This window comes from Lolium perenne, chromosome 7, assembly GCF_019359855.2.
Source record: "Lolium perenne isolate Kyuss_39 chromosome 7, Kyuss_2.0, whole genome shotgun sequence".
NCBI lineage: Eukaryota > Viridiplantae > Streptophyta > Magnoliopsida > Poales > Poaceae > Lolium > Lolium perenne.
In genome coordinates, this window is record NC_067250.2 from 319,794,358 (window position 1) to 319,938,536 (window position 144,179).

At 46.6% G+C, this 144,179-nt stretch overlaps 3 protein-coding genes and 1 pseudogene across 3 annotated transcripts; 3 read left to right on the forward strand and 1 right to left on the reverse strand.

Annotated features, from left to right (window-relative positions):
- The first annotated feature begins 6,858 nt into the window (after positions 1-6,858).
- Positions 6,859-7,529, forward strand: LOC127312348 (uncharacterized; annotated as a pseudogene).
- A 25,826-nt stretch (positions 7,530-33,355) lies between these two features.
- LOC127316880 (barwin) lies at positions 33,356-34,294 on the reverse strand. The gene is made up of 2 exons (XM_051347350.2): positions 33,923-34,294; positions 33,356-33,678 (listed from the first exon to the last, which is right to left on the reverse strand). The coding sequence occupies exons 1-2, from the start codon at positions 34,181-34,183 to the stop codon at positions 33,502-33,504; spliced, it is 438 nt and encodes a 145-aa protein (XP_051203310.1). The 5' UTR covers positions 34,184-34,294; the 3' UTR covers positions 33,356-33,501.
- A 591-nt stretch (positions 34,295-34,885) lies between these two features.
- Positions 34,886-71,885, forward strand: LOC127316879 (uncharacterized). The gene is made up of 9 exons (XM_071823048.1): positions 34,886-35,965; positions 36,668-36,837; positions 36,925-37,054; positions 58,391-58,577; positions 58,662-59,009; positions 59,184-59,317; positions 59,417-59,523; positions 68,344-71,351; positions 71,464-71,885. The coding sequence occupies exons 7-9, from the start codon at positions 59,494-59,496 to the stop codon at positions 71,465-71,467; spliced, it is 3,042 nt and encodes a 1,013-aa protein (XP_071679149.1). The 5' UTR covers positions 34,886-35,965; positions 36,668-36,837; positions 36,925-37,054; positions 58,391-58,577; positions 58,662-59,009; positions 59,184-59,317; positions 59,417-59,493; the 3' UTR covers positions 71,468-71,885.
- A 4,796-nt stretch (positions 71,886-76,681) lies between these two features.
- On the forward strand, positions 76,682-79,485 carry LOC127316878 (protein OS-9 homolog). The gene is made up of 8 exons (XM_051347348.2): positions 76,682-76,892; positions 77,074-77,150; positions 77,688-77,888; positions 78,004-78,075; positions 78,371-78,483; positions 78,602-78,668; positions 78,797-78,903; positions 78,985-79,485. The coding sequence occupies exons 1-8, from the start codon at positions 76,799-76,801 to the stop codon at positions 79,142-79,144; spliced, it is 891 nt and encodes a 296-aa protein (XP_051203308.1). The 5' UTR covers positions 76,682-76,798; the 3' UTR covers positions 79,145-79,485.
- Positions 79,486-144,179: the final 64,694 nt, after the last annotated feature.

Genomic DNA, 144,179 nt, shown 5'->3' on the forward strand with positions numbered 1-144,179 from the left:
TCACAATCATAGCCTACGCCAAGTACTACACGATGCACACACTGTCACCATTACACCGTGCAGGAGGAACAAACTACTTTAATAACATCACTAGAGTAGCACACAGATATATTGTGATACAAAACACATTGCAATCATAAAGAGATATAAATAATCACTTCACTATGCCATTCATAACAGTGAATAAGTATTCTGTGAAATATAGCCTAAGAGACCCACACGGTGCACACACTGTCACCTTTACACATGTGGAACAAGGAGTCTCCGGAGATCACATAAGTAAAATCCATTTGACTAGCATAATGACATCTAGATTACAAGCATCATCATATGAATCTCAATCATGTAAGGCAGCTCATGAGATTATTGTATTGAAGCACATAGGAGAGAGATTAACCACATAGCTACCGGTACAGCCCCGAGCCTCGATGGAGAACTACTCCCTCCTCATGGGAGACAGCAGCGTTGATGGAGATGGCGGTGGTGTCGATGGAGGAGCCTTCCGGGGGCACTTCCCCGTCCCGGCGGCGTGCCGGAACAGAGACTCCTGTCCCCCAGATCTTGGCTTCGCGATGGCGGCGGCTCTGGAAGGTTTCTCGTACCGTGGCTTTTCCGTATCGAGGTTTTAGGTCAGGGACCTTTATATAGGCGAAGAGGCGGCGTCAGAAGGTCAACGAGGCGACGACACAACAGGGGGGCGCGGGCCCCCCCTTGGCCGCGCCGGCCTACTGTCTGGTGGGCCTGTGGCCCCCCTCTGGCGGCTCTCGGGTGTTCTGGAAGCTTCGTGGAAAAATAGGATGCTGGACGTTGATTTCGTCCGATTCCGAGAATATTTCCTTACTAGGATTTCTGAAACCAAAAACAGCAGAAAACAGCAACTGGCCCTTCGGCATCTCGTCAATAGGTTAGTTCCGGAAAACGCATAAATACGACATATAATGTGTATAAAACATGTAGATATCATCAATAATGTGGCATGGAACATAAGAAATTATCGATACGTCGGAGACGTATCAATGTCAAGCAATATTTTATGTAAATCAAGGGGAAATCGAAGCCAATGTAATATGCATGGTTTGGCGTATGTTAAAGTATTACTTTGTTCCATTGTACTAGAAGCATCTATTTAGGCTAACATCATAATAAGTTCCATGTGATTTGTTCTTGTTTTGATTTTCAGTTGCAACTCCACACTAAGGTCCACAATAGATATAATCTAAAATTCTTGTTCTGTCTTGTGATCTGATAGAATCTACGGTTCTTTGTTTCCTATTTTTTTTTGTCTATGGGGGATGGGGTCAACATGGGGGTGGGGAACGGGGTCTAACATGGATGCTCATTGCTGCTTCTTTTAGAATTACCTCAAGCACTCATATTGATATGCATTACTCTGTTCTTCTCCTCTTACAAACGACTTCGATAACATTGAGTGTCATTTGAGCATGTATTATGTTTTCATGTGCTCATGGGTGTGTCGTTTGCATGTAGGCATCCTTTGTAGGTCAAGTCAAGATTAGCTCTACATTTTCCTAAAAATTGCGCACCTGGTCTTTGTCTATCTGATTTTATATCTCCCATCTGTCGTATGGGTTTGTCACCTTCCTCTGGTGGCAAGCTTAGTCTTTTGATGTTGTTAATATAGGTTTCCATTATTTTTTATTCATTTGCCCTGCATTTGATCTGATTCGTCCTCTTTTGATTGTTCATGCGGGAAGGTATCAAGGTAGCAGGGACTCCCGTAATGGAGAACTTGTTGCCAAACACATCTAACGGAAGCAAACCAGTGTTTGTGAACCCTTCCTGCAATGCAATAATTAACTAATTGTATGCTCGTATGAATCTCCATTTTTTCTGATTTTGCCTACCTAAGAACTCATCTTGGATATCAATTGATGATGCAAATCGTTACGAGTATATCCCTGAAATCTGCATTGCAATATATTTTCTTGGTAAATTAACAAAGAATTACATAAGCGAAGAATTCTCCACAGCTCATTAAGATTATCATTTAGTTCAGTTTCTTTCTTAATTTCTTAATTTTTCTTTTATTTTTTATTTCAGTATCTTTCTTCAGTTTTGATTTTAGTTCTTTGTTTCAGTCTAGAAGCAGCAGTTCATTCTTAGTCTTCTCTCATTCAGTTTTCTCATTTTTCTGCCATCCTCTGATATGCCTTCATTCTTCAGTTTATCTCTGTCACTGTCCTGAGTTAAATCTCAGTTCTTCTTTCTTCATTTTTCAAGCGGTCTTTCCTCAGTTTTTATTCTTCAGTTTATCTCTGTCTGCCCTAAGTTAAATCTCAGTTCTTCTTTCTTCATTTTTCAAGTGGTCTCTTTTTTCGTTTATCTCAGTTACCATTATTGTCTAATGCTCTCATTCTTGATTTATTGTCCTTCTCTCATTACCATTATCTCTGCCACCTAGTCCTATCATTATTTCTCTTTCTTAGTTCTCTTTCTTCATTTCTCAGCATGTCATTTAGTTCCTCAATCTATGTGTCTTCTAAGTTCTTCATGTTTAGTTCTTCTTGTTTCATTAATTCGTCCTTTCATTTTTTAGCTTTTATCTTATTATTCAGTTTCATCTTTCCTATGTCTCTTTCTCCTCCATGTCATTTCTCAGTTTTTTCTCTGTTTTTCATTCTCTGTCTCTCATCCTCTGTCCCTTATTTTCCTCTCTCATTCTTCGTTTCTCATTTTTAGACCAGTCTATCATTCCCTCAGTTTCCCTCATTTTTCAGTTTTGGTGTTTTAGTTTCTTTCTTCTCGGTTTATCTCTTCTCATTTTTTTAGCCCAGGCACATCATTTTTAGATCACCACGCAGATGAATGCTTTTCCTCTACTTGATGGATCACATGTCAAACCTAGAGCACTTGTACATGGCATATTTAGGCCGGTGAATCTTTGGCTTTGAAATTATCTTTTTTTTTAGTTGCTGGTTTCCTATATATGTTGTTTTGCATTCAGTTATGGTCTTTGCATTGGCCTACTTGATCAGGATATGAACCGTTGGCCTCCGACACAAAGCTGACATAGAAGGATCTGCACAATGCAGAATGGCACATCTGTCTCATCTTCAAACGTGGTCACGGATATTGGCCTTCAACTTACGAAAGAAGGAAACCTGCAACGGATATGAGCCTTTCATTTCTTAGCCTTTTTTCATTGATTAGTGTGTCATTCCAGAAAGATTTTAATTACTCGTATTCAATGCACTAGAAAATAAGGCAGGTTAGGGCCTAGTGGCGGTGTGTATGTGTGTGCAGATGTGTGCAACGATTTTCTTTTCATCTGTAGTTGGTGGGTTGTGAGCTTTTAAAGAGGGTTTTGGGTGATCATCCTTACATGTAATGGTGTAGCATTTTCCTAACTGGATGTTTGTCAAAGCTCATGTTGATTTCACCTTCTAGCATTATTATTTTGATCTAAGAGACTCTCAGTCATCTTATGATTACCGGCCACAGGGGGGTCCTCAGTAAGAATCCCCCACCTTCGATTTGATTAGCCAAGAACTGTATCTATGAACTTGACCAAATTTTCTGCCAGAGACATACTTGGTTCTGGTCCTGGTCCCGATCTTATTTTGTAACATTCTGTGTTGCTTTTTGCAGAGTGAGAATGTATCAATCATTCATGCTTTTGATGGCGAGCGGGGGAAGAGGTTAGTCACTATCTCATTGTGTCTGCATTCTGTAGTTCCTACGCTGGAGACCGGTTCTAAACTCGAACTTGTTGTACAGATATGTGTATTGACCTCATAGGTGAGCTGTAGTCTGCTAATTAATCAAGCAACAGGTGGAGCAGCTACTGTAGCAGGTAAGTCAATTTAGTCATCTTTGAGATCATCAGTGGTAAGATTCTTGGCTAGGGGCTTTCTCTTCTCTTAAGCATGAGGTTTTTTTGTAGTTGTTTCATAATACAGTCACTATTTCTATGGAGATAAAGACAATTAAAAGGGGGCTACATTTCTAGATCAAGAATGATGTAGATAGAGGTACTGGAAAGGAGGTGTGTTGGGGTGAAGAACCCGAGCAGAGAGTGGATGAGATCCAGAAGTTTGCCCATCTGGATGTGCCTTCTTCAGTTTGCAGGTTCTCTCATTCCCCTCCATTGTGGATCTCTCTTTTTGTTCCTGTGGATCTCTCTCTTTTTTCTGCTTTCTGATCCTCGTCTCGTTTCCTATGTCGTGGCCGTAGTCGCTGGGAAGCAGGTGCTTTGGTGGGGAGAAAGTAGTTGGTAGAGTTACCAAGAAAAAGGAGGCCCACCCTTCTGATGTTCATTTGTAAGGCCTAAAAAACAGATGTGGTAATACTGGGCTTCTTTCTGGGGATCGACTCGATCCAGGTCATTAACAGAGGCATAAATAATGAGTTGGGTAACCAGAGAAGAAAAACCGGACTGAATTAACATGAACATATTGGTTTTTTGTTGGCGCCAAACTGATTTCAATGAGGATGAAGGCTCGGGGGAAATGATGAAATGAGTAGTACGTAAGTCAAAAATCTGATTTATGCTGAATTGCGTTTTCAGCTAGCTGATGTTTAGGCAGTCCCTTTTTGAAACATCTAAATAACGATTTTTGATTTTTTTTTGAAATCAGGTGTGCTGGTACCTAAGTTCTCCACCATATTTTCGAGCAACGTAGTATTAGTAAACGAAAAAGTAGGCCCCAAGCTGGCTTAGGGGTTGTGGGACCTGTGGCAGTCGGCACTGCCATCTTTCCTCTCGTCCTTTTTAGCCTTTACTTACTCATCGAGCACATATATGTTGGTGCAGCACCTCGGCTGCATCTTCCTCTTTCTTAGTCGCATGAACGAACGGAGGGAGACAATGGAGTGGAGACACAGTATTTTCCCGGCTGGCGCGCGAATGCTGCCGTTGACACGCCAACGCCACAGTATTTTCCCGGCTGGCGCGCGCACACGCACTAGCTCCTGGAGACCCGGCCCGCCCAAGTACGTGAGCCATCTCCTCAACCCCATTATCCAGGTATCCTCCAAGCTGACCGCGGGCCATGCCAAGGACTCTCCGTTTCTAACGCACGCACTAACAAACTTAGAGTCTAACCAATCTACGGCTGAACCTAGACGCGCACACAAACCTGACATGGAGCTGATCAGGTTTATTTGGCTAATATTCTTCCCCCTAAACCTGAATTTGCCGGAGCCCCAGCTCGTCGTCGCAGTCGCGGACTCGATCTGGCGCACATACGCCGGTGATGTCGTGTCGCTCAGACACTAACCTTCCCGGACGCCGCTCCATGGCCGATGCACCGCGCCGCACACCTCCATAGGCCGACACACGGCCTGGAGCTCCGCGCAACCGCCGGTGAACGCCGCCACTGCCGGGCTCGCCGCGCATCGCCGTCGCCACGCGCTCGCCGCCATCGCCACGTGCTCGCCGCCATCGCCACGCGATTGCGTGCCCCGGCTCACGCACACGATCACGCACTGACGTGATCAACGCGGCCGTCCTGCGCTCCGCTGGACGCGTTCTCCTGCGGTAATCCGCACGCCCTCGGCTTACACACATGTCACGCCCTAACGCAAGCAACGTGGCCGCTCGAGCTGCCTCACCCGCCGCACGAACGGCATCTCCTCCATGCCGCCGAGCCACGCCGCGCCACCGCAGCCTCTGTGCCACCACGCAGGTCCGTCGCGCTTCCCGCATGCATAGCATGGCCATGCTCCACGGTCTAGGGCCATGAAGGCTCTGATACCACAATATACGTGGTCCTTGATACAATATCTCAACTGGACTAACGAAATGGATCATATTCAGAAAAGGAAAGTTGTCAACGGGGTAGCACCTTTGCACTTGTGGACGTGGATGCTGAGCGGGCATGTGAGCCACCACGCCCCACTTACATAGCGATTTGCACCACATCGGCCTGACAGAGAGGCAGCTTTACATAATTATGAATTCTGACCTAGCTTTTTTTTCACTTTTTCGGTCTCAGCAGGATGTGGTGCAGCCACTGTACATAAGAGCAATTACAATAAAGTATATTCAGTTGGCTATAACAGGTAAAATATTATATTTTTATTCAATTGGAGGTGTGAGAATAGGAGAGAGAAGGTAAGTGAACTCTTATGCAATAGCCAACTTTAACACGTGCTCTTAAGCACTTTGTGAAAGTGGAAGATGAGCTATATTTTGATAAAGTAGTACATTGTTAAAGTCCACTATTGTATATGATAACTATAAATTGACTATAAATGACATGACAGACCATTACAGGGCAGCTGTTGGCTATACTATTGTTTTTCTCTAATGTTAGATCTCCAGATCGATCTTGTATAAGATACACGCACACTAGTACCAGACAACCAGCCCATTACACGCTATTGCAGACTTGCAGTAGCAGCAGTAGTCCTATTGCCGGGCGGCGCACTGCATGTATGTGAACAAACTATCAGCAACTAACTTAACTGATCAGCGCCCTTTTCCCACACGAATCATGAGCAGCCGCACTTACAAGTGAGGAAGGAGATCGATCAGTCAGAGAAGCTGTGAGGAGAATGTACAGACTACGGGCTCCTTTGATTTAATGGTTCTTTGATTTAAAGGATTTGCATAGAAATTGTGTAGGATTTGATTTCTATAGAAAAAATTTCTACATATGTTGTTTGATTCATAGGAACATATCCTATATGAAAAATTCCTATAGGAAATTTGTAGTGTAATTTCAATAGAAAAAAAACATTAACTCATACCTCATGAAAAAATTATTTTGCTACAATCAAACACACTTTATCTTCCTATAGGATTTAAGTAGACATGTCATTTCAATCCAATACCTTTTCTATTCCTATGCTTTATCTATCTTTTAAATCAAAGGAGCCCGTAGAGGCAGTGTGATGGACTGGTATGCGTGACTGTCGAAGGCGGGGTTGACGCTGGCGGCGACGTACGAGTACGGCCTACTCTTCAGCAAGAACGAGCTGGAGCCCGTCGACGCGCCGGATTTAGACCACGACCTGCTCAAGAGCATGGGCGGCGCCGTCGCCAAGCACCCACTCGAGATCCCCAAGCTCGATAGGAAAGATGCCGAAGCCTCTGCATCGCCATATATCTTCATCGGTGGCTGCTCGGCTTGCGCGCAGTGCCTGGAGGTGCATTGCACGGTGCGCACGCCGGCTCGCCGACGGAGGGGGAGAGGGCGTCGACATCGGTCGTGCCGAGGATCTGCTGCAGCGGCAAGGCGTCCACGTCGGTCACTGTCGTGCCGAGTATCTGCAGCGGAGGCGACGACGTCGTGGTCCATGCCGGCGCGGTGCGGCGGAGGAGGGGCGTCAAGAAGATGGTGCTCATGATCACCAACGACGGCGTCGCCACGGGGGTCGGTGGTGGCGTCCAGTTCTCGTCGGGGTCGTCGCAAAAGGCCAGCCTCATGTTCCACGACTACGCCTACGAGGAAGACGACGAGGCCGACGTCGACAGCGAGGAGGAGCTGTTCTCCGATGACGCCGCCGCCGGAGAAGGCGAGATCAAGTGGAACTCAATATTCCAGGACCTCAAGCCGACGTGAGAATTGCGTGAGGACACCCTAGCTCATCATTTTCAGTCTATCGATCATTCTGTCCCATCTCGTGTTCCTTGTTATTGTTTTTGGTGAGCTTTACCTACCGCGGTAGAGACTAGATTCAGAACGATGAATGTTAGCACGTCTCCTAAGATTTCACAACGCCTGGAATTTACTAGCAAAATCGTTTGATCTGTCCACATAAATGGGTTTATGAGTTCGAGTGAGTAAAGGTCAAGAACGGTCTGCATGACACACGTTGCCAGGAATCTGTCTATTTCCGGGTTATGTCCGAAACTGAGCAAAATCGTAGTCAAGTTAACCTCCCGAAGACAATGCTAGTACAAAGTTGGCATTAACCTAGTGATCCGTGACATGAAGGGCAAAAAAAGTGCAGAACTTGATGATGACCAAGAAAAGCAAAAGTCCATAATGTACCACATTCAACTGACGACATCGTATTGATGGTCCATAATTGTGTCCTAGTCCACCATACACAGCGATGTAACTTAGTCGAAGCTTTTTTTAAAAAACATTCGGCAACTTTATTGGATAATAATCATATCGTTTACAAGCATAGACGTAATAAAAACAGGAGATATATCGAACCAAGTCTCTGCTGTACCCTCTTGAGCACTTCGGCGAGCCAGCTCATGTGCCGCTCCGTTGGCCTCTCGCGGACAATGCTTCAAAGTCGCCATGCCTAGAGTCATCAGTAACTTCCGGCAATCATCAATGATAATAGCTCCAGTACCTGTGTAATCAAAGGGATATGTAACCGCTTCTACTACTTCCATACAATCTGATTCTACCATGATTGATCTTTCTCCAATCGCTTCTGCTAGTTGTAACCCAGCAAGTAGAGCCATGGCCTCCATTGTAGAAGCATCAATTGCATGTTCATTATACTCACAAGAAGCTGCAACAAAGTTTCCCCCTGAATCTCGGATGATCGCTCCTGTTGCTCCCGTTCCAGTATCAGCAGAATAGGCCACATCAACATTTAACTTGAGAACTCCAGAAGGTGGTCTACACCATCCACGGCGTCTGACCATATTATTCAGTCCTTTCACCTTAGCATTATTAGCTACAATTGCTTTAATACTCGAAGCTTATTGGACATGGTTTAGAGAAACCAACAAAGGCTGTTTAGAATGAATGTAAAATTAGTGAGGACACCGATATTTAGCACAAAGTTGAACTAAATACGGTGGACCCTCTACTTTTGTGGGGGTACTGGTAGACTTACCGAACTTTTGTTTTGGTTCCACCAATACTTACGGAATGGATGTGGAATTACCTAGTTAGGACATGTATAATGGTTGATAAGGCTGACTTATCTTAGGTGTTGCATCCAATTAGAAATGACGTGTCGTGCAATGAATTATCTCTTAGGCATGTACAATGGTAGGAAAGATGGGTCTTCTCTTAGCAGTTCACGCCATCTCGAGAAGACACTAAATATAAATAGTACAATGTATTATCTCTTATTATTATCCCTAGCAATAAATGAGAATTAATTAAATTTTATAAAAAAATTAAATTGCTAAGAAAAGACAAATGATACAATGGAGAAAATAGCCTTCTCTTATTTCATAAGAGATCATCCCTTAGCTAAGAGGAGGTAGCCTTCTTTTTCTTCAATCTCTCTACGCCAACAAAGCAAAAATCCTACATGGAAGCCCTAAGGAAAGACTAGGGTCACTCCATTGTACATGCCCTTATACGTTATCTCCTATAATTATACCTTGCATGCTCTTTAAATTATGGTCTTGTTAAGAATAAACTAGCGTGTGTGTCTATGATAAAACATCACGTACAATAAAAAAATATGTATTATATTCCTTGCTAAGAGATGATTTCTTAGTTAAGAGAATACAAGATTTTTTTCATTTCTCTCCCCTCTAACTCAGCAATTATCCTACATGGGACAAGATCATTATACATGCTCTTAGCTTGCACCTTTTTGTGGTTTCAGGGACCTGATCCCCTATTCCGCTCCATCACTGGTAGGAAAACTCTTATAGATCGAAATGGATTCTGTGGTGTATTTAAAAAAGCGTTCTCCACAAAAATATTTCTGTGACGCATGCAAATAATATGCGCCACAGAATTCTTGGAACTATGTGGCGTATGCAAACCATATGCACCACAGAAATGCACATTTCTATGGCGCATATTGATATGCCCCACAAAAATACACAATTTGGTGGCGCATATTGCTATATGCGCCACAGAAATGGCGCATATTTTTGTGGCGCATATCAATATGCGGCACATAATTTATTTTTTGGATTTATAAATTCTAAAATTTTTAATTTTTTAATTTAAAATTTTCAGAATCTTTTCCAATTTTTCAACTTCTAGGATTGTTTTGATTTTTAAACTAGTTCTTTTTAAAATTTCGTTTCTAATATTTAATATTTAATATTTTTTGATTTTATAGTTTTTTAATGGTCTTTTATTTTTAAAAAAAATAGCCTTTTTGAAATTTTAGATTCTTTTCCATTTTTTGAAATTTAACGATTTTGTTTTGGAAAAAAATTAGTTTCTTTGAAATTTTCTAAAAATTTAGAATTTCTTTAAAAATATAATTTTAATAAATTTTATCATTTTTTGAATTTTTTGAAATTAATTTTAACTTTTTTACATTTTTGGTAATTTTAAATTTTTACATTTTTCAAATTTATAATTTTTTTAAAAAATTGAATTTCCATTTGAAAATTTTGAAGGTTTTAATTTTTTGAGAAATTTTAAAACACACATCATACCACACATAAATTACACACATCTACACACACATGTACATCCCTGTGGAATAGAAAAACTGTATATGGGTAGCTCAATAAAATAGAAATCTAAAGTTAAGCTGGCTTAGGTTGGAGGAGTTTGATGATGGGTGACCTAGTGGGAAGTCATCATTTATTTTAGATTCGCAGTGTGATTTTATGGTAAAAATTCAAATATTTATGTTTTTCCAAATTATTTGATTTTTTCGAATTTTTATGAATTTGTTTTAAAAAAAATCGAGAATTCTGTGGCGCACATATTGTGTTTGTGCGCCACAGAAATAAAATTTAGTGGCGAGAGTTCAATGATGCATCTCATATGCGCCACAGAATTCTATTTTGGTGTGCCACATATAAGTTATTTCCTACTAGTGCATGAAGGAGCCGTCGGTGGCGAAGAGGCCCCTAATCCATGGCTACTGTGGTGACCCTGCATACCACTGCATGTTGTAGTATGCCAGTCGTTGATATAACATTCACGAAGTACCAATCCGCAAATATTACATCCCTCAGAGTAGTACAACAGAACATAGCAGGTCCATAACTCATTCATTTACTATTATAAGCAATATATATATATATATATCATCTCGGAACTCCTCTTGGGTCCTAAGAGGGATACTCCTGGGTTCGAGGCGAACCCAACTTAACTTACAATATAAGAGTCGTACTAGGTTATACATTTATTTCCTCGAGCAGTTCAGTACTAAGAGTTCGTACTGCTCGGATGTTACTACTAATCGGTAGGTCTAAGCTTGCTCTCCTCCGGAACCTTCCCCGGTCCCGTAGACTATGAGGTAGTCTACTCCTTCGATACCTCCAGAGAGGTCTGGTTCTTCATAGCCGATGAGTTCGGCTCCTTCAGGGTCGTCGTTGTCCTCCTCCAGTCGATTCAGACAATCTAAGCAGGGGATTTAAGAGTGGTATGAGTACGAGCGTACTCAACAAGTTCATTATAGAAAAGAGGTGTTTAATGCACTAGCTACGATATTAGACCAGAAAGTCTAATACCAATGCAGGTTTTGATAATCATTTCTTCAAGAGGTTGCTTTTATTCAGAAGAACTATGTCCGTCAGCCTTCACCGGTTTACTAGAACTTCATGGAGTTCCTTTCTGGCAGCGTTCACAGTTCCAAATCCCGGAACAGGGAGTGACAGGTCAAGATTTATTACACTCTGCAGAGGTGTGTTGCTTTACCCATAAGAGATCTTATCCTTGGTGCCAACCGGGCAGCTTTCCCATCCACACTTCCTTCGGTGTGAGGCCCGGTGTAAGGTCATAGCCAATCATATTCCTCCGCTACCTCGCACACCCACCCTTTGTTGCCATCCCCGACCCTGGGTCCTCGTCGGTCCTCTTATACCAATTAAGGATGGACCCCGATGATGGCGTGTAACTCACACGTTCGTTGGGAACCCCAAGAGGAAGGTATGATGCGCACAGCAGCAAGTTTTCCCTCAGAAAGAAACCAAGGTTTATCGAACCAGGAGGAGCCAAGAAGCACGTTGAGGGTTGATGGTGGCGGGATGTAGTGCGGCGCAACACCAGAGATTCCGGTGCCAACGTGGAACCTGCACAACACAACCAAAGTACTTTGCCCCAACGAAACAGTGAGGTTGTCAATCTCACCGGCTTGCTGTAACAAAGGATTAACCGTATTGTGTGGAAGATGATTGTTTGCAGAAAACAGTAGAACAAGTATTGCAGTAGATTGTATTTCAGTATAGAGAATTGGACCGGGGTCCACAGTTCACTAGAGGTGTCTCTCCCATAAGATAAACAGCATGTTGGGTGAACAAATTACAGTTGGGCAATTGACAAATAAAGAGGGCATGACCATGCACATACATATTATGATGAGTATAGTGAGATTTAATTGGGCATTACGACAAAGTACATAGACCGCCATCCAACTGCATCTATGCCTAAAAAGTCCACCTTCAGGTTATCATCCGAACCCCCTCCAGTATTAAGTTGCAAAGCAACAGACAATTGCATTAAGTATGGTGCGTAATGTAATCAACAACTATATGCTTAGACATAGCATCAATGTTTTATCCCTAGTAGCAACAGCACAACACAACCTTAGAACTTTCTGTCACTGTCTCAGGTATCAATGTAGGCATGAACCCACTATAGAGCATAAATACTCCCTCTTGGAGTTACAAGCATCTACTTGGCCAGAGCATCTACTAGTAACGGAGAGCATGCAAGATCATAAACAACACATAGACATAACTTTGATAATCAACATAACAAGTATTCTCTATTCATCGGATCCCAACAAACGCAACATATAGAATTACAGATAGATGATCTTGATCATGTTAGGCAGCTCACAAGATCCGACAATGAAGCACAATGGGGAGAAGACAACCATCTAGCTACTGCTATGGACCCATAGTCCAGGGGTAGACTACTCACACATCACTCCGGAGGCGACCATGGCGGTGTAGAGTCCTCCGGGAGATGAATCCCCTCTCCGGCAGGGTGCCGGAGGCGATCTCTTGGATCCCCCGAGATGGGATCGGCGGCGGCGGCGTCTCAGTAAGGTTTTCCGTATCGTGGCTCTCGGTACTGGGGGTTTCGCGACGGAGGCTTTAAGTAGGCGGAAGGGCAGGTCAGGAAGGGGCACGAGGGCCCCACACCACAGGGCCGCGCGGCCAAGGGGGGGCCGCGCCGCCCTAGGGTGTGGCCACCTCGTGGCCCCACTTCGTCTCCTCTTAGGACTTCTGGAAGCTTCGTGGCAAAATAGGACCCTGGGCGTTGATTTCGTCCAATTCCGAGAATATTTCGTTACTAGGATTTCTGAAACCAAAAACAGTAGAAAACAAAGAATCGGCACTTCGGCATCTTGTTAATAGGTTAGTTCCAGAAAATGCACGAATATGACATAAAGTGTGCATAAAACATGTAGATAACATCAATAATGTGGCATGGAACATAAGAAATTATCGATACGTTGGAGACGTATCAGCATCCCCAAGCTTAGTTCTGCTTCGTCCCGAAGCGGTAAAACGATAACACAGATAATTTACTGGAGTGACATGCCATCATAATCTTGATCATACTATTTGTAAAGCATATGTAGTGAATGCAGCGATCAAAACAATGTATATGACATGAGTAAACAAGTGAATCATATAGCAAAGACTTTTCATGAATAGCACTTCAAGACAAGCATCAATAAGTCTTGCATAAGAGTTAACTCATAAAGCAATAATTCAAAGTAAAGGCATTGAAGCAACACAAAGGAAGATTAAGTTTCAGCGGTTGCTTTCAACTTGTAACATGTATATCTCATGGATATTGTCAACATAGAGTAATATAATAAGTGCAATAAGCAAGTATGTAGGAATCAATGCACAGTTCACACAAGTGTTTGCTTCTTGAGGTGGAGAGAAATAGGTGAACTGACTCAACATTGAAAGTAAAAGAATGGTCCTCCATAGAGGAAAAGCATCGATTGCTATATTTGTGCTAGAGCTTTGATTTTGAAAACATGAAACAATTTTGTCAACGGTAGTAATAAAACATATGTATCATGTAAATTATATCTTACAAGTTGCAAGCCTCATGCATAGTATACTAATAGTGCCCGCACCTTGTCCTAATTAGCTTGGACTACCGGATCATCACAATGCACATGTTTTAACCAAGTGTCACAAAGGGGTACCTCTATGCCGCCTGTACAAAGGTCTAAGGAGAAAGCTCGCATTGGATTTCTCGCTATTGATTATTCTCAACTTAGACATCCATACCGGGACAACATAGACAACAGATAATGGACTCCTCTTTTATGCATAAGCATGTAACAACAATTAATAATTTTCTCATTTGAGATTGAGGATATATGTCCAAAACTGAAACTTCCACCATGGATCATGGCTTTAGTTAGCGGCCCAATGCTCTTCTCTAACAATATGCATGCTTAACCATAAGGTGGTAGATCTCTCTTACTTCAGACAAGACGAACATGCATAGCAACTCACATGAAATTCAACAAAGAATAGTTGAAAGCGTCCCCAGTGAACATGGTTATCGCACAACGAGCAACTTAATAAGAGATAAAGTGCATAATTACATATTCAATACCACAATAGTTTTTAAGCTATTTGTCCCATGAGCTATATATTGTAAGGCGAATGATGGAATTTTAAAGGTAGCACTCAAGAAATTTACTTTGGAATGGCGGAAAAATACCATGTAGTAGGTAGGTATGGTGGACACAAATGGCATAGTGGTTGGCTCAAGTATTTTGGATGCATGAGAAGTATTCCCTCTCGATACAAGGTTTAGGCTAGCAAGGCTTATTTGAAACAAACACAAGGATGAACCGGTGCAGCAAAACTCACATAAAAGACATATTGTAAACATTATAAGACTCTACACCGTCTTCCTTGTTGTTCAAAACTCAATACTAGAAATTATCTAGACCTTAGAGAGACCAAATATGCAAACCAAATTTTAGCATGCTCTATGTATTTCTTCATTAATGGGTGCAAAGCATATGATGCAAGAGCTTAAACATGAGCACAACAATTGCCAAGTATCACATTATCCAAGACATTTATAGCAATTACTACATGTATCATTTTCCAATTCCAACCATATAACAATTTAACGAAGAAGAAACTTCGCCATGAATACTATGAGTAGAAGCTAAGGACATACTTGTCCATATGCTACAGCGGAGCGTGTCTCTCTCCCATAAAGTGAATGCTAGGATCCATTTTATTCAAACAAAACAAAAAACAAAAACAAACCGACGCTCCAAGCAAAGCACATAAGATGTGACGGAATAAAAATATAGTTTCAGGGGAGGAACCTGATAATGTTGTCGATGAAGAAGGGGATGCCTTGGGCATCCCAAGCTTAGATGCTTGAGTCTTCTTAGAATATGCAGGGGTGAACCACCGGGGCATCCCCAAGCTTAGAGCTTTCACTCTCCTTGATCATGTTGCATCATACTCCTCTCTTGATCCTTGAAAACTTCCTCCACACCAAACTCGAAACAACTCATTAGAGGGTTAGTGCACAATAAAAATTAACATGTTCAGAGGTGACACAATCATTCTTAACACTTCTGGACATTGCATAAAGCTACTGGACATTAATGGATCAAAGAAATTCATCCAACATAGCAAAAGAGGCAATGCGAAATAAAAGGCAGAATCTGTCAAAACAGAACAGTTCGTATTGACGAATTTTAAAATGGCACCAGACTTGCTCAAATGAAAATGCCCAAATTGAATGAAAGTTGCGTACATATCTGAGGATCACGCACGTAAATTGGCATATTTTTCTGAGCTACCTACAGAGAGGCAGGTCGGAATTCGTGACAGCAAAGAAATCTGAAACTGCGCAGTAATCCAAATCTAGTATGAACTTTTCTATCAAAGACTTTACTTGGCACAACAAAACACAAAACTAAGATAAGGATAGGTTGCTACAGTAGTAAACAACTTCCAAGACACAAAATAAAAACAAAGTACTGTAGGTAAAAAACATGGGTTGTCTCCCATAAGCGCTTTTCTTTAACGCCTTTCAGCTAGGCGCAGAAAGTGTGTATCAAGTATTATCGAAGGGTGGTACTTCTACAGCGGGATGTGGAGTTTTCTCAACCAGGCATAGTATATTAGATACATAAGTTTTAGCATCTCCCTTTTCATTAGTCTTAGGCGTGCTACTCTCATCAAACAAATTTTCAGGAACAAGCCAAGCATAGTTATTTTCTAGTGCATCATTCATAGCTACGAGTTTACATGGTATTGGTGCTTTGATCTCCCCACCATTATTAATATTATTAGTATATCTTATTCTATCCATGTCCATCTTTTCAAGGAGACTAACAAAATTAGTATGAGAACCAAGCACATTAAATTTAGCAAAGACCTTTCTAGCTTCTCTTGCTAAACCACCAAATTCTCTAAGAAGGGTTTCTAAAACAAAATCTTTCTTTTCCCCTTCTTCCATATCACCAAGTGTAAGGAACATGTGTTGGATTATAGGATTGAGATTAACAAATTTAGTTTCCAGCAGGCGAACTAAATGCGCAGCAGCAATTTCATAAGTAGGCGCAAGGTCTACCAAATGTCTATCTTCAAAATCTTCAATGGTACTAACATGATTGAAAAAGTCTTCTATATTATTTCTCCCAACTATAGACCCACGTCCTACCGGTATGTTTTTTGTGGTAAAATTAAAAGGAAACATGATGAATCAAGTAAAGTAAATGCAAGTAACTAATTTTTTTGTGTTTTTGATATAGCAAACAAGATAGCAAATAAAGTAAAACTAGCAACTAATTTTTTTGTATTTTGATTTAGTGCAGCAAACAAAGTAGTAAATAAAACTAAGCAAGACAAAAATAAAGTAAAGAGATTGAGAAGTGGAGACTCCCCTTGCAGCGTGTCTTGATCTCCCCGGCAACGGCGCCAGAAAAAGAGCTTGATGGCGTGTAACTCACACGTTCGTTGGGAACCCCAAGAGGAAGGTATGATGCGCACAGCAGCAAGTTTTCCCTCAGAAAGAAACCAAGGTTTATCGAACCAGGAGGAGCCAAGAAGCACGTTGAGGGTTGATGGTGGCGGGATGTAGTGCGGCGCAACACCAGAGATTCCGGCGCCAACGTGGAACCTGCACAACACAACCAAAGTACTTTGCCCCAACGAAACAGTGAGGTTGTCAATCTCACCGGCTTGCTGTAACAAAGGATTAACCGTATTGTGTGGAAGATGATTGTTTGCAGAAAACAGTAGAACAAGTATTGCAGTAGATTGTATTTCAGTATAGAGAATTGGACCGGGGTCCACAGTTCACTAGAGGTGTCTCTCCCATAAGATAAACATCATGTTGGGTGAACAAATTACAGTTGGGCAATTGACAAATAAAGAGGGCATGACCATGCACATACATATTATGATGAGTATAGTGAGATTTAATTGGGCATTACGACAAAGTACATAGACCGCCATCCAACTGCATCTATGCCTAAAAAGTCCACCTTCAGGTTATCATCCGAACCCCCTCCAGTATTAAGTTGCAAAGCAACAGACAATTGCATTAAGTATGGTGCGTAATGTAATCAACAACTACATCCTTAGACATAGCATCAATGTTTTATCCCTAGTGGCAACAGCACAACACAACCTTAGAACTTTCTGTCACTGTCCCAGGTATCAATGTAGGCATGAACCCACTATCGAGCATAAATACTCCCTCTTGGAGTTACAAGCATCTACTTGGCCAGAGCATCTACTAGTAACGGAGAGCATGCAAGATCATAAACAACACATAGACATAACTTTGATAATCAACATAACAAGTATTCTCTATTCATCGGATCCCAACAAACGCAACATATAGAATTACAGATAGATGATCTTGATCATGTTAGGCAGCTCACAAGATCCGACAATGAAGCACAATGGGGAGAAGACAACCATCTAGCTACTGCTATGGACCCATAGTCCAGGGGTAGACTACTCACACATCACTCCGGAGGCGACCATGGCGGTGTAGAGTCCTCCGGGAGATGAATCCCCTCTCCGGCAGGGTGCCGGAGGCGATCTCCTGGATCCCCCGAGATGGGATCGGCGGCGGCGGCGTCTCAGTAAGGTTTTCCGTATCGTGGCTCTCGGTACTGGGGGTTTCGCGACGGAGGCTTGAAGTAGGCGGAAGGGCAGGTCAGGAAGGGGCACGAGGGCCCCACACCACAGGGCCGCGCGGCCAAGGGGGGGGGGGGGGCGCCGCCCTAGGGTGTGGCCACCTCGTGGCCCCACTTCGTCTCCTCTTAGGACTTCTGGAAGCTTCGTGGCAAAATAGGACCCTGGGCGTTGATTTCGTCCAATTCCGAGAATATTTCGTTACTAGGATTTCTGAAACCAAAAACAGCAGAAACAAAGAATCGGCACTTCGGCATCTTGTTAATAGGTTAGTTCCAGAAAATGCACGAATATGACATAAAGTGTGCATAAAACATGTAGATAACATCAATAATGTGGCATGGAACATAAAAAATTATCGATACGTTGGAGACGTATCACCCGACCACGACAACAGTCTGGGACTAGTTAACCAAACTCCTTCGCCGGTAGATGCAACCCATCATAGACCACATTACCGTGGGGAATTAGAATGGGATCCCCACCCCACCGCTTGCCCAACCTGGGTCAACTGTCTACGGTAAGCGCATCCGTTGATGTACGAGAGGTGGAAATACAATTGACTACTCCGTCCCACTCCAGATCTTATGGTTAACACGAGTTTTACGGCACAAGAATCACTGGACGACATTTGTTGTTTAATCCTAGATGGATATAAACCCTTGCAATGGAACCTCCACCATATCAACACAATCCATGGTTCCATTGCCCACCACTTAGTCATATTCATAGTTATGAAAATAGTGGTTTTGCCTTTTTATGCAATAGCGATAAACATAGTACTTTGCAATTAATTTGGTAAAAATACTCGAATGACATGAGCAAGTGATGAACTTGCCTGAACACTGCAAAGTGTTGCAGTTGGATGGTGTGGACTGACCCTTGTCCTCTGTTGCTGAAAAATAGCATCATTGTCCGATAAGGGCAATGGTTAAAGAAGCAATTATGCATGATTCAGCTTTTAGGGTTGTTCCCCCCCCCCTTCCGGTGTTGTTTTCATTTCATGTGAGAGCTTAAAACTAAGAATGATTTAGAGATACTCTGTTTAGGGTAAAATACAACCTTGAAATGTTGTCAAGGTGTTTTTTAAAGTCCAAAAGCATTTATGGACTTATTTTCATTATTGAAAATATATAAGGTGTGATTTAAATGATTAGTTTAATCATCAAACTTGGACTTAATCTTGTTTGTCTTCAACAATTCCTTTTCATATTTTATTATGGTAGAGAATTTTTATCCTGAGTAGTTTTCATATTTTTAATTATTCTTTTAAAGCTATTTATCATTTTCTATGCATTTTCAAAGTTTCAGGTTTAAATGCATTTGTGAAAAGTCTAAAATGCCCATGGGCCCACTTGTCAGGGTGGCCCAGCGGGTTAACCCTAACCCGCCCGATCCAACCGACCGGCGTGGTCGCTCCCCACTCCTCTCTCGCGGTGCCTCTTCGCCGAACCCTACTCCTCCCTGTGCTCTGGCGACTCGCGTTGCCGTCGCCGTCGCCGAATTAATCCGGCCATCTTCGGCTAGCTCCGGCGGCGTGGTTGGTCGCAAAAGGACCGCTGCTCGACGATGCAACAGATCCTCCGCGTCGATCTGGGATTCGCCAACGCCATCACTCGCCCCCAATTCTTCTGCGACACTCGACCGCAAGGATCTGCGGTGATGCGCCACTCGTCGGCGCTCCTGGTGTTGTGACGTCGCCGTGTCCTGCCGTGGTGGTGCTGGGCACTGCGGTGCTGCCGTGGCCTGGCCTGGCCTGGCACTGCCGTGCCCCGGCGTGTGCCGCCATGGCCGCCATGGTCGCGCTCATCGACTCGCGTCACCTGTAAGTGCTCCGTCGCCTCCCCTTTCTCTCCCAGTGCTTCTCCTTCCTGTGCTCGCTCAAGCCATGGCTGCTCCTCCTCGTGGAGATGCTGTCATGCTGTACTACTGTTGCTGTGCTTTGTTGGCTATGGCTGCTGCTGCTCTGGGCTTGCCATGACCTGCCTGGTGGCCATGCATATGCTGTTCTAGTCTTCTTGTGCATGATTTTGTACAACTCCTAGATGCTCTGCTGGCTTATGCATGTCTTACTTGTTTGCATCTATTCCTATTCCTCTGTTCTTGTTACTGCTGCTGCTAGAGTATCAAGTGTATTCATATTTCTTGCCCTGGCTTGATTACTGTGTGTAATCCTTGCAATTTGCAAGAACCAGTGCTCCTAGTATGCTATCCCTTGTGCTAAAATACATGGAAATGCTCCATTGAGCATGTTTGTGGCCTATGCAGTACCTTCCTTTGATGGTGTGCTTCTGGATACAATTGTAATGCTTCTATTTAATTATCTGTGATGCAATTGTTCATATTATGTGGCTATTTAATTCATGTTGTTACTGTGTTGATGCTAGGCTTGGTTCTAGTAGGCCCTAGCATGCTTTAACATGCTCTAGCAAGCTTCTGACAAACTCTGATGATCATATGATCATCAATTGCTTGATGGTTAACTGTTGTGCTTTTGTCTGTACCTTACTGCTGCTCAATCTGTGATGTGTGTGTGTGTCACAGACATGTGCTTGTGTGTGCTAGTGCTTGCTCAAGCATCAGTTGATGCTTGCAGTGATCCTCTGGATCATGTGCAAGTATTCCAGTTACTGGTGACTTATGTATTTCATTTATCTGTATAGCTTGTCTTTGTTTATTGGATAAATGATGTGAACTGCTTGCAGTAATGATCATTTCAATGAATTCGGTAAGGCTGGATGGATGCCAACCACTGGTTGGGTACCCTGGCCCACTACTGAACCCTATTGGGTGATGATGTGGTGGCTTAAAGTGTTGGCTGTGGGTTGAGGTGGCCCTGACAGCTCTTTGATGCTGTCATGGGTAGCTCCCCCTCTCTGTGGTTTGCTGTGGTTGGTGAATGCTTGCTGTAAGTGGATAATTGCTCACTGGTTGATCCAGGACTGGACTTCTAGTGGCTTTTGATGCTGAGAAATTTATATAGACAAAGATTTGTCTGTTTGTCTGATGGTTTAGCTAGCTATAGGTGCTAAGTGTTCATGGTTGACTAGATAGGATCAACCCTTGCTGGATTTCCTTGGTAGTGTCAGTGTTTTGATCCAACCAATGTTCCCTTGGTTGATTTACCTATTGGCTTCTTCCATATTTGCTTGCACCAAATGGTTTGGTAACCAGATGATGACACAAACAGGGTTCTACCCTTCTGTGCTCCTGTAATGCATATCATGCTTATTTATGAGCAAAATATGATTTTGCTCAGGATGATCTTTGTATACCTTACTCCAGCTCCTAGATTATGTGTTGATGTATTGGTTTTTCTTCTGGTTGATGACTTAAGCTTGCCCTGCTCCTCCTGGCTAGCTTGAACTTGCTCTACTCCATCTGGTGCTTGCTCACAGTTGACAGTTCTTGGTGAAACTGTCCCTGGATGGTTTCTGGTGGTTTGCTGTTCTTCCTGTTCTAAGTGTTCTTCCTGTTCTTACCCTGGTGAAGCTTCTGTCGATGGAGCTGCTAGGGTTTGCTGGTGAAAAGCTTTTATACTGGCCCTCCTTGTGCTCCTTTGGTCGATAGCAGTGCATGTCCTGGGGTTCTTCTCCCCTGGCTGTGTGTGTGTAGAGGTGATACGTCCAAAACGTATCTACTTTCCCGAACACTTTTGCTATTGTTTTGCCTCTAATTTGTGTATTTTGGATGCAACTAACACGGACTAACGCTGTTTTCAGCAGAACTGTTCTGGTGTCTCGTTTTTGTGCAGAAATCCAACTTTCGGGAAAATCCTCGGAATTTATGCAGAAGGCCCTATTTTCCAAGAATAATGACGGAGCCAGAAGGACAATTAAGGTGGAGGCCCGAGGGCCCCACACCATAGGGCGGCGCGGCCCAGGGGGGGCCGCGCGGCCATGTGGTGTGGCCCCCTCGACCGGCCTCCGACGCCCTCCTTCGGACTATTTATCGGCCTCGACCTAAAAACGCCCGGGGAGAAGTGGAAGTCGCCAGAAACCCTCCAGAACGCCGCCACATCGCGAAACTCCGTCGCGGGAGCCAGAAGTCTCCGTTCTGGCACTCCGCCGGGACGGGGAATTGGAGGAGATCATCACCGCCATCACCGCCAACGCCTCTACATCAACCAGCCATGTTTCCCCCATCCATGTGTGAGTAATTCCCCCGCTGTAGGCCGAAGGGGATGGTAGGGATTGGATGAGATTGGTCATGTAATAGCATAAGATTGTTAGGGCATAGTGCCTAGTGTCCGTAATTGGTACTTTGATGATATTGTTGCAACTTGTTATGCTTAATGCTTGTCACTAGGGCCCGAGTGCCATGATCTCAGATCTGAACATGTTATTGCTTCATCAAGATAATCATTGTTTATGGTCTTACCTATAAGTTGTATACACATGTCGCTGTCCGGAACCGATGGCCCCGAAGTGACAGAAATCGGGACAACCGGAGGGAATGGTAGCGATGTGAGGATCACATGTGTTCACGGAGTGTTAATGCTTTGCTCTGGTACTTTATTAAAAGGAGTACCTTAATATCCAGTAGTTTCCCTTGAGGCCCGGCTGCCACCGGCTGGTAGGACAAAAGATGTTGTGCAAGTTTCTCATTGCGAGCACGCACGACTATATATGGAACACATGCCTATTGATTGCTTTGTACTTGGACACCGTTTTATTATTATCTGCAAATGCCCTGCTATGATTGTTACATGAGTTTCTCTCATCCATGCAACGCCCGTTATCCGTCCCCGTGCCTACAGTATTTTAATCCTGCTGTTTACTAAAATCACTACTGCTGTCTTTGTTACTCTGCTGCTGTTATTTCACTACTGCATCTTGCTATAAAACTGTTACTGCGATAAACTCTTGCGAGCAAGTCTGTTTCCAGTGCAGCTGAATTGACAACTCATTGTTAAGGCTTCCAAGTGTTCTTTGTCTCCCCTTGTGTCGAATCAATAAATTGGGTTTTACTTCCCTCGAAGACTATTGCGATCCCCTATACTTGTGGGTCATCAAGACTATTTTAAAGCGCCGTTGCAGTGAGCATAGCTTTATTTGGAAGTTCACTTGGATTAATATTGTTCGCTGCAAATTCTCCATTATGGGTAAACCTCGCGATACTAAGATCGCCATATTACCATCCACTACAAGAAAAGGTACAATTCTGAATACCTCTGCTGCTCTTGATTCACCATCTGTGATTGATAAACTTGTTTCACCGCCGCATGCTTCACATGCGGGTACTTCTGCTGAATCTGAAAACTCTCATAATATTGATAATATTTCTGCTGTGCTTGATGATAGTGGTTCGTTGGGATCTTTTCTAGATGCTACGATTGCTAGGTCTAGACAAATTGAAAATACTGAAACTCCTAATTCTACTACACCTGTTAGTTCACCTGAACTTGATTATTTTAGTGATGATCCTGATGAAGATTATGTGGAGCTTAATGATGATTTTATTGAAAAATGCAATGCTACTACTGATGCAAGAAAAATTAAAAAGTTGCTTGCAGAACATGCTGTTAGATATAAACTGTCTCCTGATCCTAAATTTGCCACATCTCCTATAAACATTAAGGATAAAGATTATGATTTTTCTCATGATCTATCTCATATAGCTATTGTTGAGAAAACACCCTTTTGTGGTACTGAAAAAGAAAGTGCTGTTGAACACATGACTGAGTTATCTACTCTAAGTAGCTTGTTTTCTGATGATGTCAAGATGCGTACTTACTTCGTTGCTAAAATATTTCCATTCTCATTAAAGGATGACGCTAAAACTTGGTATAATAATTTGCCACCTAATTCTATTAGAAGTCCGAAAGAATTGCTTGATGTTTTCTTCCGCAAATACTTTCCTGCTAGTGCTCAACATATTGCTTTGCAGAGAATTTATAATTTTGACCAGGGAGATGAAGAGAAATTACCTGAGGCTTGGGCGAGATTTTGCTCTCTTATTAGAGCTCGGCCTGAGCATGATCTGGAAAAGCATGATTTACTTGATATATTTTATAGCGGACTAACCATTGAGTCTAGGGCATACCTGGATAGTTGTGCTGGTTGTGTTTTCAGGAAAAGAACTCCGGATGACGCTGAAGAATTATTGGCTAAAATAAGCCGGAATCATGATGATTGGACTACGCCTGAACCAACTCCAACGCCAATATTGAAGAAGAGGGGTTTAATTAAATTGAATGATGAAGATATGAGGGAAGCCAAGAAGTCTCTCAAGGAGAAAGGTATTAAATCTGAAGATGTGAAGAATCTACCTCCTATAGAAGATATATGTGAGATAATTCCCCCTTCATCCATGATTGAGGTAAACTCCCTTCAACGCTTTACTAGGGAAGATATTCCGTATTCGAAACCTCCTGCACAATGCTTAGATGAGTTTGATAATTATATTGTTAAGCAAGAAAATTTTAATATGAGAGTAGAGAATCATTTAATGGAAAATTCTCGAGCTATTAGTGAATTGCATGGTATTGTGGAGAGAACCTCCAATGATGTTAAGATGCTTGTTAAACATTTTCATATGATTCAAACTCAAATTGATCAACTCACGAAAGTGCAAAATGACTTGTTAGGAAATAATTCTAAAGAGAAACATGCTTATGAAGTAACAACTAGAGGTGGTGTCTCTACCCAGGATCCTCTATATCCTGAAGGGCACCCCAAAAGAATTGAACAAGATTCTCAACGCATTGAACCTAGTGCTCATTCTAAGAAGAAAAAGAAGAAGAAACATAAAAATGTTGTAGAATCCTCTGAACCTGTTAATGATCCTAATAGTATTTCTATTTCTGATGCTGAAACTGAAAGTGGTAATGAACATGATAAAGATAATGATAAGGATGATACTCCTGATAAAGAAGAGGTAGAAGAAGAACCTGAAAAGCATGCTAAAAATAAAAAGTATAATAAAGAAGATTTTATTGCTGAGAAACATGGTAATGAAAGAGAACCTTGGGTGCAAAAGCAAATGCCTTTTCCTGCTAAGAAACTAAAATCAAAGGAAGAAGAACACTATAATAAATTTTGTGATTGGATGAAACCTTTATTCTTGCAAATCCCTTTGACTGATGCTATTAAATTGCCTCCTTATTCAAAGTATATGAAAGATATTGTTACTAACAAAAGGAAAATCCCCAATGAGGAAATTTCCACCATGCTTGCTAATTACTCTTTCAATGGCAAAGTACCAAAGAAGTTGGGCAACCCAGGTATACCTACTATTCCTTGTTCTATCAAGAATAATTATGTTAAAACTGCTCTATGTGATTTGGGAGCCGGTGTTAGTGTTATGCCTTTTTCTCTTTATAAGAGGCTTTACCTAGATAAGTTGATACCTACTGATATATCTTTGCAAATGGCTGATAAATCTACTGCTATTCCTGTTGGTATATGTGAGAATGTTCCTGTTCAAGTTACTACTAACTGCTTGATATTAACTGATTTTGTTGTGTTGGAAATGCCTGAAGATGATAATATGTCTATTATTCTTGGGAGACCTTTTCTTAACACTGCAGGGGCTGTTATTGATTGCAATAAAGGAAAGGTTACTTTTAATGTTGATGATAAGGAGCATACCGTCTATTTCCCCAAGAAGATTGATAAAGTATGTGGAGTCAATACTATTACTAATGTGAGAACTATTAAAGTGGGAACTATTGATTGTCCTATATATGAGCCTAAAGAAGAATATCAAACTCTCGTGATTGGATCCATATCACTACAATTCAAGGTAACATGATTGATTTGAGGTTTATTTCTTCTTATGCTATGTAAATTTATTTGGTGGCAAGACCTGATCAACCTTGTTAACAAATACTTTTTATATGCATAGAGGAGGTAAACAACATCTCTTTCTTCCTCCACTTGCTCAAGTTGCTATAGCACTTTTAATTTGCAAAGTTCCTTAGTTATTTGGAGATTTCAAAAAATTTCCTGGCCAGTAATAATAAACTAAATACCCAGAAATGTGCATTTTTCAAAGTTTTCAAAAATTCACAAAAATTATACCGTTGGTCCTATTTTTCGACGAGGCACCTGGGAGCACCAGAGGATGACCTGTGGGGCACCAGAGGGTGCCACACCACAGGCCGGCGCGGCCAAGGTGGTGGGCGCGCCACCATGTGGTGTGGGCCCCTCCTTGCCCCACTTTGCCATCTCTTCCTCCCAGACTCTTCTCTCTCCCGAAAAAACTCGTACCAAGTTCCTCTCACTCGCGTTTTTGCTCAAGAGCTCCAGATTTTTCGATCTCTTTGCTCAGCCCAGATTTCTGTCTGAAATTTGGCACATTTGCTCTTCGGTATGTGACTCCTCCACCCATCCAAGTAGAATTTTGTTTGGTTGAGTATATCTTGAATATTTTGCTGCTGTAGGTAACATGTTTAGTGAGCTTGCATGCTTGTTCTAAGTGGTAGAAACTAGTTTTGATGCATGATTAGTACTCTAGCAAGTTCCTATGGTAGTTTCCCTCAATTATATGTCACCAAACCAAATTTTATATCACTTGTTGAAAATTTCAGAGAAGCTATGAAGAAGTTCAACTTTGGAGAGTTGTTCAAGAAAGGAACAACCAGCACCGGGAGGCCTTCTAGGGCCGCCACCCGGATTAGGCGATCATATAATGAAGATATCATCGCGCCTAGCTTTGCGCCCGAAGAGGACAACGGGCCTCCTAATGCTTCGACTTTTCCATGCTATGATTTTCTAAGGAATGCAGGGATATTGGAGGATTTCTTAACCCTTGTCAACAGGGCAGGGTTAACTACCTATATGGGAGATGAAAGGGAGCAATACTATATGCTCACCAAAATCTTCGTCGAGAGTTTCCAGTTCAACAACAAACAATATGAGCCGACGGTTGCATTCAGGATCTATGGTAATCTTGTTACTATGCAATTGAAGGATTTTTGTCGTGCGTTGGATATTGTCCCTGTAGGTACAGCAAGTAGGATTGATGACAACCCCCGGGACTTGTTGGAGCTCTATCGAGGGATTACCGATGATGATTGTCGCACCATTCAGCGGGGCAAGATAAGGAACATTCAACTCCCCGCCATTAAGTATTTTGCATATTACATTGCTACTAGCATTCTTGGTAGGGAGAACACTAGCAACATTTCTAGCTACCATCTTGCTTTCTTGCATATTGCACTTACTGGTCAGACATCTTATCACCTTGGTGCTCTTATTGCTCGCCGCCTGACTAACAGGGGGCCTATTTTTGGAGGAACTATTGCACTGCGTGTTTTAACTTATCTAAGGCTTCCTATTGATCCTAATGATGTGCCATTGGCCCCTAGGAGACTCGATATTGCTGCTATGAAGAGTCATCATTTTGTTACCACTGATTCTACTTTAGATAATATGGTGTATAGAATGTTGTTTTCTGACGGGGATGAGAAGGGTCTTCCCCAACCAGGTTTGTTCAGTATTGACAGGCAATCATGGTCGTGCACTAAGGAGGAGGTGGATGAACATATGAAGATACAAGACTTCCACCAGCAGCATGACTCCGAGGATGCCGAGGCCTCCCACGACCACACCGTCACATATCCCGGTGCTTCTTCTAGCACATATCCGGAATACGATCCATCTTCGTCATACTACGGAGATATTACCTCATGGGATCGATGGGATTGAACTCCACTTAGGCCAAAAGCCTAAGCTTGGGGGGAGGTATACCGGCATCACTCATTCTTTGCATATTATGATTGCTGGATACTTGTACATACTTGTTTTGTTCGTTTGAGTGGTTTTCTAATGAGAGGAAGATAATATTTGGGGAAGTGCTGCCTGAAAACAGATTCTGGAACGTTACCGTAAAAATTCTTAAAAATAGCCAGAAGCGTTATTTTGAGCTGCCAATTTTTGTGCAGGTTCCCCAGGTTGTTATCTAACTTTCATTAGTTGAACACTTTTCGATCTGAGCAACGTAAGATTTTTGTAAAAATCGATTTCTGTACTGCTGTCAGGTTTTGGCAGATTTCTGCCATCTCGCTTTTCTGTGTTTCTTTTAGTTTGCTATTTCTTGTTTCTGTTTTGTTTCCTTTCCAAAACACAAAAAGACCAAAAATATTTCTGTTGTTTCTCTTCACCATTTGTTTGCTTTGGTTTCTTGCATTTGTTTCACTTTATTTGCTATTGCTAGTTTGCTACAAGAAAACCCAAAAAAAATTTGCTTTGTTTGTTTGTTTCCTCTTGTTCTTATTTGCAATTCGAAAACACCAAAAATATTTGCTGTTCTTCTTTGGTTTGTAAAGATCTTTATGAGTTCAATGGTCTTCGGTGGCTGGAGCGTGGTTTTCATTTCATATTATCCAAGCTACACAAGTGAAAAGGCAATAATGACGATCTACGACAATCTGATTGTGGTGAGAGGCTGGTATGAACTCTATTTGTTTTCATTTTTGTACATATACTCATCCATGTGAGCATGCTTAGTTGGTTCATGTGAGGTATATGTTATTTGAGAAAGTCTAGTAGTTTATGATCTCTCATGTTTAGCTCCAATCTATTAATATGAGTAGCATGTCATGGATGTCTGCTTGCATTGTTTTATTCATAAGTAAGTATGGCATTGTGGTATCCTCCTCTGAATGATTCATTTATATCGACTTGGCACATGCTCACGCATGCATATGACTGAACAAAAAGTCAATTAAGCCTCGATGATCTATATTGCTTCAGAGTTCTTGTATCACTTTTATGCCTCCGTTAATTTATTTTGCCGCAAGCATGATTATGACGATTCTTTGCTCTCTTGATTTGTCGCTCCCTAGTCTATTGCTAGCCTTCACTTGTACTGAGCGGGAACGCTGCTCGTGCTTCCAACCACATGAAAACCAAGTTATTCCAGAGTGTCCACCATAAATACCTATGCATGGCATTTCAAACCATTCCAAGTAAATTCTCATGCGCTACCTTTAAAACCTTCAAAATGCTTCTCAATTTGTGTTTATGTTTCATAGCTCATGAGGAAGTATGTGGTGTTTAGCTTTCAACCTTGTCATTTACTTTTGACGGACTCTCATATGGACTAGTGGCACATCCGCTTATCCAATAACTTTGCAAAAAGAGCTGGCAATGGGATTCCCAGTCCCGAATTAATTAACTTAAATAGACACTCCTCCATGGTTTGTGATTGTTGGACGGCACCCGAAGGATTCGGTTAGCCATGGCTTGTGTAAGCAAAGGTTGGGGGGAGTGTCACCATCATAATAAAAATAAAATAAAAAGGCACTCCTTCATGGTATGAGATTGTTGGCAGGCACCCGAGGATTCGGTTAGCCATGGTTTGTGTAAGAAAGGTTGGAAGGAGTGCCACATACATATGCAATAATTCATGGGAGCCGCTCTTGAAAGTCCGGTTGGCGAGGTAGTTGGTGAACCCATTACCATTCGTTGACAACAACAAAAACCTCTCAAAATAATTTTACTCCTGTCTTTATAAAAATGAAAAGCTCTAGCGCATGTTAATCCCTGCTTCCCTCTGCGAAGGGTCAATCTTTTACTTTTATGTTGTGTCTCCATTATTTCTTTGAGCACTATCTTGAGAGCACAACTGTCATTCTTAGTATAATATGCTTGTCTCAAAATATGATTGATTGTGGTATAACTTTGATGCATTTATCTTTTGACAATCACTACTTCTAGTCTTTCTATGAACTCCAGAGGTGCCCGGGCATTTATGTTTTGCCAATCAAATACAGGCAAGCGAGATACCACTTTATCATACTCTCTTATGAACATTGCAATCTTGCTTATATACATGATTCATGATGCTTATTATTAAATGTTGGTACCTCTCCATGATTGACATAGCTGTTAGATGATCTTATTTGCATGTATCTCATTATGAACTGCTTAAGTATTAGCCATAGCATGAGAATATATACATCATATGAGCAAATGTGTTCGTGAAAGTTCTTTTATCGCTCAGTTGTTAACTGAATTGCTTGAGGACAAGCAATAAGCTAAGCTTGGGGGGAGTTGATACGTCCAAAACGTATCTACTTTCCCGAACACTTTTGCTATTGTTTTGCCTCTAATTTGTGTATTTTGGATGCAACTAACACGGACTAACGCTGTTTTCAGAATCGTTACAGTGTCTCGTTTTTGTGCAGAAATCCAACTTTCGGGAAAATCCTCGGAATTTATGCAGAAGGCCCTATTTTCCAAGAATAATGACGGAGCCAGAAGGACAATTAAGGTGGAGGCCCAAGGGCCCCACACCATAGGGCGGCGCGGCCCAGGGGGGGCCCGCGCGGCCATGTGGTGTGGCCCCCTCGGCCGGCCTCCGACGCCCTCCTTCGGACTATTTATCGGCCTCGACCTAAAAACGCCCGGGGAGAAGTGGAAGTCGCCAGAAACCCTCCAGAACGCCGCCACATCGCGAAACTCCGTCGCGGGAGCCAGAAGTCTCCGTTCTGGCACTCCGCCGGGACGGGGAATTGGAGGAGATCATCACCGCCATCACCGCCAACGCCTCTACATCAACCAGCCATGTTTCCCCCATCCATGTGTGAGTAATTCCCCCGCTGTAGGCCGAAGGGGATGGTAGGGATTGGATGAGATTGGTCATGTAATAGCATAAGATTGTTAGGGCATAGTGCCTAGTGTCCGTAATTGGTACTTTGATGATATTGTTGCAACTTGTTATGCTTAATGCTTGTCACTAGGGCCCGAGTGCCATGATCTCAGATCTGAACATGTTATTGCTTCATCAAGATAATCATTGTTTATGGTCTTACTTATAAGTTGTATACACATGTCGCTGTCCGGAACCGATGGCCCCGAAGTGACAGAAATCGGGACAACCGGAGGGAATGGTAGCGATGTGAGGATCACATGTGTTCACGGAGTGTTAATGCTTTGCTCCGGTACTTTATTAAAAGGAGTACCTTAATATCCAGTAGTTTCCCTTGAGGCCCGGCTGCCACCGGCTGGTAGGACAAAAGATGTTGTGCAAGTTTCTCATTGCGAGCACGCACGACTATATATGGAACACATGCCTATTGATTGCTTTGTACTTGGACACCGTTTTATTATTATCTGCAAATGCCCTGCTATGATTGTTACATGAGTTTCTCTCATCCATGCAACGCCCGTTATCCGTCCCCGTGCCTACAGTATTTTAATCCTACTGTTTACTAAAATCACTACTGCTGTCTTTGTTACTCTGCTGCTGTTATTTCACTACTGCTACTGCTATAAAACTGCATTATCGATAAACTCTTGCGAGCAAGTCTGTTTCCAGGTGCAGCTGAATTGACAACTCCGCTGTTAAGGCTTCCAAGTGTTCTTTGTCTCCCCTTGTGTCGAATCAATAAATTGGGTTTTACTTCCCTCGAAGACTGTTGCGATCCCCTATACTTGTGGGTCATCAAGAGGGCATGCAGCTCTCCTTGTGTGCTGCATGTGTGCTTCACAGGTTGGGACTTGGTCCCTGGCTTGGCTCTCCGACAGTATTGAGATTATCATCTCAATTTTCACTTGTTTTGCTAACTTGCCAAGTGGCTTTGCCACTTGGCCTAACTTTCATTTCTTTTTGTTGTCTTTGATTGCAGGGATCAATGAGATGATCAAGATGATGATCAAGATCATCTTGATCAAGAACTTCATGATGATCAACTATGTAGTTTAGGACATTTAGTTGACTTGTAATTTTCCTTTTTCTTTTTCTATTTCTATAATTTTTGTAATGTGTTGTAATATTTCATAATTCAATTCTGGATATTGTAAATGACAATGTATCATGTGTGTTTATCAATAAAGCTCCAATTTTCCTTAATGAGCTTTGTATAATAGTTGTAGTATTTATATTCTTGATTATTTATAATTTTGTTTAATGAATTTCCTCAATTTTGAATTATGAGATATTCATATGATGTTTAAATTTGAAATTCAAACGCAAGTTTGTTTGAATTCAATCATGCAACTTAAAGTTGTAATGTACTAACTCTCCTCTCTTCTCAAAACCCTAATTTAGTTAAGTGAGATGCAAGTTCATCGCACTCTCGAAACCCTAACCCTGTAAGGTGTCGAGAGAGAAACTTGTCCCCCTTTGATGTAGTTTTCTTTTAAAAGCGCGAAATTTTCCCAGAATTTACGATGAAATGCACATCCCTTTCTAAAATCTATCCCTCGATCATCTCTAAACCTGGGACATTACAGCTACGCAATCCTTTAAGCTTCAATCAAGACACCACCATGGTTGTCACACAAAAGCTAACAATATAATCCACCGACCCAACCATAGACGCATGTGATTGGTATTGAAGGAGTCAAGGAGAGGAATATATCCAACGACCTCCAACCCTGCTCAGATACGAGGAAATCCTGGACCTGCTCCCAGAACTACATGACGAGGTCCACTGCCTTGTCCAATGAGGGAGGCGTCGTGGGATGTTGGATCAGGGGCAAAACCTAGGGGGCGAATTGAGGGAGAGGAAGTTGTGATGGTGGGGTGGGTGGAGATCTTGATGAAGGAGCTCTACATGCTAGCAAGAGAGACCAAGGCGATGGTGACGTCGGAGTTGCACGTCCGGAGATCGGCGGCGGCACCATGTAGCTAGGTCAAGTCGCCGAGGAGAAGCGAGTGTTATGATTTTCTTTAAACATTTCACACACGGGAATAATTATTTGGGCTTATTAGGACAGTGCCCATCTCGACCTTTTTACTCCCTCCGTTAACAATTACCCTGCATTCTAGGTTTATTTAAAGTCAAATTTTACAAAGTTTGTCTAAAATAGAGAAAACAATTATAATATCTAAAATATATAAAAAATGAGAACACAGTACAACGCAGACGCTCACAAACACGCACGTACAAACACCCCTATGAACGCACGCACACGCACACTACCCCTATGAGCACCTCCGAGGGACTGAACCGGCATATCTTGAGGTTGACGAAGTCACCACTGGTGCCTCGCTGTTCACGGGCACGTCACCTACCACTGAAAGCATAGCCGGTTAAATCCTGGAATAAAGTCAGGTAAATACAAACACCCATGCCAAGTCTAGGACTTGAACCTAGGTGGGTTGGTTCCACCACAATGGACCTAACCACCAGAGCCAAGCTCTGTTTGCATCTAAAATATAAAATTAGCAGCATTAGAAAATATATTTTAAATTTATATATATTTGTAGTTATGGATGTTGATATTTTTTGTTACATCTTTGGTCCAATTTTAGGAATATTAACTTTGACTTAAACTAAAACGCATGGTAAAAAACGGAGGGAGTATTTAAGTTGTGTAAGCACATGTATGTCATATTTTCCACCCAAATATCAAATCTTGTGAACCTTTGGATGTAAAAAATAGAGGGTTTATTTGAGGGTATCAGAAAACACCTAAATAATGCAAATAAACTTTTATTCCTTGATAATTAAACATTGGATCCATCACAATCCAAGTTATTACAGTTTATTATGGTCTGCATAACGGCAAATACATCATTATTTCTAGTGGCTTCTTATTTAGTGTCCGGGCACCAATTCGTCCCTAGTTGTCGCCACAGTCGATGAACTGGTAGTTGACGGTGAGGTGGCCATCATTTACACCTTGCCCGTTGGCGTCGATCTTGCTGAACACCGTGTCATAGTCGAGGTCTAGGCCGCCGTTGCTGCACTGGTCCACGATCCTCGCCGTGATCTGTTGGCCGGTCGCCGGGTTGGTCACCTATAAATATCCAGACGACAAACTCGTCAGCCAATACGCAGGAGTATGTACTTCCTCTGGTTCAAATTAATTGACTCCGCTTTATCTAATACACATAATTGTAGACTAGCTAGATACTTAACTAAATATACACAAATTTAGGAAAAACAATTGAATCTATTAATATGAGTATGAGGAAGTAGCATTTTACACCGCATATCCATGTTCCTGTAACAGAGTTATATTGTCGATCGTTAGTGCTTACCCGGAGGCACTTGCCGCAGGACGCCTGACCGGTGGGCCCAGCGGGCCCGCAGAAGGCGGTCCAGCCGTACTTGGAGCGCCAGGCGAAGGACATGTTGGCGTCCCAGGTGGCGCAGTAGGCGCTAGCGGTGTTGAGGTCCCAGTTGATCTTCTGGGGGCTGTAGTAGTTGTAGGTGGCGCGCACGTTGGTCGCCGACTGCGCCGCAGCCATGGCCGCCGCCGCGCACAGCAGGACCGCCGCCAGCGCCGCACGTCCGGCCATCGTTGTCGTCGTTGCCGCCTTGCGAGAGGATGTGTATGCAGTGGCGAGTGGCAGCTTAGCAAAGATCGATCGAGAGGCTATGAACCTGTGCAGATTGATAATGGCCGTTTCCAGTGAGCTTTATATAGGGTTGCACCGGCGCATAGCATACGGTGGACTGTTCTTTCTCCATGCGCATTTTTTTCCAAACCTCTGGAATAACGTGCAGGTGTCAAGGAAAATTCCACGCATGAGCCAACCAAGGACGTGGACATCTTCCACGCAGTTTGGCTGGCTCGTTTTGACCACAGGTTTTCTGGAAACAAAAACGGTCCTATTTCCATATTGATGCATGTGTTCACGCAATTCATATTTTTTTGCTACGGGTACACAATATCATGTACACGTGTTCAGCTCAGCACCTTGTTTCTTGGGATGCAGGTGATAGATTCCTGGATATGCTTATCAGTTCCTGCACCAATATCTGTTTCTTATAGTCAGAACACGAGTTCAGCGGGCGATATCTACCACCGTAAGTTAACGAAAAGAAAATTACATGTTAACGAAAAGAAGATGATCGAGTTGCTGGTGAGAGAGTTCGTTCAGGCATTGCTCAACAGTTGTGGACTAATCATCAACAACGTAGAGCTCACCAAGAAGATGATTAAGCACTACAATATGTTTTCCATCTTTATTTGCAGACATAACTATCATTAGAACTTTTAGTTTCTTTATTTGCAGATACATTGCATAATTATCAGTTGAGCTTTGAACATTTCTTTGCACATACTATTTTGCCATGACAACTTGGTAGTGCGTTCATGCTCTGATGGCTCATATATTGTTCCCATCCTAAATTTATGCATTGATATTGACTATATTCAAAGCTTCACTGATAATGGATTTTCTTAAGATAGAGAGGTCACCTGAAATAATTTGGAGGTGTATGTCACAGATCGACATCCCAGGAACACGCAGGTCAAGCCATGGCGTCACAGCAAGACGTTGGGGAATTATAGGCCAACTTTTTTCACGTTACGAAATTTTCTGGGTTTCCGTTTTTGCCGTCGCACGCGTCACGCGGATGGCCTCGCTCGATTCATGCGGACAGACGCTCGAGTTCACGCTCTCTCGTCAACCTCGCCGGTGCGATCTCCGTCGCCCGCATCAGCGCCGCGGTCTCCCTCGCCCGCCACCGCCCTCTACCTCGCGCAGGTCGCCGCCTCCCTTTTCCTCTTGCTTCATCGCCTCTCCCGCGGTCTCTAACTAATCTGCCGCATGCATCGAGCTCGACAAAATCCGATTTTTTCCCTCCTCCGGGTAGCCGGATCTGCAGCGGTGGTGCTCGATCTGTCGAGCCAAGGTAGGGTGGAGCTCCAATTGTGGTTGTGGTTGTGCGGAGCTCCAGTCGTAGGTTGTGGTGGTGTGGAGAAGTCCTCCCAGATCTCAGCGAAGGCCCACGCCGGGGTCGGCGTTGTCCGTGGAGGAGGGCTAGAATGAGGAGGGCGTCGTCGTAATGGCCTTCTCCTGCATGGCCCGCCTCACCCCCTCCCTCCCATGGTCGGCAGCGAAGCTCCAGTTTCGCCGTCGTTGTCATCAAGATATTGGTACTGTCATGTGGGAGCTCCAGTTCCGGGGTAGCGATGGGACTCATGGAGAGCTGCTGCCGGAGCTGCAGCTGCCTCTCGAACTCCACTGCGTCAGCTATCCCCCTTCCCCATGTCTAGTTGTTCTGTTATGTGCTCACGCTAGAATCAGTGGAGAGGAAATCATGTGAATCTCGTAGGAATTTTTACCATAAATGTGAGTATCAGTACTTCTGACTAATGCTATATCTCATGGAATTATGTTGAGTCCTTCCCTGTATTTGCTTGATGTAGCCATACCATGACCAAAACACCATGTCGACTCTCTCTCCCTTGCTTAATTGTCGATGTGTAGTGTACCAGAGAGCTCTACCTCCTAGTGGTTTACTAGTAGCACTGTAGTATCATATGGAGGATACTTTGGTTAAAAATGTAGCTTTATGATTTGTCTTGCATACTCGTGTGCATTTGTTCAAAATCTTTGTGTTAGTTAAAGTGTGAGATGCCTGCTTAGAGTAGATCAAATTGAGTTGGCAATGAAATTGTTTTTAAAAACTGATTAGCATGTGTAAAATTCTGCCAATGTACAGTTGTTCAGAGTTGTATACCTTTTGTGGTGTCTTGCTATTACTGTCAACGACTGTCGAAAATTGTCCATTCAGTTTAGCTTTTTAAGGAGATGATTGTTCATGTCGATTCTCCATGTATGCTTGAACAGTTTTGCATAACCTATAGTTGTATCTTCCTGCTCAATAGAAAAATGTTCATTCCTCACCGATATAACAGTAGCAGTTTGTAGCCATTTTTTAAGTACTCCCTGCATTTCAGGGATCAAATATGCAAGAAAATCATGTAGCATGACAGACTGATTGTTGTAGTTTTCTTTGTTTGCTGTATCTGATTTGGTGATTCTTGTCAGGTTGAGAAGGCAAAGCAAGACTATGCCCTATCTGATCTCAGTGACATACTAAGGCATGGCCATTGACATTCAGTGGGGGTGATGAATCTGCTCTCCAACGGCGTGGAGAAGCTCGACTTCTTCTCCGACTAGCACGACGACAACCAGCATGGAGAAGCAAGGGCGATGAGGTGAACTGTGTTCCATGCATCTGCTGTCAAGTTCTTGCAGGACAATATGCAGCGCCTAATGCAGTTTGTATCCTTTCACTAACACAGCCGGTGGCGGTCGGACCTGAGCAACTGCCATGGACGGCTTCTCAGGTGGCATATGAGTGGGTGTGGGCATGGAGAGGGAGCCTCGTAGAGACCAAGAACAGGGTGGTCGAGGACTGTGCCTGCGTTGGAGGTGAGCACAAGAGACAACCATCTCTCTCTGAATATTGATGTGTTGGGGAGTACCATTATTTGATTCAGCAATATTCTGTTTAGACATCAATTAGCATGGCCTGTATAAATTTGCTTGTTCTGAATTCCCTTGCTGGTTTCGATGTGTGAATTGTGAAAGAGCTGAGCAGATGAGACACCAATTTATGATCTCCAAATAAGCATTGAGTAACTGCATTCCATTTTGATTTATTCACTTGATGCAGTTAATTAACTTGCAAATATTCAGTCAATGTGAAGTTAGCTCTAATAATCAACCACTCGCATACTACATCTCAGTTCTTCTGTTGTAAAGAAGTTGTCTGATGGAGTCATGGTCATGTACACTGTTGTCTTTTCTTCAGTGTTAAGTGTCATTGTTCAGTCATCTTTGCTTGTTCAGTCTTTTCTTTGATGGATCCAGTCGCGAGTCTCTTTCTTAATTGCATATGCTTTTTTTTTTTTTTGAAGAGCCAACGGTGGAGGGAAAACCTCCACCTGAAGTGAAAATTTATTAACGGGGGCCGAGTCTAGCTCGGGAGGTACATGTGGGTTTCGCCGGAGCAAAACGAAAGAGGCCAATACAGTGTAACCAAGATCACAGGAGGCTAGCTCTACGATCCGACAGCCACAAGTCTATCGGCTGGCGGCTAAGGCGGTGAGGCAGCCTGTGCAACCAAAGCTCGCAGTGTTCTACAAGGAGCAAGAACATTTGCGGAGGTCGCAGGAGTTGGGCATCAAAAACCATACGGTTCCTGCTCTTCCACGTGATCCACAGTACGAGGAGCACCAGTGTGTGCCGCACAGGAGGCGCAAGGGCGATGAGTGGCGCAGCGAGGGCAAGGCAGCCATCTTCCAGGTCGGTCGCAGAGGTGGCAGCTGGGGCCCCAACGTGAGCAAACCATGGCGCCAGGCGGCGGCACTTGAAGAAGAGATGAAGGAGATCCTCGTCTTCGTTGCAGAAGGGGCAGCGGGCGGACGGCAGCACACCATGTCGATGGAGGAGAGCACGCGTCCTGGTATTCCCATGCCGCGCAATCCAGAAGAAGACCCGGACCTTGAGCGGCGCGAAGTTTGCCCAGTTGCAGTCGGCGAGCGGGAGGACGACCCCGGACGAGACCATCGTGCGGTATGCTCGGGCCGTGGTGAAGGAGGCTCCCCCAGGCAGTAGGCGGGTGTCAGGTTCATCGGCGAGGGCAGCGTGTTGAAGCGAGGCCGCCAACGCGTCGAGTTGGGCCTGTGCGATCACTGAAACGCGCGAGTGCATCGGAAGCGCAAGCCGGTGATTCGCGAGGGCCGCGGCCACCGTGATGGACATGTCGGTACAGTGAGACAACAGCTCAGGGACGCGGGCGAACAGCGGGCCGGCGGCGTGCCAATTGTCGAACCAGAACGAGGTCGTCGCGCCGTTGCCAACCTTGACGTTTGTGAGCCCACGGTAGACGGAGAAGATGCGTTTGAAGGATCGCCAGGCAGGTGTGTCTAAGGATGACGGGGGCTCGGCAATCCCATTGGCGCCATACCAACGGCGAACCCACCGAGTCCAGGGCGTGTCGTCGCCCCGCAACAGCTTGTGGATGAACTTGAGGAGGAGGCAAGTGTTTTGGCGCCTGAGATCATGAACGCCGAGGCCACCCTCGGCTCGCGAGCGGCAGACATCCTGCCAGGCCACCTGGCAGTCACCACCCGAGCATGCAGCCTTTCCTTTCCAGAGCATGCCGCGGCGGGGCCTGTTCATGCGGTCGATGGTTGTCACCGGGAGCGGGATCACACTCATGGCGAAAGATGGCAGGGCGGAGAGGACAGCGTCAGTCAAGGTCAGCCGTGAGCCCAAGTTCAGCAGCGAGCTTTTCCATCCCGGCGCACGTTTCTCCACTTTCACCACGAGATGTTGCAGGTCTTGCACACGGAGCTTGCGGGCTGTCAGCGGGAGCCCAAGGTAGGTCTGGGGAAATTCCGCGGGCGCGCAACCCACGAGCGCAGCAAGCTCATCCGCGCGCCCTTCCGGGACGCAGATCGGCACAAAGGCTGACTTCTGGAAGTTAATTTCCAGGCCGGTGGCGCGAGAGAAGGTGTCGAGGAGGGTCTTGGCGCGCAGGAGCTGGTCCGGGGTGGCCCGAAGGAGAAGCAACGTATCGTCGGCGTACTGAATAACGGGGCAGGGAAGGTCATCAACGAGGGGGTGGCGCAGCCGGTCGGGCTCAACGTCACCGGTGATGAGCTGCTGCAAGACATCCGCCACAATGATGAACAAGTACGGGGAGAGAGGGTCCCCCTGACGCAGCCCCTGCTTGCAATCAAACCAACGGCCTGGCACGCCATTGAGGAGAACCGCTGTCCTGCCTGTCTCGAGGATAGCTCTGATCCAGCTGCACCACTTGTCACCGAAACCACGAGCATGGAGGATACAATCCAAGGCAGACCAATCCACAGAATCAAAAGCCTTTCGGAAGTCCAGCTTGAGAACAATCGTCGGGACGCGGCGTTTGTAGCAGCACTGAACTAGCTCAGCAGCATACGCGAAATTGTCGGTGATGTTACGTCCTCTGATGAAGCCAGACTGATCAATTGACACCAGAGCCGGGATGTGTGGCTGGATCCGGCGCGTCAAGACCTTGCAAAGAATTTTGAGAGCTGTGCCTTGGAGCGAGATCGGCCTGAACCCGTCTGCAGTAACCACATCGTCTCGTTTAGGGAGGAGGGCCATGTACGCTTGATTTATGGGCTGGAGTTTTGTGGTGCCTGAGTGGAATGCTGCCATCAAATCAGATAGATCGCCTTTCACGAGAGGCCAGAAAGTCTTGAAGAACCCCGGGCTGAAACCATCTGGCCCCGGCGAGGCATCGGTGCGCATTGTGAGTAGAGCTGACCGGATCTCCTCCTCAGCGAACGGGCGCTCAAGGTCGGCCAAGGCAGGCAGAGGCCTGTACATGGCACGAACGTCAAAGTCGAATGTGGTGGTTCTTGAGGAGCCCATCAGGGAGGAGTAATAGTCTGTCAGTATGCGCTCCTTCACCTGGTGTGAGTATGCAGGCACACCATTTTCATGTAGCACGCGGATGGAGTTCTTTCGCATGCGGGCGGACGCACAAGCATGGAAGAAGCGTGTATTCTCGTCTCCAAGACGACAGTATCGAATGGAATAACGCTGGCGCCAGTACAAGGATTTGATTTTGAGTTGGCGCGCAAGATGCTCTTTAACAAGTCGACGGAGGATGGACTCAGCGGCGGATAACCACCTGATCTCTTCCAACATATCGAGCAGTTGGATTATGGCCCGACAGGAGACGATCACCGCATCTGGTTTTCGCTTGGCCCGCGCCCATTTTTTCGACTCGGCTCTCACCCATTTTAGCTTACGGGCCAGGCGTGCGGCAGGGTCCTGGAGCTGGTTACAACGGCGCTGCCAGACGTGCTCAACAAGCGAACGAAAGCCAGTGTCCAGAGCCCACCCCTTCTCGTATCGGAAAACACTGGAAACAGGGACTCTCGTGGAAGCGGAGACGATCAGCGGCACATGATCTGAAGTTACTCTGGTTGCCGAAGCTAGAGTTGTGTTGCAGAGGACGGAGGCCCAGGCCAGGTTGATGAATGCCCTGTCCAAGCGTACCATCGTTGGCTGATCACGCATGTTCGACCAGGTGAAGCGACGGTCCAGCAGGGGCAGCTCCTGGAGGAGCAGCTCGTCGACGACGGTGTTGAATGACGCAGCGAGGTTTGCATCAAACACACCGCCGCTGCGGTCGTCCGGCCAGCGAGCGACGTTGAAGTCCCCGGCGATAAGCCACGGGCCGTGACAAAGAGCGCCGAGCCCTTGCAGCTCGTCGAAGAACTCCTCCCGAGAGGCAGCGTCGCAGGGCCCGTAGACGTTTGTAATGAAGAAGCGCAAATCGTCCACGCGAGAGCGGAGCTCGGTGGTGAGGCAGAACTGGCCGGCATGCCGCGAGACAAGGAGCCAGCGCGATGGGTCCCAGGCTGTAAGGATGCCGCCAGACGCACCAACAGCATCGATCCGCTCGTTCGCGGAGAGGGAGCGAGGGAGGAACGACCCCAGCTTGAAGCTAGTGGGGGCGCGTAGCTTCGTTTCCTGAAGGCACAACACAGCGGGAGCCATGTCTACCACAGCGGAGTTAACTACAGAGCATTTATCATCGTCCCCTAGACCTCTTACATTCCAGATCCCCACCACTAAATCTCTCATACGAGGTGTACTCATGGGGGATACAAACACACACCTAATATACAAGCCAAACTCTTACAAGCAGCAGGACCTACAGCACTACAGGGGGGCGCAGTGTGCACAGCCGAACACGCTGGGGTGGCACAATGCCCGGCACGCCAAGACCAAAAACGTCGGCCAAGAGGCCGAGCTGGCGCTCCGGGCTGGTAGAGCGGCCGGAGGGGCCACATTAGTCCACGTCGGTGATCACCGGGGAAGCCGCGGCTAGGCGGCAGAGCACATCGTCGGGGAGGTCGCAGCTCCGCGCGAGGGAACGCAGAAGCTCCATTGGCAGGTACGGTGTGGACGCGTCAGAAGACGAGCGCGGCAGGGGAGCACCCTCCAGCTTGTGGGCCTTGAGAGCTGTTGCCCTGGTGGTGGTGTCCTGGTATCCTCCGCCGGACGTGCCCCGAATCCTCTTGCTGCGGCGCGGACCCGGCCCGTCGTCCTCGCCACCGCCCGGTGACTGGAGCGGGTTGAAGCGGGCGATCGAGGCGCGACGGCCATGGCGCAAAGGGACGCCGATCGGAGCGCGGGCCGTGGGAGGCAGAGGGGGGCGAGGGCTGGAGGGGGGCGGGGGCAGGGGCTGGACGGTATTGGGGTGCAGGGCGACGGGAAAGACGGCGCCATTGGCGATACGGTGGGGGGGCATGTTGGCTGAAGGCGAGGTGGGAGAGGCACCATGGGCGGGGGACGGTGTGGAGGAGGGTGAGTGGGTGGGCAGAGGCACCCTAGGCATGGCGTTGGGGCAGCGATCACGCCGGAGGCCGGAGCGGTGGCCAGAACCACCGCAAACTAGGCAGCAGACGGGGTCACGGCATTCACGGACGGGGTGCTTCGGCGAGAGACAACGTGAAAGATCGAGATGTCGCCTAGAGGGGGGGGGTGAATAGGCAATTAAAAACTCTTACGGATTTGTCTTGTAATAATGCGGAATTAAACTATCGTTTAGTTTACAAGCACAAACCCTAAATATGCTATGCTCAACTAAGTGTAACAATAGCAACTAGAGCTAAGCAAGATAGGCACAAGATATATGTAGCACAAGTGATAGCAATATATATGTACTTCAAGCGCGATGGCTATCACAAGGAAAGAGAGCTCGGGTATAGAAATAACCGAGGCACGCGGAGACGAGGATGTATTCCCGTGTTCCCTTGCTTTGCAACAAGGTACGTCACGTTTGGAGGAGTGGATGTCCCACGAAGGATTCCCCGCGCCACGAAGGCTCACCCTATTCTCCGAACCACACCCACGAAGGATAATGGCCCTTTCCTTATGGTTAGCTTTTCCTCCGCTCCGGAGATGGCAAGCTCCACAACCACTTCACAAGCTCCACGAAGGAGAAGCCCGGGCCTCTTCACAATCTTCTTGAAGAGATCACCGGAGCACCAATCACCAAGCCAACTAGGAGGTCACCCTCCAAGAGTAACAAGCTCACGGTCTCTCACTCGAACAAATCGTGGTGGAGAGCTCAACACTATGCAATGATGCAAAGCAAGAACACCGGAGGTGTTCAAGTCCTTCACACTCAAATCTCACCAAAGCAACGAATGCTAGGATGAGATTGGAGAGGAAGAACAAGGGGGAAAGTCAACCAAAGACTCCAAGATCTAGATCCCAAGAGATTCCCTCACTTAGAGAAGAAATGGTTTGGTGGAAGTGTAGATCTAGATCTCCTCTCTCAAATCCTCAAATATGAGCAAGAATGGTTGGAGGATTTAAGGGGAAGAGCAAGTTCTTCAAATAGTAGCAATGGAGGAGAGAGAATGGGAAGAACTAGTTGCTCAAGGTGGAAGAAGGGTCTATTTATAGCTAGGAGCAAATAAAACTGTTGGGGGGAAAAGACAAGAAAAACGGGCAAAAAACAGCTCTAAAAAGTAGCCCAGCCGGTTGCCAGGCCGGCCGACCGGCCTGGGCACTGAGGAGCCCGGTCGGTGGCCCGGTCCGACCGGCTCAGCAACCGGGCAGAGCTGGGCGCGCGCACGGGCGGCGGGGAGCAAAGGAGCGCGCGGGGGAGCAGGCCAAGTGAGGCGCTGTGGGCCGCGCGGGGCGAGCTGGCCCAGCCCCGCCGGCGCGCGGGCGGCGCGTGGGCGGCGCGGAGTGGAGCGGGTCGCGCGGGGAGGCGGCGCGTGGGCGGCGCGGGAGTGGAGCGGGCCGCGCTGGGGAGGCGGCCCGGCCCGGCGAGGAGGCCGGTCCGGCCGGAAGCGGCGGCGGGCCGGTCGGTGACCGGGCCTGCGACCGGACGGGGCGGCCAGGCCCACGGGTATCCGCCCGGATGGCACCGGTTCCCAGGCCGGTTTTCGACCGGGTGGGCCGGCGCCTGGCCCGGTCCGGCCGGCTGGCTCCTTCCCCTTTTTTCTTTTCTTTTTCTTCTTTTCTCTTTTTCTTTAATAACAATTGCTCCCGAACTCCGAATCGCATGAAACCAATTTTGCTTGGAAGATAACAACAAATGCTATCTAATAGAAAGTGAAAACCCAAGAATCTGTAGGAGGGGATTTTATCATGAATATAAAAGGTAGAACCTTATATCATGAATAACCGGTAAAATCACCCAACCTCGAAAACGCAATAGAAGATGCATGTGAACTCCGTTTTCGATGAACTTGGGCTTGTTGTAAAGCTATCAACAAGCTCAAGAACCTCACACCGAGAAATACCAAGAAGCAATAAGAATGTGCAAAGTATGCAAAGGATTGAGCTCCCTAAGACGATGTGATCAAGTTACCCAACCGAAAGCCCCTCTTAATAGTGCGGCTATCTATCATATAATCCGGTCTCCCATCAACCACCTCGAGACCGGTAAAAGGAAAACCTATCAAGGTCATACCTTTGCCTTGCGCATCCCGCTTGATCTTGATGATAACTCTTCAAGCTTCACTCAAGCCGGAATGCCTTACTTGATCAATGTTGCTTCATGAAGACTCACAAATACTCTCCCATACACTATGATGGGAAAGCCACATTGATGCACATCTTCACATGTCCATTATCACCAAATGGACGGCAAGCTTCAAGCATGTGATTCACTCAAGATGCTCATCTTGAACTTGCCCAACTCAACCTTGTATCTTCTCATACTCACATAAGATAGAGCATGGCTAATATTGAGTTCCACATAAGAACTCCATCTTCATTTCTTCTTATTGATCATATCACATATATATCTTCATACCGATGATCTTGATGCCAATACACAAGGTATACCTTTATCTTTATGGCATCCATACTTGAATCCAACACATGGAGAGCAAGTAGTACCTATGGAATATTCCTTCATATAAACTCAATGAAAACATTAGTCCATAGGGGTTGTCATTAATTACCGAAACCACACATAGGGGCAATGTACCCTTACAATCTCCCCCATTTTGGTAATTGATGACAACCACACTAAGAGGGTTTATATAATGAATATTAGTGACAAGTACGCAACTTATCCGAGAATAAGTTGTATACAAGAGGTTGTATTTGATATGGTCAAGTAACACAAAGCAACTAGTCCATATCAAAACCGACTCTACTCACACAACTACAACAAATGGAATGGATGTGAGTAGAACCAATATATATAGAGAAAACTCCCCCACAATGTATGCACGTGTGATGAACATGAATTCATTGCATACATTGTCAAGATTAACCTTTGGGATAGTTTCCACTATATATATACAACCATGCAAGACATATAAATATGGAATGCATGAGAAGCAAAACACTTAAGCACAAACCAAGCTTAAGTATAAAACCAATCCCTTAAACCCTCTAAACTTCTCCCCCATTGGCATCGATTGTCAAAATGGGAGAAAAATTTAGAAGGCCAATATAATGTGAGTTCCTCCCCAAAGTGTGCACTTCTCATAATTTGAGTGGAATCAAGTGCACATATCCAATGATGAATACTTGAAGGAAGTCAAACTATATTGAGGATCAAAGATTGCATAAAGATAATATGGTGAAGTGAGCTTCAACAAATAAAGGCAAGCAATCAAAGATCCAATTGGACAAACAAAGATATCATGATAAGAGAGATATAGTGCTTCTAAAAATAAGAAAGCTCCCCAAGGTTCGTGCACAATTTATAATGTTTGCATTTGAATACAATATGCACAAACATGGAATCCTCACTCCCTATATATCATTTAGAACACAACTAAGATAAAGAGATTATGCTTATCAAGAACAACTTTAGTCCAACAATTACGAGATATGAGAGCATGAAGAAAATAAATAAACCAAGCACTCATAAATTTTCTTTACCAACCCACTAAAAACAAAAGGGGTAAAAGATGGTCGGCAAAGAACAAGGATATCAAGATGATGGATTAACGCTCTTATGTATATGAGTTTCTAAAGTGGACAAAGTGATCCATAAAGAAACATGCACACACAAAAGGTTAACAAAATAGATAAGACGAGATATCCAAGATGAAGTCATAAAATATACCAAAAGATGTTTGCTTAAGAAGCATATATATAGCCTATGGCTCCAATTTTCACTTATGGTATATGAATGAGCTTCAACCAAGTAAAATCTCAAAAACATCACAACCAACAATAAGGGAAGTAAAGCTAGTTGGAATGTTTTGAGAGAGGCAACAAGTATCACAAATGCGGATTTATTTCGCAATTTCATCAATATTGCACATAAGAGTTCTTTGAGGAATTGATATGCAATAAATTGCTAGGGGGCATATTTGGGATAGGTGAATCATAAACATGATATATATATATATATATCCCCATCATATGCATCTTCTCAAATTACTCACGTGTACAATAAGAAGTTTTTCTTTAAAAGGTTTTTTTTTTAAGAACCTCAATATTTTCGAAATAAAGAATTTCATGCCAAGATGCAACCTACAAGAGGTTGGATGCTATGTGAGTATGCATGAATAAGATACTTGTTACCGAGATAGCAATGACATGATGTAGTAGATAGGAGTTCATCGATCATCCTAGTCTTGACTCCAATTCTCATATGGTGATAACACCTTCCTTATAGATGAGACAAGCCTCCATTACATCTCCAATGTACCTAAAACATCATTCAAGTACATCTTGGCCCCCAAACTTATTGGGTCCAACATGGTTAGACAAACCACAATATATAGGACACACTCCATATAAATATGTGCATATTTAGATGAAATTTGAATTTCATGCACATCTTAGCCATTTAGGATTTGATGGAGTATACCCTATATAATGGATCAAACAATGCAAGCATGCTACAAACATAAACAAATTACATATAAGCACACATAAAGACTTTAAAGATCCAAGAAAGATATACTTTGGACAAAACACCAAAAGAATCGAATAAGGCATAAAGGTGTCACCAAACAAATTTGTTGTCCAAAATATATCAAAGACGCAAATCACAAAAGATTTGTTCAACAAAGTTCAACAAATAAACTAAGAAGAAACCATTGAGCATAAAGGATGAAATAAAGCAAACATGCTCAAGGATTTATCTCATTCAAGCAAATAAATCATGTAAGAAAGAATGAGATAGCAAACTCCCCAAAAGAGCAAGGTTCAAACAAAATAAACCAAACCCTATACACTTTTCACAATGGCACAATGTACCGTAAGGAAAAGTTTTGTCTTCCAAAACAAACACTTGATATGAACCAAGAGAATTTATCAAAAGATTTTTCAAAGGGACAAGGAAGACACATGGGAGTAACAAAGATTTGTTGGAAATAAAATAAGGCAATTAGAAACAATCCAAGGTGAAGATGATCCAAAAAAAAAATCAACCACATACAAGATTATCAATTGTCAAAGACAATGAGTATATTGGAAATAATTTCCGGTGGAGTATTCACAATGTTAGTAAGGATCAACTTCACAATAAAAGGCATAGGATAAGTATATAGAATTGAGCACTATGCACGGATGAAGATTCTTGATAGCTTCAACTAGTCACACAATCACGCACGGCAATGATTAGAATAACTTGAAGCAAACGGTGTCCCAAATAAGATATAGAGATATGTATTTGAGGAAAAACTGCACCAAGAATTTCATATTCAAACAAAAAACCCACAAGATGAGTAATAAAAATATTTTTATTAGGAATGGAGCTTGTTTGAGCAAACATGCCACCTAGGAACAAGATAATTAAGAGCATCAACTCTAAGTGGCATAACCTCATATGTTCACATTTTCTAGGCTTGTGATATGTACAAAACATATTACTCCCCCATAATGTGATAAAACATTTCTTCTAAATAAGAGGCAACTAAAATTCAACTAGAGATGATTAATGGATATTTAGAATTTGAATTTCTCATGAGTATGGCACACCACATAGTGACTAGATAATCTTGCAATATCAATACTAAGTGGTGGTACCCATGTACACACATTTTAAAGAAAGAGAGATGCACAAAGCATATCACTCCCCCAAAATGGGATGTTCCATTAATCACTTCAAAGAGAACCAAATAAGATATCATCAAGATGCATTAGGCTCAAAACAATACACAAGTATATGGTGAGTCAAACAAACATACTTGAACACACAAGATAAGCAAGTAAGACACAACACATACATACACATATTTGGTACAAAACCAAACATGCAAAGGGGCAAGTAACTTACAATAAACATGAAGAGTTGAAGTATAAGTTACCGCAAGGAGGAACATTGGATTATGAGATATAGATGATAATCCATACGACTTGGCTTGGTCAAAGTTTAATATATGAAGATCCCTTAATTCTTCATGAAGTAGCCAAATCTCCAATGCCCTCCACATGTACCTATTGATCAAGTTTGAGATTGTTGGTCCCCAACCAAGTTGGGTCCTAAGAGGTTAGTCACAATAGGCTTGGCAACCCAAATGGTTCTTTTCTTGAAACCACTTTGAGCTCCAACAAACTTGGCAAACACATTGCCATCCTTATCCTTCCCTAGAGAATAATCATCATCAACAATTATAGGGTTAGATAAGGTACCACCTAAGCAAGAAGAAGCAAAGTGCCCCTTCTCACGACATAAGTAGCAAGTGTTCCCCTTTCTCTTCTTTATTGATTTCTTCTCTTGGGGAACAATATCTTGATTCTTCTTGGGAAGTGGCCTATCTTCAACTTGAGGTCGAGCATGAGCTTGACCTTTACCTTGTGGCTGTTTCCCTTGTTGTTTCTCACTCAAGTGCTTCTTCTTCTTCTTCAATGGGCATGATCTAACATGATGCCCTTCAACCTTGCACTTGAAACAAACCAACTTGGCCGGATCCTTGACTTTGTCTTGGCCCTTCTTCTTGTTGCTCTTTCTCTTGGACTTGTTCTTGTTATTGGATTTGAATCCAAGTCCACTCTTGTCATTGGGGGATTGTTGCACACTTAGCATCTTGTCAAGTGCAGATTTCCCATCATGACGCTTTTCCAAGTCTTTCTTTAAAGAAAGGACTTGGGCCTCGAGCTCTTTGACTTCCTCTACATGGTTAGTAGAAATGCAAGTACTAGAGGAAGTAGAAGCTTCATTGTTAGAGCAACAAGGCAAAGTGAGTAATCCAACACAAGGTGTATCACTAGTTTGACTAGATGGATTACAAGGACTAGCACATGGCAATATAATATTTGTAGTAGAGATTGTGCTAACATCCATATGAGGCTCACAAGATGTTACCTTAGTGATACTTGCCTCATGAGCTAACTTTAGCCCATCATAGGAAATTAGAAGATCATCATGAGAGCTTGAGAGCTTTTTATAACTTTCTTCCAATTCCCTATAATTGCTAGTTAGCAACTCAAGTTGAGCCCTTAGCTCAACATTCTCCTCTAAGGTAGATGCTTCACAAGAATTAGAGTTAGTAGCACAAGCATCAACAATAGTTTTCTCATTTTCATGCATATAGGATTCAATTTTTTGTGTAAGCATGAAATTAGCATGCTTCTCATCTTTTAGCTCATGCTTGAGGAGAGTGAATCTCATTTCCTCATTTTCAACATGGGACTCCAACTTCACTATGGTTTCCTTATATTTATTCAAGATATCCATAGAGTGTTCGAGATTAGCACGAGCTTCTTTATTACCATGAAGAGAAGCATATATCATTGCCATATTATGCACCAAGGTATTATATTCTTCATCATTATCATCATCATCACTCTCATCATTAGAGGAAGTGTTAGGAGTCAAAGTAGGAGATACCTTTGATCCATTTGCCATAAGGCACATGTGCATACCGGAGAATGAAGATGAAGATATTCTTGAATCCTCATTTGAAAACATGTCTTGATCCATATAGTGTTCGGTTTCCTCTACATTGTTAGTCAACAAACAACTAGAGGAAATATAAGCATTTTGATTATGGGGGCAAGACAAGGTAAGCATATCTTCATGAGATCTATGTAAGCAATTTACACATGATATGCAAGGACTATCAACACAAGCATGTAGGTCATTTTCAATGCTAGATGTGTTTAAGTCCAAAGAGGAAGCATTACAATGGGATAGAGATGAAGAATCATCACTATTGAGCACAATATCAACATTGCAATTTTTCTCACCACTCACCATATCATTACCTCGTGTCTTGCTACACGTTGGTGAAGTGAAAGAAGATGATATATCATCACGACCGGAGGTGGAAGCAACTTGGAGCTCTTCATGATGTGAAGGGGAAGAGAGCTCCTCGGAGTCACCACCGACCAATTGAGAAGTGGATCCACCAAACATTTCCTTAAGCTTGATCCACATCTCATGAGACGATTTTCGCTTTATATATATCAAGAACCTACGAAAATCGGGTCTCAAAGAGAATAAAAGCTCATTAGATACTTGAGCTTCAAGATGTAAGTTTTTCTCATCCTCTAAAGATAGATTTTGAGAATCCATCGGAGGAGAAAAACCGACATCTAGAAATTGCTCTATATGTGGACACAAGGTCCGAAGCTTACAAAGCAAGCAATTTCTCCACAAAAGATAATTTGTGCCATTAAAGACAATTGTGTCATTGTGCACTATACTAGCCGACATCTTTACTCTCAAGGCGGTGAAGCCTTAAACAAGGAGAGACCTTGCTCTGATACCAATTGAAAGATCGAGATGTCGCCTAGAGGGGGGGGGAGGGTGAATAGGCAATTAAAAACTCTTACGGATTTGTCTTGTAATAATGCGGAATTAAACTATCGTTTAGTTTACAAGCACAAACCCTAAATATGCTATGCTCAACTAAGTGTAACAATAGCAACTAGAGCTAAGCAAGATAGGCACAAGATATATGTAGCACAAGTGATAGCAAGATATATGTACTTCAAGCGTGATGGCTATCACAAGGAAAGAGAGCTCGGGTATAGAAATAACCGAGGCACGCGGAGACGAGGATGTATTCCCGTGTTCCCTTGCTTTGCAACAAGGTACGTCACGTTTGGAGGAGTGGAGGTCCCACGAAGGATTCCCCGCGCCACGAAGGCTCACCCTATTCTCCGAACCACACCCACGAAGGATAATGGCCCTTTCCTTATGGTTAGCTTTTCCTCCGCTCCGGAGATGGCAAGCTCCACAACCACTTCACAAGCTCCACGAAGGAGAAGCCCGGGCCTCTTCACAATCTTCTTGAAGAGATCACCGGAGCACCAATCACCAAGCCAACTAGGAGGTCACCCTCCAAGAGTAACAAGCTCACGGTCTCTCACTCGAACAAATCGTGGTGGAGAGCTCAACACTATGCAATGATGCAAAGCAAGAACACCGGAGGTGTTCAAGTCCTTCACACTCAAATCTCACCAAAGCAACGAATGCTAGGATGAGATTGGAGAGGAAGAACAAGGGGGAAAGTCAACCAAAGACTCCAAGATCTAGATCCCAAGAGATTCCCTCACTTAGAGAAGAAATGGTTTGGTGGAAGTGTAGATCTAGATCTCCTCTCTCAAATCCTCAAATATGAGCAAGAATGGTTGGAGGATTCAAGGGGAAGAGCAAGTTCTTCAAATAGTAGCAATGGAGGAGAGAGAATGGGAAGAACTAGTTGCTCAAGGTGGAAGAAGGGTCTATTTATAGCTAGGAGCAAATAAAACTGTTGGGGGGAAAAGACAAGAAAAACGGGCAAAAAACAGCTCTAAAAAGTAGCCCAGCCGGTTGCCAGGCCGGCCGACCGGCTGGCACCGAGGAGCCCGGTCGGTGGCCCGGTCCGACCGGCTCAAGAACTGGGCAGCGAGCCGAAGCGCGCGCACGGGCGGCGGGGAGCAAAGGGGCGCGCGGGGGAGCAGCCAAGTGAGGCGCTCGTGGGCCGCGCGGGCGAGCTTGCCCAGCCCCGGCCAGGGCGCGCGGGGGGCGGCGCGTGGGCGGCGCGGAGTGGAGCGGGCCGCGCGGGGAGGCGGCGCGTGGGCGGCGCGGGTGGAGCGGGCCGCGCGGGGGAGGCGGCCCAGCCTCGGCGAGGAGGCCGGTCCGGCCGGGGCACCGCCGGGCGGGCGGTCGGTGACCGGGCTGCGGCGACGGACGTGGGCGGCCAGGCCCACGGGGTATCCGCCCGGATGGCACCGGTTCCCTGTGCCGGTTTTCGAAGGTGGGCCGGCGCCGGGTCCGGTCGGCCGGCTGGCTCCTTCCCCTTTTTTCTTTTCTTTTTCTTCTTTTCTCTTTTTCTTTAATAACAATTGCTCCCGAACTCCGAATCGCATGAAACCAATTTTGCTTGGAAGATAACAACAAATGCTATCTAATAGAAAGTGAAAACCCAAGAATCTGTAGGAGGGGATTTTATCATGAATATAAAAGGTAGAACCTTATATCATGAATAACCGGTAAAATCACCCAACCTCGAAAACGCAATAGAAGATGCATGTGAACTCCGTTTTCGATGAACTTGGGCTTGTTGTAAAGCTATCAACAAGCTCAAGAACCTCACACCGAGAAATACCAAGAAGCAATAAGAATGTGCAAAGTATGCAAAGGATTGAGCTCCCTAAGACGATGTGATCAAGTTACCCAACCGAAAGCCCCTCTTAATAGTGCGGCTATCTATCCTATAATCCGGTCTCCCATCAACCACCTCGAGACCGGTAAAAGGAAAACCTATCAAGGTCATACCTTTGCCTTGCGCATCCCGCTTGATCTTGATGATAACTCTTCAAGCTTCACTCAAGCCGGAATGCCTTACTTGATCAATGTTGCTTCGTGAAGACTCACAAATACTCCCCCATACACTATGATGGGAAAGCCACATTGATGCACATCTTCACATATCCATTATCACCAAATGGACGGCAAGCTTCAAGCATGTGATTCACTCAAGATGCTCATCTTGAACTTGCCCAACTCAACCTTGTATCTTCTCATACTCACATAAGATAGAGCATGGCTAATATTGAGTTCCACATAAGAACTCCATCTTCATTTCTTCTTATTGATCATATCACATATATATCTTCATACCGATGATCTTGATGCCAATACACAAGGTATACCTTTATCTTTATGGCATCCATACTTGAATCCAACACATGGAGAGCAAGTAGTACCTATGGAATATTCCTTCATATAAACTCAATGAAAACATTAGTCCATAGGGGTTGTCATTAATTACCGAAACCACACATAGGGGCAATGTACCCTTACACAACGGAAGCAGAGCTTCCTGCGCTTCATAACGGAGAGGGACGACGGGCTCGAGGGAACAGGGGTCAGCGACGTGAGCCTCGAGGCCGGCGGACAGCGGTTACCGGCGCCTGGATCTGGCGAGACGGACGCCGCAAAATCATGCTCCCCCAACTGCCTGGAGCTAGCAGTCGAGCGGTCGAGATCGGACGGTGGCCGCGAGAGCGGGGAGAGGCGATGGGGGCAACGTGGAATGTTGACCGATGCATGTGGCGACACGCAAGGAGCAGGGGTCGCGGCACGTGGTGGGGGAGGTGGCGATGGCGGGGGCTGAGAAACGGGGGTGGAGGATGTGGGAACTGCCAATATCGGATGGATCGAGAGCTGCGACGCCGACGCGAGGGCCCCAGCGCCCAGGCGGACCACGTCGGCGAAGGAGGGCAGGTGACGGTTGGGCGAGTTGGACTCGGTGGGGGTGGACTTTGAGGCGTTGACATCTGCACGTTTTTGAAATCGGAGATGCCGCCGAGCGTGGTCAACGGAGGGATGGCAGAGCAGGGCCAGGCCGGCGTAGTCGAAGCGACCCCGGCGGAGCACGGCAGCGGCGACGCTGGTCGAGGCAACCGAGGTGGAGAAGACGCCGGGCTCTGGCTCGCACAAATAAAACGGTCCGCGCGAGAGGAGAAGTGGAAGTTGAGGGCGTTGAGGACGGTGAAGAACGGTGGCCGGCCACGACCGGTGAGGGAGGTGATCCAGAGAGAGCAGCTGGCCGGCCAGTGGAGAGAGAGAAGGAGGAGATGGGGGAGCAAACGCCGGAGTGGAGCGAGGCGAGCAGAATCGGAGGAAAGGCGTCGCCGGGCGGCAAAGCGAAAGGGAACCGCGATGCGGACGGGGACGCCCGCGGCGGAGCGGCAGCAGCGAGATCGGCGGACAGCGTCGGAGAGGGCCGAGCGGGGCGGGCGAGGGCTAAAGGCGGCTGGGCGGGGGTGGGGAGGAGCGGTGGTTGCTGGGACAGGGGCGGCGGGAGGCGCCGGGCGGGCGCCCAACGCCGGGGAGCGCGGCTCTCAACTCTCATCCTTTCTCTCCTCACACTGGATCTCAACATCTAATTGCATATGCTGCTCTTGTGAAAATGCTCTAGTCAGCTAACTGTTCTTGTGAAAATGATACATCTTCAGTTATTCTTGTCCGGTAAGCATGATTATAAATGCATCGCAATATCTTACTGTATGCAAGGTATGGCTGATAGTATAATAGCAATGCTCTGAAAATACAGTATAAAAACACGTGCATATATGAGATATGCTGCAGTACATGGATTTATTTTTGAAAGTTTATGCGTGTGTCTTGTGAAAATGCACTCAAGATAGAAACAGGAGATCATTTATTCTGTTTCCAGAGCTACATATTCGGTTTCCAGTAGCATTAAAAATTTGCCCGTTCTCACTTTCATATGGAAACTATTGCATTGCTGACGGAGTGTCTGCTCCTGGTGCAAAAATGACTGTTTATTCAAAGGAACTGAAGCAAGTTTTTACAGGTGCGGGAGAATCCTTGAGGGGTTGATGCACATGATCTTCTACGGAGCGGAAAGAAGAGTTGTTGCCAGCACCTCGACAACCTGCAGCTGGTGGCTCCGTCAGTCACCAAATCATCGGTGGAGGAGGTGCAGGAGGAGGCAGTGCGTGATCCAATCCCTGGTGACCTCCTGGCCCTAGCGCCTCCTGGCGAATCCCTGGACGAGGGCGATGAGCTTCCGGCCAAGGGGACGGCGGGCGGCTTCCGGGATCGATCGGAGCTGGACGTGGGGGCGGATCGTGTGGCGATGGGGAGGACCGATTCTTCCTGGGGGAGAAGGGATCTGGCTGGGGAGAGGAAATAGCAGATCACACCAGTTGTTGGTGTCTTTTTTGCAAAGAACCACAACAGTGCTTTGATGTTGCAAGGAACACCATATTTTGCTATAATTATTTGCACAGAACACATAAAAGTAATTAAACAGCTTGATGGATAATTAGTTAGTTGGGCTTGCTGGCGGCCCAGCATGGCAATTCTTCTATGTGGTATGCCGCATCGTCAATTTTTCTAATTTTTGAAATCATAATATTTTTGAAAATATGCATATTTTTAAAATCTGAACATTTTTTAAACATGAATTTTGTATTAGTTGAATATTTTCAAAAATAAATATGAATATTTCCAAAATTTGGACACTTTTCAAAATCTAAATATTTTCATGTTTTGAACATTTTTAAAATCTAAAGAAATTTTAAACCTGGAGATTTTCCAATTCTAAATTTTTTAAACTATGAACTTTTCAAAATATAAAAAAATTTAAACTATGAACATATTTTAATCTGAACAAATGTAAAATCTGGAAATTTGCAATTCTGATTTTTTTAAGAAGTGATTTTTTATTTATAAATTTTCAAAATTTGAATATTTCTCGCAGTCTTAACATTTTTAAATCTAAACTTTTTCAAAATTTGAACTTTTTATTAAAATTTAAGCCTTTTCCAATTTTGAACATTGATGCTGGCGGTGCGCCTGCACGCACGAGGAGGCTGAGGGTATTCTGGCTAGGACCAGTGGACTTCCTCGTGTTGCAGGCTGTGCGGATTTCTCGATGGCGCGCCACCGGCTATCTTTAAGGTGGCCGCCTCCGGCTGGTAGGGACGAGACAATGGAGATGAATTACCATGTTGGACCCGCTGACAACAGGACTGACTAACTATCCATCAATTGTGTTAATTGCTGATTGTGGGTTGTATGCAAATAATTACATCAAAATATGGTGTTCGTTGCAAAAACAAACCACGGTTGTGGTTCTATGCAAAAAAGACACGAACAAGTGGTGTCATCTGCTATTTCCTCGGCTGGGGAAGGAGGAAGCTTGTTGGGGGAGGAGCGAGCTGGCCGGTGGAGGATCGATTCCGGCGGGGCTGGGTGAGGACGGGGAGTTGAGATCGGGATCTAAGTTTTAGATAGGGGTATAGATGTCTTTTCATCCATGGACAGCACACAACCGGCCCTAACATTGGCGCACCGCCCGCAGTCCTCATCATCGGTGTGCTGCCGCTCCTGTCGCCGTCCAAGACTCAACTGTCAAGGTTTGAACTGGTTGGTGTCTCGTGGGTCGGTTTGGTTAGAACAGTTTGGTAGAAAAGTGAGCTTTATGTAGCCCCGGCTGACTAATTTGTTGTCAATCCAACTAATTACTTAATTTGGATTCTATGCAAGTGATTACTTCAAATGTTGGTGTATTCTGCAAAAACTGTGCAAAAGAAGACCAGACATAGACATGTGGTGTTACTTGCAATTTCCTCTAGAGTAACACATGAGAAGCTAACCTTCGGGGATTCACTGTGGGCAGTTTTGACTCCTCAATCCTCTAATTCCTCGTATACTAAAGATTGGTGATTATTTTTAACATAAAGAATTTCGCACTTAGCAAATAAGGGCATTTACTGATTGCTAAGAATTATGGAGAAAGTATATTGCTTTGGACTTGGTACTACTTCAGGGTAAGACTGTGTATGCATTGAATACATGATTAAAAAGGAAATTTATGCATTCAATTGATCAAGTTGTATGTCAGAATCATACAAGTGTAGGCCAATTCACTTCCCCAAGCAACGGCCAAAACATCTAATGGCAAAGGACACACTCAAACAATTTAAAATGCTCCTTCTATCCCATGAAACTTGTTCTATTTTTGTCTAAATTTTAATGTATAAATTTATTCTTCTATAAAAACATATCCATGGGTATTAATTTTTTTTAAAGATCGTAACAACCCAGCAACGAAGGCTGCAGTTTCCCCTGACCATCGTCTCTCTCGGTCTCTCCCAAGCCCGTTGCTCCGAATCTCTCTCGCCTCTGAAAACCATGGCCGCGAGCTCGCGTGCGTTCGGGCCGTTTCCCCTGACGGCGGCGAGACCTCGGTTGTCACGAGAGAATAACCCGAGACACGAATATCTCCCTTCCTGCCGCCTCCCTACCCTCCCCCCCCCCCCCCCCCTCCCCTGCCCTGGCCCTCCCCTCGAACAGATCTGGGTGGAGCCTAGCCGCGGCTTTCACTGGCGCGGCGGATGTCGCCTAGTCCATGTCGAGAGCTCTCTGTGCGCGCCCCCGCGGCCGCCCGTCGTCGACCCCTCCCGGTCGGCGTTACACGCGTGTCATTTGGTCCTGAATGGGTCTTGGGTGGAGGCCAAGACATTAGAGCATCTCCAACAGGCAAATCTGTCTCTGTAAACCGGGGATTCGGCGCGCTGTATATCGCTAGCGCGTGTTAGCGAATTTGCCCGCGGCAGAGGCTCTATTTTGCAGCGCGCGTTGCTGTGCGAAACACGCACCTTCGGCAGAGGCTCTATTTTGCAGCGCGCGCGGCACAAACTGCTAATCCGACCTTTTTTTTGAAAATTTAAATCAAACAAACTATAAAAATTTGATCGAAAATACGAATATATTTTAAAAGTTTAACGATACAATGCGACATATAGAACTGCTAACTACTCGTCCGACTCCCAATCGAAGTCCGAGCTGCTCGAAGTCGTCTCCGACACCGGCGTCGTCGTCCACTCGAAGGAGGAGGAGGAGGAGAGGACGATGGTCGACGGCCCTGCGCCGTTCTTCTTTTTCTCCTCCTTCCTCGCCGCCTTCGCGGCCTTCGCCGCCTTCCTCGCCGCGGACTCAGCACGGCGCTTGTCGCGGCTAGCTTTTTTCTTCGCCTTCGCCGCCGCCTTCTCCTCCTCCTTCTGCTCCTTCTCCGTGTAGAAGGCCACCGTGGCGGCGACGTCCTCGGGGAAGCGGCGCGCCCATTCAAGGCGAAGCGCCTCGTCGCGCTCGGCGATGAGAAGGCGCTCCCGGCCCGGCGCCGGCGGCGCTTTGCTCCCGCGTGATCACCGGCGGCGGCGGCGCGAGCATCTCCGCCGCTCCCGCGTGAACACATCGTGGAAGTTCATTGCGCGGCGGAGCGGCCCGGCCGCTACGCGATGGCGTCGTACGCCCGCGCCGCCTCGTGCGCCATGTCGAACGTGCCGAGGCGGATCCGCTCTCGCCGGAACGGATTTCCGCGTCGAATCGGCCGCTCGGCCGCGCCCGAACGCCGTGGTAGCCGGAGGCGGGGCGGCGGCGCGGAGGCATCTTCGCGCGGGGGTGGAGGGGACGACGGCGGAGTCGCGTGGAGGCGGAACGGCCGGAGGCGGAGCGGCGCGGGAGGGAGAGAGGCGGTGAGAGAGAAGGACGGAGGCGGAGACGCGTGGGAGGGATGGCAGTTGGCCGCTTCGCGCGTGGCGTGTTTATAGCGCACGCGGCAGATATCCCGCGCGGGATAGCGCGAAAGCGCGCGGGCGGCAATTTTTTTAGCGCGCCCGCGCACGGCAAACCGGCGGTTTTTTTGCCGCGCGGGGCTTTTACAACGCCTGTTGGAGATGCTCTTAACCTTGTGTAGTCTGTTTAAAATTGTGTAGTCAAATACAGGCATTTATATGATTTTTTCGTAATTTTTACATGATTTCAGTCTATGTACCTGAAAAACTGTGTAGTCATATGCAGCTATAGTGTGGCTCCGCCACTGGGCCAACCAAGCTTGACCGACCAGTGGCATCGCCGTTGCACGATGACTCTTCTGCTTCAAGATTGACCATGGAATTGGATTTAATTACTTTGGCGATTCGGGGAGGACTGGAGGGGCAGCACCAGTTACAAGAATGAGATGTAGAAGATATGGAGGTACAGTAGTATTTGTTTTTTGCCTTTAAGGAATGAAGTATTTGTAATGCCTCAAGTTGCTGATGCTTGAACAAAACGGAACAGAGAGATTCTGCTCGAAAGAAGAAAAAAAAAAATACCAACCCAAGAAAAGAAAAGATGACAAAGTGGATCAGCATCGACACGACACTATCTGCAAGTGCACGCAAGGAACCATGAATGCTTTGGCAAAAGGAAAGCAGCGAGATGCCAAATTAAAGCCCGGGTACCTACTGCATTCGGGTCCAGACCTCAACCACATATGACAAAGTGAAACTTTCTTCTGTTTCGAGCAAGATGGTCGAGTGATCGTATATCTTTGAGTGGACTGGATTTTCTTGGAGATAACTGTTATTTTCCCTGCAAGTGTCCTTCCCTCCCCCTCGAATCGATGTGGCCTTGACGACTCTAGAGGTACTGCAATTGCATGTTCTGCATACAATATACAGATATATATAAAGCTTGTGTAGGGTAATTGACAAAAGCTCCTACCATCACACCCAAGTTCCAACGAATTTTGGTGCTCTGTGTTGAAGTGCATTCTGTTCCCGAGCTCGGCTACAGGCTAAGCCAACTGATTTTTTCCAGGTGCTGAGCAAGATGATTGGGTGATAAATCTTCAGCTCTACGATTGGATTTCACTGAAATAACTTCTCGGTTGTTGCCGAGTCTTAATTAGTTCGCTCCTCCTCAACTTGATCTGCAGCCTCGCGGCTCTAGAGGTACCAACTGAAATGCATCTTGTACAAAATATAATAAAATCGTGTCTTGTCAATTGTCATATGTTTCACAGCGTCTGATCAGGCATCTTGCTTTTGTAGGGACTGAAGAAATCTGCAGCTGATTGTCTATCATGGCTTTCTTCTGCTGGTATTAGTTTTCTGTCGAGAACTTCAACATGTCCAAACATCCAACCAACCTAACGCTGGTTGGTACCTCTTCTCCTAACTAACAGAAACCAAGTCCAGTGATTGATCTACATTGTATGTTTCACTATCGTTTTTTGTTAATCAACCTGGAACTTACACGCACGCGCACACGCACTATTTAAACTTTCAAACCAGATTCATGCCTTCACTAATCTTATAGTTAAGATTGCATCATTCGTTGCTTTAATTTATTCATAGGCAAGATAGTGTCACACCCTTAGTCGATTTACTACTCTCAACACAAGATCCATGTCCCCGATAGAGGATTACAGCATGAATTTGGGAGGGAGAGTAGAGCCTAGGTGGGAAAAGAAGGCCAGCAGGGGAAGGGGAAATAGGGCCGGTTTCTTATATGTTCTTCGATTCCTTTTCCTCCAACATCTCCTTGGCTTAAGTCGTCCATGTGCTAGCTGGATACCACTGGCTCTCGTGTCGATCATGTCGTGGTTGCTGGGCTGGCCCAGTGCATGCCCATGAGTCGTGGAGCCCATGACATTCCTCCGCACTTCAAGAGCGGCTTGTCCCCAAGCCGGTGCCCTGGGTAATCGAGATTTCAGCTCCGCCAGATTCTCCCATGTCGCGAGCGAGCCAGGTAGGCCGGACTGGATCAGCCCCTGCTCCAACTTCTTGTGGCGGTGTTGTACTTGTCGTCGCTGAAGCACCTAAACAATAACCTAGAGGTGAGGCGAGACGTCGTCGACCCGGGGCGGCTCTTGATGGACCACCTCCAGGTCATCCCTTTACGGAGCTGGGATTGATGACCACCTCCGGGGTCATCCCTTTACGGAGCTGGGAGACGTGGAACACCAGGTGCAATTTTGACCCTCCGGTAGCTTGAGCCGATATGAGAGCTCCCCCACCTGCCTCGTCGCCGGGACCTCCCTCCACCTGCTGCCCCTCCTCGACCCCGGGCATCCCTGCCTGCTGCTGCCCCTCGCTGGTCATCGCGGTTGCCCCTGGCTGGACGGTTTCGGGTGAAGAACTCCGGCGCATTGGTCTCGCCTGCGGACGTCCTCGTGCCTGCGGTGCCCACTCCTTGTCGGCCGCTCAGCTCCTCTGCCGGTGCCGTCTCCGGCATGCTGCTGCTGTCGTCGGCATCCCTGCCTCCTGGGGGTTTACCTTCCGCAGCGTTGGCTCGCGCTGTTCCGGGTGTTGGAGGAGCCGTGAAGCTGTTGGAAGCCGCGATGGCCGCGCCCGTAGCTGTCCAGCTTCTCGACTCTGCTGCTCCTGTTACGCCTACCCTCTCCACCGTGCCGCCGCCTGCTCCATCTCCGCGAGGCCCCTCCGCCCCGCTGCGGCCTGCGTTGTGGGCCTCCTTTGTTGATGACGATGAGGAAAGCGATGAAGTGCTGGCCCCACAGACGCCACCGGATGTCACCAAAACCTGCTGCGGGGCTAATGTACCGTGTTCTGCTGTTGACGACGGTATGGTGGGAAATGGGGCGGTGCCCCTCGCTGCCATGCCATGGCCTCCATCTTGGGCATCCGGTGCGGACAATGTCGATGAGGACGGCGAAGAGGAGCTAGTCCCCCAGACGCCACCGGCCTCCAAGACCTTCAACCTTGTTGTTGTCATGGAGGTGGGTTGTGCTGCAGGCGAGCATGATGGGTGGCAGGAGGTATTGCCGCGGCGCGGCCCGCGGCGCTCGGCTCTGCTCGCCGTCCTGTCCCTGCTTGGCTCAAGGGTAGATGTTGCAGGTGCCTTGCTCCTGGTCACCGCGCTGCGGTTTGCTGTGATCCCTTCAGGTGCTCTCGATGCCTTGAGAACGGTCATCGCGCACGTGTCTGCCGCAACGCTTGGCGTCCTCTCAGCTTGTTGGAAGGCCATGTCGCGTCGTCGCCCCGCCAGGCGAATGCTTCTCGCCGGGCCCAGGTTGAGGTCTCGCTCCCGTCAGTTGTGCCTCGTCGTCGATCATGGGCGTCAGTTGTTGCTGCTCCTGTTAACTCTTTGGCCTCAGCAGATATGCGATCTGCCTTGGAGGTGCAGGCTGAGTTGATTTAGGAGGCCGTCCCTCCTCTTCACGAGGCTGTTGACTCCTTGCACGACTGGATGCTTGCGATTGGGGGCTTTCTGGATCGGGCGGAAGCTGTGTTGGATAGGCTCTCCGGAGTGCCTACCGATCCTTTGGTTCTGCCTGTTGTTGGCAAAGTGGGTGCGACCGGAGCAAGCCTTCACGGTTGTTTCTCTCCTCGTGCTAGGGCGAGCTCGGTGATCACGGCTCCCGTCATGAAGATCATGCCTGAGCTCCTGGAGTTGTGTGGTGGTGTGCTTACGCCTCCCTCCGTCGAGGAAGTGAGGCCTGGCTCACACGAGTCCTCGAATGTGGTTTCTCCGCCGTGTCTTGGCTTTGAGAAGTGTGATGTTGTTGACGTTGCAGTGTCTCTCTCGCCTGAGTCCGACAGGCAGATGGTTCCTATTGATGATGGGGTTCCTAAGTCTGGACTATTGTCAGCGGTGCCCGAAGCTATCGTCGCCAGGGGAGTTTGCGATTTTCTCGCCACCTTGGCTATTGCCTACCCTGGATCCGCAGTTGGCTGATCAGTGCCCCCAATGTCCAGTTGGCTGATCAGTGCCCCCAATGTCGTAGCCTGTCCTTCACGGCTCGGTGTTGGAGTGTCTCGTCTGTGTGTTTGTTAATGTTGCGGTGTTGAAGTGTTGGAGTGTCTTGTTTGTGGGCGTGCGTGGGTGTGTTCTTTGTGTGGGCTTGGCCCTGTCGCGGTAGGTTTTCGCCCGATTTTCTCCTAAAAACTGGGCACTCTCTTCTTAATTAATGGATAAGGCAATGCTTTTGCCTCCGTTTCAAAAAAAAAAAGAGCTCCCCCACCTTCTGTTCAACTTGGAATGGGCCAAAGAAGCTAAGGGCGAGCTTGGCATTGGCGTGGAGCGCAAGCGACTGGAGATATGGCTGAAGGCGCAAATACACCCAATCTCCAACCTGGAAACAAAGATCATAGCGCTTACCATCGGCGAAGTGTTTCATACGCAAATTAGCGTGATGCAGATGCTAGCGCAGCACGGCCGTCATCAGCTTGCGTTCCTGAAGCCAATCATGTAGATCACAGACCACTGGAACTGTCTGGTCTAAGAATCCCAGGTAACAAGGTGCATGACCATACAGGGCTCTGAAAGGTGTTCTCCTGATGGCTGTGTGGTAAGAAGTGTCGTACCCGAATTCTGCCAACGGTAGCCACTTACTCCACTTGGAAGGACAAGAGCTGATGAAACACCTGAGATAGGTTTCCAAGCAATGGTTGATCCTCTCAGTATGTCCGTCCGTCTGCGGGTGGTAAACTGTACACATACAGAGTTCAATCTTTGATAACTTGAATAACGCCTGCCAGAAATGGCTGGTGAAAACTCTGTCACGATTAGACACTAGAGCTTCTGGCATCCCATGTAACTTGAAGACATTGTTCGATGTAAACTTGCGCCACCTATATCGCTGTCTATGGGTGTCCTAATGGCAAGAAGTGTACATATTTGGTCAGTTTGTCCCCCGCTACCAACACAACACAGTCGTAAAACCTGACGACTTGGGTAGCCCTTTGAAAAAATCAAGTGGGGGGGGGGGGGGGGGCAACCCTAGCCGCCGCCGCAAGAAGCCCCCTCCACCTCCTCTCCTGCTTCGCCGCCGCTGGAGGTGGGCCGGCAAAGCCGCGCGCCCCCCGGGGAAGGTGGCGGCGGGGCGTTTTTCTCTCCCCCGCGTCCCCTGGCGAGAGGGAGCTCGTCGGGCGCGGGGCGGGGGCGCTGCGCCGGGCGGAGGTGTCGGCACGCGGACGGGGAGCGGCGGTGGTGCGGTGGCGCAGGCGTGGCGGGGCTTGGTGGTGCTGCTGCATCGCTGTCGTCGCGGCGCGCGCTCGTGCCCGCGGCGGCGGATCTGAGGATGACCTCGGCGGAGGGCTGCAGTGGGAGGATGCGGCAGTGGTGCCTGTGGCGTCGCGGCGCGTGCTCGAGCCCGCGGCGGCGGATCTGCGGTTGGCCGTGGCGATGGGCTGCAGCGGTGAGGCTGCAGCGGTGGAGGTTACCATGCTGGCGGTGATCTTCGGTTTCCTTTCGCGGTGATGGCTGCCCGGGTTCGCTCTGGTTGCTTTTGGCAACTAACTCGCGGGCAGCGGTGATGATCCGTACGGCGGCTTTTGTCGCGGCGACGGGGAGCCTAGGCGTGGCGGCGGGAGGGACGCTTGATGATCGTCGGGAGCATGGAGGGGGAGAGGCGTGGTGGTTGTGCCGATCCTTGTTGGGCGGGCGTGAGGACTTAGTCTCATCGCTGGGCGAAAGCCTTGTCTTGGCGGCTGGCCAGGACCGACGACGGTGACGCCCACGGGCGCCGCATCCTTCTTGAAGTCGTCGTCGCAGCGGTGTGCGGTGTGCTTTCGCTCCTTCACCCGGGTTCTCCGGGGGAAACCCTAGATCCCTTGCGGGATCGGGCGTGGGTGGCGCTTTTGTGTCGCTTTGCCTCTTGAGGCCTCGCTTTGGACGACCACTGGTCGGAGGGGTCTGTGGAGTGTTTTGGTGGTTTGGCGGAGGCGAGTTCGTCTTCGGCCAGGCGGGACACGGCCTTGGGGCCGGCATGGTAGTTGGAATGGTGGCTCCGGTCTTTCGCCTCCGCCTGTTGCGTTGAGGTGTGGTGTCAACCTAGGTGATCGTCGACCCGTGTGGAGCGCAGCCTCGGGGCTGGCGTGTGGTGTTGTGTTGTACGGTTTTTCGGTCAGTTTCCCTCGTAAACGGGCCAACTCTTTTCTCCTATATCAATGAAAGGCAAATCTTTTGCCCCGTTTCAAAAAAAAATATATCAAGTGACACCACCTGCCATGCTTCATCGGGCACCTTCAGTGGTTTTAATAGGGCAGGGTATTTCACGTGTGCTGCCTTAGTGCCTTTGCTTGCTTGCACGTTGCACAGAGATCCACAAATTGTTTGACTGTCTGTCGCATCCGGACAAGCAAAAAGCTGGCGCACACGCTGCAGCGTCGCCTGCACCCCAGCGTGGCCACCAATAGTACCGGAATGCAAAGCCTGCAGTGTCTTCTGGTGCATCAACTGGTTGCCACCCACGAAGATCTGCTTATTGTAACGCAGAAGGTCACCATCACGTACCAAATGCTTGATCTTACTGTCCGGTTTCTGAAACTTCTCCAATATATGCCGAGTAATGGGATCTTGCGCATACCCTCCTTAATTTCCTGCAGCCAATCCGGAGTACCCACTGTAATTGCCAAGAAAATAGATAATATTTTCGTAAAGCTTCTGTCGGACAATCCGTTTTCTGCCTTAAATCTCAATAGTTTTAGCGTTGACGTCAATTTTGTGTGCTCTTTCTTACAATTTGGGTACAATTGTACCTGAGTCATTCAGCAAGGCATTAAAATTCAAGTAGTCACTACTATGATTAGGGTTATAGGTGGACGACTTAGCCGTGACGCAACAAACGTCACTGCTGTTACCCGTGGCGTACCAGAAAAAGGTGGGCCACTAATACGGCAATACCAGTGGGGCACCCCATACCATGGTGCGCCACTTCTAAGTATAACCAGGGTTTGGCCGGGACATACCCGTATACTAGTAGCGCACCAAACTTTGGTGCGCCACTGTAGTGGCCACGCACACGTGCCGCTTCCCAAAGTGGTGCGCCATTACTGGCCACTTATCGGCTGGGCGCGCCTAGTCCACGCGTCTAAATTTAGACCCGAGCGCGCGCGTGGACCGACCTTTCATCCCCATTGCGCCAGAAGGCTGATCGACAGGCGGCGCAGCAGTCATGGACATCAATTGCGCCGATGCGTGCTTCACCCTGCGACGTCGCCTGCGCGCGCACGGACCGGCCTGCAACGCTCGTGGTCCAACACGCATGCGGCAGAAGGCTGACCGGCGGTGCGCGCGGCAGCTTTGGCCATCAATGCATGCGCTGGTTCCGGCGCCTTCGGCATCAATGCCAGCGCCCGGGGTTCTTATATCAGCGCCACTCCGCCGGTCTCGCCCACAGCACCGCCACTGCGCCAGCGCCGAAATCGTACCCGCTGCCACCGCCGAGATCCAACCCGCCGACACCGCCACCGTCGCCACCTCCAGCGCCAGAGGAGATGTCGAAGCTCCCGTCATGGCTAAAGAAGGCGGCAAACAACTACGAAGCGGGGTCGTCCTTGGGCCACCTCCGCTATTCGGCACCTACTCCGCTCACCCGCAACCTGCCATCGCCTTCGTGCGTGACAGACTACGTCGGGCCACAGGCTGGTGCAGCGGCGGTGCTTGTCCCGCCGCGCAGTCGGCGGGAGCGAACCCGTCGATACGTCCCGCTGGCGGACTGCCATCATGGTGGGCCGTGGCGGATCCGGTCCAGCACCCGAACGCCTCCCTGCCCAACGGCTGGCACCTCAACCGTGCCAAGGTGCCGGTGCCGCCCGTGCCAACCGACGGGCCGGCGCTGGAAGCGGAGATGCAGCGCCACATCAACCGCCTACCGGAGGCGCTTCGCCACGACCGTGCCTACCACATGGAGGACTTATGGCGCGCCTTCCTCGCGTGGGAGCACGAGGCGCGCCACGCAACCATCGAGGTGCGCGACTTCTAGCCGGGCGAGGACTACGGCGACCTCGCCGTGGCCACGGACGATGACGAGAAGGAGGAGGCGCCTCCTGCGGAGGCCCTCGTGCCGGACGGCTACGACGAGGCCACGGCCATCGCGCGGGCCCTCGCGGAGTCGAATGCGGGGGAGGAGGCCAAGTGGTCCTAGGAGGGGCTAGACGACGTTGTCCGGCTCAGCACGCTGGTGGCGGAGCACACCGCCGCGCTGCCGCTGGCCGCATGGGAGGGGCAGCTGGTCCCACCGCTACCGCAGCAGGCGCCGCCGGCCTACCCCGCGTGGCAGCCCCAGGTGCCACCGGCCTACCTGGAATACCCTGCCTGGGCGCAGCAGGGGCCACGGACGCTGCCAACTGTCGTCGACCTGACTCAGGACGAGGACGAGCAGTGGGTGGCGGCGCCGTCGACACCAGCGCCGGGAGCGCGCCGGGCATAGTTAATTTGGGTTAATTTTCCCTCTTTTTTATTTTCTATGTAAATTACCTTTGAATGAATAAAATTTCCTCGCTTTTAAATTTGAATTTACTTTAAATTTTCGTCCACCGCGCGCATCAGGGCCACCGGCCAGGTTCCTTTTTTATAAAAAAAAAATAGAATAGCAACCAGTGGCGCATGGCGGGGTTGCGCCACTGGTCGGTGCACATGCCATTGGCACACCAGCCCCATGCGCCACGGGTAGGGGACTACCGGTGGCGTGCCATGCGCCAGAGGCAGTACATGTTGGTGCGCCACGGTAAGGGTTTCCCTACTAGTGAGTCTTCTTTAAGTTTATCGTCGCCCTGAAAATGACGCGAAAATGACGCAACATGGCACGCAGGTTGGCCATATCAACTTCTTCACCATCTTCAGGGGCTTGCATGTCATCTTCCATCTCATTATCAGGGTCTGCCATCTCATTATCTGAGTTTTACATTGCCATCTCATTACCACAGCTACCGTGGCTCTCTTCAGTTGGTGCAGGTACTTCGCAGTGTTTGCTCCAACAGCTGTATCCATTCATGAATCCCCGTTGAATCAAGTGTCCCTCGATCTCATCCATGCTATCCCAAGACCTGTAATTCTGACAATCACGACATGGACAACTGATAAACTTATCCGTGTTCGTCTTCATATGTATGAGAGCTGCTCTCTTGAAACCACTAAGGCCGAGGCGGTACGCTGGGCTTGTACGTCTCTCGGTTATCCATTCTCGATTCATCTACACATACAAGGATTTATACATGCCATTCTCGATTCATCTACACATACAAGGATTTATACATGCTATGTGTAAACTACCATCACTTCACTAATCGAGTAACTAAAGCATAGGTCTGCTTCGTCCCCCCGCAACGCGTCAACTAGGTGCATCCCTCCGGCGCACCGCCACACCTACACACTGCCTTCCACCGCACCAGCACACCTACTCCGCCGCACCCCCACACCTAGGCACACCCCTCTTCGCCGCACTACCCCTAGGCGCAGAAACCCGCTGGCTATTGGAATAGCAGCAGCCGCCCGCCGGCTCTTGGCACAGTAGCAGCCCCCGCCGGATCTTGCTGAACCTCAAAACGCCACCGACTCCGCCGTTGTTGCTAACGAGTGAAATGATGCTCTGTGAATCGTAAAAAAAAACATGTTGGACGGTCGGGCCTGCAAATATTAACGAGTGATGAATCGCAAACAATAAATTTAATTAAGGCAAAACGTCTGCGTTTGCGTAAAATATCGCAAACGGAAATAATAGGCTCTTGTATTCGAAAGTACACACATGATTAGGCGCTCCTGAATGGTGTGTGACAGAGACAACTTCGTCGAGGATTCGAGAACGCGAAATCATGTGTACAGGTAGCGTATGGTCCCCACACTTGGAACCATTTGCGATGTTTTCACTTTGCGGGCCTGCAGAGACTAGGCTGGCGGTCTTTTTCGGGCGTCAGCATTTTGCCATACAGCTCACGGAAAAGGCCTTTTGAGTGTCATGGGGCCTTAAAAGGTCCGATCTGTACTAGAGTAGACTCACTGGGCTGGAAAATTTCACTCGCCGGGCTGGGATCCTGGGATCGGGCCGTAGTCCAGATCGACCGATCCCTTCCTCTTGGGGATTAAACGAACGGAGGCCTAAATGGGGTAAGTGGGGGGAATGTCTGTTCAATGGGGGCAACTTTTGCCACGAATGGACAATTAGAGGGCACAAAAGGAATTCACTCTTAGTTTATTCATATGTAGAATAGCTACTAACTGTAATTAATTGCTACAGGTTGTATTGGATTTTGATGATGCCGTCAAACAAGTGATTGAACTTTTGCGGGAAAGCGATGATGCTACAGAAGGAAAAATTAAAGCATTCATCCTTTCTGGTGGCTGGAATTTTGAGGGTCTAGGTGCATGTGCTATTATTAGAGCTATAGCCAAACTCCTAAAATCCACAATATGTGATGATTCTGACATGAGAAATCATTTTGGCAAAATTTTCCATGTGGACTGCTCCCTGTGGAAAAATAAAAGGACCATGCAGAGGGCAATCGCGGAGGAGTTGAACCTTCGCCATGTAATGCCCATATTTGATAAGCAGGATGAAGATGATGATTTCAGAGGGGTGGAAGACAGCTCTAGAGAAGAGATATCAAGTATCGGGCATTTGATTAATGAGTCTTTAAGAAATGAGAAATTTCTGATGATTTTTCATTATGGAGGAGTTGGAGATATTGATCTAGCAGGGTTTGGCATTCCTATTTTTGGCAAAGGAAAATTGTTATGCACCGATGAAGTAAGATTTCAGGTCACAAGGACAGCGAAAAAACTAATGCCAAGTTTTGCTAATATTTTTATCTATCCGCTTTTTACGGATGGGGGGTTTCCGCGTCGTGCATTGCACGAAGAAGCTGTGGGGGTGATTGGTGACATCGGCATGGAGGGCATCAACCTAGCAATAGTTTTGGATTGCTTCTTCTACTCATTAATCCTGACAGCACAACTACCTGAAAACTCTATTGGTGTTGACAATGGTTGGGCTACTCATGCTTGCAACTACTGGATATGTGATGGAATCCTTGGAGAGGAAAGAGCTTGGGAGATTGGCAATGCATTGTATCGAGTGATGACGCCATTGGGGTATTCTTCAGATGGAACAAGACGTTTGTTGCGTGGACTAGACATACAAGAAACGGAACAAAATGTTTGTTGGTGGTACCCAGCCATCTCCAACAAACTAGGAGCAAAAAATATTTGTAATGTTCCTGATTGTGCAACATCATATTTCCTAACATTCCAGGGAGATGATCCAGTATATGTTCGTAATGATTTGTTTGAACTAGCCAGCAGGAACCTCCATGTGCTAAAGCTCTGCAACTGCAGATTTGATTTTGCATCCCCTCCTTTCCAGTCCTGCCACAACCTAAGATTCCTCTGGCTTCACAATTGTGCAAACACAGAGAAGGAGAAAAGTGGAGTGCCAATTTTTTCGAACCTGCTGGTGTTTGACTTACGTTTCACAGATTATGTTATGTTGCCTCATATGGTTGAACTGATGACCAATCTCAGGGAGCTAAATACGAAGGGAATCTCATGGAAGACTATGAGTCATGCTTGGAAAAGGCTACAAAAACTTCACAAGCTCCGGGTAACCGAGTCTTCAGATGTGGTCACAGTGGACAGTTGCTCTTCCATAGATATGCTGAATTTGGAACTCCTTGACATGTCTGGCAACACTCACATGGAGTCATTGCCCACGTTAGTATCATCCGCGAGAAGCCTCAAGATGCTTGTTCTTGATGGTTGTTCCAGCTTGCAGAACGTTGTACTGGAAGGAGTTCCACTGCTCGAAAGTTTCAGCTTTGATGGTTATGGCCCAGTAAAGAATTGGATTCATTCCATACAGCTGCCACAAAAGGAATTACGCCTGAAGTCTCCTATAGCTCCTGTTGAAATAGTCCAGGTGACTAAGATCTCCCTACAGGGCTGTGGTCGATTGCAAAACATATTTTTGCGTGCTTTGCCCAATCTGGAGGAACTAGACCTCTCTGGCACAGCCATTAAAATGCTTACCTTCCCTGAAATGTATGTCCTGAATCTCAAGAAGCTATTCCTAATGGGTTGTGAGCAGCTCCGTAGTCTGGACTGGGGTTATGAAATACATGCCTTGGAAGTGCTACAGGTAGACACGCAGAAGGAGGCTAGATCAGTGGTCTGCTGTGGAGAACAGGGATCCTTTGGCCTTCAGGCATGTATTGCTTTTTCAGATGGAAGGTTTATTTGGTCGGCCATACAGGCACTCTTGTTCAGATTCGTAAGAGAGAACTGCAAGGCGTACCTCCTGATATCTAGTATGAGCCACAGCCAAGCCAACATCACCGTAAGTGTCAAGGGGATTGGCTCTAGCCAAGAGGGTTTGTTTCGAACAATTCCACTGTTACCTTACAATAATATTACCCTTACTGAAGATGTAGCATGCTTGTCCTTGGCGTGGAACCAACGACAGCTTCAAACATTGGATGTGCATATGGAGATTGGAGAAGGAAGCTATAATTTAGAGAGTATGCAGGACAATAAATATTTCAGAGACCTTGTGGGGCGTGTTCAATCATTGCATGTGCATGACAATTCCTCCATCATGGCTATCCCTCCAACAGATGAAGGAAGTTGGGACATGCTAGTATGGTGTCATGTTGAGAGGTGCCCCAGGCTACACACTCTGTTTTATTGTCAGCGTGGAGAACGTCTCAGCTTTGAACATATAAGGACATTTTCAGCTTCTGATCTCCTGGTAGCCTATTGCATCTGGGCTAGAGGCAGTGCTTTTGGTTTCCAACAACTGCAGCACATATACTTGTACAATTGCCCCAGGCTGGTGTTCGTCCTCCCTATTTCCTTCACCTTGCCCAACTTGGAGACCCTCCACATGGCATACTGCAGCAGCCTTCGACATGTTTTCCCATTGGATGACAAGTGCCCCGAGGAAATAGCATCTGGGGTCACATTCAAGAACCTAAAGCACATCAAGTTGTACCATCTTCACAATCTGGAGCAGATATGCGAAGCCAGACTGACTGCACCGGCGCTGCAGACGATCAGCCTCAGGGACTGTTGGGGTGTCAGGCGTCTGCCAGCTATTGCACCCCAGGGTCCCAAGCCGGTGGTGGACTGCGAGAAGGACTGGTGGAACAAGCTCGAGTGGGATGGCTTGGATGCCGGGCACGACCCGTCGCTCTTCGAAACGCGCCACTCGGCCTACTACAAGAAGACCCTCCCAAGGGTCTCGTTTCTAAGGTCGCACATCGACTTCTTATATGCATTTACATCGATAGAGAAGGTGGCATAAGTTTTCTATATATCTAAGTATAAGTAGTAATATTTTTGCTTTCCATTATTCGTTTGTCAGGTGATCTGTTGTGCTGCTCTGCCGTGTGTGTGAGGGGGTTAGCTTACGTGAAGCATCAGTATATGTTGCTGTTACAAGCCCTGATGTCACAGCTCCGGGGTTGTTTCCAACTGCTGCTACTTGCACGGCATGGGCGAATGGTGTGTTTTCACCAAGATACGTCATCTTGGTATGCTTTGATTGGTTTGTTGTGCTGGCTGCTGCCTGGAGTGCTACAGCTTTCCGCCGCTTGGTGTGGTGTTCATAACCTAGCTGGGATGTGTTGGTTTGATCGATTGTGTGTTTGTAATAAGAGGGGGGCGTACATATTTCTGAGACCCGGTGTGGTGTGCATTTAATGGACTGTGAATTCAGCTTGCGTTTGATTGATGAAACAAGGTGCATTATAGTTATGTGATTTTGTGCGAATTTTGAGTGGATAATATGTTGGCATTGTTGTCTATGTACTAATATGTTGAGCTACCCTTGCTGATCAAGATGGAGGCCTTGCTTTTCAAAAACTGCTGGTGTTGTTTTCGCTTTTCAGCTCGTTTTGTAATAATCGTAAAAAAAACTGTAGTTATCTTTGACGTTAGCATTAGGCGGCGTCCCCCCTCCCCCCCCTTCCTGCCGTGCGCGGTATAACACTTTGTTGTATGCCTGTGTGCTGCTTTTCGTTATCTGCGAAAAGGTAATGAAAATCGACCCCGCTGGGTCGCTTGGAAAAAAATATGTTGAGCTACCGTCATGTTGTTTCAGTACTTTTTTTTGTTGCCTCTCTCTATTGAACATATCACATATGTTTGAAAACTTCTGTTTCTTGAGGAAGTGGATACTGTTTTACAATGGAAACTCTGTGTGAAACCATATTTTTTTAATGTTTTCAGAAAATCTAAATAAAACATGGAATGTTAAAAATCGATGTTCTACAAACAAAAAATGTGAAAGCTGATGTTTTAGAGACATGATACCTAGTTCTCAGAGAAACATTGGTGCTATTTACCTTTTGCAGCAACTGTACTGTTGCATACGGCCTGGGATGGATGTCCGTGCATATTTTCAACACATAATGGAGCTTTTATTTACTTTGCAACATCGTTGTGTTTATCTCGGTTTAACTTCGATAATTAGCATACTAGTTTAAATACACTTAGAAAGTGTAAAAGTTGATGATGATGACAGACAAAAACGCTCAACCCCATCTCAATTCCCACATTCTACAGACAACATCATTATTACTTCTTTTATAATGGACTGGAAACATCATAACACTTGCCCAGATGCTGAGGAAAACTATGACAGTGCCGCCAAAGGAGAAGTCCTTCCCCTCGCACACGTCATCCAAGGCCGGACTCCCCGCCGGTAGCGACTGCAACTGCGGGTGATAGGACAAAGGTGGCTGATCTTTCGATGAGAGTATGAAAGTGTCGATTTGTTGGTGGAGTTCGTGCTTGACGATCCGACTACACGTGCAAAGCTCGTGCGCCAATGCAATCGTTAGGACAATCTTCGGGAGTTACTAATCTTGCGGATGCACGATCAGAAATCGAGAACAAGTAAGAACTAATATTGCAATCAGAATATTGCGGATGAAAGATGAAAGCTTTATTGAAAAGGTGAGATTCCGAATAGTCGGTCTTGTTCTGGGTGTTGGCCTCAAAAGAAGTACACGAGAGTTGCAGAATGACTAACTTTTAGTCTAATTAAAATCCGAGTCTAAACGTGACGGCTATAGGGGTATTTAAAGGAGGAAAACGTGGGGTTTCGGCCAGCCATATATATGGTGGCCGAACCAAACCCTAGAAGGCCTTTCCCCCTTCAATAAGGACTCTAAAAAGTGGTTGACTTAATTCCTGCGAAAATGACATGGGCCTGGCCCAAAACTAAAGGTGACGCAACACCATATTATGCTATGGACGAAATTATGAAGTGTGAAACTCTATTTTTCGTCCATGTCTTCATCCCTTCTTATGGTGGCTTCAAAGTTCTGAAATCTCCACTTGTGGCGTCATCTTCATTCTTCAAATACTTGATGCCATCTCCTCCATGTGTGATCATGCTCCAATGTTTGTCCTCCTCATCCATGCCAAATCCATCATTCCTAAGAGTAACAAACATATCTGATTTAGGTAGCATATTCTCATGTATGTGAGAAATAGTTCCAAGAAATGAAAGTACCTGATAGTTAAGTTGTTTGGCACGAGCTCGAGTGATTGGTCCTTGTATTTGTGTGGCTGTATGTACAACGGTTGTATCAATAGATTGGATGTCCTCATCAGCGGGGGCTAGGGTTTGGGGCGATGCGGCGGCGGCGGCAGAGAGGGGATGAGTTTGTGGGCTTCGAACAGAGGAGAAGAGAAAGGGTTTAGAGTGGGGGGCTTCACGTGCCGCGCGCGTGCTTCCTGCCAGCTGTCGCGATGAAAATTTCACTTTAGTCCCTCTTTCGCTCAAGGGCACAAGTTTTTACAGTCTGTACCGTGGGAGTCACGAAAGAGACCAACAACTTTGAGATATTTACATGTGTCAAAGAAATGGTCCAGACTTTGAGTTATTTGTATGGTTTATATTTGTACTACGCATTTATTTATGCTACTAAGAACCTTCTCCATTTCCCTTGTGTCAACCTCCCAAGCAATCTGTTTGGAAAATTGATCCTCGTTTAAGGGTAGAGTAGAGTGCAAGTTTAGTGTTTGTACCAAGTGATTAACGAAAGTTCTTACCTACATCGAGTTATTTCCGCAAAGGATCTTCTCCCTTCACCTCTTATTAAGTTCTCAAGGTAATCATGTATTCCTAAATAGTTGCCTCACACTATTGGTTTTCCCCGCATTCTACTCCCTCATATTCATAATAAGTGTCAGATTTAGTTTAAATTTTCTCAAATTTGAAGTAAACCTCCCGCACTTATTCTGGATCGGAGGAACTAGTTTCAACTAAATCCCAACATTTATTATGGATCGGAGAGAGTAGTAAGTTCTAGTAATGCCACATAATTTTCCTCGAAAGTATTTCCCATAGCACCACTTGGATATCAGCATTGGTTCCTTTCTCGTTCATTTGATCTAGCCATATAGATGATGGTACATGGTCTCCAAGGATGGAGCCAAGAATAGTACAAAAGAGGCCAATTGAACACTAGATTACTAGGAGGGGGGACATAGGCAATTTCTTAAAACTTTAGGAGTCAATCCACATATTATATAGGGGGCTTTCAAAAAAATCCACCATAGGGGGGCCATATATGGCGGGTGTGAAACCATATAGATGGAGTTGTTGTTTTTCTTGCTCGAGTTCTTTCCCTCAATCCATTGAGGTTCATTTCCTAATCCTCCATTAAATGGTTGAAGTGTCCTATCAACCTATCATGTCCTCTCCAACTTCCAACCCGGATGTCCATATCTATGTAGCAACTAATTATAAGTACGCCGCTACTATTTGTTCCCTCTCAAAGATCTAAGAACGTTATGTAATTGATTTGTTTGTTTCAAAAAAAAAATCCATATTCCTCCTTGCGATACAACCAACTAAACTTGGAATGTGTGTTTGCTCGTAGCTTGACAAAGCAACCACAATCATAGCACTAGCGATGGATGGGTGGTACATTCGCTACCATTGAGAAAGCCGGAGCTAACAAGACTAGGTTCTGTATTTCATTAGTTACCCCCATGACTGCACAAGGAGTATTGCCATGAGGCCCATGAGCAAGGAAAGTTGTGAGTTATTCAAGGGTCCAGATCAATCAAGAGGTGTTTCAACATACCAAAAACATGAAACTGTGTCGCTGCATTAAGTTGAAACTTGAAAACCTTCGTACTGCACTTGACATCCTCAGCGGACAAATTTGGCGTCGTAACGGGGAAGCTGGACTTGATAAATCGGGGAGTATGTCCCTTAATTCGAAAAAGAAAAGCTGGACTTGCTAGGGGCAAATTTGTGTTGATTCCAGGTAGCATGGAGAGAGGGACGTGTAGACACTTGTAAAATTAGACCAAATTTTCGACATTTCGATGTGCACGAAGTGGACGCATGTGAGACATTTTGCTTGTTCGGTTGCCTAAAATTTTCGACATTCCGTGGATCTGAAAACTAGGGATAAATACACAAGAGACCAATTTTCGCATGCATTTCTTTTGGACTCGTACATGATATGTACACCAATCGGAACGTGCGCGGTCACAATCCTGACCCCGATCGCTCCGGATCCCCGCCAACGAGCAAGAACCTACGAACGCTCACGCCGGCGCACCTCGCTGTCCGCTCGACCAGCAGCGCGGGCCCCGGCGCAGCCCGCTCCCCGGGGCCGACGCCGGCGCGCTCCAGGTAGAACCGGCTCGGCACCCACACGCTCCTCCGCCACCGCGCGTACTCGCCGAACGCCCACCCGCGCGCCGCGCCCCCGCCGTCGCGCGTCCACGGCCGGCACGGCGCGCCGCCGCGCTGGTGCAGCGCGCAGCACAGACCGGGAGGGAGCCGCTCGCAGCAGCACGTCAGCACGACCTTCGTCCCGCCGTGGCCCGGCGCCGGCGGCGACGAGCCTCGCCGCCTCAGCATGCGCCGCGCGACCCTCTTCGCCAGCGCCTGCCGCATCCGCGCCGTCAGCAGCACGGCCTCCTTCGCCGGCGCCGTGCAGCTCCCCTGGCTCTCGGCGTCGGGGGGCGAGTAGCAAGGCCCTCGCGTCCACTTGCCGGCGGGGTCGCGCAGCGTCGACGACGACGACGACGGCGGTGGCGGCAATGTAGCCGCCGTCTGTCCTCCCGGCACCGCCGCCTCCGCACACCCGCCACGCGCGGCCACGGACCCGCCTACGCGAGGCCGCAGCAGGACGGAGAGACCGGCCGCCGTGGAGTGCTCGAGCTCCATCTTCTTCCGTGGCCACGAGCGCTCCAGCTCCGTATATGCACGGCGAGCGATCGAATCGGCCCGATCCAGCCCGGTTGCTCAGCGGCGAACTGAGCATGAGCACGCATATAGGCGCCGCAGCAGCCACGGCACGCGGCGCGCAACCACGGCGGTGCGCGTGCAGCAACGGCGCTAGCTCTAACTGGTCCGTACGCGCTAACTCTAACTGCTACCCGCTGCTGGAAAAAAAAAGAACTTTGTTAACCGCAGAACTGCAGGCGGTGGCAGAATTAGAATGCGGAAACTTAGAAATACGTGACCAGGCTGAGGACGCGGGTCGATCCTTTTTTGCGCGCGAACGGCTCGTGAAAACGGAAACATTCTCTCCGAAGGCGGAAGAGGTCGTCGCCGTCTCGCGTCGTCTCGTCTGACTCCCTCCCAGTCTCCCTGCCGAGTCCCGATCGATCTCCTCCAGCCGACGCGGGCAACCGGAGCGCCTCCGCATACGCCGCCGCCGATGGGGTTCGCCGGCGGGGCGACCGCTCCGCTCTTGCTGCTCCTCGTGGTTGCTGCGGGCGCGGCAGCCAATGACCAGATCTTCACCACCTCAGGTACACGCGCCACGGCCCCCGTCCCTGGCCAGATCTAGCTCGCTGTACTGTACCTGAGGAGACTCTTTCCTCCCCCGCTCATGCGATGCGAAGCTGTAACGGATGATGGGCGTATCTAGCTCTTGTTGGTCACTGAACACAGAGGGTTGCTCTGAACTTCTAAGGTGTCGATGATTGTCAGGTGTGCCGTTTGGGAAGAACTCGCGGGAGCCGAGGTACCGCGTGGAGTTCCACCCCGCCGATGCTCCCTACCACCCGGTGAGTTTCCTGATACATGAGCTTTCTCTTGTCAGAATTGTCTGGTTATAGTGAATTGCAATATAAGCCACAGAAGAATGGTACCAAGAAATAACCAATCCTTGTCATCTTCATGTAGATAAGTAACTAGCTAGGATTTGATAAGAGTGAGAGTAGTAGAGAAACTGCCAACCTCTCTTTCTCAAAAAATAGGAGAATAGGCTAGAAGAAGGCAAATTCTCCATGTTCCTACTAAAGAACGGTACCAAGAAATAATCAATTCACGACATCTTGATGTAGCTAAGTACTAGCTAGGATTTCAGAAGAGTGAGAGTAGCAGGAAGAACTGCGGGCCTCTCGTTCTCGTACAGGAGAATGTGCTATAAGCAATGCTGGTTCACCATGTTCCTACTAAATTCATGTGTATCCCATGCCATTTTGTCAGATATCCTGAATATTGAATCCTTACCTAAATTCCTTGCTGCATTAGTCTATTTGACAAACCTACTTCCTCTAATAGTGACTGTTTGCTGAATATGCTTACTGTTTCTTCTGCAGGAGAATGGCCAGGAGTCTGAACCGATGACTAGCCACGAGGGGAAACATTACACGTGCTACCTACCAGTCGAGGAAACTAAGACCATGAAGTCGATTGTCCCGCAAAATGCAACCAATGTTATAGTAGAAAGCGAACGGAAGGTTAAGCCAAAGGAGCCAGATGAGCTGCTGGAGATCCTCAAAGATCAGTGCTTTTACAGGGTGAGCGTACAAGTCTTTCTCTGTGCTCGAGCGAGTGGGGCTTATGATTGGTCTTGCGTGAGGTTAATAGACTGTCCGAAACAAGATCTGATCATTATTATTGTTGTTGAAACAGCATGAAGGTTGGTGGTCTTATGAGTTCTGCTACTATGGGAAAATCCGACAGGTTCATGTGGAGGGTGAGAAGGTAAAAGCTATTTTCTTTGGCGTGGCTCGTAATGATTATACTTTGTTCATCTTTCTACCCATCAACCAAAAACTGATTCTGAAATGTTTTAGCACAAGAATTGCTAGCTTCAACAGGAGAGACCAGAACTGAACTCATTTGTATTGTAGAAGAAAGAAACAATTTAATCTTTAGCTCCAGTAGTATTAGTATGGCTTCATTTAAAAATGTTCTCATGCTTTGAGGCTGTCATATAGACATGTTGTAGTTCTAGAGCTTTTTGGTTGCTTTATTAAATGTGTATCTTTTGCTGAAGGTTATTCAAGAGTATGTTCTAGGTGAATTTGATGCTGATGCAACCGATGCTTACCATGAAAATCGCACCTCTGAGTCTGAGGATGAGGATCATGTGAAAGATACTTCTAAGCGGTATTATACTAAAACTTTGGAAAAGTATTGCTGTATAAGACTACAAGTACAAACAGTAAACTATATCTGGAAGCAGAACTCTCTTGAATTAATATTTCCTGCTTCTGTACCACCGCAGATATCATGTCCACCTGTACTCAAATGGGACTGTATGTGATCTCACAGATATACCGCGGTACACAGAGGTAAGAAAAAACTAGGGAAGCACTATTATAATCCATGTGGCTGTGGTCCTAACTTCAAGCAATTTGATCGCTAAGGTGTCCTCCTGTTTAGTACTGCATTTAACTGTACCCACCCTACCTTCTTACAGGTTAGATTTGTTTGTTCTGAGCCGACAGTACTGATCAGCTCGATAAAGGAGATATCTTCCTGCAAATACGTTTTGACAGTACAAAACCCAATGCTCTGCAAGAACCCGTAAGTGTATCACGTTTCTATGTCAATCAGTAATCTCGTGTCTTTAGATGGTTTCAGCTCATTACATTGTTCTGCCTGCAGGTTATTTCAGCAGGAAAAGCGCACCTTCTTCATCCATTGCAACGAGGTGCTTGCTGAAGTGGATACCACTGAAGATGAAGACTCTCTTCCAAAAGAAGCTCAGATGTCCATTGTTTCAGATCCAGATGAATTGCATAGTTACGCAGCTTATGCTACCTGATTACGTGCCAATCGCCATTCGTCGCTATCCTTGTCCACTGAAGAAATAGTTATCTTGGAGGTAACAAGCAACGGCATGTTGGCAGCACCATCCTTTAACTTGTTCTGTCTGACCGTAATTAGTGTTACATGGTGCTCTTGAGCACATATGCATTCATTCGTCTGAAGCAGATTGAGATTGCCAGACTAGCACTGATAGTACAACAATATGAGAGCAAAGAGTGTCATTCTGTACTATAGTATAAATTAGTAAAGGAGATATTTGAGATGCAGTGCCAGGCTATAGACACCAACATTTGGTTGAAATGTTTACAGAAGTAATGCATTGTTGATCTTTGAGTCTGTGTTTTGTAATGATTTTTTCTTTGCAAAGCTCTGATGTGAAGAATAGTAAATAATCTTGTGTGAGATTGGAGCAAAGCTGCAAAGTTAGTTTCTTCTGGCTGCAGATCAAGGCAACATGCAGGCAAGAACAGATTTGCCATAGCAACTTTGACTTGCCATGCCAGGCCCAAGAAGTATGTGGTTCGGTGCTTAGAGAACAGTGGGAGTATCTCTGAAAAATCTCCACCCATGTTAGTATGTTACACAGTGCTACAGATATGATAGGCCGATATAACAAGATTAACAGTGGTGATTTGCAAAGTTGAGGGTGTCTGTTAATCAAACTCAAATAAGTCTAAATCCTTGCTGGTAATTTTCCTCGCCCCGCAACGCAAGCAATTATGTGGGCAAAGAAATACAAAATCTAGAGAGCGCTAAAAGAGAAATAGGATCATACAGGCCAAATCAAAATGATGTACTGCAACTAATTAATCTGTTCTAGAGTACTAAAACTAAAACTATTCCGAATTTTCCTTCTTCAAAAGTATGCAAACACACATGATTTGTGGATTTGGCACTCTTTCTTTGACATGGCCAGTTTCCATAATAACATTAATATGCTCAACCGCTCTCCGGTATTCGACCGGCTTCTAAAAGGCATTGCTCCTGTGGTGAACTATGAGATCAATGGCAATGCATACGACAAGCCAAACTATCTTGCTGATGTCATCTATCCTGACTAGATCACACTTCTGAATGAAGACAGTCTGCAAACCCCTTGCTACACATCTTTGATGTGCTCCAAACTCGGTGGCCTATTGTTCGTCACCCAGCTCTTTGAAGACCATGCATTAGATGATATGTTGTGTGAGCATGAACAACATGATCGTTGACACAGAGCGTCCCGATAGCATCAATGACCACAAATGGGAATTTCAGGGTGACTAGCCACAACCTAGGGCAGAGTTTCTGCATATTAACGTTGAAGTCTTTGACAACCATATTTTCAAACGCATGCAGAAGGATTTGATTGATCACATATAGGCATTGCCAGACCATGAAGAGAATGAGGAGTAGTAAATGTCATCTCATTTTATTTGCTCTTTCATTTTTCATGAATGACAATGGTTGTAAACTTTGTTATTTATTTGGATGTAATAAGTTTGTTAAACATCACATTGCAACATTTGTTTTTATATATCTATGTGCCAATTTAGGGAAAATAGGGTGAGACAAAATGTAAAAATGCTAGGTTAGGGGAAAATGCGCCAGGCCGCTAAAGCTATCTCCGACGCAAATGGTCATTCGTGGATGAGCAGCCTATTCAGTGCCCGTGACTGGACCCAAACGGACACAAGCTGCCACTTTTACTGAACGGAATGCATCGGGCCGTTGGAGATGCCCTAATACAGAGCGAGCGTCCACCCTGGTGGGATTGTGGGCGTTGCAACCGATGCAGCTATAGGGGCACTGGCCAAGGCAAGCGTGTTGGTGACACGTCATCCTCACCTCCTCCAGCTCTAACTGAGCTCTCCAGCCGATGACCGTGACCACCTTGAGTGGCAGGACGGCGAGAGGTGCCGACGGCACCACGTCGAGAGAGGTGATAGCACAACGCTAGCTTGCCAGAGGAGCGGCAAGCTCGGCGTTGGAGACCGGCAGTGGCGACGGTGGCACGCGCGGCGCGCTGGACACCGCGGGAGCACTTGACAGAGAGGGCGGGAGCTCCCATTCTGGCAAGGTCAGACGTCTGCCAGAGCTAAAACCTGTCTGGTACTGGAAATACACCTAAATCTTGCTATTTCTTTACCAAAATTAGCGCCACGGACGTGCATGTATTGCGTGACCCTATATGAGGCAGAGAAGCAAGCAGGTATGGGGTTTTGGTGGGCTTTTTAAATGTCTCCTGATCACTCTAATCAATCGCAAGATTTATGTAGTGACTAGTGAAGTATTTTTCTGCACATCTTACTTTTGTGTGAGTTCTGGTACGAGCGTATACACCTTGTTGATTACATTTTTTCTGTCACAAATTCTGGAGTTATGTAACCCTTCTACTTTTAATCGTATGTACTATTTGCGATCATTATTTCTGCCATACCAAAAATTTAGTCCGTCCTCCGCCACTGCGGCGCGCCGGAGACCGCGGGAGCACTTGACAGAGGGGGCGAACCGAAGATGGAGGGAAGTGTGGAGTTAGAGGATGCCATGAGAGACGAGAGAGCAGCGGAAGTGGGGATCGCAGGTAGAGATGACGAGCGACTGATACCAAGACGGAAGGGAAGTTACGGATGGAGGCGATTGAAGAGATCGCCAAAAAGCTCAGGAACCAAAAATAGATTTTCTTCTTAATTTCCCATCACTAATTCCCACGACACATCAAATATGGGATTGGGACAACTAATGGAGGTGGCGTTTTGGCTCATAGGAGCACCCATTATATAAAATAATTAAAAAACAATTTTAAAAATATTAAAAAATTGTGACATAATTTTTTTGGTGTACAACGTGAAATTCTATGTTAGTGCACAGGTTTTCATGGAGAAACAATATTTGGCGTGTATAAAAAAGACAAAAAAATGTCATGTACGTACTCGTGTTATAGCATCAAAATTTGTCTTTTTTACAGGAGCCACAATTTTTTTTAGTTTTTTTAAAACTTGTGTATAAACATAAAATGTGTACATGTACATGACAAATTTTACTTTAGAATTTTTTTAAACTTCGAAATGTAGATTCATACAATAGGTGCAAATGGAGCCAAAGTGAATATCCCACCACTAAATTTTTTTGAAGTTGTACAGTGAGTTTCTTCACTGCATATATTTTTTTATTGATTTTTGGTATAAAGTAAGAAACTAGAAATACAGAGTGCTGGAGAGTAGCACTAAAAAAGGAAGTAAAAACTAAGCTACACTATGATACAGTGTATTTACAAGAAATTCGTTACCCAGGCCTTAAGGCCAATATAAGATTTCCTCTTGGCTTTATGGACCAGAAGTGCCAACTCCTCCTTGAATTTGAATTTGCAGCGATAGAGACTGGGAGTGATTCCTTTGAATATAAAGTCATTTCTAATCGTCCAAAGAGACCAAGAGATCAGCATGATAATCTCCATGAAGAACGGCTGTTGGATCTTGAATTTTAAGCTCTGGATCACCTCCTGAAGTACAGGATGTCCATTAGAAAGAGGTAGCACCCATCCAGGACATAAGTATTGCCAACAATTAACTGCAAAGGGGCAGGTGAAGAACAAGTGGTCCCTTGTTTCTAAATCAGTTCCACCACACATAGTCAGGTAGGAAGAACCTCTTTCGTTGTAACATAGCCCTGGTATTCAGACGATCAAAAGAAGCCTGGTGACCGGGTGTATACGTGAGCACGCATTCATTGGCTGATACGTGTCATGTTTAGCACCCCTGTTATCATCATTGTTGGGTTAGCAAGCCACATTAGCACTAACAACCCTTTCAAATCACGTAGGCGTTACCAATCATTGAAACGTGGGACCCGCATCCCACGCCAAGTACGCTTAGCGATGCATAAGACAACGTCAAGACAACAGACCCAATTGACTAGAACCGGATCTCAACACAGATCGTCCGGCATCTAGAGGGTGCTCACGTATACACCTAGTCACCAAATCCTCTCTCACGATCAAATAGGAGCCAAAAAATACTTTACGCTTCTCCTGGCAGCAGCTTTTCCAAAGCCAAGATAAGATAGGTAACACAGGTCCTTGGTTCATCAGATCCTTATACATGGATGAAACTTTATAGCCTGGAGCAGCAGTAGTTACCGTCCACGTATCCTTCTCCAGTGAGACTTGTGTATCTTGTATGAGGGCTAAAAACTGTTGATATTCACCCATAGCTTGAATAGACAAGGGCAAATGGAAGAGAGATGAAATCTCCTCAGTAAGCAGCACATTCTTGACTGAAATTGTGATATCTTTGGCAAAAGTGAAAAGATAGGGCCACTTTGTAGATAGAACTTCTGTACTCGATAAATCTGTCCAAAAGAGAACAGTCTCTCCACTGTGCAATGTACAAGATGCTTTTGCCTTGTAAAGATCAAGGTTTTTCAGACAGTCCCTCCACCAGAAGGAAATATCTCTGTGTCTGAGTGGTGGCAGGGTGTGATGATAGTAAGACTCCCATACTAAATGAATCCAAGGAATATTTTCTTTATTAAAGAACTTATGGATATGCTTCATTAATAGACAATTGTTCTGAACTGACAGCTTGAGCACACCCAGACCACCTTGTGCTTTGGGACGACAAACCAAATCCCAAGAGGCTAAGGGAGGAGTCTTACTGTTGAGATCTTTATTCCTCCAGAGACAGTGTCGTCTGTATTTGTCACATTCATCTAGAACCCATTGATACAGCTTAAGTGTACTCAAAGAAAAAATCGGCAGGGAGGACAGAACTGAGTTTAGCAGCCTTAATTTGCTTCCATAGTTAAGATACATGGCACAAGAGGGCAATATTCTTTGCACACACTGTATTAGTGGCAGGAAATACTCTTTTGGTGGCTTGGAGATACTAAGAGGCAATCCCAGATATATAAAAGGAAGGTTTCCAAGCTGACAATTAAGAGCAGAGGTAAAAAGATTCACTCTATCATCAGGGATGTTAATGGGTATCAGGTTGGATTTCTCATAATTAACTCGCAGACCAGTAGCCTCCCCAAACCTCTGAAGTAAATCCTTTAAGAAATTCAACTGAAGAATATCTGCTTGCATTACAACCAGAGTATCATCTGCGTATTGTACTATGGGGAAAGAAGGAGAACATTGGAGAGCCAAAGGCCTGTGAAGATAGTTTTCCCTCATTGCATGATTAACCATGGTTTGCAGAGTATCCGCTACAAGGACAAAAAGCAAGGGAGAGAGGGGATCACCCTGTCTAACCCCTCTCCTACATTTGAACAAAGAACCAGGAACTCCATTTAACATCACTGAAGAAGTTGCAGAGGCCAGTATCTGCTTGACCCATAAGCACCATTTTTGTCCAAAACCCTTTTTTTCCAGAACCTCAAGAATAAAGGAGTGATCCAGCTTATCAAAGGCCTTCTCAAAATCTAGTTTGAGGAGTACAGTTTCCTTCTTACTTTTATGAAAAAGATGAATATATTCATAAGACCATGCCAAAAAGTCCTGAATAGTCCAGCTTTTAATAAACCCATATTGATTTTCATGGATGAGATCCATAATCACCATTTGCAATTTATTAGCAAGCAGCTTTGTGATAAGTTTTAGGGTACAATTAAGCAGAGAGATATGCCTATAATCATGTACTGTACTTGCATCATCTTTTTTGGGACAAGGGTAATATAGCAACTGTTAATGCTCTCTAAACATGGAGTTCCCTGATGAAATTGATTGCACAAGTCATGAAAATCCTTCTTGATAATGGGCCAACATTTTTGCAGGAATTCAGCATTGAACCCATCTGGTCCAGGTGATTTGTTATGAGGGAATTCAGCAACCACATCATCTATTTCTTTAGCTGAAAAAGGTGCTTCCAAGATTCCAAATTGCTTGAGCTATTCATTAAAGCAGAAATATTGTGAGCACCAGAAGTGTTATCTGTTTGTCCCAATCTTTCTCTGTAGGCCTGAAGTAGAGCATCAGCCTTATCCTTATGTTCTGTTAGAGTAACTCCAGTAGCAGTTGTAAGAGACTAGATATGATTCTTCCTCTTTTGTGTAGTTGCCATAGAATGGAAGAATCTAGAGTTTTCATCTCCAAGAGTGATCCATTTGATTTTCCCTCTTTGCTTCCAATAAGCCAATTGCTGTTTCAACAAAGCAGCCAGATGAAATTTCATATAGATTCTGAATTGTCTCTCCATAGAGCTAAGATCTCTAAAATTTTCTATAGAATCAATGAGAGATATAAGAGCATTCAAATCATCAATGTCCTTACTGACCGAGGAAATAGATTCTCTCCAGTGTTTCAATTCTTTTCTTAGGATTTTGAATTTTGCAGAGATCCTCTTAGCGGCGTCTGCATAGTGAATGGACTGTGTCCAAGTTCTTTCTACCATAGCCAGAAAATCAGGCATATCAAGCTAGGTGTTTTCAAACCTAAAGACTGTGGACTTTGGTATAGAAGTTTGAATGGAAATCACACAAGGCACATGATCAGAGGTTGTCATAGCTAAAGGTGATGCCATGGTATTGCGAAAAGTGGTTGTCCATGCCACAGAAGAAAAGAACCAGTCCAACCTCTGAAGAAGAGGAGAGTTCTGCATATTGCTCCATGTGAACTTTCTGCCCTTTAGTGGAATATCCACCAATCCTAGATTGCTGATGGCTTCATTAAATAATAACATTTCATTGATATTTCCACCTGCTTTATTTCTATCCTGGGGAGATCTTATCAGATTAAAATCCCCCATAAGGAGCCAATTCTCATCATCTGGGATGACTAAACTATTAAGCCACTGCAAGAATACCAACTGATCATTATCTTGACAGGGAACATAGACATTAGTGAGAGTCCAAAATGTATCTGTTTTAGTTGATTGAAATTCCACTGACACAACATATATGTTCTGGTTCACACATCTCCCAGTAAAAACAGAACTATCCCAAATTGTAACCAATCCTCCTGATCTTCCAACAGAGGGAGAAAAAGCAAAGGAATCAAAATTTCTTGGACAGAAGTTTCTCAAGATTTTTAAATCAATATGTTCTCTTTTTGTTTCTTGGAAACATATTACATGACAGCCACTTTCCTTTATTTTATTGAGAATGAGAGGCCATTTTTCTGGGTCATTAGTACCCCTAATGTTCCAGTTCAAAACTTTCCAAAATAATTTATCCATTGGAGAAAAGAAACAATCGACCAATTGACACAGTTGTAAACTGTAGCCATTTCAAGCAGAAGCTAGAGCAATAAGTCCATAGCAGCATTAACACAGATAGTTGTAAATTATTACAGTCCATAGTAAAAGGGAAGTCCAAATGATAAAGTAACCTAGCAGGCAGCCATAGGCCCCATAACACTACCAAAAGAACTGCAGAGTGCAGCAAATAATTGGCCAGCTTCATCACAAGCCAACTATTTCTTCTTAGACTTCTTATCAGCATCTGAAACTTGCTTCTTAGAGGGCATTGTTGGCTTCTTGGTAGACCTAGTCTGCCTAGAAGTGGAGCTACTTGGTGATAGCTGCTCTTCATCCTCCTGGACTGGAATACTAAATTTGGTGCAGAAGTTTTTGACCACCTGTTATCACCGGATTTTAGCCAAATCAGGAGATGGGCTATGATTGAGATGGGCTTGGAGGATATGCACATTAAAGTGTTTCTGAATCGGCCTCGTGCGAGAATTTGGGCTAGATTGCCCGTATATTTGTACATTATGGTAGATCGTGTTTTAGTTTAGAATTAAGAGATAGAGTTTGGTTCGTACACAGTTAGGTTTATTCCAAAGATAGAAAGTCCACGGACTATAAATATTTACCTAGGGTTATTGAGAAAGGAGGACGATCACGTTCACAACAAACACAATCTAGGCGCATCGCCACCCCTTGTTTCGAGGGTTTCTTCCGGGTAAGCGTCATGCTGCCCAGATTGCGATCTGGGCAGTATCAGTTTATTCGTTGTTTGTGTTGCTCGTACTGAAGCCTTGTTGATGGCGAGCAATACCGTTATCATAGATGTTTTGGGGCTTCCATCGATACTTTTCTGATATGTTTGCTTAGTTATGCTGCCCCTAAATATCTAGCTGCCTTTGCACCTATCTTAGGTGTAAGGGCAGCATCTTGCTTGGTCTTTATTTAGTAGATCTGATCTGTTATGGTTGTTCCTTGTTTTCCAAGGATTAGTTTGATATCCGCATGGTTAGGCCTTGCAAACGGGTTGAACGATCCAGTAGTGCGTAAGGTATGGTTTGCCGATCCAAGAGGGGTTGTTCCGGGAATCGACTTTGTGTTGGTTTTTAGGCCCCTTCTAGGATTAGTTTTCTGTTATCTTTCGTATCTGCCAGGCTCAACTACGTGTAGGACGTTCCAGTTATGCGGTAAAAGCCCTAGACTGTCGTAGATTGATTTAACTTGGTACTGATCAAGCAGGATCCCCATGTTATCGTAGATCCAATACGAACCATGGGTGAATCGGCTCTTTGAGCTGATTCACAGGATAACCTGAGAGCCGATCGAGGCTCGGATTTAATGTTTACGTGTCTGCCATGCAGGAAACTAAGTGAAGCAATCCATCACCTTCCTGACCAGGTATAGGTCAGGTGGCACGCCCTCGCAACAGCCAGGACGTGTGCCGGAGTTTTGCGGCCGTCGCCCGAGGGACCAGGGCCCACCAGCAGTCCTGGGAGCCTCCCGGCTCTTTGTGTTGCTCGTCGCTGCTCGCCGGTTGACAAGGGATTAACTTGTCAATGCCTACGGATTGTAGACTAGGGTTTTGTTAGACGTAGAGGGCAAGTAGATCTCGCAGGTTTCAGCCGAAAAGTGCTCAACAATGTAAAAACTAGGGTTATGTTGACAGCAGATTCGATCCCCTCTTTGTCCCTCGACTCCCCCTTATATAGGAGGCGGAGCCGAGGGATTCGTGATACACAAGTTTACAGAGTCCGGAAGGGTTTCCAACCTATCCCGCAAGATTACAAATAACAACTCCTATTACAACTCTAGCTTTCCTTAGTAACAACTTGGGCTTCCGATTCTCCTTATACTTCGGGTCGTGGACCTTCAGTAAACCCCGGGTACCATATTCGGCAGGCCCATTGGGTATGCCTATGTCAGTAGCCCCCGAGATTTTGTTTGAATCGCAGAATCAGGGAAAATCTCCACTGTTTATATTTACTCGACAACTTTAACCTTTTCTACATTTTCTCGTATGAACTTCTATATTGTACAGGGATAATGGTAGTTGGGGCTAGTTCATCTGACGGATCAGGTACTAGTTAACTGCTCTAGTGGCAATCCGCAAAAACCTACTTCAAGATCACGTCCCCGGACATGATCTCGGGATACTGGTGTAAACTTCGACAGGTGCCGCTTAAGGTCTTACCATTCTGTCGAGTCCCAGACATATTTTATCGGGTACCTAACGCGTCCGTTAGGATTTTTCTTCGTATCTGTTGATACAGAAAAAGTTAGCAAACCGACGTCAGAGACGGCGCCACGCCGCACAGAACGGATCTGGGGTCTTAACTTCGCAAATTTCGCGGCATTCAGAGATTTATTCGCAACTTTGGCGCTCTGAGAATATATTGTTGAGTGCTTATTCGGCTGCTGGAATAGCACATTTTATTGAGTCAACGGATGACTTATATTGCTTTCCCGATGGGAGTATATGTAGAGTTATTTGTATAACTCGAAGTATACTCACTTCCTTTTTCTTTTTCTTTCTTTCCCTTCTCTCTTTTTTTTATAATTTCATCGGGCACACGAACAGCATTCCCGATGGGAGTAGCCCCCGAGGCTACAGTCAAGAACTTGTGCTTGAGTGTAGGCTCCACGCCTTATGTCGCTATATTTTTCTCTTGTCGCATAATAATTTTTTAAATCTATCGGGTGCGCGAACAGCGCTCCCGATGAGAGTAGCCCCCGAGGCTATGAGCAAATACTTGTATTTGATCATAGACTCTCGCCATTTCTTATTTTGACTTTCTCAACCTTTTCATTTTTTCCAAAGTAGCCCCCGAGCATTAGGGCAAAAACTTGTATTTGTTCAAAAGCTCTCGAAACAATCTTATGCTGTCGCCATTTTTCCCAAGCTTCATAGCCGAGATTTTCTTTTACCAAGGTGACATCACTGCTGATGACAGCCACGACCAATGTATCTTGAAATCGCGAGATGTTCTCTCTCACTGCCTTGCGGGCCCAAACTCCGCATCATATTGACACGTCGTGCAAGTGGGGGACACACGTCCTCCGCTTTTCCTGGCGCAAGTACTGTAGTCGTGCAAGTGGGGGACACACGTCCTCCGCTTTTCCTGGCGCAAGTACTGTAGTTTCTCGTCTATATGAAATTACCGTTTACCCCTTGTCCACGTGTACACCATCTGTGGCGTAATTTGTCAATCCAACGGCGTGACGGTTCACCGCACCTCTATATAAGGGCGTCGTCTTCCTCCTTCAGTCCTTTCGCTCGCGCCGCTCCTCCGTTCTCCTCTGTCAAAAAATCCTCCCTTGCGCCGCCAAGCTCTTGAGCTCAACCATACTCGCACCTTGCTCCGACGCCATTGTTGATGCCTCCGCGTAAACTCACCAGGCATAGCACACCTGAATCGAAGATGGCGACTGAAGATCTGGCGAACACAGAGTGGGAGAGATCCAAAATCTCCTCACAAGACATCAACCTGCTGAAGAAACTGGGGATCAGCAAGAGACAGGATGCGATTCGCTTCCCCAGTGAAGAAAGTTATCCAACTCCTCCAATGGAGTATCGGGTTAGTTTCGTCGATCATCTCATCCGCGGCCTCTCTGCCCCCATCCACCCTTTTCTTCGGGGGTTGCTTTTCGTTTATGGACTGCAACTTCATCACCTCACACCCAATTCTATCCTCCATGTTTCCATTTTCATCACTCTTTGTGAATCCTTCCTCGGCGTCCAACCAAACTGGGCGTTGTGGAAGCGTATCTTTTTCTGCCGCCGTAATGGCTCTCCCAATATCGCCTATAATATAGGCGGCGTTGTTATCTCCGTTCGCCCAGATATCGATTACTTCGATGTCAAATTCCCTGACTCAGTTCAAGGATGGCGCAAGAAGTGGTTGTACATCCATGAGGAGAACCATGGATGTGCTGAAGACAATATTCCTCCTTTTGACGGTGCCGAGAAAATCCACCGCCGCCGTTCCTGGGATGCAGATGCTACCGAAGAAGAAAAAACGGCGACGGAAGCACTGATGACCCGCATCCGCGAGCTGCAAAACACCCGTGGCCAAGAACTATCGGGTATTCAAATCACAGCCTATTTCCTTAGAATCAGAGTGCAGCCTCTGCAGGCTCGCAAAAATCCTCTCTGGAAGTATACTGGCGATAAAGATGTGGATCGCCTGTCGGTGGATTTATCGGTCAAGGACTTAGAAAAGCTTGTCCGAAAAATTTCCTCCCTCAGCAAAAAAGATCCTGTTCCGTCCTCTTGTCGGGTAAAACCATATAGCGCCGCGAATGCGCTCCCCAAGGTAACTTTTTATCGACTCTCTATGTTTGTTTGACATCTTCTGCATAACTGCTTTATTGACATCCCTTTTTTTCTTTATACAGAACCATCCAAATATTGTCTCTCTTCCTCCCCTTCCTGAAGGTGGGGATGTCGACGAACGAGCCGTTATCAATGATGATAACCAAGATGCTCCTGGCACTGATAGTGAACCCGCAGGTTCTCGAAAATCTGCGGGATCTTCTGAAAAGGAAGCTGAATCCGAGGATACTACCTCGGCACACTCTCCTCCTCCCGCTGTATCTCCAAAGAACAAAAGGAAGAGGACTGATGTCGAAGATTCCGGCACTTCCAAAGCCGAAGAAGCTGCTCCTTCACGTCGGAAGGCAGCTTTCGATCCATACCTGGATGCTCTCGTCAGTTCGTAAGTTATTTTCTGTTTCTTATTGTTTTGCTACTTGAAGACCTTTGTCTATCTTGTTTCTTATCTTGTCGTCATTTCATCGTAGTGATGACGAGGAAGAAATGCCAGCTCTTGATGCGACTGCTCGAACGAGTACGTCGCATACTCTAGTTGTTTCTGAGGTGCACGTTGAAGGAGAGGAATCTTCGCCTCCTCAACAAAACACCGACGCACCTACTCCTCCTGCAGGCCCTCTTGTTCCTTCACCAAAAAGGGCGAGAGTTGAATCAATTACACAGCCTACCCTACAATTGGGTGGCTCCTCGACTCCTCTTCTGGATGATGTAAGTTCTTGAATATTTTCTGATGCTGCCGATGTTTTTTCTGTGTACTTTATTTTGTGCTATCACCCTTTATTCCGTACCGACGCTTTCTTTCTCTCTCTTTCTTTTAACAGCCTTTGGTTAAGGAATTCATCCGTTTTGGTGCCCAATTTGTTGGGTACCGTGACTATGCCAGTAAAGCTGAAGGTAATGCCTTGCTGCTTCTTTTTGCCCTTGCCTTCTTACTCCTTTGTTGTCGATGTTTTTTAACTATATTTAACTTTCTTGGCAGAAAAACTGGCAGAGGTCAACGAGCGTGCCAATACACTTGCTCAAAAATTAGAGCAAAGTGAAGAGGCTCGTAAGAAGGCTGAATTAGATGCTATTCAAGCTAGAGCAGAGGCTGACAAGGCCAGGGCCGATGCTGCTGGTGTCGAAGATCTTAAGAAGAAACTTCACGATGCCGAAACTTCGCTGAGCGAGCATATAGCCGCACAATCTGCTCGCGAGGAAGCGATTATTAAGCGCCTAAGGTCGCAAAACCGTCGCTTTGTCAGTAAGTATCTGAACCACTTCGCATCCTTTGGATTTTCTTTCCTTCACTCGTTTGGTGATCGATAAGTTTTTATCTTGACAGATAAAACATCTCAAGAATTTGAACTTGAAGATCCCGACAATGATCCTCTCCTTGACGCCCTTTCGTTCCTTGAGTTTCATGGAACAGAAGCACGCGAGGGCATTGATCAAGCTAAAGCAGGGCTGTCGCGACTCTTCCCCTACTTCTTCCCGAAGAAAGAGGAACCCGCAACTTTCCTTGCTCTTGCCAAGTGCTTTAATCCACCAGAAGATCTTGGGCTGAAGGTGCGCCAGGAAAATATGAAGGTCGCTGTTGAAAGCACTGTCGCCCTTGTTGCCGACAGCCAGCAAAACATCGACTGGACCAAGGTTGGCGACACACAGAAGATGGAGACTACGAAGTGGCGATCACTGATCAGGGCTGCGAAGCCCAAGACAAAGAAGGTCCTCGCCTATCTTGGATTCGCGCCTACTCCTGCGCCTAGCTCGTCCAAGCCGGAGGTCTAGTAGACCACCCTGTCTTCTCTTTTAGTTTTTTCTATCTTTTGGTGATGTCGCCCTAGTTAGTTTTAGCGACAGCTGCTTCAATAGTCCCATAGGGACCCTTATTTTGTAATAGCAATGTACATACTTTGAGAATCAACGGAGATCTATCTTTGCTTGATGATTGATATCGCGCCTTTTCTTTCAGTTGATTTTTGACAACTATTCTGCAACTCCTCGTCCTTCTGATGCGTTACCTGCGTCGTCCCACTCAAAGAAAATTCCTTTGGCTGTCGAACGTGTTGAAAATTCTTCGAGTACAAATTCAGCAGAGGATTTGGAAGAACTTCGCCAGCAACTCCAGTCTTTGAAGAAACAATCACTTATGATAATGGAGCAATCTCGAAAATCATCCGAGAGAGAGAAGATTGCACTTCAACAGGCTCAAGATGCCATAGCTGCTAAGGAAACCGCTCTTTCTGAAGCTGAAAAAGCGACCAGCCGAGAAAATTGTATGCTTGATTTGATGAATGAAGCCAGTGCGGATATGTCAGGTATAATATTGCACATCAAGACTCCTTCTGTTTCCTTGTTATTTCTATGTTGCGATTCTTATGCTGTCGCCAAATAGGATCCTTTCTCGACGCTGCTGCTGAAGACGAGAGGGTCAACATAAGGACTAATCTTCTTGTTAACCTTTCTCTTGAACATGGTTCTCTTTTCTGGGCCACTCCAGAACGTACCCGACAGATTGTCAGGTTTCAAGATCGCGCCTGTCAGGTTCACGATTTCCTTGATTTCTGCACCAAGACCTTGTCCTTGGTTTACAAGACCATGTTTCCTCGGAACGAGGCACCCGACACTCTTCTTGGTTTAATGGAAAAAATTTCGGGATGCTCCTCGTATCCATAATTTTGTACGGGCTCAACTATCTTCCGGTGCCAGGTTTGCTATGATGATGATCAAAATCTGTTATCCCAAATTTGACATGAGCCAAATTGTTACCAAGTGTTTAGCCAAGATGGCGAAAAGAAAGAGGGACGTCAGTAAAATTGATGATCATGTGACCCCTGTTGCAGAAGATATGATGGACGAACTTCTTCGGATGGACTCTGAATTCTTTGTAAAGGGCAGCTATGCTGAACATAGTACCCGCACTGCAAATGCTGGGCGGATGACCATAGATAATATACTGAGCCGGAATTGACTTTCTTTTTCTTTGGACTTGTCAATTTTTCTCTTAAAGTGGCATCATGTATGGTTGTAAACATATACTGTATTGTAAAGTTTTAGGGAATATTTCTATTTTTCTTCCTCAAGCCCCAGAGTGTTTCGGTGGTAAATCTCTTTATTTTCTATGTGAGGTTGTAAACCAAGGCATCTGAATTTTTATTGAGTATACTATATTTGCGGGTATAAGCCCCCGAGTGTTTTTGCTCTATTTTCATTGCTATTTTGTGTCTTCTTTTTATCTGGCGAGCTATTCGGTACCAAGGCGAGATAATTTTGTCGGTTAAGTTTATCTATATTGCAGCTTCGAGGCGTAAGCCCCTGATCGTGTCGAAGAAAAGATATATATTTCCACTATCTTTATTTTATTGCAGCCCCGCGAGCCCGCCTCATTAAAAACCTTTCCCGGCCCCACTCGGTGCCCCGAAAAAGGAAAAGAGTGCGTCTGAAAGCTCGCGGGTGTTTCAGTACGTTGTATTTTTACAAGGAGGACTATATTTCGACACTAAGTGTAAAAACGCCTTCGCTGTGCCACGTTCCAGGGGTTCTTCTCGAGATTCCCTGTCTTCTTGTCCTGGATCCTGTATGCTCCTCCTTCGATGACTTCTGTGACGATGTAAGGGCCAAGCCATGGTGACTCAAGTTTTTCAGTACGCTCTTGATTGAGTCGCAGAACTAGGTCTCCAACCTGAAAGGACCTTGGTCGCAATCGTCGACTGTGGTAATTTTTAAGGTCTTGCTGATATTTAGTGACCCTTGACATTACTTCGTCTCGAGCTTCGTCGAGTGCGTCAACGTCATCTTCCAATGCTCTTCTGGAAGTTTCTTCATTGTATTCCGTGACTCTCGGAGAGTCGTGCTCTATTTCTATCGGCAGCACTGCCTCTGCCCCATGGACCAGAAAAAATGGAGTCTCCTGTGTCGCTATATTTGGCGTTGTTCGGATGCTCCATAACACGCTCGGCAGCTCTTCTGGCCAAGTGTGTCGAGCTTTTTCCAGTGGCCCTAACAAACGCTTCTTGATGCCATTGCAGATGATGCCGTTGGCTTTCTCGACTTGACTATTGGTTTGAGGATGTGCAACTGACGCAAAGTGCAATTTAATGCCAACCTCTGCACAGTACGCTTTGAATTCCTTGGATGTGAAGTTACTGCCGTTGTCTGTGACGATGCTATGAGGTACTCCAAACCGAAAAACGATGCCCTTCACGAATTTTATTGCTGACGCTGCATCTGGTGAATTTATCGGCTTTGCTTCTATCCACTTGGTAAATTTGTCGACCGCGACGAGCATATACTCATATCCTCCTGGCGAGGCTTTGTGTAATTTTCCCACCATGTCGAGACCCCACTGAGCAAAGGGCCAGGATAAAGGTATGGGCATCAATTCCGCCGCCGGAGAGTGGGGTTTTGCGGCAAATCTCTGGCACGCGTCACAAGTTTGCACTATCTCTTTTGCGTCCTCGATTGCTGTTAACCAGTAAAATCCAGCTCGAAAAACCTTGGCCGCGATAGCTCGACTGCTTGCGTGATGGCCGCATACTCCTTCGTGTACTTCCTTTAAGATTATCCTTCCTTCTTCGGGTGTGACGCACCTTTGTAACACACCCGAAATACTTCGTTTGTACAACTCCCCTTTAATCACTGTGAAAGCTTTGGAGCGCCTGATAACTCGCCTTGCTTCAACTGGATTGTCGGGTATTGTTTTTCTTAGGATATACGATATGTACACCTGCATCCATGGGATTTGCACCATCAGTACTAGATCCTGTTCCTCTTCTTCTTCCTCTTCCAATGTTTCTTTCACAGTCCCCGAGGGATTCTCGTTCTTCTCCTTCTTTGGTGATTTCTTCGGCTTTGTGGATCTTTCTGTTATCTCTTCCCAGAACACACCTGGAGGAATCGCGAGACACTGCGACCCGATGTTTGCAAGAACGTCGGCTTCATCATTGCTCAGCCTACTGATATGGTTTACTTCGCATCCGTCAAACAGCTTCTCCAGCTCATTATACATCTCTTTTTACGCCACCATGCTATCGTTGACCGCATCACATTGGTTCATGACTTGCTGAGCTACCAATTGTGAGTCGCCAAATATTTTTAGTCGAGTTGCGCCGCAGGCTTTTGCCATCTTCATCCCATGTATGAGGGCTTCATATTCTGCCTCATTATTAGATGCGTTTGGGAACGTCATCCGCAAGACGTATTTTAATTTGTCGCCTTCAGGTGATATGAGTATCACCCCTGCTCCAGCTCCTTCTAGCCTTTTGGACCCGTCGAAGTTCATAGTCCAGGTTCTTGATAAATCCGGAGGTCCTGTGTTTTGCAATTCCATCCACTCTGCGATGAAGTCTGGTAGAATTTGTGACTTTATTGCCTTTCTTTTTTCATACGTGATGTCCCGAGGGGAAAGTTCTATTCCCCAAAGGGAGACACGGCCTGTAGCTTCTGTATTATTGAGTATGTTGGATAAAGGCGCCTCATTGACCACTATTATCGGATGCGCCGAAAAATAGTGGCGCAATTTTCTTGCGGTTGTGAATACTCCATATGCTAGCTTTTGGTACTGTGGGTACCTCTGTTTTGAAGGCGATAATACTTCGCTGATGAAATATACTGGCCTCTGCACTCCATGGAGTTTTCCTTCTTCTTCTCTTTCGACAACTAGCGCCGTGCTGACCACCTGAGGTGTAGCCGCAATATATAACAGGAGCGGTTCTTTCTCTTTTGGCGCCACTAGAATTGGTGGTGTCGAAATTTTCCGTTTGAGGTCCTCGAAGGCCCTATCTGCATCTTCGTTCCACTGGAACTTCTCTCCTTGTTTGATTAGGGCGTAGAATGGTAGCGCCTTTTCTCCCAGCCTGGCGATGAATCTGCTTAAAGCTGCAACTCGCCCAGTTAACTGCTATATTTCCTTCAACTTTGTTGGTTTCCTCATTGTTACGATAGCTTGGATTTTTTCGGGATTTGCTTCAATCCCTCTTGCTGAAACTAGGAACCCAAGAAGTTCTCCTGCAGGGACGCCGAAAGAACATTTCGTCGGATTCAATTTGAGACAAAATTTGTCGAGGTTGTCGAAAGTTTCCTTCAAGTCCTCGATTAATGTTGCCCCCTTTTTTGATGTGATGACGACGTCGTCGATGTATACTTATACATTTTTCCCAATCTGTGTTGCTAAGCACTTTTGCATCATCCGTTGATATGTTGCTCCCGCGTTTTTCAACCCAAAAGGCATTGTTTTGTAACAAAATACGCCATACGGTGTGATGAACGCTGTTTTGCCTTCGTCGTCTTCTTTTAATCTGATCTGGTTATAACCAGAATATGCGTCCAAGAAGGAAAGACGTTCACATCCTGCCGTGGAGTCGATAATCTGATCGATCCTTGGGAGGGGAAAGTGATCCTTTGGACAATGTTTATTGAGGCACGTAAAGTCGACACACATGCGAAGGACTTTCGTGTTTTTCTTCGGCACCATCACTGGGTTAGCTACCCAAGTGGCCTCGGTAGATATCTCTTTAATGAAACCAGCTTCTCTAAGTCGATCAATTTCCGACAGCATGGCTTTGCGGTTTGGTTCCGAAAAACGCCGCAACGGTTGTTTGATTGGTCTTGCTATTGGATCCAAGTTTAGGTGGTGCTCGGCAAGTTCCATGGGTACTCCTGGCATGTCGGCTGGACACCATGCGAAGATTTTCCAGTGCTCACGGAGGAACTCGACGAGCGCGCTTTCCTATGCGAGGTCCATGTTTGTTGCGATGGATGTCGTTTTCTTCGGATCGGTTGGATGGATCTGCACTTCCTTAGAATCTTTAGCGGTGTTGAAAGTTGATTCCTTGTTGGGCCTCCCTACGTCTGGCAGCACATCATAATCAGTCATGAGCCTTGATGCTGCGTACTCTGCCTGCATCCCGAAGGTTTCTGATAGTCGATGAAAATCTTTGTCGCATTTATCGGCCAGCGCAAAGCTTCCTTTGACTGTGATTGGTCCTTTGGGTCCAGGTAACCTCCAAAGTAAGTACGTGTAATGTGGGACCGCCATAAACCTGGCATATGCTGGTCGCCCCAACAAAGCGTGATACTGCGACGGGAAATCCACAACTTCGAATTCCAACCTTTCTATCCTGTAGTTTTCTCGGGTCCCAAACTGAACGTCGAGATTGATCTTCCCCAGTGGGTAACTTGGCTTTTCTGGTGTGATGCCGTGGAAACGTGTGTCGGTTGGTTTCAAATTTGCGAGGGAAATATTCATCTTCCTTAGCGTATCTGCGTACATAAGGTTTAAACTGCTGCCGCCATCTATGAATACTCGGGATACATCGAATCCCGCAATTATCGGTAAGATCAGTCTTGTTGCCCTGGTCGAGGAACTTGCTGTGGATGATCAGCTATCGTGAAGCCAATATCTTGCCCTGACCAGTTAAGGTACTCGACTGTTGGTGGTGGCATCTTCTCTGCCATAAACACTTGTTGCGAGATTACTTTCTGAGCTCTATTGGATGGCCTGCCTTTCTGAATCATCGAGACCGCTCCGTTAGAGTTAGGATCAACATAGGGCGGTGGAGCAGGTGCTGCCGCTATTCTGAGCTGATGTCGATTTTCATCTGTAATCGCGGGAGGAGGTGGCAAGTGAATCTCACTCCTAGGTCCTTGAGGATTTCTGTGCGCTGCCTGAGCATTTGCATGTCCTACCCATCTTAACATTGCCTGGAAATTTTGGCAATCCTTTTGCAAGTGTCCTGACTGTCTTTTTCCATTGTTGTCGAGAAAGAAATGCATCTGACACGGCCCGTTCATCATCTCTTCGGGGGACACAAAAGGCCTTTGAAACCTTGACCCGCTATTTTGCCTGTTATCTCTATTGTCGCCTTGCTGTGCGTTGCTTCTCTGGTAGTCATCTCTACTGTTTCCTCCATTGTTTCCCCGAAAGCCAGCCGATATTTGGCCAGGTGCATCGTAACTTGAAAATTGACGGGGAAACCGGCGTCTATTTTGAAAATTTTGACTGCGATCTTCCTCTGGGGACCTATGTCGTTTGTTATGTACCGCATCTTCACCATCTGCCCATCTGTTTGCTATTTCCATTAATGCTGATACTGTTCTTGGGTTTGTCCTCCCCAAGTCCTCCACGAAATATCCTCGTCGAACTCCTGCAACAAATGCATCTATCGCTCTTTCGTCAGATATATTTTCTGCCGAGTTTTTGATGATGTTCCACCTTTGGATGTACTTCCTCATTGATTCATCATGCTTTTGTCGACATGACCTCAATTCCTCTAGTGTCGCAGGTTTCTTGCAGGTTGACCGGAAATTCTTGATAAACACGTCCTCAAAACTTTCCCAGCTGTTGATGGAACCTGGGGGAAGCTTCTTTATCCATGATCTGGCGGCTCCGCTCAGATGTATCTGGATGCTCTGCATGGCTGTCGCTCTGGTCCCACCTATCAATTTTACTGTCTCGAGGTAATCGACTAGCCAATCCTTGGGGTCTTGCAGGCCATCGAATTTCTTGAAACTATCGGGTAGCTTGAATCCTGATGGAACCCGAGTTTTTCGGACCCGTCGTGTGAAACATGGAAGTCCACACATGTCCTCTTCAGCGAGTTCTGGTGAATGCCGACGTTCCCTTCTTTCTTGTCGCGCTCTATCAACTCTGGCCTGAGTTGTTGTGTCTCTGGCTCCACTCGCTCTTGGTGGATCTTGCACTGCTGTGGTAGGTCTCGGACTATTTTGCCTTGCAGTTCCTTCGGGAGGTGTAGTTGTGAACGCTGCTCCCATGGCTCCACATCCTGCCATGGCCATGTTGTACAACGCTTCTCTTGGGTCTCCGGGAGGTGGCCTGGACGCTAAGATGAAAGCTTGTGTCGCCATGTACCCTACTTCCGGTGATTTTGGGATAATATTCCCCCTCGTGTCGATTGACATAAAGGACATGTCGAGGTTTTGGATTAGAGTCTCTCTTTCGGCTTCCGGTATATTTTGCAGCCGAGATCTTGCTCTCCTCCGAGCTTCTCTGTGACTATCACCCGAAGTTTCTGATTGTCGACTTAATTCCCTTCGTCGCCTACTTGATGCGGAAGCTGCTTCCTTTCTTCTGTTCAAAGCAGCTTTCTGTTTTTCCAATTCTCTTCCAGCTCGGGCGAGTCTATATTGATAAGCTTGCAGTTCTTCGACCGTAGCAGTTGTCTCCATTGGTTCGGAGCCATCCAAAGCTTTCGCAGCTCTATCCCATGCTGCTTGTGGAAGTTGAACTCTGGCACGTGGTGTGGGCCCGACATATTTAGTGCCCAAACCTCTCCTTAGATCTGAGGGATCGACATAGGGATTTCCCAAATCGTCGAAAGCCTCTGATGTCTCCTCTTGATCGTGACTTGCTTCTCCAATGGCATAAACTTGGTGATATTTTGGAGTTTTCACTTTGCTTGGTTTGGTGACACCATCATAGAGATTGGTGAAGACCTTCCCAATAGAGATGGATTTGTCAATGAAGTCGAAGCTGTCGGTGTCGCTCGAATCATCGCTTATATAGGAGTCGGCAGATGACTCGAAGGACATGTCGCTGAAGATTTTGGCGAGTTTTTCGCTTGCTCTGCTGCCGATAAAGCGTGGCGACGAAATCTCCTTGTCGCTTGACTCGATGGATGATACTGAGTTTGAGAATTCTGGACCAACCACCAATAATCCCGACGAAATCGGAACTTCGAGACGATACGCTCCTTCTTTCTCGACACGGAAGTGGAACTTTCCAAACGTCATCTTCATGGGCTCCTCCAGATACGCATATGCATCCAAACGGGAGGGCGGGTAAGGAATAAAATCAACGAGACCAGTTTCGATCTGTTTACCTCTGTCCATGATGTTGCTTGCTACTGATGAAGTCGACGATTTTGAACGTGCCATCGAGATTAGCTCCTTGTCGCCTCTAGATCCCACAGACGGCGCCAATTGACAAGGGATTAACTTGTCAATGCCTACGGATTGTAGATTAGGGTTTCGTTAGACGTAGAGGGCAAGTAGATCTCGAAGGTTTCAGCCGAAAAGTGCTCAACAATGTAAAAACTAGGGTTATGTTGACAGCAGATTCGATCCCCTCTTTGTCCCTCGACTCCCCCTTATATAGGAGGCGGAGCCGAGGGATTCGTGATACACAAGTTTACAGAGTCCGGAAGGGTTTCCAACCTATCCCGCAAGATTACAAATAACAACTCCTATTACAACTCTAGCTTTCCTTAGTAACAACTTGGGCTTCCGATTCTCCTTATACTTCGGGTCGTGGACCTTCAGTAAACCCCGGGTACCATATTCGGCAGGCCCATTGGGTATGCCTATGTCACCGGTGGGTTTTGGCAGGCAACACATTCTGGCACGCCCGGTGGGACCTTCTACATCAACTACGTCAACATCTGCAGCTGAGATGGCGGACGGACCAATCACGTACGAAGATCTGCCTGAGGATCACAAGAAGAAATATGATGAGATTAAAGCTGTCTTCGAAGCCGATCTCATCGGCTCTTTCGAGAGGACCCATAAACATGGCATTAGGTGGAAAGGGTTCTCACCCGAAGGCATTCTCGATAAAGTAGATCTGTCTCTCCCTTCAGAGGAACGCACCAGAGCTCTGCGCCAGGAAGTTAATTACATGGTGGCTCATTCTCTACACCGTCATTCTGAGAGCCTGGTGAACGCTTTCGAGCGTATTGCGGTTCGCGTGGTTCAGGAAATCATGAAGCATCAGTACTCTCCGTCAGGGCCTACCCTAGGGACTCACCAGGGAGAAATACCATTCCAGACCAGACCGCAGCTGCCATTCACGCTTGCAGCTCCAGAGCCACAGGGTTCACCGGCATACGTCGTCTACAAGGTTGGAGGCGATCCTGGCGATTGCCAATTCCTGTATGAGCCACCTAAAGAAAACCCGCACGGATACGTGTGCACATACGTGCCGGACTGCAATAATTGGGCGCGCACGAACCAGATTGCAGCAGGAGGGATTTCTGGAGCGGACGCCGATAAACAGGTGTGGCTAGCTAAATATGCCACCGGAACGAGTCATGAAAGCTCAGCCCCTGCAGCTCATACCGTGGAACAAATCAGTACAATCTTGAGAGACCAGTTCGGCATCCTGCCAAAGAGGAGAACAGACGGCTATTCCAAGCCGTACCCCAACGAATATGATTTGATTCCGCTGCCGCCCAAGTATCGGCTCCCTGAGTTCTCAAAGTTCAATGGATCAGAAGGGTCTAGCTCAATTGAGCATGTGAGCCGATACTTGGCACAGTTGGGCATGATTTCAACATCAGACCCGTTACGTGTAAGGTTTTTTGCGCAATCTCTCACAGGACCAGCTTTTGGGTGGTACACCTCGTTGCCACCAGATTCAGTCCGGACATGGAAGCAACTGGAAGAGCAGTTTCATGTTCAATATCACTCAGAAGCTACCGAGGCTGGCATTGCCGATCTGGCGTAGGTGCAGCAGAAGCGAGGAGAAACGGTGTCGGAGTACATTCAGCGTTTCATGGCTGTCAAGAACCGATGTTATTCGGCTCGTTTAACTGAGAAAAAAACAGTCGATCTGGCAGCGTTGGGCCTCGCAGCGCCGATCAAGGATCTGGCTTTCCAAGTGGAATACAATTCACTGGCGCACATGGTCCAGAAATTAACATTGTATGAGCAGCGCCACCCAGAATTGTAGCAAGATAAGTTCAAACGCCCGATAGGCCTGGTCGAGACAGAAGAAGTTGAGGACTCTGCAGAAGACCAGGAAGTAGCCGTGGCTGAATGGGCTCGGGGGGCAGCTCCCGTGTCCTGCAAATAGGTGAAACAACAAGGGCATGCAAAAGGGTTTGACTTTGATGTAAGCAAAGCTGAGCAGATATTCGATTTATTGCTTACGGAAAAACAGCTGAAGTTACCTGAAGGCCATAAAATCCCAACGGCGCAAGAAATAAACGGGAGACCGTACTGCAAGTGGCATCACTCGTTCACTCATATCACCAATGACTGCAAAGAGTTGCGTCGGCAGATCCAAATGGCGATAGAACAAGGCCGTTTGATCCTTGGTCAGTTTGCCATGAAAGTGGACACGCAACCGTTTCCTGGCGTCAACATGGTGGAACACAATCGCTCCACGAGGCGTCAGCTGGATTTCTCATTCGATGTTAACATGGCAGGGCCTGTATACCACCATGGCAGGGATAAGAAAGAAATCGGTCCCTCCCGTGGCAAGGAAAAGGAGGAGGCCGGCCCACGCGACCGGCCCCGATATGATGACAGACAGTACATCACCGAGGAACAAGTGAGAAACGTGCGGTATCAACGACCGCTCTCTGCGCATCTCCTTAACAAATATGAGCATCAGTACGACCGACGCCGGCGGTACGATGTAGACAAGGGAAAATATCGTCGGTATGATAGAGACGACGAAGGATACGAGCACCACGCTAAGGGGAAGTCAAGAGAGCAGGAAGACATGGACAGACACTGGGATTGTCCTTTCTTTAAGCACTGCTGGGATTCAGGAATGAGCCGATTGCCTACAATTGACAACTGCCCGGAATGTAGACAGCAGAAGAAGGACACAGGTGAGGTTTCAGTGTTCAAGCGTCTAGGGCCTCTCCCATCTCAGAACAGACGAGCTGAGTCATCTCGAGCGGAAGATTTTGAGGATTCAGAAGATGAAGAAGAAGATAGATACCACCGGCCAAGGTGGTGCCCTGATGGACTCAGTCACTCCCAAAAGCGTAGGGTTCAGCGGCTACGTAGCTTGGAGGAAGCCGAGGCGCAATACCTGCACACGTTGAGGAAAGCGCGGCCCGATCTGGCCGTGAAAATTCAGCAAACTTTGGAGGCGGAGAATCGTCCACAGAAGAAAGAATGGCGCCCCAAACAAATAAAAGCCGATGCGAAGGCATCGGCTGGCACAAACATGGTGCTCATACTTCCGTCGGAGTTTTGTGCTCCAAGAACCGAAGAAGTGCCGGTAGCACAGTTTGACTGCGGCCCACGGCCAGTTATCTTTGAAAAGCCACGAGAGAAGAGCTACAAACATTTGAAGGCCCTGTACCTGAGAGGTTATATCAACGGGCAGCCTGTCAGCAAGATGTTGGTTGACACGGGAGCGGCAGTCAATATAATGCCATACTCCATGCTACGGCGCTTGGGACGCTCTAACGCCGATCTGATCAAAACCAACGTCACATTAAGCGACTTCAACGGCCAAGCATCAGAGGCGCAAGGCGTGCTGAACGTTGATCTAACCGTGGGTCAAAAAACCATCCCTACGTCATTCTTCATCGTCGACAGCAAGAGCACCTACACTGTCCTGCTAGGGAGGGATTGGATTCATGCTAACTGCTGCATTCCATCTACGATGCACCAATGCCTGATACAGTGGGATGGCGATGAAGTGGAGGTCGTTCATGCAGATGACTCGATCGAGATCTCAATAGCTGGCATGAATATTTGGGACGCAGACGACCAAGAGCCGATCTCTGGAGTCAGTTTGGACGGCTGTGAGCGCATCGAAGCTACAAAAACCGGGGTGAGGCTGGTCTTATCCACCGGCCTGACAGAGTAGCAAGAGCAAAGTCGATGGACGTACGTGGCAAGGCCGATCCCTGCGATCGGCCCCAAAAAATAAAAAGCAATGATCTCACCTCAAGCATGTCACGTAGTCGTAGTAGGGAGACTCCCTCCGGTAGTAGAGCACAAATAAGGTGTAAACCTTCATTGAGCAATGCAATCGAAAAGGAGGCCGATTCCAGCAATCGGCCCAAATTATCTTCACCATACGTTGTGCATGTGTTCAGCATCGATCTAGCAGGCGATGGAAAGCGTCAGGCTACAAGGACGTAGCAGGTGGAGCCGACGTTCAGGTACAGTTCCTGGAATCAGATGACTGGAGAGCCGATATCTTCAATTACTTGAAAGATTCGGCTCGGGGGGCGCCTAAACGGATAAGGTACAAGGCCATGAAGTATGTCCTTATTGGGGATGACATGTTCTACAGGACTTTGGAAGGGTTACTTCTCAGATGTCTACACGTGGTAACGCATACATGCTCGAGGAGCTGAGCGGTGTGAAATTCCCAGTGGCTGTCAATGGTCAGCATCTCAAGAAATATACAGAGCAACAATACGCAAAGCACAGCCGATGCACAGACATCGACTTTAGACTAAAAAGCCGATGCGCAGCCATCGACTCTAGAGGTACAAACTGTTACGAGCAGATATCAGGTTACATGGATAGGCTCTACTGAAGGAATGCCTCGAAGGCACGGAGGGCGTCGACACGGACACGATCCACCTCGGCGATCTCGGCCTCGTCATCTTCATCCTCGCCCGTCACTAGCTATTTGTTCAGGGCCCGTATTTCTACCAGATCAGTTTTCAGTTGAGCTTTGAGGCCTTCTGCTTCCTCTTGGGAGCGGGCAATAAGAGCTTCCTTATCGTGAATAAGCTGCTTGGTTGCCCGGACCCTCTCTTCAAGGTCCTCCAATTCCTTTCGCAAGGTCTCAAGTTCGGCGATGCTGACAGAGGTGTCAGTTTTGGCATCTAAGGCCGCCTTTTTCTCATTGAGCCGCTGACATTTGTCTGCAATATCGGCTTTCAACGGAAGTTGGGCGTGGCGTAGATCGATTCTCTGACGAGCTAACTTCACCCTTGACCTGTAGGCAGACAGAGTCACAACTGGCCAAAGTTTCACCTGCAACGTTACCGGGAGGTGGTGCTGGATTTCTTCAAGAACACTCTTCACTTCCTCGGGGTCTTCGACCAACGTTTCGATCGGGGAGGAAAGCAGGGCTTTGAGACGCTGAAATTGACGAAGGACAGCGCTGGGTCGTGGTTCATCGCATGCCGTAGAAGGAGCTGGTTCGATGGATTTAGGGTCGAACGTTAGCAAGCCCAAGAGGCCACAACCCTGACAAACAGAAACAGCGTCAGTATGCAGCAGAAAGGAAGGGTAAGCCAAACGAAAGGAGTATACCTCTCCTGAGACCAGGGGGACAGCCGATGATGAGGTAATCGGCTCTTGTGTTTCTGCTGGGGACTTGGCCAAATTGGCGACCTTGTCAACGGCACCTTTAGGGATTACTGGATCCAGGCTTGCAGAGGGCATCAGTACTTCCTCGACTCCCCCACTAGAAGTGTCATCAGTCTGTAAAGGAGGTGGTTAGCCGATGCGAGCAGCAATGGATTAGCATGAAAGATGAGTCGGGGAGAGTATGGAGGGTAATTACATTTGAAGCCTCTTGGTTTGATGAAGGGGCTCGCGGTTCCTTTCGAGTCCTCTTGGCGGCTCTTTGTGCGTAGACCGCCTTGCCCCGCTTTGATTGGAGCTTGGGGGACAACAGGTTCAGGAACTGGCCTTTTCCTGGAAGCCGATGGTGGCAAATCTGGCTGGCTCTGCGTGGTGATTTTCCCAGAGTTACCTGAGCTCGAATCCCCTCGACTGGATTGTGTTTCCTCGCTGGAGTTGTCTTCGGTGGAGGCCTATAAAAGAGGAGTTAGTAAGCACAAGCATGTTTGCAGAAGCCCATAAGGATAGATGAAATCAGTCAAGGCATGGATCAACGTACGTGCAAGCTCTCTTGACCTGGAGAAGGGCTCCGGTGCTTCAAAGTTTTCCTGGCGGCTACCTTCCTCACCGTCGTTCTTGCCTTAGTTGGGGCTCGGGGGGCAGCTGGCCCGGAAGATACTTTGCTCTTGGAAGCCGATTTTGGTGAAATCGGCTGGCTCTGCATCACGACATTTTTCAAGGGTGGTGAGCTGTTGCAGAAGAGGACCACAGGAGCCGGTGGGAAGAATTCAAAGGGGGAGCCATCATCATGTGTAGTTTCTGGACCGTCTTGTTGCTGCAAGGAGACAGAGCAAGGTTATAGAAATCATTGTAAGCCACCTCAAGAAAATTTGCGAGTGGTAGTACCTGTCCTGCGGGGATATCATATTCAGCATCGAGTTGTTTCAGCAACGGTCCCAGAGCTCTCCTGAAGGCATGAGTTTTCCACATTGACCACCAGGTCTCAAAACCATCGGTTGACGAGGTGAAAGAGAGGTTGTTAGGGACTGGAATGGTTAGAGCATCAAAGAAAGAGTAACACCTCTGACCGGTGAGGAGATTGGGCAAGTCGGCTCTGCTCTCTGTTAAGTGGTGAAGGAAGAAATGGGGAGACACCTGCCCAAGACCATACTGCCGGGCTGCTACGACCGGCTGATAGGACTCATAACCAGGTTTGATTATTCTGTTTGATGTGCTCATGCCAACTGGAAGGAAGCAGGGACGGATCATGGTGGAATACAAGTGTCGGGTGCTGGGGTCATCGGCAAAGCTGTCTAGCCTGAAGGAGACTGGATTTTCAAAATTTTCAGCTTCCGTGTAAGGAAAGAAGAGAGGATTGTCCAGGCCTTGGAAGAAAATGCTGAACCACTTTGATGCTTCCTTGGGGACCAGTTTACTACCTAGAAGGCTATACAAGGCTTGGTCGTAGCTAGTGCATCGGATCTGCTTCCCGTTAGCGTCTGGAAAGGTGCAACTGGCCAAAAGTGGGAAGTTTGGGATATGGTTCTGGAAATACAGCTGAGCCCACAGCTGAATAAACCATCAGGGACCTCCTGTTTTGACTGTTTGTTGGGAGAATAATTTGACAGACATTAGTTGAAGATATCGATAGACCTCTCCAAGGAACAGTTTGCCGAGGCCAAGCTGGGTGCCTCTGGCAAGTTCATAGGTGACAAGGTATCAACTTGTCAATGCCTATGGATTGTAGGCTAGGGTTTAGTTGGAAGTAGAGGGTAAGTAGATCTCGAAGGTTTCAGCCGAAAAGTACTCGACGATTGTGAAGACTAGGGTTTGTAGACAATGATTCGATTATCTCTTCGTCCCTCGACTCCCCCTTTATATAGGAGGTGGAGCCGAGGGATTCGTGCTATACAAGTTACAGAGTTCGGGACGGTTTCTAACTCATCCCGCCAGATTACAAATAACACTTCCTACTACAACTCTTAACTTTCCTTAATATATCTTGGGCTCCCGAATCTTCTTATTCTTCGGGTAGTGGGCCTTCAGTAAACCCCGGGTACTATCTTCGGCAGGCCCATTTGGGATGCCTATGTCAGTAGCCCCCGAGATTTTGCTTGAATCGTAGAGTCAGGGAAAATCTCCACTGTTTATTTTTATTCGAAAGCTTTAACCTTTTTATACTTCTTCACATAAAATTCTATATTGTACAGGGATAATGGTAGTTGGGGCTAGTTCATCTGACGGATCAGGTACTAGTTAACTGCTCTAGTGGCAATCCGCAAAAACCTACTTCAAGATCACGTCCCTGGACATGATCTCGGGATACTGGTGTAAACTTCGACAGGTGCCGCTTAAGGTCTTACCATTCTGGCGAGTCCCAGTCTAATTTCGCGGGTCCCTAACGCGACCGTTAGGCTGTTTCGTCGTATCTGTTGATACGGATAAAAGTAGTGAGCGCGATCTTTAGCGATGCCACGCCCGGCGAATGCATCTGGGGTCTTACCTTCGCAAATTTGCGGCATTCGAAATTGATCGCAACTTTGGCGTTACGAGAATATATTGTCGAGTGCTTTTCCGGCTGTTGGAATGGCACATTTTATCGAGTCAAATATGACTTATATTGCTTTCCCGATGGGAGTATATGTAGAGTTAATTATAACTCGAAATATACTCTCTTGCTTTTCTATCTTTTATTTTTTGAACTTCATCGGGTACGCGAACAGCGTTCCCGATGGGAGTAGCCCCCGAGGCTACAGCCAAGAACTTGTGCTTGGTTGTAGGCTCAACATTTTAGTCCACCTTGTCACTATATTGTCATTATGTTCCAATATGATCTTCTTTTTATCTCTCGGGTGCGCGAACAGCGCTCCCGATGGGAGTAGCCCCCGAGGCTACAGCCAAGGACTTGTGCTTGGTTGTAGGCTCCCGCAATTTCTATACTGCCATACTCGAAATTTTACTTTTTGTCGAAGTAGCCCCCGAGCATTTGGGCAAAAACTTGTATTTGATCAAAGGCTCCCGAAGTATTCAAATAACTCCTCCTGTCGCCAATCTTCTTTTATTTTCTTGTCGGCATGCTTCCCTTAATCAAATTTACTTCATCTCTGTTTAATAGTCGTGATTTTACTGCCCTGTGGGTCCATTGCTTCTACCACGTTGACACGTCGTGCAAGTGGGGGACACACGTCCTCCGCTTTTCCTGGCGCACGTACGGTAACGCTTATCTCAGTAAAAATACCTTTTTACCCTTTTATCTAGAAGATTTGTTGTCACCACACGATTTCTTCATCCAACGGTGCATTGCTTCACCCGATTCTTATATAAACCTTTCTTCAACCTCCGTTCACTCCCTCGCTTGCGCCGCACATCTGTTCCTCTTCGCAAAAGCTTCCCCTGCACCCAACTCTCTCTGATCTTCCGCACTCACGAACATTGCTTTGCCCATTGCCGTTGATGCCACCGCGTACGCGACTCACTCGCCACAGCACTCCAGAATCCAAGATGGCCGCCGAAGATCTTGAGTGGGAGAGATCTAAAATCTCCAACCAGGACATCAACACTCTGAAGAGGCTTGGCCTCATGAAGAAGGAAGACGCCATCCGCTTTCCCAGCGAAGAAAGCTACCCCAACCCTCCAATGGAGTATCGGGTTAGTTTCGTTGATCATCTCATCCGCGGCCTTTCGGCCCCAATTCACGATTTCCTCCGCGGCCCCAATTCCATCCTTCACATTTCCATTTTTATCACACTTTGCGAATGCTTCCTCGGAATCCCTCCTAATTGGGCTCTGTGGAAACGCATTTTCTGCCTCCGCCGCAATGGCTCCCACAACGCCACCTATAACATAGGCGGCGTTGTTATCTGTGTCCGAACTGATGTCGATTACTTCGACGTCAAATTTCCTGATTCTGTCCAAGGATGGCGCAAAAGGTGGCTCTACATTCACGAAGAAAGCGCCAACTCTATTGAACACAACATATATCCTTTCGACGGAAGTGCCAAAATTCAGCGCCGCCGCTCCTGGGATGCCGAAGCTTCCGATGAAGAGAAAAAGGCGACAGAGGCACTCATGTCTCGTATTCATCAACTTCAAAACACTCGAGGCAAAGAGCTGTCTGGTGTTCAAATCACTGCCTACTTTCTTAGGATTAGAGTGCAGCCTCTTCAGGCTCGCAAAAATCCCCTTTGGACGTATTCTGGTGAAAACGACGCCAATAGAATCTCCAGTGATCTTTCTGCAAAGGACTTGGAGAAATTGATTCGAAGAGTTTCCCGCCTGGCCAAGAAGGATCCTATTCCCTCCTCTTGTCGCGTGGAACCATACAGCTCCGCCAATCCTCTCCCCGAGGTATTTTGTCTTCTCGAGTTTCTATCTTGTTCCGAATTTTCCCTGCATCTCATTGTATTGGTATCGCTCTAATTTTTCGTTTGTCGCTATTTTCTTACAGAACCATCCTACTATGACTTCCCTTCCTCCTCTTCCTGAGGATGGAGAAGTCGAAGAACAGGCTATCGTTGCCGAAGACATCCAAGGTTCTTCTATTCCTGAAAGTGAAGTCGCAGGTTCTCACAAATCTGCGGCTTCCCATGAAAAAGAAGTTGAATCTGAAGCCAGTGAGTCGACGCAATCCCTTCCTCCTGCTGTTTCCCCAAGGAACAAAAGGAAAAGGAATGATGCCGAGGATTACGGCACTTCTAAGGCTGAAAAAGTTGTTCCTTCTCATCCGAAGGCAGCTTATGATCCTTATATTGAATCCTTCGTCAGCTCGTAAGTCGTCTTTATTTCTTCCTATGTTTGTACTCGAAATATTTATCTTGTCTTGCTTTTTATGCTGCCGATTTTTTGATCAACAGTGATGACGAGGAAGAAGTACCAACTATTGACGTAGCTCCTCGGACAAGCACGTCATATATCGTACTTGCCTCGGACACGCTAGTTGAAGGAGAAGAATCCTCGCCTCCTCAAAGAAAACGTCGTCACCACAACTCCACCAGCAAGCCCCCTTGCTCCTTCACCAAAAAGGACAAGGATTGAAACAAATCTTGAACCTGCCCTTCAATTGGGCAGCTCGTCGACTCTGCTCTTAGATGATGTAAGTTTGTCGATATCTATATTTCCGCTATTTTGCTTCTTCGCGCCTTCACTCTCTTTTTCATGCCTATGTTTCTCTTGCTGTGTTCTTCTTTAACAGCCCATGATCAAAGAGCTTCTCCGCATCGGATCCCAATTTATTGGGTACCGTGAGTATGCTAGCAGAGCCGAAGGTAACAACTTTTATACTTGCCGTTTTTCCTTGACTTTTTGCTCCTGTTGCTTGTCGCGATTTTTGATCTTTCTTCTCTCTCTTTTTTATATCTCGACAGAGAAACTTGCAGAGGCCAACAAACGTGCCGACGCACTTGCTCAAGAACTTGAGCAAAGTGAGGCGGCTCGTAAGAAAGCCGAACTTGTTGCTAACGAAGCCAAGGCCGAGGCTGATGAAGCCAAGGCAAAAGCTGCTAGTGTCGAGGAACTGCAGAAAAAACTTGAGGATACTGCATCTGCCTTAAACGAGCACAAAGCTGCACAAGCTTCTCGTGAACAGGGGATTCTCAAGCGCCTGAAAACACAAAGTCGCCGTACTTTCAGTAATATTATTGATTTCTTCTATTTTTATGAGAGCCGTTGTTTCTTATTGTTTGACCAACGCTTTGTTTTCTTGACAGATCAAACAAACCAAGATTTTGATCTGGCGAATCCTGTCGATGACCCTCTCCTTGACGCACTTTCCTATCTGGAGCTGCATGGGTCCGAAATTCGTGAAGGCGTGGCAAATGCTAATGCAGGATTGTCGGCGTTGTTCCCCTACTTCTTCCCGAAGAAAGAGGAGCCCTCGACTTTCCTTAACCTTGCCAAGATGTTCAATTCACCAGAAGACCTTGGACTGAAGATGCGCCAAGAAAATATGAAAATTGTCGTCGAAAGCACTGTTGCTTTGGCTACTGACAGTCAACAGGCTATTGATTGGACGAAAGTTGGCGACACCGAGCAGATAGAGCAATCAAGATGGAGGTCGCTGATTAAGGCAGCCAAGCCCAACACGAAGAAGATCTTGGCCTATCTCGGGATCAAACCAGCGTCGACTCCTAGCTCATCAAGGCCGGAGGTCTAGTTGCATGCCTCTTTATTTTTCTTTCTATGTTTCTTTTGCTCTTGTCGCCAAAGTAGTCATTTGGCGACACGTACTTCCTTAGCTCCACTGTAATGCCTTTGTAATTATTCCGAGAGATTAATGAAAACTCTATCTTTGCTTGTTGTTTGATGTTGTCTTGTCTAAATTTCAGTTGATATTTGATAACTATACTCCGTCTTCCGCTCCTTCCAATATTTCGCCTTCTTCTTCTCGCTCGAGGAGAGCTTTTGCCGATATCGCACTGTCGAAGATACCTTGTCGCAAGAACTGGATGAACTTCGACAGCAACTTCAGTATGCGAAGAAACAAACACTTGTGATGATGGAGAAGTCTCATAAGTCATCTGAAGCCGAAAAAATTGCACTTCAGCAAGCTCGCGAGGCCGTGGCTGCTAAGGAAATTGCTGCTTCCGAGGCTGAAAAGGCGACTACTCGAGAAAATTTCATGCTCGAGTTAATGAATGAAGCCAGTACAGATATGTCGGGTATGCTTGTTTCATCCTCTGATATCTTTCATCTTCATGCTATGTCTCTTAAAGGTTTCTACTTCGTTGTTTTGATAGGTTCCTTTATTGATGCTGCTGCCGAGGAAGAGAGGGTAAATACTAGGACGAACCTCCTTGTTAACCTTTCCCTTGACCATGGTTCTCTATTTTGGGCTACTCCGGAGAGGACCCGCCAAATCGTTAGGTTTCAGGATCGCACCTCTCAAACTCGCGACTTCCTTGACTTCTGTACCAAGACCTTGTCTATGGTTTATAACTCCATGTTTCCTCGGAACATTCAACCAAAAACTCTTCCTGAGTTAATGGAGAAATTCAAAGAAGCTCACAGGATCCATGATTTCGTCAAAGCTCAATTGGTAGCTGGCGCCAGATTTGCTCTTATCATGCTCCAGATCTGCCACTCAAATCTTGACCTTACCCAAGTTGTCGCGAAAGTTCATCAGAAGGTAAAACGTCGAAGAGTTGGTGTTGACCGAATTAACACGAAGGTTTCGCCTGTAGCCGAAGAAATGATTGAAGACCTTCTTCGGATGGACGCCGATTTTTTTGCCGATGGTCATTATGCTGATTTTCTTGGCGCTGCTCCTGAAGAAAACAGAGTTACCCTTGATGACATATTGAATCAAGGCTAGCTGTTTTCCCCTTGTAGATAATTCTTCTTTGTGACCCATGACTATGATTATATTGTGAAGCAATCATTATATTTCTATGTTTGTCTAGCCCCCGAGTGTTTTGGTGACTCTTTACTATATTTGTATATTGCGAGGTTTTGAACCAAGGCATTTATGTATTTATGGCGAATATGAGCCCCCAAGCTTCTTTATTGAGTACTATTTTGTGTTTTTATTGACTCACGAGGTATTTTAATACCAAGGCAAGGCTTTTCTTTTTCGATGAACTATATTGAAATTCGTCGGAGCAGAGACTTTAAGCATGTCGATAAAGAAAAGGTTATATTGACACTATCTTTATTATATTGCAGCACCGCGAGCCCGCCTCATTAAAAACCTTTCCCGGCCCCACTCGGTGCCCCGAAAAAGGAAAAGAGTGCGTCTGAAAACTCGCGGGCGTTTCAGTACATTGAAGTTTTACAAGGACTATATTTCAACTCTAGGCGTAGAACCGCCTGAGTTGCGCCACGTTCCAGGGGTTTGGCTCCTCCACCCCTGTCTTCTTGTCCTTTATCCTGTATGCTCCTCCTCCGATTACTTCCGTGACAATGTAAGGGCCAAGCCATGGTGACTCGAGTTTTTCATGACTTTTTTGCGTGAGCCGAAGAACTAGGTCTCCCACCTGAAAAGATCTTGGCCGCAAACGTCGACTGTGGTAATTCTTCAAGTCCTGTTGGTATTTGGTTACCCGAGACAGTACTTCATCTCGAGCTTCATCAAGTGCGTCGACATCATCTTCTAGCGCTTTTCTCGACACTTCTTCGTCATATTCGACGACGCGTGGAGAGTTGTGCTCTATCTCGATTAGTAATACGCTTCTGCTCCATGAACCAAGAAAAACGGAGTTTCTGTGTTGCCGTGTTTGGTGTTGTTCGGATGCTCCACAATACACTTGGTAGTTCTTACGGCCAGGTCTGTCGAGCTTTTTCCAGTGGTCCTAACAAGCGTTTCTTGATGCCATTGCAGATGATGCCATTGGCTTTCTCGACTTGCCCAGTGGTTTGGGGAGGTGCAAGTGACGGAAAGTGCAACTTGATACCCACCTCGTCGCAATAATCTTTGAATTCGTGGGATGTGAAGTTACTGCCGTTGTCTGTGTGACGATCTTTGTGGGGCACTCCAAATCTGAAGACGAGGCCTTTTATGAATTTTATCTGCGGATGCTCCGTCCTGGTGACTTTATCGGCTTCGCTTCTAACCACTTTGTAAATTTGTCGACTTGACTACTAGCATATACTCCTTTCCTCCTGGCCAGGATTTGTGTAACTTGCCCACCATATCAAGTCCCCATTGGGCAAAGGGCCATGACAATGGTATTGGTGCTAGCTCTGCTGCTGGAGAGTGAGGTTTTGCGGCAAACCTTTGACACGCGTCGCAAGTTCTTACTATGTCCTTGGCGTCCTCGATTGCTGTCAACCAGTAGAATCCTGCCCGAAAAACCTTGGCTGCAATAGCTCGACTACTTGCGTGGTGGCCACATATTCCTTCGTGTACATCCTTCAGAATTATTCTTCCTTCTTTGGGTGTGACACATCTTTGCAGGACGCCTGAAATACTCCGCTTGTACAATTCCCCTTTGACTACCGTGAAAGCTTTGGAGCGTCGAATTACTCGCCTTACCTCAACTGGATCATCGGGTATTTCTTTCCTGAGGATGTACGATATGTACGTCTGCATCCATGGTATCTGTATCACCATGACCAGGTCCTGATCTTCTTCTTCTTCCTCTTGCTTTTCCTTGGTAGCCCCCGAGGGTTTCTTCTCCTTCTTTTTTGATTTTGTCGATTTGGTGGATCTCTCTGTTATCTCTTCCCAGAATACACCTGGCGGGACTGCAAGGCATTGCGACCCGATGTTTGCAAGAACATCGGCTTCGTCGTTGCTCAACCTACTAATATGATTTACTTCGCATCCATCGAACAACTTCTCGAGCTCGTTGTACACCTCCTTGTATGCCATCATGCTATCATTGACTGCGTCACATTGGTTCATAACTTGCTGAGCCACCAATTGTGAGTCGCCAAAGATTTTTAGTCGAGTTGCACCGCAGGCTTTCGCCATCTTCATCCCGTGTATGAGAGCCTCATATTCTGCTTCATTGTTAGATGCGTTAGGGAACGTCATCCGAAGGATGTACTTCAACTTGTCGCCTTCAGGTGATATGAGTACTACTCCTGCGCCAGCCCCTTCTAGTCTTTTGGACCCATCAAAGTTCATGGTCCAGGTTCTCGACAAGTCTGGAGGTCCTGTGTTTTGCAACTCCATCCACTCTGCGATGAAGTCTGGCAAAACTTGCGACTTGATTGCTTTTCTTTTTTCATACGTGATGTCCCGAGGGGAAAGTTCTATTCCCCAAAGGGAGACACGACCCGTAGCTTCTGGATTGTTTAGTATATTTGACAAGGGAGCTTCATTGACCACTATGATCGGGTGTGCCGAAAAATAGTGGCGCAATTTTCGTGCTGTTGTGAACACTCCATATGCTAGCTTTTGGTACTGAGGGTACCTTTGTTTTGAGGGCGACAAAACTTCGCTCACGAAGTATACTGGCCTCTGCACTCCATGGATTTTCCCTTCTTCTTCTCTTTCAACAACTAACACCGTGCTAACCACTTGGGGTGTGGCTGCAATATACAGCAGGAGAGGTTCCTTTTCCTTTGGCGCCACCAAAATTGGTGGTGTCGAAATTGTGCGCTTCAAATCCTCGAAAGCTACGTCGGCCTCTTCGTTCCATTGGAATTTATCTCCTTGCTTTATCGAGCGTAAAATGGTAACGCTTTTTCTCCCGATCTAGCGACGAATCTGCTCAAAGCTGCGACTCGCTTGATTAGCTGCTGTATCTCTTTCAACTTTGTTGGCTTCCTCATTGTTACTATAGCTTGTATTTTGTCGGGATTTGCTTCAATCCCTCTTGCTGAAACTAGGAACCCCGAAGTTCTCCTCGCTGGGACGCCAAAAGAACACTTCGTCGGGTTCAACTTCAGGCAGAATTTGTCGAGGTTGTCAAAAGTTTCTTTGAGGTCCTCGATCAGCGTTGCCCCCTTTTTTGACGTTATGACGACATCATCGATGTATACTTGCACGTTTTTCCCGATCTGTGTCGCTAAACACTTCTGCATCATCCTCTGATATGTTGCTCCCGCATTTTTTAGACCAAAGGGCATTGTCTTGTAGCAGAACACGCCGTAAGGTGTAATAAACGCTGTTTTGGCTTCATCATCTTCTTTTAATCCGATCTGGTTATAACCAGAGTATGCATCCAAAAAGGAAAGACGTTCACAGCCTGCCGTAGAGTCGATGATTTGATCGATCCTTGGGAGGGGAAAGTGATCCTTAGGACAATGTTTATTGAGACACGTAAAGTCGACGCACATGCGAAGGACTGTCGTGTGTTTCTTCGGCACCATCACTGGGTTAGCTACCCATGTGGCTTACGTAGATATCTCTTTGATAAAACCAGCCTCCTCAAGTCGATTTATTTCTGATAGCATGGCTTTGCGGTTTGGTTCCGAAAAACGCCGCAAAGGTTGTTTGATTGGTCTCGCTACTGGATCCAAGTTTAGGTGGTGCTCGGCAAGTTCCCTGGGTACTCCTGGCATGTCAGCTGGACACCATGCGAAGATTTTCCAGTTCTCACGGAGGAACTTGACGAGCGCGCTTTCCTATGCGATATCCATGTCGTTTGCGATAGATGTCGTCTTTTTTGGGTCTGTCGGGTGAATCTGCACTTCTTTTGAATTTTTCTCGGTATTGAAAGTTGATTCTTTGTTTGGCCTTCCAACGTCTGGCAGTACGTCGTAATCAGTCATGCTTTTTGACGCCAAGTACTCAGCTTGCATCCCGAAAGTTTCTGACAGCCGGTGAAAGTCCTTATCGCACTTATCGGCTAAGGCAAAGCTTCCTTTGACTGTGATTGGTCCCTTTGGTCCAGGCAACCTCCACAGCAGGTATGTATAGTGTGGTACCACCATAAACCTAGCATATGCTGGTCGTCCCAACAGAGCGTGGTATTGCGACGGAAAATCCACGACTTCAAATTCGAGCCTCTCGATTCTATAATTTTCTCGGGTCCCAAATTGAACGTCAAGATTGATCTTCCCCAATGGATAACTTGGTTTCTCCGGTGTGATGCCGTGGAACCTTGTGTCTGTTGGTTTCAAGTTTGCTAAGGATATGTTCATCTTCCTCAATGTATCTGCATACATAAGGTTTAGGCTGCTGCCGCCGTCTATGAACACTCGAGAGACATCAAATCCCGCGATAACTGCTGGCAGAATAAGTGCTGACTGCCCTGGTCGAGGAACTTGCTGCGGATGATCTGCTATGGTGAAGCCAATATCTTGTCCTGACCAATTAAGATACTCAACTGTTGGTGGAGGCATTTGTTCTGCCATAAACACCTATCGTGAGATTACTTTACGAGCTCTATTGGACGGCCTCCCCTTCGAATCATCGACACCGCTCCGTTGGAGTTAGGATCAACATAAGGTGGTGGTGTAGGTGCTGCCGCTATTCGAGCTGATGCCGATTGTCGTGCATGTAATCGCGGGAGGAGGCGGCAAGTGAATCTCGCTTACGGGTTCCGAGGATTTCTCTGTGTTGCTCGCGCGTTAGCGTTTCTGCATACCGCAACATTGCCTGAAAATTTCGACAGTCTTTCTGCAGGTGCCCTGACTGTCTTTTACCGTTGCTATCAAGGAAAAAGTGCATCTGACACGGTCCATTCATCATCTCTTCAGGGGACACAAAAGGCCTTGGGAATCTAGGCCCGCTATTTTGCCTGTTGCGTGAATCATCCCTGTTATCACCTCGCTGCTCATTGCTTCTCTGATAATCATCTCTGTTGCTTCCTCCTGTGTTTGCCCGAAAGCCTGCCGAAATTTGCCCTGGAGCGTCATAGTTCGGATACTGCCGAGGAAATCGTCGCCTTGGTTGATAGTTTCGACCGCGGTCCTCCTCTGGTGACCTGTGCCGTTTGTTGTGGACAGCATCTTCTCCATCTGCCCATCTATTTGCTATCTCCATTAACGCGGATACTGTCTTTGGATTGGTCCTTCCCAAGTCCTCGACAAAATCTCCACGCCTAATTCCAGCGACAAACGCATCTATTGCTCTCTCGTCAGATATATTTTCTGCCGAGTTTTTGATGATATTCCACCTTTGGATATACTTTCTCATTGGCTCGTCTGGCTTTTGTCGACATGCTCTCAACTCCTCTAACGACGCAGGTGTGTTGCACGTGGATCTGAAGTTCTTGACGAACACATCCTCGAAACTTTCCCATTGTCGATGGATCCTGGAGTGAGTTTCTTTATCCAAGATCGTGCGGCTCCACTCAAATGCACTTGGATGCTTTGCATAGCTGTTGCCCTGGTTCCTCCCGTGAGCTTCACCGTCTCCGGATAGTCGACTAGCCAATCCTCCGGATCTTGAAGGCCGTCGAACTTTTTGAAATTATCGGGTAACTTGAATCCCGAGGGGACTCGAGTTTTCGGACTCTCCTCGTGAAGCATGGTAAGCCGCACATATCTTCGTCGTTAAGCTCGGAGATTGCCGATGATCCCTTCTCGCTTTGCCGTGCTCTGTCGACCCTTGCTTGTCTTCTTTGTGTCTCTTGCTCCACTTGGTCCTTCAGGTGCTGCCGCTGTTGCTGCTGCAGGTCGTGGACTATTTTGCCTTGCCGCTCCTTCGGGAGGCGTTGATACAAACGCTGTCCCCATAGCTCCAACTCCTGCTACCGCCATATTGTACAATGTTTCCCTTGGATCACCTGGAGGTGGTTTAGATGCAAGGATAAAAGCATGTGTCGCCATATACCCAGCTTCTGGTGTCTTAGGGATGATGTTTCCTCTTGTATCTATCGACATGAAGGACATGTCGAGGTTTTGGACCAAGTGTTCTCTTTCTGCTTCGGGTATGTGTTGCAGCCTTGATCTTGCTCTGTTCCGCGCCTCCCTGTGGCTATCACCCGAAGTTCTAGATTGTCGACTTAGATCTGCCCTTCTCCTCGCCGGATGCAGAAGCTGCCTCCTTTCTCCTGTTCAACTCAGCTGTCTGTTTTTCCAATTCCCTGGCAGCTCGTGCGAGCCTATATTGATATGCTTGTAATTCCTCTGGTGTGGCCGTGGTAGCCATTGGTTCTGTACCGTTCATAGCTCTCGCGGATCTGTCCCACGCTGCTTGTGAAAGTTGAACTCTATCTCGCGGCTCTGGCCCGACGTATTTGTTGCCCAGGCCTTGTCGCAGATTGGAGGGATCGACGTATGGATTTCCCAGATCGTCGAAAGCCTCAGATGTTTCCTCTTGATCTTCAATGGCATAAATCTGATGATACTTTGTACTCAGATCTATGTTAGGTTTGGTGACATCATCGTTGAGATTGATGAAGACCTTGCCCACTGTGATAGATTTGTCGATGAAGTCATAACTGTCGACATCACTTGAGCCATCGCTTATATATGAGTCCGCAGATGACTCAAACGACATGTCGTTGAAGATCTTGGCGAGTTTCTCTCTTGCTCTGGTGCTGACGTAGCGTGTCGCCGAAGTTTCTTCTTCTCTTGACTCGGTTGATGATGCATAGCTTGAAAAATCGGAATCGACCGTCGACGATCCCGATGAATTCGGAATTTCGACACGATACGATCCCTCCTTCTCGACGCGAAAGTGAAACCTTCCGAACGTCATCTCCATGGGCTCCGCCAGATACGCATATGCATCCAAACGGGAGGGTGGGTGAGGAACAAAATCGACAAGACCAGCAGCGATCTGTTTACCTCGATCCATTGTGTTGCTTGCGGTTGACGATGTCGAAGATCTTGAACGTGCCATCGAGATCAGATCCTTACGCCTCTAGTTCCCACAGACGGCGCCAATTGACAAGGTATCAACTTGTCAATGCCTATGGATTGTAGGCTAGGGTTTAGTTGGAAGTAGAGGGTAAGTAGATCTCGAAGGTTTCAGCCGAAAAGTACTCGACGATTGTGAAGACTAGGGTTTGTAGACAATGATTCGATTATCTCTTCGTCCCTCGACTCCCCCTTTATATAGGAGGTGGAGCCGAGGGATTCGTGCTATACAAGTTACAGAGTTCGGGACGGTTTCTAACTCATCCCGCCAGATTACAAATAACACTTCCTACTACAACTCTTAACTTTCCTTAATATATCTTGGGCTCCCGAATCTTCTTATTCTTCGGGTAGTGGGCCTTCAGTAAACCCCGGGTACTATCTTCGGCAGGCCCATTTGGGATGCCTATGTCAATAGGCCAAGGAAAGATAATTCTTGGTCGGAGCAAGTGAAGGGCCACAGAATATGAAGTGTTCCAACCAGAAATTTAGGAAGGTCGTGTGTTCTTTCTCTGTTACAGGGCCTTTATTTTTCATATGGCGTCGAAGATAAGCACCCCAGTTTGTGCACTCTGTTTTGGAAGAGAGTTTGAAAGGGACCCTTGGCAGCATAAAAGCAGAGGGGCTGGGAGATGTAATGTCTAGGCCAGTGATCATTACCACATCTAGCAGAGTTGGTGTCATGGGGCCGTGGCCAAACATGAAGCAGTTCAGAGCATCAGACCAGAAGTAGCCGATGGTTTTTAGAAGGTTTTCATGCTTCTCAAGGGGAGACAATGATAAGGACAGAGCATCGGCTATTCCTGTGGTTTCCCATGTGGATTGGTAAGTTTTGGATACTCTACTATACCAGGAAACCCAATCTTCAGGAGGGTTAGGACAGGCTCGTAAGCAGTCGGCCCAAGAAGTTAGATCTAAATTTTGGCTCACGAAGGGGATCCTATTGGCCTCGCAAGAAATCAGATGGGCAGGACTCTCGACAGTACGGGGGCCAAGACAAAGAGAGTTTGGAAGAGAAGGATGCGGCAACAGAATGTCTGATACCTAAAATTAATGGTGGAATAAAGCATTAATTCAGATGTTTGCTATTAGTTCTAACACTATGCTCGGATGGCGAGGGGCAGTTAAGGATTACCTTCAGGCCAGAGACCGTTGCGTTGGCATTGGACGATTCTGCCATCTGATTCGTCGGCGGAGATGAATCTGCGCGGTTGGGGATCTGGGATTCGCGTTGCCGCGAGTTGAATCTGTTCGATGGGCAATTGGAGATCTGAGACGGGGGTCACAGGTTACCGTTTGAAATTTGGGGAATGACCGCTTGGACCGGTCTAAATGGGTAACTGAGTCTGGCCTTGCTGGCGTTTTATGGTAAAAGACTGATGCGTTGCTATCGGCTCTTTGTGCGTTGACCTACTTTGACAATCAGAAAAATCAAACATAGAAGCATGCTTCATTGATTAAAAGGGGTTTTTTACAATAAGAGTCGATTTCTCACAAAAGGAGGATCTACTGCCTAATGTACTACTACTAGCCCTATTCTAGTAGTCCCTAATCTAGGGGCCGGCGCCGTCGCTGCCCTCGTCGTCGCCGTCCTCGTCGCTTTCGGCGCTGCTGCCGGCGATGTCTTCGTCGCTGCTGCTGGAGCCGTCGGTAGGGGCTTCTTCTTCTTCTTCTTCGTCGTCATCGTTGTCGTCGTCGTCGTCCTCGTCCTCCGACCCTGCGCGGAAGCGCTTCGCCGGTGGGTAGTCATCGGAGGAGGTGTCGTCCTCCGCTTCATCCTCTCCGTCGGAGGAGAGGTCCTCGCTCCAGGAGAAGGCGTCGTCGTCGCTCTCTTCCTCCAACTCCCCGTCCACGAGGAACTGGAGGTTATCCTCCCCGTCGGTCAAGGATTCGTCATCCTCTGACCCGACGGCGAAGTCCCAATCCACCTCGTCCCACCATAGTGGGGCGCGGGCCTCGTACGCCGTTGTCGGGTCGTACTCCGGCGTCGACTCGTGGGAGGAGGAGGATTGGAAGGAGAGACCCGAAGAGGCAGAGGAGGAGTCCATGGTTGCAGAGGAGGGTTTTTTCGATTGCTAATGCAGAACAAGAGGATGAAGAGGTAAACTGCTCGAATGCGGTTAAATAAAGGGGATACAGTGAAAGATGATTCAATGCTATGGCCGTTTTTGAGGATGCGGTGCCAAAACTGTCAAATCGTGCAGTACAGAGAAGTTGAGAAGGCAAGGCATCATGATGGAAAGGCACTGTAGCGGTTCTGCTCTGCAACGCGTGACCCGATGAAGGAAAACAGAGTGGTTTTGGAATTATTATTGCCAAAACCAGGGGGGCATGTGTTATCACCGGATTTTAGCCAAATCAGGAGATGGGCCGTGATTGAGATGGGCTTGGAGGATATGCACATTAAAGTGTTTCTGAATCGGCCTCGTGCGAGAATTTGGGCTAGATTGCCCGTATATTTGTACATTATGGTAGATCGTGTTTTAGTTTAGAATTAAGAGATAGAGTTTGGTTTGTACACAGTTAGGTTTATTCCAAAGATAGAAAGTCCACGGACTATAAATATGTACCTAGGGTTATTGAGAAAGGAGGACGATCACGTTCACAACAAACACAATCTAGGCGCATCGCCACCCCTTGTTTCGAGGGTTTCTTCCGGGTAAGCGTCATGCTGCCCAGATCGCATCTTGCGATCTGGGCAGTATCAGTTTATTCGTTGTTTTGTGTTGCTCGTACTGAAGCCTTGTTGATGGCGAGCAATACCGTTATCATAGATGTTTTGGGGCTTACATCGATACTTTTCTGATATGTTTGCTTAGTTATGCTGCCCCTAAATATCTAGCTGCCTTTGCACCTATCTTAGGTGTAAGGGTAGCATCTTGCTTGGTCTTTATTTAGTAGATCTGATCTGTTATGGTTGTTCCTTGTTTTCCAAGGATTAGTTTGATATCTGCATGGTTAGGCCTTGCAAACGGGTTGAACGATCCAGTAGTGCGTAAGGTATGGTTTGCCGATCCAAGAGGGGTTGTTCCGGGAATCGACTCTGTGTTGGTTTTTAGGCCCCTTCTAGGATTAGTTTTCTGTTATCTTTCGTATCTGCCAGGCTCAACTACGTGTAGGACGTTCCAGTTATGCGGTGAAAGCCCTAGACTGTCGTAGATTGATGTAACTTGGTACTGATCAAGCAGGATCCCCATGTTATCGTAGATCCAATACGAACCATGGGTGAATCGGCTCTTTGAGCTGATTCACAGGATAACCTGAGAGCCGATCGAGGCTCGGATTTAATGTTTACGTGTCTGCCATGCAGGAAACTAAGTGAAGCAATCCATCACCTTCCTGACCAGGTATAGGTCAGGTGGCACGCCCTCGCAACAGCCAGGACATGTGCCGGAGTTTTGCGGGCCGTCGCCCGAGGGACCAGGGCCCACCAGCAGTCCTGGGAGCCTCCCGGCTCTTCGTGTTGCTCGTCGCTGCTCGCCGGTGGGTTTTGGCAGGCAACACCACCGAATTCTTGATAGGAGGGGTAACAGAAGAACATGCAAGACAGTTCTTATCAAAGCAAGTTTTAGCCCTATATCCCTTATTAGCAGCTGAAATCCTGGGACTTCTCCTCACATCTGAGGCACAGAGAGGGGCAGAGCAAACTTTCCTCTTAACTCTAACTACTGAAGTAGAAGCAGGTGGAGCAAGTAGGGGCTTAAATTTCATAGCCTGAGGAATTGAAAATCCTTGGGTAATGTCCAAGCATGCTTTGCTAAGAAGACAAAGGGGTGGATTGGATGCAGGGCACTGCTTAGGCAGCACAAAATCCCTAGATGAGTAATTATTATCCCACCACTAATGCTCTAACAACTCCCATCCCCTTTCCCTAAAGTCGTCAAACACGATGTATATACATGCCATATCCTACATTAGGATAAATTGTGCACTCCATATCTTTTGCGAAAATTTCACCGATCTACTAAAAATCATCAACAACGTATAAAGGTGCATAAATAATAAAAATTACAAATGAGTCACTAGACCACCTAGCGACGACTACATACAGTAGCATGAGCCAAAAGCGTGCCACCCGTTCTCGCCCCTCCATTACTGGAGCCAAGCTAAACTTATCGTAGTAGAGCTTGTTGTAGTGCCGTAGAGCTTGTTGTAGTGCCTGGAGCTGGTAGGATCTGAGACAACTTGTGAAATGTAAAATTGTTGTTTGGCAATCTGCTTTTCAATAGCTGGTGAACACGTAGCTGGTGGTGATTGTCCGAATTACCCCTGTATGCTGAAGAATGTGATCGGATTAAGTTGATTCTGGTTTGTGCTAGCTCTAATAAGCGTATCATTTTTTTGGTAAAAATAATTTGGGTAAAAATGACAAATTCAACCCATAGACTTTTTCATGACAGAATTTTGTACATTTGCTTGGCAAAAATTGTACAATAACAACAAATATTTACACCAAGTAATAGATCTGAATCACAAATAAACCACAGATCTGAATCACAGATACATGTTACAACAAATAGAAGTCCTATATCATACACAAATCACACAAAACAAGACGGGAAATGGCCCTTGCTCCCGGTTGCAGAGAGCGGCATTCTTGTAGGTTGGCCGGTGTCGTTCAGCAGGTCAGAGATGGCCTCCTACACCACCAGCAAGGTTGGAGACGACCTCGTACAACAGCAGCAACTCGGAGTCGGCAAAGATGCGTGGGGGGATCGTGGAGGAGAGCTTCGTCCAGCGTGCACTAGTAGGAAAACCCTTATAGGCGGAGCTTAGTTCTGTGGCGCACCACGAAAAATGCGCCACAGAAACTTTTTTTGTGGCACACCAGGCAAGGTGCGCCACAAAAATAGCTTAATTTTGTGGCGCACCAAAGAACCCTGCGCCACAAAAACTTGGTGGGCCCCACCAGCTGACACCCCCAATCATTGGTTTTACTATTTCTATGGCGCACGTACCACAGTGCGCCACAAAAATAAGATATTCTGTGGCGCACGGCCACAGTGCACCACAAAAATAAGCTATTCTGTGGCGCACTGCAAAAGTGCGCCACAAAAATAAGCTATTCTGTGGCGCAGCTTGGCTCGTGCGCCACAGAAATAAGGTATTCTGTGGCGCATTGTTTCAGGTGCGCCACAGAATTAGCGAACCAGATATACAAAAGTGAGCCAACCTCCCACATACCACACTACACAAGCCATTCTTCTTCCTCCATCTAGCTCGTCCCCCCCTGCTCTCTCATACCATTTTGACTCTACTTTTCACTTGCTTGGGTATTTATTGCACTTACTTTGGTTGATACTTAATTGGAGTTGAGGAGAAGGCTCTCCATACTCTCCTCCTCTCGAACTCATCGATCGCGGTCTCGTCTCGGTATAGAATCTAGAAGGTGAGTAGTTGGAGGAGACATACATATGCTTGGAGGAGACATGCATATGCTTGTAGATCTTGTATGGCTGTCGTGTGTATGGATGCTTGTTGCAGGTGAAGCGCTTGTGTGTGTGCCGGTGTGGTGCATGGATGTTTGCCGAAATGTTGATTCATTTCCGTTTCGGCAAGTTTTGCACTACCCATATGTCCTACTTTGAGGAGAGGTCATGCCGAATTTTTCCGCTCCATGTAATACCTTGAGGAGAGGTATGGCCCATGCATGTGTGTGCATTTGGTGCGGTTCTAATTTCCTGTTCTATGTATACCATTTGCAGGCAAGCATGGTCCTCTCGATGAGTTCCGCTCGAATCTCTAGATACAAGATAGACGCGAAGGAGGACATGATTCGGAACAATAGGCGCCAGATAAGATGTCCGTGTCGATCATGCAAACTCGAGCGCTGGATCAACCCTGATTCCGGACAACTGGAGGAGCACCTGCTGAGGCGCGGTTTCATGCAAGACAACCAGGCGCGGCCGGCCCCATCAAATGGTGCGCATGAAGACCATGTCGAGCGAGATGACTATCATCATGAAGAAGACTATCATCATGCCGACGGGGACTATCATCATGAAGAAGAAGTCGGCGGAGAAGATCATCATGAAGAAGAAGATGCCGGCGGAGAACATCATCATGATGAAGAAGAAGATTCCGGCGCGACCCCGCTAATTTCGGCCTTGCGGGACTCTCATGTTCAAGATCTTCTCCTCCAGGAGACGAGCAACGATAGAGTTGCAGCTAGAGAGAGAGCCAAGCTGTCGCAAATGGAGAAAGACGGGATGACTCCGATCTTTCCTGGGTGTCGTCCGCAGGATACGCGCTTGCATGTAACGCTTGATTACCTGCAGATGAAGACGCAGAACAAGTGGACCGATTCCAGCTTCAGCAAGAACTTAAAATTCTGGCACGATCGTCTCCCGGAGGGGAACACATTGCCAAGTAGTACCGAGGAGGCCAAGAAAGTCGTGTGTCCCCTTGACCTACCGCACGAAAAATACCACGCCTGCATTAATGATTGTGTGATTTATAGGTGCGAGTACAAGGACAGAACCACATGTCCGGTGTGTGGCCACGGACGGTACAAGGTTAGGAACAAGAAGGTACCTCGAAAGGTGGTATGGTACTTTCCTATCACTCCCCGTCTGCAGCGGTATTTCGTGGACCCTAAGGAAGCAAAGCTCATGCAATGGCACGCGGAAAGGCAGAAGCCCGAAGAAGATCCGGAGATGGGCTATATCTTGACACACCCTTCGTACGCCGGGACAGTGGCAAGCATTGGAAATCGCCTTCCCTAGGTTCGGGGGCGACGCAAGGAACATCAGGCTGGGTATGAGCACCGATGGACTCAATCCGTTCGGCAACCAGAGTAGCACGCATAGCACCTGGCCTGTGTTTGTATGGCCTTACAACCTACCCCCGTGGCTGTGCACCAAGCAAAGGTACATACACCTGAGTATTCTCATTCAGGGGCCGAAACAACCAGGTGTCGACATGCATTTGTATCTCGGGCTGCTGAAAGAGGAGTTAGACACGTTGTGGAAGACGTCACCCCGTACGTGGGACGCCTACACTAGAACTTATTTCGATATGAGAGCCGCGTTGATCACGACGGTCACGGACTATCCTGGTTACGCATATGTATCTGCCCAGGTGGGCCACGGATTCAACGGCTGTGTGAAGTGCATGGACGATACCCCGCATCTACAACTACCAAGGGATCCCGGGTCCTCGAAAACCGTCTACCCAGGTGCTCGAAGGTGGCTTCGCTTGGATCACCCGTGGAGAAAACGCGGTGATCTGTTCAATGGTAAAGATGAGCCCGATGGACCCCCACGCCCGAGGAGCGGTGCAGAAATTGATGATCTTCTGAAAAATTGGAAGGAGTGCCCAGCACCGGGAAAGAAGCGACCGAAGCCAGAGCCGCTGCTCGGTGTATGGAAAGCGAGGTCTGTTTTCCACGACTTGGAGTACTGGAAGGTCCTCCACACGCCCCACAGCCTCGATGTCATGCACATTACGAAGAACGTTACCGAGAGTCTGCTTGGCACTCTTTGCAACTCAGAAAAGTCCAAGGATGGACCGAAAGCAAGATACGATCTTAAACATTTTGGCATCAGGAAAGATCTTCAAGCCCCCGATACTGACGATGATGATGATGATCAGACGGAAGGGACTCAACGTCTCCGTAAAAGGGCTAAGAAGAACGCGGTGCAGCTTCCCGCTGCCTGCTTCACAACTAGTCCGGAGGAGCTCGAGCAGTTTTTCAGGTGCCTCCTAGGAGTGAAAGCTCCTCACGGTTACTCGGGGAATATAAGCAGATATTATCTGTTTGCAAGAAACCAAATGTGAGAGTTTTGACTGGCGTGCTATTCGAAAATTTTGTCCTAAGAGATTTGATTGCTTTGCCTGTGCTCCCTCAGTAGGTGCATCAGGGGGTATTTTGGTGCTATGGAATTCAGCTATTTTTTCAGGCGTCTTGATGCAAACTGAAAAATATGGCATAGTTATTAAATTTACCTCATTGCATAATAATGAAACTTGGACGATGGTATGTGTTTATGGGCCTTGTCAGGGTGTGGAGCGAGATAACTTTGTCACCTGGTTATATAATTTACATGTCCCCTCTGATGAGAACTGGTTATTTCTTGGGGATTTCAATTTCATGCGCTCACAAGATAATAGAAATAAACCTGGTGGTGACATCAATGATATGTTTTTATTTAATGAAATCATTGGACAGTTAGGGCTTCTGGAGCTGCCTATTAAAGGAAGAGCATACACTTGGTCAAACATGCAGCAAGATCCATTGCTAGAGCAATTGGATTGGTTCCTCACCAGTGCAAATTGGATCACTGATTTTCCAAATACTATGGTTCTTCCATTGGCCAAAAATGGATCTGATCATGTGCCATGCATTGTCAATATTGACACAGATATACCTAAGGCTAAGATCTTTAGGTTTGATAATTATTGGGTTAATATGCCAGGTTTTTTGGAGTGTGTGGCTAATTCTTGGGGAAAAGATTCAAATAAATCCTATAGTTCTGCTATAGTGACAGACAAGATGAAAAGGCTAAGATATGAGCTGAAAAAATGGCATGTTAGTTTAGGCAAGTTAAAAGCTCTTATACGAAAATGCAATGAGGTGATTTTGGCCTTGGATACTTTGGAGGAAAATAGGACTCTTTTTAGAGTGGAATTTAACTTCAGGAATATTGTCAAGCTACACCTGGATGAATTACTGTTGGCAGAATGTAACTATTGGAGAAAAAGATGCACCATCCGTTGGATTAAACAGGGGGAAGATAATACTAAATTCTTCCATGCTATGGCAACTGAGAGATATAGGAGGAACACAATTGCTATGCTAATCGATGAGGAGGGCAATGAAGTATCTGATCATGAAACCATGGCAGGGATGTTATGGACAGAGTATAAAGGAAGAATGGGCTGTTCTGAGGGTATTTCCATGCAATTTGATCTAGGAAGAATTCTTCAGAAAGTAGATGATCTGGATGATCTCACACTGCCTTTTGAGCAAAAAGAAATGGAGGAAGTAATAAAAGGAATGCCAGTTGATAGGGCACCTGGACCTGATGGGTTCAATGGTCTATTTCTTAAGAAATGTTGGCACATTGTGAAGAATGATTTTTATAAGTTGGCTACTGATTTCTATGAGGAAAAAATACAGCTGGAAAATATCAATGGGTCTTATATTACATTAGTACCCAAGAAGCAAGTGCCCACCAGGGTAACTGATTTTCGTCCCATTTCTTTGACTAATGTGTGTGTAAAATTCCTGACAAAGCTAGCAGCTAACCGTTTGCAAGGGAAAATTTTGAGATGCATCCATAAAAATCAGTATGGATTTCTCAGGTCCAGATCTATCCAGGATTGCTTAGCTTGGTCTTTTGAATACCTCGATCTGTGTCAACTATCAAAGAGACCAATTGTCATTTTGAAATTGGATTTTGCTAAAGCTTTTGATACAATTGAACATGAAGCCATTCTTAAAGTGATGGAGTTTAAAGGTTTTAATAGGAAATGGATTAATTGGGCTAAGTCTATAATGTCTACTGGGACATCTGCAATCTTGTTAAATGGAATTCCAGGCAAAAAATTTCACTGCAAGCGTGGTGTTCGTCAAGGGGATCCAATCTCACGTCTGTTCTACATTTTTGGATCTGATCTGCTTCAGTCTGCAGTAAATGACATGGTGCAGCTAGGCACTTTATGTAGACCCATTGAAACAAATGATGAGGATTTTCCTATAGTACAGTATGCTGATGACACACTATTGATCATGCCTGCTGATGCCAACCAGTTATTAGCTCTTAAGGAAACATTGCAGAAGTTCTCACTCTCTACAGGTTTAAAGATAAATTATGAGAAGTCCTATATGTTGCCCATCAATGTTTCTGAAGAAAGAATTCAGCATTTGTCCCAGGTTTTTGGGTGTCAAGTGGGTAAAATGCCCTTTACTTATCTAGGTTTACCCCTGGGTACAACGAAACCGACGATCACAGAATTGACACCTCTTGTCTGTAGATTGGAAAGGAAATTGACAGCTAGCTCTTGCTTTTTATCTCAAGGTGCTCGCTTACAACTGATAAATTCTGCTCTGTCTTCCATGCCATTGCATTTCTTGTGTACCTTGCAACTGCCAGTTGGTCTAACTAAGCAGTTAGATAGAATACTAAGGCAATGCCTCTGGAGAGACAAGGATGGGGAACCAAAACAGTCATTGGCAGCCTGGGAAATGGTGTGTAAACCCAAGCTGAAAGGTGGTCTGGGAATTGTGGACTTTCAGAAGCAAAATGCTGCATTACTGATTAAATTTCTTGATAAATTTTACAATAAGCAAGATTTACCTTGGGTTAATCTGATATGGGATGCTTATTACCAGGACAAGATTCCACATGCTGAGAATATTTGTGGGTCTTTTTGGTGGAAGGATGTGATTAAGCAGGTGGATAATTTCAGAGGGGTGGCTAGAGTGCACCATGGCAAAGGAGATACCTTACTCTTCTGGTCTGATAATTGGGTCTTACAGAATTCCTTTAGGCCAATGTGTAGAAGATTTCCAAGATTGTACTCTTTTGTGATTAATGAAAATTGCTCAGTGGCTCATATGTATCAGGTCCAGGAGTTGGAGAACCTGTTTCATACTCCTCTGTCAACCCAGGCTTATCAGGAGCTTCTGGAGATGCAAGTCATTATGCAGCATAATCCTTTAACTGAGAATAAGGATGTTTGGAACTATTGTTGGGGTGACAAATATTCTTCTAAAGCCTTTTATGAGCAGATACATTCACATATTCAGGTGCCCAGGGTATATAAGTGGTTATGGAAGTCTTGTTGTGTTATGAAGACAAAGGTGTTTGCTTGGTTGCTACTGGTAGACAGGCTTAACACCAGAGATTTATTGAGAAGAAGGAATTGGAATGTGACAGATGATACACATTGTGTGTTGTGCCCAGGAAGGATACATGAGGATAGAATACACTTGTTTTTTGAGTGTAATTTTAGTGTGAGAATTTGGAATTACTTGCAGATAAACTGGCATCCCTATGACCATATGCAAGATGTGTTGGATCAGGCGAAGAGAAGCTTTGGACATCCTTTCTTTATGGAAGTTATGATGGTGGCTTGCTGGAACATCTGGATAATCAGGAATGAAAAAATCTTCAGAAACGAGAGGAGCTCTTTCATTAAGTGGAGAAGCAAGTTTGTTCATGATATTTCTTTGTTGCAATATAGGATTAAAGTCAAGCATAGAGATAGCTTTCTTTCTTGGTTAAAGTCTCTGCCTTAGAGACCTTTTTTTGGCTAGTTAGCCTTTTGGTAGCTTTAGTTTATTTTCTTTTCTTCTGTATTTTTTGCAGACTCTCTATCTCTTTTATTTAATAAAGTAAAAAATGTTGTGGGGCTTTGCCTCACAGTCCAGGGTCAAAAAAAAATATAAGCAGATATCTGGACGTAGCGAAGAAGAGGTTCACCGGGATGAAGTCTCACGATTGCCACGTGCTAATGACGCAGATACTTCCCGTTGCGATCCGAGGCATAATGGACGAGCACGTCCGTGATACGCTGTTTGGCCTATGCAACTTTTTTGACGTTATCACCAGGAAGTCGATCGGCGTGAGGCAGCTCAAGATGCTAAAGGATGAGATCGTGGTGATACTATGTGAGCTCGAGATTTACTTCCCGCCTGCATTCTGTGATATATGCGTCCATCTCCTTCTCCATGTCGTTGAAGACATCAAGCAGCTCGGCCCAACGTTCCTCCACAACATGATGCCTTTCGAAAGGCAGAATGGTGTCATGAAAGGATACGTTCGCAATAGGGCCCGTCCAGACGCAAGCATGGCCAAGGGGTTTCTAACCTACGAGTGCATCTCCTTCTGCCAGAATTATCTAAGCACCGAGGACGATGAGGATCATGTTGGTCTACCCCCCAGGATGCACCTCGGGAGGCTCGCTGGAGTCGGTCACCGCGAGGGCTACCGCTCAGTCCATGTCGGCATTGAAAATCGACGCGACGACTTTGACAGGGCTCACCGGGTCGCGCTACAACACTTAAAACTGACCGAACCTTTCGTGCAAGAGCACAAAAGCATGGTCGAGCAGAATTACATCGATATGGGCCGGCCGAGGAAGATGGGAGACGTAACCAAAAAGCACAACTCCAGCTTCACGCATTGGTTCAAGCAAACTCAACTGGTTGAAGCACAGAGAAATACGCATTCTACCGAAGATGAAAAACTCATATACACCTTATCACAGGGACCCGCGCATAACGTAAGGACCTATCAGGGGTACGACATCAACGGTTACAGATTCTACACCGAGGAAAAGGACAGAAATAGTGAAAATCAAAACTCAGGAGTAACTATGCTGTCATACGCCGATGACGAGACTAATGTCAAGGAAAGATTTTTTGGAAGGATCGAGGAGATATGGGAGCTCAATTACTGTGGAGAGACGGTGCCAATGTTTCGTGTGAGATGGGCCAAGAAGGTCGAAAAAGAAGGCCGATATTTCACAACCATGGTTATACCCGATGCAAAATCGAAGAACGCATCCGCGAAAAATGAGCCATGGGTACTCGGTAGCCAAGTTGACCAATGCTTCTTCATCACCGATCCGTCGAGGCCTAGCCGTGTTGTCGTGAGGAGGGGCAAGAGGAGCATCATAGGAATGCAAGGAGACGCCAACGAGGAAGACTTGGACAAGAACGGTGACCCGAAGATGGAGGAGGAATTCGACAGGCACTTCGACATGCCTACTACTAGTAAAGTAAGAAGGAAGACCTCCCTACCCTCTAAAGGTTGTCCGTTCACGCGAAGAAATCTCAAGGTGGCCGGCATAAAGTATTCAACCGCCAACAACCGAAAGGGCAAGAAGATTGCGAAGAGACGCTAGAGCTCGTTGCCAGGACAAAGAAGATCTTTTTTTGGTCTATCACATGTGTGTGAGTGTGTGTGTTAGACAAGTACATGCATGTGTGTGTGAGAGAAACAAGAACATGTTTGTATGAGACAAGTAATTTATAATTCTCTCTACTAATTACTAAATAATGTTGTGTTATTTATTGAAATGTAACTAAAATATGAAAAAAAAGGAAGAAAAATTGTGTGGTAGCCAGGGTTCGAACCTGGCTACTAATGGCCTAACATTGGCCTTAACCACTAGACTAGTACTATGTATCTGTCAGGACACAGCAGTAAGCCGTTTTGTTTTGCTAAGTGTCTAAATTCTGTGGCGCATGCCCCTTTAGGTGCGCCACAGAATTAAGGAATTCTGTGGCGCATGAAAGAGCTGATGCGCCACAGAATGCTTAATTCTGTGGCGCACTTAGAGGGGTGCGCCACAGAATTAAGACACTTGGTGAAATAACTTGAACCTTTCTTCCCCACTCCCCACACTAGCAGTTTCTTCCCCGACAACGAGCCAACCCTAGCGCAACCACCGCCACCGCCAAGCGCCGCCACCAAGCGCCGCTGCCGCCGAGGAGGAGGAGGAAGGGGACCGCCACGCCGCCGCCGAGCAGGACGCCCAACCCCGAGCCGCCGCCGCAGATCAAGGAGGAGGAGGACCGCCACGCCGCCGCCGAGGACGTACCCGAGAAGGAGGCCGCCGCACATCGAGGAGGAGGAGGCCGCTGCACCTCGAGGAGGAAGAGGAGAGGCCACCGTCGTCGCTACCGTCACCATCGGTGAGCTTCCCTCTCTCCTTCCCTCCACCTTCCCCCTCCCCTCTTCCCTCCCCTCTCCCCTTCCCTCCACCTTCCCCCCTCCCGGCTAGGGTTCCTGCTAGTTAGGGTTCATTGGAGTTCATAGTCTCTGTTTGCAAATTGAAATGCTTTAGGGTTCCTGCTAGTTAGGGCGAATTCTCATGCTCATGCTCATGCTCACTAGAGATTTTGAAATGCTACTGGTTGCAAATTAAATAAAGATTTTGAAATAAAGATTCTGCAATATTGTGGTCAAATGGAACGAAACAAGGGACAAAGCAACATGATTGATCCATCTATCAAATGCCTAATGCAAATGCAAATGAAAATGCCTAATGCTACTTGCAAATGAAGTAGGTACTGGTTGATATAGCAATAAGTAGTATTTTTTAAATGAACAACCATATTGCAATTATCAAGTGCATGATTATGCCAATACTATTTAGTGTGTTACAGTAATTAAACCAGTGCATGCTTGCCATAAAATGCTACTGCTTATTGGTGCTGCTGTGGGCATGCGGATGCTCATAACAATAATGAAATGAAAAAATGCTTGCTCATGCTCATGCTTGCCATAAATTGCTACTGGTTCAAATTGCTTGTGATAGCAGCTTTTGTTTTCTTTATTCATTGCTTGCTGTTTGATTTTTGGGTGAGCTGGATGCTGCTTTATGAGTGACTAGTAATAAGTAAATGACTTATGTTGCTCATGTTGCTCTCTAGTTAATAAAATGAAATTGCATCATGCTGCTCTCTGGTTTGAAACTAATTTTTTGGTTGAAAATGAATGCAGTAGGAAATGCAAAATGAAATGGTAAGCAATTTATATAGTTGGTTTAGTTGGTTTAGATGAAATGCAAAATGCAGTAGCTAGCTAGGTTCATTTAGTTGATTTATATTGGTTTAGATGAAATGGAAAATGCAGTAGCTTGGTTCATATATAGTTGCTGCTATATTAACTTTACTTCGCTTCCTTTTGGTCAAATGCATGCTACTGATCCAGGGTACATAAAAAATAGGAATGCTATTTAATTATATCTGGAATAATAGCATTTTCATTTGAAGTCACATGTTGGCAGTAGCTACTGGTTGGCTTGCTCTATAAGCTTGTATGCTTGTTTATGCTCTATAATGCTACTAGTACATGAAATGCTACTATTTGAATTCATTTATATCTTTGTGAAGTGCTAGCTTTAATGTACTAGTACATGAAATGGTACTGCCCATATATCTTTGTGAAGTGCTAGCTTTAATGTACTCTGGTTTTTGTAGTGCTCCAGGTTGTGTAGTGCTCCAGATTTGTAGTGCTCCAGGTGGTAGTGCTCCAGATTTGTAGTGCTCCAGGTGGTAGTGCTCCAGGTGGTAGATGCTCCAGGTTAAGAAAGTCATTGTTGTTGTACTGCTCCAGCTAGGTTAAAAAATATGCTGAAATAGATGCTCCAGGTTTATGTTGGCTTTTGTTTGATGTATTGTAGATGGGCAAGTTTGTATGGTCGATATATGGTGGATATTTTTGCAGGGATTTCATTGAGTTGCCCATTTCTCCCGAAGCGTTGATTAACTTCCCTTTCGGTTGAGAAATGGGCACTCCTACGTAGAAAAATTAGCAAAAGTCATGCCGAATTTTCTGGTTGACTTTTGTACTAACTTGTTGCCTCTTTTTAATGAAGTGCAAATAAACATGTCGGGCAACACTTCTATGCCCAGGAGCCAGAACGAAGAAGCGAGAGAGGCCAACAAGGACTTCTGGGAGGGCTACGAGCAGCCCCGGAAGGCCGCCGCCGAGTCGCCCGACGATGAGGAAGAGGGCCGGGACGCCGCCTCCGAGGGAGAGGGCCGGGACACTGCCTCCGAGGGAGAGGGCCGGGGGGCCACCGCCGACACCGGCGACGATGACGATACCTGGGACGACGCCGCCCAGACCGGTGAAGAGACGACCGGTGAAGAGAACGCGGCCAACCGCACGGAAGGTGATAGCGGCGGCAACCCTCAGGAGGGTAAGAAGAAGAGGACGGCGAGGAGGCCAAGGAGGGATCGGAGGCCGCAAGTGCTCGCCAACGTCACCAATGCTGTCACGGTAGTCTCCGAAAGTGGCCTACCGATGGAGCCTTCGTGGGTTGCCAAAGGGTACGGCATGCAACTAGGGTGCATCGTCCGTGAAACCGTGCCGATCCTAACTCAGGACCTCAGAAGCAAGGAGAATGAGGCTATCGCCCAATCCCTCCTCCAGAAGCTTCACCAACGATACACGTTCCCGGAGCCGTTCAATAAGAAGGTGGACTCTTTAGCTCTCACGAAGATGAGCACCGCCTTGAGCAGCTGGAAGAACCGGCTGAAGAGAAAGATCGAGGCCGGTGAAAGCTGGGAGAGGATAAGTAGAAAAGACCCGTCGCTCTCCTTAGAAGACTTTAACGCATTCAAGTCTTACTTAGAGAGTGACGCTGTTAAAAAATGGACCGCCTGGGGGAAGAAAATGCGGGATTTGAACTTAGGGACCCACCATTGCGGAAGCGGCGGTTACCGAGGAAAACAGCCCACTTGGGACAAGGAGGATGCCGAGATGGTACGTCTGGGGAAAAAAACCCCTGGCACAAAATCCAGGATGAACAGGCTAGGAACTTTGTCCGATCCCGCTACTACTTAGACTGGGAGACGGGGGAATTTATTACGGATCACGAAGACGTGAAGGATTTCGAGAAGTACCTGGTAAGGATAGTCCTATATTATTTCGCTCATCTTATTAGGCAATGAAGCCAAATGGGCTAACCTTAAGTTCCTTTGTCTGAAGGATGAAGAGTTGACGAAGGCTGGCCCGTCGTCCCAGGGGTCGACGGAACCGTGGGACACGCCTTTCAACAGGGCGATGAACAAATACAAGGAGAGGGAGCTAGACAAGCCACCGACGTCGGGTGGCCGTGTGTCCGGCTTTGGCACAAGTATGAAGCTATCCGAGTACTACGGATCGGATGCCAAGACGAGAAAGCTGGAGAGGAGGTCATCGGCTAAGGATAAATCCGAGGTTCAGGAGCTGAAGAAGAAGGTGGAGTCACTAGAGAAGCTGGTGGCCGAAAAGCCTCTGGAGAACACGGAGATGATGAACAAGTTATTGGACGAGAAGATCCGGCAGATCATCCCCCCTGGGTTGATGGAGGGGTTAGCTGCTTGGAATGCGGGAGGTCAAGTGGGGCCGATACATGTGCCCAGCATTAGCGGCAGCAACTCAAGCTTCCACGTGTCGCCGACGGTGCCGCTCCACCCGACACCGGCGTCGGGGCTCCACCAGACGCCGCCGCAGCTCCAACTGGTCGCATCGACGCCCCCAACCGCCGCCCTTGTATCGACAGTAGCCGAGATCGACGCCATCAAGGAGGTAAACTCATTAGTTACTCCTTCGCGTCATCTTCTTTAACTATATATGCCTTTCGTGGATCGCCATCTCACGATGCCCAACATGGCGCCCCTGACTCAGGATGAACAATGCATACTTCTGCAAACGGTGGAGCCCGGCGGCAAGTTGGTGGAAGTTGCTAGCGGCTATGTCATGGCTTCCCGCGTTATGCACGGCGCTACATTGGCGGAAGACGTGGCGAAGGTCAAGTTGGTAATGGTAGTGCCGGAGTACCGCTACGCCATCCCCCCTTTCAACCTCCGGGCACAGACGAAGGCGACGTTTTGCCCCTTGGGGATTGCACCTCATGGCTTATGACATGGCCGAAGAACCAGATTCGTCTGGGGGGTCTTCCGAGTGGTAAGAAAAGCACCGGCGCCACCTCCCCAATCATCCGGCCCAAGATCGCCAGCGCCGACGACACCCTTAAGGAAACGGCGGTCGCCGCCCCCACTACCCTGAAGGAACCGGCGGTCGCCGCCGCCACCCGGAAGGAACCGACGATCGCCGTCACCACCAGACGCCACAAACAGTTGTTGGGAGCGCTACCGCAACGACCGTCTACTAGACGCACGGTACGCCAAGCGGCGGCATCGCAACCGCCACCACCTAAGGTCCAGGACATGGCGCCACTTGATGGCAACGATGTAGATGATGATGATGACATCGATGCCTACATCAACACTGGCGCCTGCAGCCAAGATATGTACATGCCTCCTATGGATGAACAAGCCTTCCGCACACACGGCGATCAACTTAGTCGTCCCCCTACAGTCACGAAGCAGCGCCTGGTCTTCACGGGTCTTTCTCAAGACACTCCTCCGGAGGCTGGCAATCCAGCTCAAGTCAAGCCTGCTACCGTTTTCAGCCCTAACACGCTGCGTAAGACGATCATCGGGGAGCCACCCAAATCAACCCCAGCAACCTCAGAAGCACCACCAGCACCCGAAGCACCACCATCAGCACCACAAGCACCCCCAGTAGGTCAGGTGAAGAAGGGAAGGAAGAGAGGAGCCAAGAAGGGCGCATCTTCGAGCCAGCCTGCTCCTAAGAGGATCCGGGCCGACGACATGGTACCACCTACACCGGATGGCTTGCCCCGGTGTCATGAAGCTGGTAAACCTATACTGCCTCCGGACATGGAACACCTCGCAAGTGGACAAATGCTCCCTTTGCAGCACTCTATTCATTATCAAGAGAGCGTCCTTCTTAAAGAAAAGGATCCAAATTACCCGGTGTTCTCGGTCAAGGTGCCGTCCGACCAGAACTTCGTCAATGAAGACCCCGCGGATATCTTCTTCATAGCGTTCGAGGACGTCTTCAATCTATTTCACTCGAAACGGCTCGACTATAACTTGGTCCACCTATACGCGATCAATCTTCAGATGAAGATCAACAGAGAGAGACCCCGCCACATCGCGGTAGCGGATCCCTACTACATGCGCGATAGCCAGCTCCAGGACGGCTCAAGGACACGGACCAAGGCGGTGCGGTACCTCCAGAACTTCATGCTCATGCACAAAGAGAGCAACACCATTCTTCTGCATGTCTTTCCCGAGTAAGTACACATCCGCTCACGGCCGTCGTAACTTATGCTTTCTTATATATTTCTTCCATTGCCGATCATTTCCAACATTCCATTTCAATTGCATGTGTTGAGCAGGGACAAATACTGCACACTCATCATCCTAGATCCAAAGTGGTCACTAGCCCAGTATTTTGACTCGTCGAGTACGACGACGAAGAAAGACTACACGAGAATAAGGGGTGTTCTCGATGAGGCTATCCTTGGCTACTCCAAAAGTGGAGGCACCTTCGACAAGAATGGGCAATATATCAGGCCGGACACTAAAAAGATCGGGTTCAAGCACGTGATCAACTTCCCTTGTATCAAGCAGCCAGCTGGCAGCATTAAGGAGGCCTTCTATGTCCTCCATCACCTTAAAGGGTTTGTCGAGGATGCAGAGATGATGTCTCTGCCACCTAGTAAGCGAGACCCCATTAAAATGTCGGGGAAATCAGTGATGATGATCTTAGAGAAGACTTCCATCGCATCCAAGTAAAGCTCTCGGAAATTATCTTACAAGATGTATCCAACGGATCGGGGCTCTTACACGCAGCCAGAGCGTTGCCTAAGAGGGATATCGAAGAATGCCTACATAGGCAGGGTGATGGAAGGACGTGGACGACGAAGGACTTGTACAAGCCGTTCCTGGAGCCGCTCAAGAAGACGTCTCGTTGACCGAGGCCGGTGTGCCTAGCATTACTTTGAATCGATAGACAATTTGTACCGTGTTGTAAACTAAACTTGCTTAATTTGCTTGAAACGGTGGTCGTCGTTGTTGGACTTCAATTTCTATTGTAGTCGTTATCGTTGAACCATATTACTTATGTGATACCGATGCTATATTTCTTTTAGGTTTATTATTATTTCCTTGCTTTAATTCTTGTGAATATGTATGCATGTGAACCCTCTAACTCTTTCCATTGCGTTATATACTAATATGCCTTGTGTCCATAGAGATGACGTACTACGTCGTGTTTGAGGGGCGGGTTCCAGGAGTGTACGAGGAGTGGGAGGAGTGCAAGAAACAGGTGCACAAGTTCAGCGGCAACTGCTACAAAGGGTACCCGACTAGACACGAGGCGGTTGCCAAGTGGAGGGCGCACCAAGCGAACAAGAGCAAGATGAAGACCTTCCTTGTGCTCTCGCTCTTGCTCACCATCGTCGCGGCGGTACTCTATTTCATCCTAGTGTAGGCGGCGGCCGGTGTCACTTCGTTTGTATCTAGAGATGATGAGAACTTTCTTAATTTGCATGGATTATGAGTTGTATGGAGCTATATGTATAACTCAATCGGGCTCTAAGTAATGTGATGATGATGTGATGATTATATATGTCCATATTATATCTGTCTATATTATATCAGTATATAACCTGTATACGGTGTATAAAACCAGTATAAAACCTGTATAATACACCAGGGAGCACAAAATCGAGTATACCTGTAGATAGTTCTGTGGCGCACCAAAAAATAATTCTGTGGCGCACCTATTTCTGTGGCGCAGCTATATCACATGCGCCACAGAACTACTTATTTCTGTGGCGCACCGGCCCAAGTGCGCCACAAAAACCTTAATTCTGTGGCGCACGGCCAGATGCGCCACAGAAAGCTTATTTTTGTGGCGACGTTTCTGTGGCGCACCTCCCATGCGCCACAGAATCGAATTTTCGTGCGCCACTGATGAGGCTTTTCCTACTAGTGGTGGTGGGGCATGGGGGCGAAGAGGCCTGGGAGCGGCGGCAGGGGGGAAGGGGCGACCACCATCCACCGGCGTGGCCGGAGAGGCTGCCGGCGCTAGAAACCCTAGCCGCCTCCTTTCTCGAGCGGGTCGTGCTAGGGGTGATGGGGAAACAAGTCGACCGTGGAGGGGGTCGATTCTGGAACGTTTCCTTTCTATTCTGTGCGGTGGCATCGATCATAAATAATCCAGACTCTAGGGGTAGTCTCATGTACCGATTCGGTTATAAGTTGGAAGCTGCGGGAAGTACCTCCGGGTGTGCTTGTGGGCTTGTAGTGTAAATCAAACAAGCGCTTCTATAAGCCTGGATCTAAACAAGTTAGGTGTTTGTTTAGGCTTGTGCTTAAAAAGACCTAAAAACAGTAGAAGCTCAAGCTTCAACCCAAACAAACAGGGCCGTAGTAGACATAGAAAAGTCACCGTGCTAAGGCCCCAAAGAACCAGCGCACCAGAGCAGCAACCATCGCCAATGATGTCAACCGTAGATCGGAATAGACTAACCTAAAACCACACATCGAACACAAAAAGACGACCGGGTCATGGGAGATCCGCCAGACACACAACTGCATGCCCCCTTCGCCGGCGCTAGATGCACCACCGGAGCAAGGATAGGACGAGGAGGGAACCTTATTCTGACTTCAGGAAGTAGCCGCCGCCACACCATCCTGAAGAAGACACTGAAAACAAACTAAATGAAGAATTGAAACCTTCCCACCGGGGAGGGAACGTTTTCTGCCACACCTCCAAGGCCCTAAGGCCACCGGAGGCGGAGAGGACCGGCAGCGTCGCTGGCGAGAGGGACAAAACCCTAGATGAGTTTCAGAGCCGCCTCACAATCGCTTTGGTGTCTTTTTTTGCTGGAATTTTTGGGCATTTGGCCTTTTCCCATGGCCCATCATCAAATTCTGAAACTCACATGGCCCATTCCAAAAACCAGTGGCAACACTAGTGGGGGCTAAAGTTTAGTCCCACATTGCTAGTTGGAAGAGAGTTGGAGTGGTATATAAGGTGGGCTGTTCCAGTCCTAGTAAGTGAGTGAGAAGAGAGAGAGCCCTCGCACACTCCTCCTCCTCCGCCGCCCGCCTCGCCACACCACGCCTCGCCTCGTCACGACACGTCACGACGCGCCGCGGGTTGCAGGAATCTCGCCGAGCTTATCTTTTTACTCTTTGGGAAATTAATTGTGTAATCAATTACGAGTCATTAACGGACGTTAACACAGCCGTTTTCGTTCCGGTTTTTCTGGATCATGAACTCGTACGTGGGCTGCTGAAAGGACACGGATGTCACCTAGAGGGGGGGTGAATAGGCGATTTAAAAATTTTACGAGATGGGCTTAACAAATGCGGAATAAAACTAGCGTTTACTTTGTCAAGCCCAAAGCCTATAAACTATGGTTCACCTATGTGCACCAACAACTTATTCTAAGCAATGGTTCACCTATGTGCACCAACAACTTATGCTAAGCAAGACAAGCAACTTATGTGATAGCAAGATATATATATAACTTCAAGCACGATGGCTATCACAAAGTAAAGTGCATAAGTAAAGAGCTCGGGTATAGGAATAACCGAAGTGACGCGGAGACAATGATGTAGCCCGAAGTTCACACTTTTGCGAGTGCTACTCTCCGTTGGAGCGGTGTGGAGGACAAGTCACTCCAAATGCACGAGGGCCACCGTATTCTCCTCGAGAATTCCCACCAAAAGGGATGTCCTCGATCCACTATGGGACCTTAGGAAGGTCACCGAACCCGCACAAAGCTTGGGGCTATCTCCACAACTTAATTGGAGGCTCCCAATAAATTGCCACAAAGGCCTTGCCCTTGAAGATTCTCCACAACTTAATTGGAGTCCCCAAGAACACCACTAAGATGCCACAAAGGCCTTGCCCTTGAAGATTCTCCACAACTTAATTGGAGTCCCCAAGAACACCACTAAGATGCCACAAAGGCCTTGCCCTTGAAGATTCTCCACAACTTAATTGGAGTCCCCCAAGAACACCACTAAGATGCCACAAAGGCCTAGAATCCGTCTAGGGTTCCAAGAACCCAAGAGTAACAACCTTCTTGCTTTCACCTCCACGAATCACCGTGGAGAACTCAAACCGATGCACCAAATGCAATGGCAAGAACACCACAAAGATGCTCAAGTCCTTCTCTCTCAAATTCCAACAAAGCTACAAAAGCTATTGGGGGAATAAGAGAGGAAGAACAAAGGAATTCACAAAGAACACCAAGATCAAGATCTAGAGAGTTCCACCCACAAAGAGATGGATTTGATTGGTAGAAATGTAGATCTAGATCTCCTCTCTCTTTTCCCTCAAGAATATGCAAGAATCATGGGAGGAATCAAGAACTAGGGCAAGCTTTGAAGTACAACAATGGAGGGGAGAGAGAGAAAGTGAACCAACCAGCCCAAGGAGGAAGAAGGGGGTCTTATATACCCCCTCCCAACGAAATATGACCGTTTGGGGCCTCCCAGGCCGGAAAATCCACCCCCGGGCCGGATTATCCGCCCCCCGAAATCGCCCCTGGACTCGGGCCGGATATTTGGCCGGATATTTTCCCGGAATTGGCCATTGGGGCCGGTTTATCCGCCCCCCCCCCCCCCCCCAGAAAACTGCAGAAACACCAAAACTAAAACGGGCATAACTTTAGCATCCGGACTCCGATTTTGATGATCTTGGGCTTGTTTTGAAGCTAGGAACAAGATCTACAAGATCATGCAGGAAACCATCATAGTCCAACAAGGGAGGATAGAAACAAATGATGAAAGGTTTGACCTATCTAAAAAAGACATACCGGTAAAACCTCCAATCTCAAAAATGCAACAAGTTACCCGTGCAAAAACCATTCTTGATGAACTAGAGCTTGTCATGAGAATAAGAACAAGCTCTAAAACGTAACATGGATAAGATCCAAATAAAACCAAGAAAGATGATGAACCAAACTCGAAAACGCAACAAATGATCTATGCGAAATCCGTTTTCGATGAACTAGAGCTTGTCATGAGAATAAGCACAAGCTCTAAAACATCACATGGATAAGGTCCAAATAACAACCAAGAAAGATGATGCAAGGATGCAAAGTTTTGAGCTCTCTAAGAACGATACGATCGAGTTACTCACTCGAGAGCCCTCTTGATAGTACGGCAACTAAACTATAAACCGGTCTCCAACTACACTATGAGACCGGTGAGAAAGAAACTCTATCAAGAGCAAACCTTATACTTGCGCATTTCACTTGAGCTTGATGACGACGATCTTGACCTCAACAAGATGGAACGCCTTTCTTGCTTGTGCTTGCTTGACGAAGTCTTGTGGATTGCTCCCCCATAATCCACCATGGGAGAGCTTCTTCTTCGGCGCATCTTCACATAACCATGACCACCATGTGGATTGCTCCCCCATAATCCACCATGGGAGATCTTATTCTTCGGCGCATCTTCACATATCCATGATCACCATATGGATGGCAAGACTCAAGCAAAGGATCTCTTCGAGATGGCTCATCTTAAACTTGCACTTCATTTCTCCATGGCAAGCTTCAAGCTTATGAACTCTTCGAGTTGGCTCATCTTGAACTTGCACTTGAACTTGCACTTCATTCTTCATTCTTCATCATGTTGATGTCTTGAAGTAACTTGAGGGCTCACTTCATCTTCATTTTCAAGACATACTTGACACTTGATATCCTTCATCAAATTCTTCTTATTGCAACCTTGAAGCCAACAAATGGTTCAAGAATTGCCTATGGACAACTCCTACAAATATAACTCAATGCAAACATTATTCCATAGGGATTGTCATTAATTACCAAAACCACACATGGGGGCTCCATGCACTTTCAATCTCCCCCATTTTGGTAATTGATGACAATCTCTTTGAGAGGGTTTATATAAGGAATTTAAGTAACAAATAAGTTGAATATATAGAGAAAACTCCCCCATAATATATGCATGTGTGAATGATCTTGACTTTCATTGCATA

Excerpts from the sequence above, each read along its gene's own strand:
- LOC127316878 (XM_051347348.2), top strand. The coding sequence starts at position 76,799 with ATGGGGTTCGCCGGCGGGGCGACCGCTCCGCTCTTGCTGCTCCTCGTG. Across the intron at positions 76,893-77,073 it reads CCAGATCTTCACCACCTCAG|GTGTGCCGTTTGGGAAGAAC; the intron begins GTACACGCGCCA and ends GATGATTGTCAG. Across the intron at positions 78,904-78,984 it reads CCAATGCTCTGCAAGAACCC|GTTATTTCAGCAGGAAAAGC; the intron begins GTAAGTGTATCA and ends TTCTGCCTGCAG.
- LOC127316880 (XM_051347350.2), bottom strand. The coding sequence starts at position 34,183 with ATGGCCGGACGTGCGGCGCTGGCGGCGGTCCTGCTGTGCGCGGCGGCG. Across the intron at positions 33,679-33,922 it reads CCTGCGGCAAGTGCCTCCGG|GTGACCAACCCGGCGACCGG; the intron begins GTAAGCACTAAC and ends GGATATTTATAG.
- LOC127316879 (XM_071823048.1), top strand. The coding sequence starts at position 59,494 with ATGTCCAAACATCCAACCAACCTAACGCTG. Across the intron at positions 59,524-68,343 it reads ATCCAACCAACCTAACGCTG|GTTGTATTGGATTTTGATGA; the intron begins GTTGGTACCTCT and ends TAATTGCTACAG.